Genomic DNA, 144,179 nt, shown 5'->3' with positions numbered 1-144,179 from the left:
AAGATCCACGTGATGTGCAAGATGTTGCACAACCCGTAGTTGAGGCACCAGCCCCACGAAGGTCTATAAGGGCACGTCGCGCTACTGACAAGCTCAACCTCCTTATTACGGAGGAGCGCCACGTATTATTGATGGAAAATGATGAGCCCTTGACCTACAAAGAAGCAATGATGGGACCCGACTCCGACAAATGGCTTGAAGCCATGGAATCCGAGTTAAAATCCATGCATGATAATCAAGTTTGGAACTTGGTCGATCAGATTGACAGTGTAAGAACTGTCGACTGTAAGTGGATTTTTAAGAAAAAATTAGACATGGATGGAAATGTTCACATCTATAAGGCACGATTGGTGGCGAAAGGTTTCCGACAAATTCAAGGTGTTGACTATGAGGAAACCTTTTCGCCCGTCGCAATGCTAAAGTCTGTTCGGATTCTCCTAGCAATTGCCGCATATTATGACTATGAGATTTGGCAAATGGATGTCAAAACCGCTTTCCTTAATGGACATCTAAGTGAGGATGTGTATATGACACAGCCTGAAGGTTTTGTCGATCCTAAAAATGCTGGGAAAATATGTAAGCTTCAGAGGTCCATCTATGGATTGAAGCAAGCATCTCGGAGTTGGAATATTCGTTTTGATGAAGTAGTCAAAGGGTTTGGCTTCATCAAGAATGAAGATGAGCCTTGTGTTTACAAAAAGGCTAGTGGGAGCGCACTTATGTTTCTGGTCCTATATGTGGATGACATATTACTGATCGAAAATGATATTCCAATGCTTGAAGCCGTTAAAACCTCATTGAAAAAGAGTTTTTCGATGAAGGATTTAGGAGAGGCGGCTTATATTCTGGGTATTAGGATCTATAGAGATAGATCAAAAAGGCTAATTGGATTAAGCCAAGACACGTACATTGACAAGATATTGAATCGGTTCAATATGCAAGATTCCAAGAAAGGTTTCTTGCCAATGTCACATGGCATTACTCTAAGCAAAAGTCAGTGTGCTACGACACCTGATGAGCAAAAACGGATGAGTACGATTCCTTATGCTTCAGCCATAGGGTCGATCATGTATGCTATGCTTTGCACGCGCCCAGATGTTTCCTTTGCTCTAAGTGTTACGAGCAGGTATCAGTCAGATTTCAGTGAACCTCACTGGACAATTGTAAAGAGTATCCTTAAGTACTTGAGAAGAACTAAGGATATGTTCCTAATATTTGGAGGCGAAGATGAGCTCCTTGTAAAGGGTTACACCGATGCTAGTTTTCAAACAGACAAAGATGACTCCAAATCGCAATCCGGTTTTGTTTTCTGCCTCAATGGTGGGGCAGTGAGCTGGAAGAGTTCCAAGCAAGATACGGTGGCTGATTCGACGACAGAGGCCGAGTATATTGCAGCTTCCGAAGCTGCAAAAGAAGCTGTTTGGATCAGAAAGTTTGTTTCTGACTTGGGTGTTGTTCCTAGTGCGTCCAGTCCAGTGGACCTCTATTGTGATAATAGTGGTGCCGTTGCACTAGCAAAGGAGCCTAGAACAACTAAGAAGTCCAGACATATACTGCGGAAGTATCACCTCATCCGTAACTTTGTTGAGAGAGGTGATGTGAAGGTTTGCAAGGTGCACACGGATTCAAACGTTGCTGATCCGTTGACGAAGCCTCTCCCACAACCAAAGCATGAGGCGCACATGAGATCTATGGGTATTAGATACTTACATCAGTGATTCTAGTGTGCGTGGGAGATTTTTGTGTCATGAGTATGTTTATGTAATGATAAATAATTGTTATTTGTTCCATGGATGATTATTTTTACATTGATTATCAAGTATGTGACTTGTTCGTGAAACTCTTTGTTGACAATGATATGATTCTAAATTATCCCTAGTTTATGTCGTTGTGTGGGACAACAACGACGTTGAGACTAGCACATGCATTAATTGATGATCATGTTTCACGGATCATGGATATGGAGATATCGGATTAATGATGTGGACACATGTTGGTGAACATGGTGTTGGATTGACCCACTCCAAGACAATGTTGGGATTGTTATTTTGTATGTGCCATCAGTTGTTCTTGAGTGTTATACCTACTGGATCCTTAGACCTGAGATGGCCATTGTTTCTCACTGTGTGTAGTGGTGCATCTTGGGGCTGCTAAACGCTACTCCGTGACTGGGTAGTTACAAAAGCAGCTTACAGGTGTGTCATGAAACATGGAATGGGATGTGAGCGGATCAAGATGGAATTTGCCCCTCCTAGATAACGGGAGAGATATCTCTGGGCCCCTCGAGATAGTTGGATTTGAAAGTGCATGGCCATGCCAAAGTGATTAAAGAGTTAATCATGATGACTAAAGGTTAGTTATAAATAGAATCCACTATTAGATCGAGAGAATGGTCGAGCTATCACAAAGGTGGCACGCATCTCGCTTTGAGCTTGACTGGTATCGTGTGGCAAAGGGATCGGTGTATGAGTATATCTATGGTTTGGCCGATATGATCTTTATGTGTATTTGTGAGTCACTATGCCCTGCTAGGTGCCGCTATTGACTTGAGATTCGGAAATGATTTCCGATCACGACCACCTACACATGAACCTAATGGGTCACACACTTAAGGGGTTTGGAATGTTGGAAAGCTTGACTGTATGATTGTCTCTAGTGCAAGTGGGAGATTGTTGGTGATATGCCCAAGAGCTCATCATCACAATACGGTTTAAAGGCCCAAGAGGATATTGATCCAAGAGGGATTAGGGTTACAAATGGGCCTATGAGATAGAAGCCCATTAGTACGCCCTATATATATGAGGGAGGGGCTAAGGGGGCGATGACCTGAGAGCTGCGCCACCTCCTAGCCGCCGCCCCTCCCTCTCTCTCTCTCGGCCGCCGCCCATGCCGTGCGTGTGGTGCTAGCACACCGACGCCCGGCGTTTCATCCCTGTACGTGTGGACTCCGTGGAGGCGCTGCTGCGACTGCTGCGCTGATCGGCTGCTGGGATCAAGTAAGAGGAGCTCGGTTCGTGGGACGTGATCGACTACTTCCTCTACATCGACGCGCGACTTCTTCCGCTACGCTGCGCGTCTAGTGGTAACGATCTATGATCTTCTACTCGCAAGTATCTTGGGTATATGCGGAAGTGATGCTAGCGTAGCCTACCCGATTCCCTTCAGGAGACCTCTGCCCCGCCGTCGGCGTGGACGACCTTCGCTCCGCCCTTGCCGCGGGCGCCACCACAAGTGTTGCAGGCACGAGCCCCCTCTCGCCCAGCGCCATTGTCGATGCCTCACCGCCGGCCCCTCACTGGTCCAGCGGGGGACTCGTGCCCGTCACCGCCTCAAAGTCATCCGACTCCGAGAAATCGACCCCGCCAGTCGACGAATCCTCCTCCTCGGTGGACTCGAGCGTCGGCGGCGGCGGGAGGCCCTCGAGCCTTGCTCTGGCACACGCCTTGTCGTGTTTCTCCTTTCTCTCCCTCTTTCTGGTGATGGTATCTTTCGCCGCGTCCTTCCTCTTCTTCACCTCCTCTGCGTGCAGGCGATTTGCTTCGCGAGCCTCGGGAAGTGGGGGATTCGAGACATAGCCTTTACGGCTTATGTCGGTGTTTACCGCCAAGCCTGCTCAGGGATACACTTAGCAGTAGGGTTTGTAGGTAGGGATTGACGGCTCTGGAACTCGATGGTGCAAAGAACACAAAGATTTAGACAGGTTTGGGCCGCGAGTTGCGTAATACCCTACGTCCTGTGTGGTGGTTTGTATTGTCTTAGGTGTAGATGTGTTTTGAGGGGGTCCCTGCCTGCCCTTATATATCCGGGGGACAGGGTTACACGAAAAGTCCTAGCTGAGTACAGTTGGAGTCCTTCTACAACATGATCGGGTAGTTTCCTTGTACTGCAGCTAGTACTACGCCTATTCGGGTAGTTACAAAAGAGGTAAGGTACATCCATGAGCTATCCCTTACTCTAGAACATTCTATGCATGTGAGCAGTCCCGCTGTCTCGGGTCTGACAAGCCCCCGAGCTCTTCGTAGCCGAGTCCTGTAGGCGTCGAGTACTTGGACGGCGTCTTCGAGTACTTCAAGTAGTCAGAACATCCTTCTGGTTTCTTCTGGGTCTTCCTTCTGATGCGCCGAGTAGTCCTCCAAGTACTCGTGGTTGCTCCGAGGCTGTGAGGTGCTCAAGCCCCGAAATCTTGATCATATATGGTGCGCGAAGTACTCGTGCTCCATATGGAGTAGCCCCCGAGCCTTAGGTTGAATCGCAGAATCAGGCTGAGGGTCACTTCAGTCTTTTTTCCTTCTTTATTTTCCAAAAAATTTGAAAAATAAATCTCTGATACACATATCCCGCAGCCCCCGAGTCTTGAATTTAAATTCCTCCATTTAGATTTAAGAATCAATGTAAACTCGTGGCAAAAACTGAAAATTTCCCTGTGAAGGAAAGAATCCATTGGCATAGGTGTAATCCTTTTCACCCTTTGCACGTCTCACAATTTCATAGAATTTGCACTAATAGCATGTGGCCCAATTCTCACCACCAAGATCATTTTCTCGCAACAACTACACAGTTAGAAAGTTGTAGTAATTTGTAGTTCGGAGTGGTAGATAAATTTTAGAGTTTTTCGGGGAGTAGAATTCAGGTTATGGTTAATACTTTTGAGCCAAGTTTTCTAAAGACTTAAAGCACACAATAGTTATTGAGGTTAAAAATTTGACATGTTTAAGTCAGAATCTATTCGAATGGTGAGTACCCGGAGATTCCGAATATATGTCCGGATAATCCGGATATTGTGTCCGGACATTCGGGACTGCAACTCAGAGTCTCTGGAACTCTGTAGAGACACTATCAAAATATCGTATTGGAATAGTATTTGAGGATCTCATGGATTTGTATAGGTTCTTTTGAGCACTGGTTCCAAATCAAACTATACAATTTAACCTTGTCTCTAGGCCCTTCGTTTTCATGCTCAAAAAAAATTCATTCCGGCCATCCTTGATGACTAAAAGTATCTTGTTATTTCTTCCACAATTCGTATTCGTTGATTCCTAATTGTCCTAATTCATATGCCTAAGATGGATTCTCTTACATTCTTGCTCAAATAAATATAAATAAATTAAGAACTTGAGCACATACATTCTAGTCATCCTGCATGAATAGGTTTGCAATAATGTCGCATTGTATTGTTGGGTCATGCCAGGTTATCCAAACTTGGCATGTGTATAGTCAAACGGATTCATTTCGACAAGATCTACGTAACTGCGGTGCTCGATCGTCCATCTGACCAACGATTAAGAAGGTCAAATTTTGGTCAACTTTCTAATCTCTCTTGGCTTGAAATTAAAAATTATCTAAATAACTAGGATATTACATTCTCCCCCCCCCCCCTTCAACAGAATTCGCCCTCGAATTCTTTATGGCTAATGTGTAGAAAAAGAATATTGGAAATAATAGTATAAACAAGGGCATGGTTACTCACCAGATGAAAACAACTCAGGGTAATTCTCACACATCAGTTACTCAAGCTCCCATGTTGCCTCGCGCTCAGTTTGATTAGTCCATAGTACCTTCACAAACTTGAATGTCTTCCGTCCAAGGATTCTCTTTGATGTTTCCAGAATTCTGACAGGACGGGACTCTAATGACAAATCTTGCTCAATGGTAACTGGCTCCACAGTAATATGGTGTTCTGGGTCCCTTAGATATTTCCTCAACATCGAGACATGGAATACATCGTGAACCCCTCTCATCGACTCAGGCAACTCCAATCAATAAGCCAATTTGCCCACACGCTCTTTGATCATGAACAGCCCAATAAATCTTGGACTAAGCTTTCCCTTAGTACCAAATCTCACAACACCCTTGGTAGGAGACACCCTAAGAAGTACCTCATCGCCTTCCCCAAATTCTAGGTCTCGCCTTCTCACATCAGCATAACTCTTTTGTCTACTTTGAGCTGCTAACATGTGTTCTCGAATTTCAACAACCCGCTCAGTGGTCTGCTGAACCCAATCCGGCCCCAAAAAAGCCTTCTCACCCACTGTATCCCAGCAAAGCGGTGATCTGCACTTCCTCCCATAGAGAGCCTCATATGGAGCACAACGAATACTAGAATGATAGCTATTATTATATGAAAACTCCACGAGTGGTAAATGATCCTCCCAACTCCCTTTCCAAGATAGTACGCATGATCTAAGCATATCTTCCAAGGTCTGAATCGTCCGCTCAGACTGTCCATCGGTTTGAGGGTGAAAAGCAGTGCTCATCCTCAAAGTAGTGCCCAATGCCTTTTGCAAGCTATCCCACAACTTAGAGACAAATTTGGCATCCCTATCTGAAACAATGGTGTGAGGTACACCATGCAATCGCACTATCTCCTGCATGTAGATAGGCGCCAAATCACCAGCTGTACTTGTGGACTTAATCGGAATAAAACGAGTCACCTTACTCAGTCGATCAACTACAACCCATATAGTGTCTCGTCCCCTCGGAGAGCGTGGCAGACCAACCACAAAATCCATAGCAATATCATCCCAAGGCCACATAGGGACCGCTAAGGACTGCAACTTTCCCGCGGGACTCTTATGCTCAGCCTTCACCCGCTGGCAAATACCACATGAAGCCACATATTTTGCCACATCAACTTTCATCCTCTTCCACTAGTAAATTTTCTTCAAATCCTGATACATCTTGTTCTCACCCGGATGAACTGTGTACCGAGAATGATGTGACTCTTTAAGAATATCTTCTTTGACTTGTGACTTCTGTGGCACACATAAGCGACCACGAAATCGAACAGCCCCAGAAGCATCCAATGTGAAATCCCCAACCTTCCCTTCATGAATATGTTTCTTGACGTCTAGCAATAATCGGTCCTGTTGTTGCGCCTTCAACACACGCTCTGGTATAGCTGATGATAGAATTAATTGTGTCTCAACCTCTGCCACTCTAGTGTAGCAGTATGAGATACCCATCCGCTCAAAATCAGCTGTTAATGCATTCATGGTTGGAGGATAAGCCTTACGACTCAAGGCATCGGCCACCACATTTGCTTTGCCTGGCATGTACTGAATATTCAGATCATAATCTTTGATCAACTCCATCCATAGCCTTTGCCTTAAATTCAGATCCTTCTGAGTGAAAATGTACTTTAAACTCTTATGATCAGTGAAAATATCACATGATTCCCCATATAAATAATGCCTCCAAATCTTCAGGGCAAAAACAACTGCAGCCAACTCTAGATCATGAGTAGGGTAATTCTGCTCATGTGTCTTTAATTGCCTTGAGGCATATGCGATTACTTTTCCATCCTGCATAGGGACGCAACCAAGTCCCACACGAGAAGCATCTGAAAAAATAGTAAAACATTTACCAGGCTCAGGTAGAGTAAGAATAGGAGCGGTCACCAACTTTTGTTTCAACACTTGAAAACAGTTCTCACACTCCTGAGTCCACACAAACTTGGTATTCTTCTGGGTAAGCCGTGTCATCGGCTTGGCAATGATAGAGAAATCATTTACAAAGCACTGATAATAACCCGCCATACCCAAGAAACTCCTAACCTCTTTGACATTACTTGGCCTTTCCCATTCCACTATAGTGGAAACCTTGCTCGGGTCAACGGCGATGCCATGTTGGTTAACAACGTGACCTAGGAAACCAACTTCCGAAAGCCAAAACTCACACTTCTTCAATTTAGCATAGAATTTATGTCTCCTCAACGTCTCAAGAACTCTCCTCAAATGCTCCTCATGCTCCACTTCATTTCTGGAGAAAATCAGTATGTCATCAATAAAAACCACCACGAACTCCTCCAATCCTTGAAGCATATTGTTCATCGTCTCCATGAAGTATGGAGGTGCATTAGTGAGCCCAAAAGACATCACTTTGAACTCATAGTGGTCATACCTGGTGGAAAAGGCGGTCTTCTCGATGTATTCCTCTCAAACGGGAATATGATTTTAACCAGATTGGAGATCAATTTTGGAAAATACTTTGGCCCCTTTCAATCACTCAAACAACACCTCAATATGGGGTAGTGGGTACTTGTTCTTGATTGTCACAGCATTTAAGCCACGATAGTCAATACACATGCGCCAACTACCATCTTTCTTCTTCGTGAATAGCACGGGAGCTCTCCATGGTGAGACACTACGCCGAATCAATTTCTTGGCAAATAAATCATCCAATTGCTTCCTCAACTCCTCTTGGAAAGGACGAGACAAATGGTATGGTGCTAGTGACACAGGACAAGTGCCTGGTATAATATCAATGCGAAACTCCACTTCACGCTTAGGTGGCATTCTAGGCAACTCATTAGGGAAGACATCAGGATAGTCTCGCACTATCGGAATTTCTTCAATCACCAATGATTTGATCGGCTTCTCAACAAGGCTCCAGAGAAAGCCACTCTTCACAAGACGACGACCAGGGAAGAGACTTGCCATCATGTATAAGGATTGAAGAGGTGCATTTGCTTGAAAGGTTATGGTATGTCCTGATGGTGCCTCCAATGTGATAGTCTTCCAGAAACAAGAGATAACAGCTTGATACCAGTGTAGCCAATCCATGCCAAGGATAGCATCAAAAACTGGCAAGGGAATCACAATTAGGTTAGCCACAAAATCATCCCCATCTATAGAAATAGTGCAACCCGGGCATACCACTGAACTAGAAATCAGACCCCCAGGAGAACTAACATGGACCGACTGAGATATTTCCTGACTAGAAATATTTACCCTTCTTACAAAATCAAGTGAAATGAACGAAAAGGAAGCACCCGAATCAAATAAGACGTGAGCATCATGTGAATCAACAGCAAGAGTACCTGAAACAACATCTGGATGACCTAGAGAAGAAGCTGTGGGCATGGTGTAGACTCCTGTGGGGGCAGAAGTGGACCCTCCCCCAACTTGTTGAGGAGGCTAAGCTGGAGGTGCAGAAGGAGCAGGTAGCTGTAGTGGAACATGTGGTGCTAGAAGCTGAGGTGCCTGCCAGTAGGAGCCTGCCGGTGGGAAATACTGCTGTGGAAACTGATAATATGGTGCTGGGGGACCAGCCATCATCTGAACAGTGCCACGAGGAGCGTTGACTGAGGGAGCTGAACCTCTAGAACTAGCTGCCGAACCGGATCCTGCTGAAGTAGCTGACCTTTGCCACTTGATGATTGAGTCTGGATTTTTCTTACAAACAAGACCCATATGACCATCTCTACCACAGACACGACATGTCCCAAAAAAATTGCACTCCGAGGCACGATGAGACTTTCCACACTTGAAGCAAATTAAACCTTGCCCTGGGACTGGACGCATGAATGAGGAATTCGCATTATGTTGCCCTGAAGAAGATTGAGCCCCTGATTGCTTAGGCCTGAAAGACTGGGACTGCTGAGGGGGATGGTTTGCCTTATCTTCTTGGAAGAGGGTTGCTGAGAGGTCTCTTCTCCCTCCTGGTGAGCCCTCTTCTGAGCACCACTAGGGTTACTCCCGCTCCCATTACACCTCTGTTGTAACATAGTAAGCTGAAACTGGGTCTCCATGCCTCTAGCCTCCTCGACTGCTGTAATATAAGTGGTAGGTGGATTTCTTCCCATCACCTCTCTATATCGAGCATTAAGTCCCATGAAAAACTTTATAGCCTTCTGTCGCTCATCACTTGCAACACTAGGCACAAAGCGAACAATGTTGCTGAAATCCCTCTCATACTCATCCACAGTTTTGTCCCCTTGCTAAATATGGTTCAGTGCATCATTCATCTTGTCCTTGAAAGAGTCCGAGGAATACTTAGCCCTGAATTGTGCCAAGAAGACCTCCCAAGTGATAGCGCCATGAGCAAGAGTTCATGCATCACATACTCCTACCCACCAAATATCAGCCTGATCGGTCAACTAGTGGGGAATAAAGAGGACCATCTCCTCTGTTGTCATTCTGCATGCAGCCATTACTTTCTCCATCTTTCGCAACCAATCAGCAGCATCTGTCGGTGTTCTAGAACCGTCAAAAGTGTCCAAGCGCATGAACATCCACCTAGTAAATGTCATTGCTTGAACCAGGGCATTTGCACAACCACCGACGGGAGCAGCAGCAGCAACTGAGTGTTCCTCCCCACCTTCAACCTCTTCATTGCCTTGGTTCACTTGCTCATTGTCAACCTGCTGGTTCACACCGCCTCTACCATGACCACAGCCTCTACCACGACCTCTCCCACGCACAGCATTGCGTGCACTCCTTCGCGGGGGCATAGTTCTAATAGTTTGAAAAAACAATGAGGGTACAATTAACAAGACGTTAACATAGCTGGAATAAGCACATAAAGAAAATAGACAGCGGAAAACAAAATGCAGAATATGCCCATGCAACCCATCCTATTGTGCACAAGTGTGTCAAATTTTAATTACTGCAGGCCTGAATTAGATTTGTACTATTGGTTAGCCATTAAATAAAATTACAATAAAATATAACCTGGCTCTGATTACCAACTGTAACGCCCCAAGTATCGCACATACATGGAGGTTACTGCTACAGACTTTAAATTGCACTAAGTATAAAAATTCTAGTAAATTTCGACAGGGTTTTCCCTATAAATAGGATGTACTGGACAAGCAATTTATATCACAAGGTATCGAATTAGCATACGAAAGAGGAATAAGCATCACAGCCCAACCCAACTAATAAAGAAAATCAACCCGTCCACGACATGAAGCAACCGAATTTAACTAGTTTAAATGTAATAGACTAGGCATATGTAATTCAAAAGTGTATGTGCTCTCGTGAAGATGCTACTCCCACTCCTATGCACATGGCAATCATTTGGTACCTAAAAACTAAATAAACACAAGAGTGAGTAACAAAACTCAACAAGTACAATTAGAACCAAAGAGAATATACATGAACCATGAACGAATGAATAACCATGTAATAGTAGTTTCCATCTGAAACGGACATAACTTGAAACATCCTTAGCATTTACCAGTAAAGCCGAGCAAGTGGGGCCAGCACTTACTCACAGGAACATGAATAAAAGAACCAAATTGCACATCTGGATCCACCGGAACATGAATGGAATTTAAAGGAATAACTCGAAACTTGAATTGTGAAACATGAACAAATCCTGGACTTGAATATCATAAACATCGGACAAAGCAACTTGCCAACAAATAAGTTCGTCATGCACTTGCATTAACCTTACCGAGAATCTGGCGTTACACGCTCGCCACTAGGATTTATCAAACCTGTGGAATAAATTACTCTTAAGAACTAATTCATGTCGGCCAGAAGCCTAAAAACTTGAACAAATCCTAAGCAAAAAGCCTAAACCGTTAACTCTCGCAATTTCTGAAAATTCGACTAATTCTCTGAGTTACTTACTGTTCGGCCCATAACTTTTGATTCTCTTAACCAAATGCAGTAAATAAATACATCTTGAACATCTACAGAAAATTTCCTACAACTTTCGTTACAGCGCCTAGGGGAAATTCGGTTTCTAAATAAGTCGAAAATACAAAAACAGTTTCTGCGCGCAACTTTTCTAAAGGGAACAGCGACACAATTTCGATGATATCTCCTAAACCGCTAAACCGAATTGAGTGAAACCAGTGCCATTAGAAAGAGGGTGACCAAACCTACAACTTTTGTAACTACGATACATTGAAATTTTGCACGAATCAATACCAGATTTAAATTGCAGGTCTCTTTCCTCTCTGTGTTGTCTTGCTCTTTTGTTTCCTGGTCCCTCCCCACGCTGGATTGGGTTCTCTAGTAGCAATCTTGACCACGAGCAGCGCACATCAGTCAAGGGCAAAGAATGGCAGGGAGGAACAAAGAGAATAGGAAGGGGGCAACAACCACACACCCACCTGATGCAGCCCGGCAGTTCCAACAATAGCAGACTGTGCAAGGATTGAAGGGCCGAAACGCTGGTTCCAATGGAGGATTAGTGGCGGCGGAGGATAGCAGCGAGGAACCAGGGGAGGGGTGGCGCTAGGGATGAGAGGAGGCGGCGCTGGAAAACGGAAGAGAGAAGGCGGCGCTGGAAAAAACGGAGGCGGCGGTGAACAGGAGTCGGGCCCAAGGTGTCGAGAGAAATCAGAATCAGAAACCTAATGCATATTCAATGGACTAGATTCATCGGCTCGCCATCAATTCATCCGTTATCCAAACTTGGCACGTGTATAGTCAAACGGATTCGTTTCGACAAGATCTACGTAACCGCGGTGCCCGATCGTCCATCTGACCAACGATTAAGAAGGTCAAATTTTGGTCAACTTTCTAATCTCTGTTGGCTTGAAATTCAAAATTATCTAAATAACTGGGATATTACAATATGTTCCCAGAACTCTACAGTAGAAAATATATTATGAGAATAAGCTAACCAATAATTACCTTACAACTAGGGCAACTGAGGTGATCCATCCCGCTAATAAATAGGGCCCTCTCGTCGTAGTATTTCCACAACAGTTAAACCCCCCTGACTAGATGATAATCCCTTCCCACCTTCCATTCATGGCTCAAACAAAAAAACTCCTCCCACCAACACCGCCGTCGCCACCGCAACCACCACCACCAAAGTATGAATCCATGGACCGCCCATGTATATGTACGACCAAGGAGAGGATGTCATTTTTGAAGCACGTCAGGAAGCCGTTGCTGTCCAATGCTGCAGATTTGGATCACCATTGCCTCCGCAAGAAAGACTTCCGGGATGTGGTCACTTCGAAGATGGTGGACCTTCCAGCAGAATATGGACATGGAATTTCGTTGTGGACCATTTTACGGATGGTCCTACTAGGCTATATAGCAACAGGGCTCATCAAAATAACATTCATATGAGCCAGATCGCTTGCTTTGAGGCACGGTAACAGCTGGTTTTATTTTCTTTCTTATAAGGATTGTAGTGTTAGCTGTAAATTTGAGCTTATAAAAAAGGTGAATGTAAGATATATAAAACTAAGTGGAAACAAATGTCTATAGCCTTGTGAATTTTTTGTATAAATGTGTTTTCCACTTTTTGTTGGCTATACTTGCCAAGTTAATGACACTCAGTTCAAAATAGAAACATTATTGTTCAACAATTTATTATTTTAGCTTTAAACTTTAGCTTTTAAAAAAAGACATAAGTGAATGCGAGACATATAATAAAAAGTTACGGAAAAATGTGTAGTAGATGTTTGTACTTTTGCTGAAAGTGTGTTGTCCATTTTTTGGTTGGCAACGTTCCAAATACTGAAACTAATATATAGCAAGTCAATCTCATGCAGTTCAAAATAGAGACATTGCCCTACAAGTTATATGGCTTTATCAGTTGACAAGGATCAAATCTCTATTTTTTTAGTAGTTTCATGAAGAAGAAAATAGAGTAAAGTCCATCACCGGTCCCTAAACTTGTGTTGTTGTGTCATCCCGGTCCCTAAACTCACAAATTGACCATTCAGGTCCTCAAACTTGTCCATATGTGTCATCTCGGTCCATAAATTTATTCTATTGTGTCATCCTGGTCCCTAAACTAAAAAATCAAACATTTACGTCCTCAAATTTGTTCAATCGTGTCATTCTGGTCCATAAACTTGATTTTCAGTCTCATATGGGTCAAAACAAGGCGACCTAAAATCTATATATCAAAAAGTAATTCATAACTTTTTCATATTAACTTGAATGAAGATAAACTTTATATCAAAATGGTAGCCCTCGACGTAATCTATAATTTTATAGTTAAAATATTTTTGAATTAAAACTATTTAGGGTCTCAAAATATTGTTGTAAGTTTATAGATTTTGAAATTTAAAAGTTAAAATTAAATTTTAGGACTCTAAACAATTTTAATTCAAAAACTTTTCAACTGCAAAGTTATAGATCGCGTTGAGAGATATAATTTTGATATAAAATTTGTCTTCATTTGAGTTCATATGAAGAAATTATAAATTATTTTTTGATATAGAGATTTTAGATCGTCCAATTTGGACTTAGATCAGACTCAAAATCAAATTTAGGGACTGAGATGACACGACTGGACAAGTTTGAGGATCTAAACATATGATTTTTAATTTTAGAGACCGCAACAACACAGACAAACAAGTTTGAGGACCTAAACGATCGATTTATGAGTTTAGGGACCGGGATAACATAGTCGAACAAGTTTAGGAACCGGTGACATACTTTACTCAAAAAAATAAAAGGGTTGCCCTAGTTTCCAGCTGTTGCTTCAGTTGGATAGAATAGATTGCTTTATTAATGAGACTAGTAACCATGACCGCACGACATGCCCGTGCTATATGTTGATATTATACTAACTAAAGTTTTGATATAATAGAACAATCTTTATTTACACTCATAACAAATATATACAAAAATTTAATAATTTTAGATTCAAAAAAATAGTTGCCATACATAGATTCAATCTCATCTTTAAGCTATGGTCAGGAATTTAGGCAAAGCACTGCAAAGTTAGTCTGAAAATCTGAGTTTCTTAAAGATAGCTGCCTTCTTGCTCGGCCCTTTACGGCTCGCCACATTGCCTCCGGAGTTCCAGGCAGTGCGTCTCGCGTCAGCTTCCTGTAGGAACTGGGATGCTTTATGCACCCGGAATATGATGCACCACATTGTGCTCGCACATGTTTTAAAATCAAATGATTTCTAGTAGAGGTCCATATGTGGCACGCACATATTTTAAAATTTAGAAAATAATAAATTTATATTTATAGCAATGATTGACATGTGACAATTATATAAAGAGCCTAGGAAAATTTATATAAACATTGTAGGAGGGTGCGAGAAAGCCATGGCTCTCATCTGAATCACCACGCTTGCCACACAGAGGCTCCCCGACTATGGCCGCCACCATAAAGGTGGAGCTTCTAGAAGTAGGGAAATGGATCTTCGTTCTGGATCCTTGGCGGGCCGTGCTAGGAGTCATGGGGTGCACATATGATGAAAATTTAGATTTAATCATTGTTTTTGCATTTTCTGTGGGTGCATCAACGCCCCCTAGATCCTATGTAGCTTCACCCCTGTTTGCAGCATACGTCCTCCTTCGAGGCACCGCAAGAGCTGGTCTTGGCATTGTCGCTGAGGAGCCGCTCGGGTCCCCGATTGTGCCCACATGTATAAATGGCCGAGAGATGACGCTGCAAGGGCACATGATTTTGTCGTCCTCAAAACGCTGGTGTAAAACATATCATGAATTTGTGTGTCAGCCAATCTGACAAGAAAAGTTCTAAAGTTAATATTCTGATTTGGTGTTCCTATTTAGAATCATGGCTCTCCACTCTCAAAAAAATATTGTGAATGGTTTAGACACATTTATACTTAGGGCTTAGGTAAAGTTTGTGACCAAACATCACATATGTATGGCTGATCATCCTCCTGACGAATGCTCTCCATTAATGACACGAAGACCAACTAGTACCACATCTCAAAAAGTGGCATATGTTCGGTGAAGTTCTATGAGAGAAAATACGTTATGAGAAATAGGCTAACCACTAATTACCTGACAACTAGGGCAATTGAGGTGACCATTCTTGCTAACAAATAGAGACCTCTCCTGACAATATTTCCGCAACTGTCAAAACGCCCAGACTAAACCCTAATCCCACGCCACCTACTGAGGAACCGAAACTGGCGACCAGAGGGGGGTGAATGGGAGCCGATCAAAATTTCTTTCGAAATCGATCCGTCGGCCTATATCTCGAAAGTCACCACAAACCCACAAGTCCTAGATGAAATGTGGAGTAGCTATAGAAGAGCTAAACCAACACAAGTCAGCCCTAGGAACGAACGAGAGAAAACACGGAAGCGATCGAGAAAAACTGCAGACCTCACAGTCAGGGACCGGTCAGACCGCTCGCTCTGGGCGGTCAGACCGGTCGGACTGGATTTGAAATTCCAGACCGGTCAGACCGGTTGCACCGACCGGTCAGACCGGTTTCTGCGACCGGTCAGACCGCTTCTGCCCAGAACAGAATTCCACCCTGCGAATATGAGGTGATTTCAATATTACTCGTTCAAATCATCACCAAATGGTCTCAAAATTTGAAGGGAGGTTCCTGGGATAGAGACAAACATCTCCACAAAAAGAATTAACCCAAAACGCAAAGAATCACTAGAATTTCGAGGGGGGAAGAGGTAAAAGAGGGTTTTCCAAAAACTCCAAAAACCTAAATCAGAGGGACTCGTGATTATCGAGGGTTTAGCTCTAGGCTAGATGGTCGAGATGCAAATCACGGAGTTCGTAAACCCACCAAGAGAAAGCTTTAATCTCAAAAACCACCAAAAGAGAGGAAATCAATCCATGAACAAAAGATGAACGGGAACACAAGAGAGCTGCTCAAAAGGGTCCTCGATTTCATTCAAATTCATCGTGATTTATAGAGGAATTCACCTATACAAGAGCTAGACCTCCACCCATTCATCCACCCTCTCAAATTTGTGGACCTAGCTATAATCTAGACCACTTTGCCATGGAGACCACGCCCTAACCCTAGAACAGAGAGAGGAGCAAGGAAAAACAGAAAAGACTCGTGGCTTGGAGGCTCACCTGTCCAAGGGGGCAGGTGAGAGGTATTTATACGACCTCGGGGACGACCGGTCTCACAGACCGGTCAGACCGGTCCCTTTCCAAAATTGTCCTCCACCCTGACTCGAACACTAAAAACGCCCGTAGGAGCAAAACCGGAAAGGGTACAAGATCTCATCCGACGGCGGAGTTTCTTTCTTTGACTCGAAGCCTTCTCCGCGATGCCGCCACGTCGATGCAGATCTAATTTGCGGTTTTGAAGGATCCACGAAACCCGGTGAGGTGGCCGGTTTTGTGAAAACCGCCAAAACTCCACGCGCGGGAAGATTCCTGCCTCCACGCCGTGGCCCTAGACACCGTTCCCGCCTCGGCCTTCTGACGGCCCTAGACGCCGCCTGACGCCCGTCACCTCCTCATCCGCAGTGAGGCCCTAGACGCCGTCGACGCCCGTCACCTCCGCCAGTCCCGAGACCGACGCCCGTGCCTCCACGACTTGCCGTCTTCAACCGCCGTCCGCCAGCTTGGTTTTGTGGCGCAAACCAAGAAACCCGCCATCAACCGGTGCTTGCGCCCTCGATCCAGGAGTGGACGCCACAGCTGCCGTCTGGCTCGAGCTCCGGTCCCGGCTGCCCTTCACCGCCGTCCACAGCACGGTCCATTGGCCACAGCACCTCCACGGCAGCTCACCGTCGACACTCGACGCCTGTGTACCTGCAACCAAAGATCAAGCACACGATCACACCGCACGGTTGACAATTCACTCATCACAGACAGGAGTGAGTACTGCTCATTCCTCACCTACCATTTATGGCATCAAACAAAAACATCCAGCCACACCATCACCGCCACCCGCAACCAGCACCACCGAAGAAAGAGTGAGTCCACAGATCGCCTGTTCATTTTTCACATCACCCCATGCAGCTACACAACCAAGAAGAGGGTGGCATTGTAGGAGGGTGCAAGAAAGTTGTGGCTCTCCATAGCCGTGGATCTGAATCACACGGTCGCCACGCCAGAAACTCCCCAAATATGGCCACCACCATGAGGGTGGAGCTTCCAGAAGTAGAAAAATGGAGCTTCCTTTTTATTTTTGGCAGGCGGTGCTGGGAGGGAGGAGCCACTGTCCATGACACGGTGCACCACCACCGTACAACATATGGCCTCCTGCAAGACGCCGTGAGAGCTGATCTTGGCGTTGTCGCTGCAGAGCCATTCGACTGTCCTGGTTGTCCTCACAAGTCACAAGTATGGCTGGGAGAAGACGTTGGAAGGGCACATGAGATTGGCGCATCCACAAGGTTGCACCTATATATCCCCCCTCCTCCTCCGAGGAGGCAGCCACGCCAAGGAAGAAGCCCAAGCTAAAACATGCAACCGTGAAGACAGAGCCACATCACGACCGCGACTTGCCGCCTTGCTGTTTCTGATGGCCCTGGGTACCACTTGACGGCATTGCTGCCAGTGCCATGTGGGCAGCGTGCTTGGGGCCCACATCGATGGCCACGTCGACCATGCTGTCACCCCCCGCACCCCCCCCCCTCCCCCTAAGCCGCGAAGCCGGTGTAACCATATCTGAGTCTCCTGCCGCTGTTTGCGACGTTATAGTCATAGAGGACAACAGCGGTGATGATGTCCAAATGCTGCAGATTTGGATCACCATTCCCTCCACATGAAAGACTTCCCGGAGGTGGCAACTGCGAAGATGGTGGAGCTTCCATAGGCCATAGCAGAATATGGACATGGAATTTCGTTTTGGACCAATTTGCGGATGGTCCTACTAGGGCTGTTATATAGCAACAGGCCTCATCAAAATAACATTCATGTGAGCCAGCTCGCTTGCTTTGAGGCACGGTAATCGCTGTTTTTTTTCTTATAAGGATTGTAGTGTTAGCTGTAAAATTGAGCTTATAAAAAAGGTGAATGTGAGATATATAAAACTAATGGCCAAATACATCCACTTTTTGTTGGCTATATACTTACCAAGTTAATGACACGTACGCAGGTCAAAATAGAAACATTATTGTTCAACAAGTTATTATTCTAGCTTTAAGCTTCAGCTTAAAATAAAAGACGTAAGTGAATGTGAGACACATAATAAAAAGTTACAGAAAAATGTTTAGTAAATGTTTGTGCTTCCCATGTAAGTGTGTGTTGTCCACTTTTTGTTGGCTATGTTCACCGCCGGATTCGGCTTTATTTGCCGAGTGCCTAGGGCACTCGGCAAAATCCTAAATGCACTTGGCAAAGGCTTTGCCAAGTGCAAGTGTGCTACCCATGGCATACGTCACACGGCAACCAAAGTGACGGCAAAGTGCTGTTTGTCGAGTGTTTTTTTATCGAGCACTTAGCAAAGTTTTTGCCGAGTGCTGAGAGAACTCTCAGCAAAAAAAAAAAAAGCAATGAAAACGGCCAATTGACAGTGATGTGCTTTTGCCGAGTGCCCGACATTTGGCTCTCGGCAAATACCCACGCACTCGGCATACTGGCAGTTGCCGGTAGTGGTTCCATATATATATATATATATATATATATATATATATATATATATATATATATATATATATATATATATATATATATAGCAAGTCAACCTCATGTAGTTCAAAATAGAAACATTGCCCTACAAGTTATATGGCTTAATCAGTTGACAAGGAGCAAATCCCTGTTTTCAACGATGAAGAAAATAAAAGGGTTGCCGTAGTTTCCAGCTGTTGCATCAGTTGGATAGAATAGATAGCTTTATTAGTGAGATATACTAGCTGATCTCAAACCTAACCACCCAAGCCGTCACTACTATAGAACAGGCCTTTGTTCCAGGCCATTTATCCCGGCAGCCTTTGGGCCCGGGACAATAGGTGGCTTTTGTCCCGGGTCCAACGGCTAGCCGGGTAAGCGGGGGGCCAAGGCCTTTTGTCCCGGTTGTATCCACCAACTGGGACAAAATGGGGGCATTTTGTCCCGGTTGGTGGATACAACCGGGACAAAAGGGTACGCGGGCCTTTTGTCCCGGTTGGATCCACCAACCGGGACAAAATGCCCCCATTTTGTCCCGGTTGGTGTCTCCAACCGGGACAAAAGGCCTTGGCCCCCTTATCCCCTTCCCTCTCCCCCCGCCCGAGCCATTCAGCTCACTTGTTTCTTGCTGTTCTCGGCTCGGGAGGGAGGAGTTCTTGCTCATTTCTTCACCACATTTGTGAAGATCTTTGATTCCCCGTCCATCCATCGGCGCTAAAGGTTTGGGGCTTATTTTTCTCTTCTTCCTTGGCTTTTATAACTCATTTCATGCTTTAGAAATAGAGAAAATGTGTAGCTAGCTCATTTCTTGGACATTTAGCTAGATTGCATATGTAGGTGTGATTTTTTTTTAGATTTAGATGAGTATGTGGATAGTAGAAAATTTTAGAATGAGTGTAGACACTTCATGTGATGTACTTGTATACATGACCATATTGTGGATATTTGATTTTTGTATTCATGAATGAATTAATGAAATGAGTATATTAGAATTTTTGTAATATGAATGAATTATTCATGAATGTATTTATTCAGTACTCTAGTGTACTCCTGGAACTGAAGGGTGTCAAAGTAATTAGAAGTTATAGAGAATTCTTTCAATTAATTAGAGATTTCTTGAGGATTAATGATACATTTCGTCTTTTTTATATGATTTCATTGTTATTTGCAAGAGTTATTAATCTGGAGAGAGTGGCGCCGGTGGGGTGATCGTTATCCTTCTGGAGAGAAGGGCACAACTCGAGTAGGTCGTCGGTCCAAAAAACCTAGTGCTTTTCATAGGGCAGCGCTCCGTTATTTGGAAAAAGAATATAGAGAATGCATGGCAAGGGGCGAGGAACCTCCGTTTGATCTTGAGGATTTATTGCGGCGTTACGGTTCGTCACCACCAAAATCAGAGGTTTCAGCTCCGCCATCTTCTTCTGCGCCAGCAAGAAATCCGTTAGAGCATTCTGCGTTCCAACGCAAGGACGGTTGAAAACCTATGTGTTGTTGACCAAATTTTTAAATTTCATGTATAGTACTCCTTTGTTAAGTTCTGTAATGGATTAAGTACTCCTTTTAATTAATCAAGATGTATGATGGATATTGCATATCTTTTAATCATTCATGTTATGTTACATTTAATTTAATTTAGGTTTGATATATTTTATTTATTCGATACGTGTAAAGAATTCAAATAGATTTATTTAAAATGCAGATGGACCGGCAATGGATGTACAATGCTGACCGACGTTCGAAAGAATTCATTGATGGCCTGCATTATTTTTTGTCTGTGGCTGAGGCAAACAAGCAGAATGGTTTTATGTGCTGCCCGTGTGTTCATTGCAACAATAACAAGGATTACTCATCTTCAAGAATCCTACACAACCACATTTTCGCAAATGGTTTCATGAAGAAGTATGTTTGTTGGACAAAGCACGGAGAACAGGGGGTTACCATGGAAGACAATGAAGAAGAAGATTTTGACGACCACTTTCCCGGGAATGCTGGAATCGGTGCATTCAATGACGATATTCCCATGGAAGAGCCCGAAGTAGATGTAGCAGAAAATGATCCCAGCGACGATCTAGGGCAGGCATTGCACAATGTGCAGGCAGACTGTGAGAGTGAAATGGAGAGGTTGAAGTTCCAGAAGTTGTTAGAGGACCACCATAAGTTGTTGTACCCAGATTGTCAAAATGGATTTAAGAAACTTGGCACCACCTTGGAGTTGCTGCAATGGAAGGCGACAAATGGGGTATCCGACAAGGGATTTGGTGAATTACTCAAACTTGTTAAAAAAAATGCTTCCTAAGGACAATGAATTGCCTGCCACAACGTATGAAGCCAAACAACTTGTTTGCCCTTTGGGACTGGAAGTGCAAAAGATACATGCATGCCCCAACGACTGCATCCTCTACCGAGGCGAGTACGAGAATTTGGATGCATGTCCCGTATGCAGTGCATTGCGTTACAAGATTAGAAAAGATGATCCTGGAGATGTCGAGGGGGAGCCTCCCCGGAAGAGAGTTCCTGCGAAGGTCATGTGGTATTCGCCTATAATACCATGTTTGAAGCGTCTGTTTAGAAATAAAGATAATGCTAAGTTGATGCGATGGCACAAAGAGGAACGCAAGAAAGACTCGATGTTGAGACACCCCGCTGATGGGTCGCAGTGGAGAAAAATAGATAGAACGTACCCTGAATTTGATTTGGATGCGAGAAACATAAGGTTCGGTTTGAGTACAGATGGCATGAATCCTTTTGGTGAGATGAGCAGTGGTCATAGCATTTGGCCTGTGACTCTTTGTCTGTACAATCTTCCACCATGGCTCTGCATGAAACGAAAGTTCATCATGATGCCAGTGCTTATCCCGGGTCCAAAGCAGCCCGGAAATGACATTGATGTGTACCTAAGACCATTGGTCGAAGAACTCTTATTGCTCTGGGGCGATGAAGATGTACGGATGTGGGATGAATACAAACAGGAAAACTTCAACCTACGAGCATTGCTATTCGTAACGATCAATGACTGGCCTACTCTTAGTAACTTGTCAGGACATTCGAACAAGGGATACAAAGCATGCACACACTGTTTAGATGATACCGATAATATATGGTTGACTCACTGTAAGAAGGTTGTATACATGGGTCATCGTCGGTTTCTTCCCATCAGGCATGCGGTACGAAAGAAGGGCAAGCATTTCAAAGGCCAAGCGGACCACCGAACAAAACCGATGCACCGTAGTGGTAAAGACGTCTTCAACATGGTAAAAGATCTAGAAGTTATTTTTGCAAAGGGATCTGGTAGCCAACCTATTCCGAACGAAAACGGAATGGCGCCCATGTGGAAGAAGAAATCTATATTTTGGGAGCTACCATATTGGGAAGTCTTAGATGTTCGTCATGCAATTGATGTGATGCACCTCACGAAGAATTTTTGCGTCAACCTGATAGCATTCTTGGGAGTGTACGGAAAGACAAAAGATACAGTAGAAGCACGTCAAGAATTGCAACGTATGGAAGAACGAGATGCCTTACATCCACAACAGCGAGATAATGGACGACAATACTTAAGTCCTGCCAGCTATACTCTTAGCAAGGAAGAGAAAGAAACCATGTTTGACTGCTTGAGCAGTATAAAGGTTCCATCTGGATACTCATCAAATATAAAAGGAATCTTAAATTTGGCAGAGAAGAAATTTACAAATCTCAAGTCCCATGATTGCCACGTGCTTATGACCGAACTTCTTCCGGTTGTGCTGCGGGGGATTCTGCCTGATAACGTCCGGTTAACCATCGTGAAGATATGTGCCTTCCTCAACGTAGTTTCTCAGAAGATAATTGACCCGGAGAATTTGATAAAGCTGCAAAAAGATGTGGTGCAATGTCTTGTTGGCTTTGAGCTGATATTTCCACCATCTTTCTTCAACATCATGACACATCTTCTAGTGCACCTTGTCAAAGAGATTGATATTCTCGGACCAGTATTTCTACACAACATGTTCCCATTCGAAAGATTCATGGGGGTACTCAAGAAATGTGTTCGTAATAGAGCTCGTCCAGAAGGAAGCATCGCCAGTGCCTACGGAACTGAGGAGGTAATTGACTTTTGTGTTGACTTTATTGATGACCTTAAACCGATTGGAGTCCCTGAATCGCGATATGAGGGGAGACTAACTGGAAAGGGTACATTAGGAAAGAAATCTTATGTCTGCACAGATGATTTCTCATTCAAAAAAGCGCATTATACGGTTCTTAAACAATCATCCTTGGTTGACCCATATATCGAGGAACACAAGAAAATTCTGCTCTCCAATTTCCCAGAAAAGTCCGAGGCATGGATTACACGTGAGCACATGAATACTTTCTGCAGCTGGTTGCGGAAGCATCTAATGCATAACATGGATATAAGTGAACAACTGTTCTTATTGGCTAGGGAACCATCTTGGAATATCTTAACATACCAAGGGTACGAGATAAATGGAAACACATTTTATATGATAGCCCAAGATAAAAAGAGTACCAACCAAAACAGCGGTGTTCGTATGGATGCCACGGACAATAATGGAAAAAAAGACACATATTACGGCTACATTGAAGAGATATGGGAGCTGGATTACGGTCCCAATTTCAAGGTGCCTCTATTTCGTTGCCAATGGGTTAAGCTATCTGGAGGAGGGGTAACAAAAGATGAGTATGGGATGACAATAGTTGATCTCAACAATCTTGGGTATAGAGACGAGCCATTTGTCCTAGCCCAGGATGTCGCTCAGGTTTTCTACATTAAGGACATGTCCAGCAAGCCAAAGAAGGGGATAAACAAGCAAAAGGATGAGCCTAAGCGACACATAGTTCTATCAGGAAAGAGAAACATCGTTGGAGTGGAGGACAAGACAGACTTTTCAAAAGAATATAATAATTTTGTTGCCATTCCACCTTTCGAAGTAAATGTTGATCCATGCATCCTGCTAGCCAATGATGATGCTCCATACTTGCGCCGTGATCATAATCAAGGGACATTTGTGAAGAGAAAGTTTGTTACCGCTAATCCTTCATGTACTTGAATCATTTTATATTATTGTATAAAAACATAATCGCAATTCGAATACTTTTATTATATATGTACTGTACAATTATACTTTATGTGTTATATATATTATTTTATATATTTTTCACTTAATTACTAGACTCAATTATAATTTTCATTCAATAATGGATTACTCAACTAATTTTATTTATTTCATGAAATTACATTCACATTAACACACTATACTCTCTCACTAACACACACAATCTCACTAACACACACTATCTCTCAAACTCACACACTACTCATTAATATCATGAAATTGCTTAATTTTATCTAAAATTCAATTTTTAAACGTTAATATCGTGATAGAATCCACTTTCTGTCGAAAAGCAACAGTTTGAAAAAAAATTTCACCTAATATATTTTTGCATGGTCAAAATAACAAATATGATTTCAAAAAAGTTAGATATTTCATTGACCCAATCACTTGAATGAAAATTAATTATTTTTGTTGCGTGTATCAAGTTTATATAGAGATAAGAAATTTTGTTCCATAATTTTTGGAATCATAATTTTATTAACTGAATTAACAAATGAAAGCCAATGATAAAAGAGAAGTAAAAAGAAACAAAAACAAACATAACATTAGGCGGGAACGAGGGAAAACGGGCCCCTTTTGTCCCGGGTGGTAGATCTACCCGGGACTAAAGGTGGGCCGCGGGCTGGGAATTTTCCCAGCCCGCCCAAAAACCCCTTTTGTCTCGGGTGGTAGATCCACCCGGGACTAAAGGTGGGCCGCGGGCTGGGAATTTTCCCAGCCCGCCCAAAAACCCCTTTTGTCCCGGGTGAAGCCACGACCCGGGACAAAAGGTCCTTTTGTCCCGGGTCGTGGCTTCACCCGGGACAAAAGGGGGGGCCTTTTGTCCCGGGTGAATCCACGACCCGGGACAAAAGGACCTTTTGTCCCGGGTCGTGGATTCACCCGGGACAAAAGGCCCCCCCCATATATTTCCTTCCTCCTTCGCCCTTCCCCTAACACTTGGTTTCTCATCTGCGCCTGGTGCCGCCGCCGTCCTGCTCCCCCCACCGCGCGAGCCGAGCACCGCCGCCATCGACGTCGCCGCCGCCCAGAGCCCCGACCTCACGCCGCCGCCCAGAGCCCCGACCAACCCACCGGAGACCCGCCGGAACACCGCCGCCGCCGTAACGCCCTCGCCACCATCCCCTGCTCGCCGTCGACCCGCCGCTACAGGCCATCCCAGCAGCCCACGCCGCGACTACCCAAAGGTAGAGCTCGATCTCCTGAGTCCCCTCAACACCGTCGAGTGTTTGCAGCACTGAGATCGACATCGTCGACCAATTATGGCTCATTTTCAGTAGCTAGGAAGCTGCACTCATGTAACTTTAGAGTGAAATCATAATTTGTTGTGTTCATGTTATTTACAAATTATGAGTTCATTTTCAGAGTTTTCAGAGTGTTCATGTAACTTTATCAATTATGGCTCATTTTCAGTAACTCTAAATCATAATTTAGAGTTCATGTTATTTAGAGTGAAATCATAATTTGTTGTTAAGAGTGAAATCATAATTTGTTGTGTAAATAAAGGTATATTTACAAATTTTTAAATGTATGAATGTATGTATGTATGTGTAAAGTGAGTTTAAATTTCTTTTAAATATTTCATGTATATTTCTTGAATTACTTAGTGAAAAAACCGTCTAGAATATTTCACAGTCGATACTTAATGAAATTATAGATAGAATATTTCGTGTATATTTTTTGAATTACTTAGAGAATATTTTCTCGACCTCATCCATCGATCGGTGATCGGTACTTAGTGAAATTATCGATAGAATATTTCAAGTTTATTTCTTGAATTACTTAGAGAATATTACTCGACCTCGTCCATCGATCGGTACTTAGTCAAATGCTCGCAAATATGTGGATTATTTAGATAAATTTTTAAGGGTTTTATTTGTATTCATATTTTAGTTACGATGGACCCGCGACACACAGACGCGGAAGACGAACAGTTCTTGTTGAATATGATTGGCGAAGGTCAAGGAGATGTCGCTGAACAAGCTAATGATGGCAGCAATACCGACATATATTTGAATATGTCCGGTGATGGAATTGATGCACCATCTATTCAGGATGACGCTGCTGCTGAACAAAGTGCTAATGTACATATCACAACTATAATTATTTGTAGTGACAATCATATTTTCATCTGAATCTATATGAATACTATGAATGTTTTTTTATAGCCGTCTGGATCATCGTCGCAGCAGAAAAAGACGAAGCGAGTCCCAACAAAAAAACTGGAAGGGCGGTTCATTATAACGGAAGTTGGTCCAGATGGCGAACCGATCGCTCCAGAAGCTGCCGCCAAAAAAATCATAAGACAATCCGGATGTATTGTCAGGGACCACATCCTGATCAGCTTCAAGCTCTGGAAAGCTTCCAATCCAAGCGAGGAACGGGATGCGGTACCCGAAAGAGAAAAAGAATGGTGCTGGCGGGAGCTTAAGAAAAACTTCACGGTTCCAGCTGAATCCGAAGAGATATGCAAGCACTGGACCCTGAGTAAGATGGCCGAACAGCTGCGATCATTCAAGAAAATTTTGACGAAGAAATATATCAAGACCGGGACCACACCCGTATTTACCGGCGAGCTCGAAAAGCTCAGGGGTCACTGGGATGCATTTGTGGAATACAAGTCTTCAGAGCTTGGGCTTCAGAAGGTGCAGAAGGCCAAAGACAACACCTCGAAGAAAGTGTACCATCACACTCTAGGCCAAGGAGGCTACAAGCTTGCAGTACCCAAATGGGAGAAGATGGAGCAAGATCTGCTTGACAGAGGCATCCAACCTGCGACCATGAACTGGCCTGAAAGGTCAAGGACCTGGTTTTATGGTCACGGGGGAAGCTTGGACCCATTGACTGGTGACTGCGTCTATGGGCCAAACATCCAGCGAGCAGCCCAGAGACTATAGGAGGCCATACAAGCAGCGGCCGAGGGAACATTCAAGCCGGATAGAGAGAGGGACGAGCTGACTTACGCCCTTGGGAATCCAGAGCATCCGGGCCGCACAAGAGGCAAAGGCGTGGTTCCGTGGAAGTATGGGTTCAGGGATTACATTGAGTCATATAGAAGCCGACAAAGAAGAAAGAATGATGAGCGGGAGCACTTGCGAAGGCTAGAGGAACGGCTCATGTCACACGATCAAAGACTGGAGGAAGAGGTTCAACGCCAAGTGGCCGTAGCAATGAGCCAGCAACAGCAAGCGCAAACGTTGCCTCCAGAGCCTATTGTCACAGCCGATCACCTGTCTCAGCGGAAAAGCAGTTGCGCTTCCACAGACGTTGCCGCCGCCGAGCCCACGGGGATCCAGGCCGCAGTTGAAGCGTCGGCCCCGCAGCGATTTCCAGTGGATGAGATCACCCACCGGACACCTTGTGACCTGTAGACTGCCGTTAAGAACTTAATGTTCACTGTTGCGTACGGTACCGCCATGCCAACCGAACCAGGCGACGTGTACCACGGGAAGCAAATTCCGCCTAGATACACAAGAGTTGGCGTGGAGCAGGTGTGCCAGGGTTGGGAGACGCTCGAGCTTGATATTCCTGGAGGCGATGGGGAGAGGACACTAGCAGAAGCCATTCATGGCTACATCCTATGGGATAAGCGCTACATTGTCCTAAAGTCGGATGATCAAACACCAAGACCGGCATCTCAGCATGCCTCTCCAAGACCGGCATCTCCGCAAAACTCCCCAAGGGCAGCACTGTCTCGGCAAGGTTCACCGGCACATTCTCCATCACCATCATCTCATGCGCCGATGAACACTCAAGCGTCACCGTCGCCTCCATGGTCACCCCCTCCGCCGCCGGCAAAGAAGCAGAAACGGCCGCCGGCAAAGAAGGTAGCTGCACCGGCTAAGGAGCCTCCAAAGAAGAAGGAAAAGAAGAAGAAAACCAAGGAGGCTCCTATTAAACCCTGGGACATGAGCCTTGAAGAATGCGATCGGATAACTCAAGAAAGAGTTAAAGAGCACTTCAAGCCGAAGCCGAAGCCGGAGCCCGAGAAAGTGATAAATCCGATAGATTTGAAATTTTTTAAGGGAATGTGCGAAGCAAATAAGAGAAAATTCATTCCGAGAGACCCCCCTTCAGACTACGAACGCACAATTATCAAAACTACTGAGAAAAAGAAGAGACAATCAAAGTCGTCATCAGTCCGACGTTCCACAGCTCGGAACCCAAAAGAAACAATCAATAGAGCTTCTCGTAGTGGGACAGACGACGCAAGAACAAGACTTTGTTACATTTTTGAAAGAATCAAACCTGACGGCCGCTCAGATTGCAGGGGGAGAAGATATTCCAAAGGCCGATGTGGTCGTCAAATGGACGTTTGAGATCGGCAAAACTCTTGTACCCCCCGAAGTAGTGTCTGTGCTTCCAACGCAAATGTATAAGCTGCACCAGCACTACATGCGTGCGATGGCCGATTGCATCTTCATGCAGGGAGCAAAGATTAAAGATGACGATTTCTTACGGGGGGAGGCCATTCTATGGATAAACTGGGAAGAAATTTACCAACTATTCCATGAGGAGGCCCTCGACATCTCTATGGTCGCCTTGTGGGTTCTGTAAGTATTTTACTCTCCTTACGTATTGTTTTGCATGATCTCAACATACTGATCTCTTGATTTATTCGGTATCATGTAGAATGGAGATACATACTTGCAGAAGAAAGGGATACTCTCACCTCGGCTTCATCGACCCAATTACTTGTAATTGGAGGCTTCTACGCGACAATACCGATGAGATATTCCAAATGTTGTTCAAGTACATAAGCGTTTATCACAACAAGCAAATGATATTGTTTCCTTACAACTTTGCGTGAGTGATTCCTTCCGTCTAACTCTTTCTATTCTGTAATCGAATTGTTTAAACCTTAACTACCAAGAACTGCCTCCGTATAATCTTGCAGTGAACACTGGGTCATAATTGTCATAATTCCCGAGAAGAGCCTACTCGTGGTTATGGACTCATTGAGGAGACCTCCAGAACAATACGAAAATCTTCTTAACATGATGAAAAAGTAATTCTACCACTACTCCGTCGGTGACCGATAATTTGAATCACTTTGTTACTTGACTATAATTGTTCTAATCATGCACAGGGTTTGGAAAGAATTCGCTAAAAATCATCCAGGCAAATTTGACAAGGAATTGAAGATCAAGACAGATTTTCCGGTACGCACTTGGATGATTCATTGCACGATTCATTAGTTTTATTATATATTCATGTAAATACCTGATAATTTCTTCTCTCTTAAAGTGTATGAGGCAGAAACCAGGCACTGTATTGTGCGCATACTATGTATGCGAGAACATCCATGGTCTGGTAGGTCCTCCAAAGGGCTGGACAGATTGAGAGGAGGAAGTAAGTAAAAAATTTGTTAATATTTGAACTCGTATTTTAATTAGTCGAAATTAATTATCCCCTTTTTCCATAGGTCGGGGAGATGCGCGATAAACTCATACCGGAGGAAAAGATTATGGCGATTCAAGAACAATTCTCCGGATTTATTGTTGAGCAAGTCCTCGATCCAAAAGGCGAATTCTACTACCATGGAATATCTAATATTGACAATCACAGCAAATATGACAATATACGCGTATATATGTAATTAAGAACGAATATAACTATGTAAATATATATGTGTATCTATGTATTAAATTTCTATTTATGAGTATGTATGTATGTATTAAATTTCCAAAAGGCGAATTCTACTATGTAATTAAGAACGAATATACCTATGCAAATATGATGGAGTATGTATGTATTATATATATAAGCACTCCAATAATATATATGTGTATATATATATTTATATAATATTGGTCCTAGACATTTTCATATGTAAAGGAATTCACATGTATAGATATGTGTATACATATATATATATAAGTGAATTAATTTATATATGAAAACTATCTAGGAAAAATATTATATAAGTAACTATATATATATGTATATATTAGTGGAGATCATACACACTGAATTCCAATACATAAGTTTAATTGAAATGCAAAAGTATAATTGAAATAGAAAAAAAATTGAGAAAAGAAAAACATGAAAAAAAAAGAGACCTTTTGTCCCGGTTGGTAACACCAACCGGGACAAAAGGGTGCGCCAGCCATGTGGGCGCTGGCTGCACCTTTTGTCCCGGTTGGTGTCCTCTTCTGTCCCGGTTGCCAGACCCGGGACAAAAGGGCACCCCTTTTGTCCCGGACTGGCGTTCCCGGTTGGGAAACCGGGACAACAGCGGTTTCCCAACCGGGACAAATCAACGTTTTTGTAGTAGTGCGTGTTTATTTGTTGGTCTTCGTACATATATGAAACATGACAGAGCAAAGTAAAAAAAAAAAAGAAAGCAGCAAAACACTCATTCAATCTTGAGCTGAGGAATTAAAGGTGAGGATTCCATGTAGCAATCTGCAGGGTCTAGCAGAGCCTCAACCCGCATCCGACTGGTCTCCAGCGTCTGCACAACCTGGTGCATAGTCGACCGCAGCAACGGGTTCGGGTTGATGCACCAGAGTGCCACGCGCGCAAAGCGATCTACCCTCTCCATGTCCTCAACGGTGTCAACATCCGCGTCGCCGTGCAGCATCAGCTCTGTCCTCCGTGCGCCCACCAGCTGCGCCGCCCAACCAAACAATGTGACCGTCTCGTCGTCCTCCTCCGCGCGCTGCGGCCGATCAGGCGTCACCGGCTCATGGCACTTCCGGCAGCTGATCATCTCCAGCAGCACGACACCGAAGCTGTACACATCCACCTTGGTGTCAACGCGCGAGTTGCCGTGGAGCCACTCGGGCGCAATGTACCCTCTGGTGCCCCTAACATGGGTCACCGTGGTGTACACCTGCTGGCTCCCCACTAGCTTGGAGATCCCGAAGTCGGTGATCTTGGGGACGCCATGGTCGTCGAGCAGGATGTTGTCGGGCTTTATATCGCAATGGATAATTTGCGCGACGCAGCCATCGTGGAGGTATTCGAGCCCTCTGGCGATGGCGAGCCCAGCCTCGGCACGCCAGCGCCATGGCGGCCGTTGCTCGGGGTTGAAGAGGAAGCCGCGGAGTGACCCACCTGACATGAACTCGAATACAAGCATCCGGTGGCTGCCTTCTTTGCAGTAGCCGATCATACGGACCAAGTTCCGGTGGTGGATCTGCCCAATGGACTGCACCTCGTTTGTGAACTCCTGCTCACTGTACTCGTTCGAGCTGATGAGCTTCTTCACCGCAATGAGACGTGGCTGTGGTGATCTGATCGTTCATTTGTAGACCTCACCGAAGCTGCCTTTGCCCAGTAGTTTGTTGAAGCCATTGGTTGCTTCATGTAGCTCCTTCCAGCTGAATGATCTCACGCTCGGACTCAACAGCCGCTGTCGCTCTCTGTTCTTGGTGAGACAATGCTGTGCCACGAGGCCGCCGATGGTAACGATCAAAAGAAAGGCCAAGGAAATGGTGACGACCTTGTAGGCGAATGCGTTTCTCGTTCTTGATGATGCCGAGGATATCAACTGAGAATTCCTTGTCCTCACCTTGATCAGGGCCTTCGTCGTGACACCGTTTGCTCGCCAGCCGTTGGTGAGCACCGCCACCTCCGCACAGTCCGATCCGCCGATCATCAGCGCTGCGGCGCAGAAGCAGTCGCTGAGGCAGTGCTCCCGGCACTGCTCCTCCGTCACCGACGAGAACTTCTTGTAGTATATCGAGGCCTCCCAGGTGGTGTTCAGCAGCTCCACCAGGGTGAAGTCGTCGGAGCTGTTGTTCTCCACGTCGCAGCTCTGCGGCTCGAACGCCGGCGTGCAGCCGCTGTCCCTGTGCTGCTCGTCGGTGTAATTGTACCCGCTCGGGCACACGCAGTTGAGCCTGTCCCTTGAACTCTGCGTCGGCGCGGAGAGGCAGTAGGACCCCGGGCCGCACATGCCCTGCAACCCAGACGTCCACTTCCTGCAGCCGTCATCAGGGAACGCACCAGAGACGGTCCAAGACGTGTTGCCGGTGCCGCCGCCGCCGTCCTTGGGGCGGATGTAGGTTCGGACGATACCGTCGGGGTCCATCCTGGCGAACTGCAAGTACTCGCCGGCAGCGAAGCTCGCCGCCGGCTTGATCAAGCTGGCGGCGGTGCCGTTGTGGAGGGTGTAGTTGAGGCGGCCCCGATCGTCGAAGGTGACCGTCGTGTTGCCATCGGGGCTGTTGGTGTACGCCTGCCAGTAAGCGTTGTGGGAGTCGTTGCCCTTGAGGAGGTCGACGTAGAGGACGACGTTGCCGTCGCTCTGGACGCCCATGCTGAACCGGCCGGTGGTGAACTCCGCGTCGGCGCGCTTGGCGAAGACCTTCCCTTCGGACCGGGCGAGGTCGTAGACCAAGGACTGGCCGGGAAGGAGCGTGTCCGTCGGGTACCCGAAGCTCTCCCGCAGCACTTGGCTGCTGGAGTCGCTCAGGAACTGGAGGTTGCCGGAGTCGCGGAGGGCGAGCACGGATCCACGCTCGAGGCTCGGCGCCCACAGCACTTGGTTGCTGCTGCCGTCGGTGAGCGCGAGCTGGCCATCGGCCGTGATGCGCAGGACGGACTGCGCCGTGGCGTTGGGCGTGGCCCCTGAGGGCGACTGCTTCGCGAACCACACCACGGACTCCGGCTGCGGCTGGGAGGAGGAGTCGTCGTCGCCGGCGAAGCGGAACCACGTGGCGAGGAGGAACGTGGTCGGGTCGGAGGTGAAGGCGCGGAAGCCGAAGGCGAAGCCGCTGGACGGGCTGGTGATGTAGTCTGGCGGCGCCATGGCGGCTCCCGCAGTCAGGTTGGTCCGCGCCGCCACGGCTAGCGGCAGCCAACGAGCTTGTTGCAATAGCACCACCAGCAACAGCACGGCGTGAAAGGGAACGCGGGTGACGGGAGCAGAGAAGCAGATCACCGGCGCCATGATCGCAGCTTCGTGCCGAGAGCAAGCGCTGCGCTGCAGTATGTGTGGCCTTGCACAAGCTTTAGGAGCTCGAGTCCTGACGATGGCATGTACGGATGGAGACGGAATCAACCGAGAGAGGCGACAGGAACGTCTAAGGAAAGTGAAGCCTCATCAACCCAACCGAGACTGTGAAAGCTGGTGCCTCTTGTTCAAGGGTTCTGCACCTACCCCGATACCCTAATCAAATATACCTGTTTCAAAAGAAAACTTAAGTTCATCAAGTTGCGACAAACTGGTTGACATGTAGTCCCATTGGGGCAAAACTATTCCTTTAGAAAACACAGTTAGTACATCCAGGATAACAATATGTTTCTAAAATCAATACAAATTGCAGTAGTTCATTGCATGTTGAGTGCTTAAACAAACTGAAAATCGATATTGTACTGGTGTATTGTTACCGGCCAGCAATGAATGAGATGGATAGGAAGGCGTCGGAGGCTACAGTAGCCCCCTACGTCACCTACAAATTGAAGTAGTTCATTGCATGTTGAGTGCTTAAACAAAGTGAAAATCAATATGAGGAATGTTGAGTACTCTATCCTGCTTGTGATGAGTGAATTATCAACCGTACGGTGTGATCGTGCGCTTGGTCTTTGGATTGCAGGTACACGGGCGTCGAGTGTTGACGGGGAGCTGCCGTGGAGGTGCTGTGGCCGATGGACCGTGCGGTGGACGGCGGTGAAGGGCAGCCGGGACCGGAGCTCGGACCGGGCGGCAGCTGTGGCGTCCACTCCTGAATCGAGGGCGCAAGCGGCGATGGAAGGCAGGTTTCTTAGTTTCCGCCACAAAACCAAGGAGGCGGACGGCGGTTGAAGACGCCAAGTCGTGGAGGTGACGGGCGTCGGTCTCGGGACTGACGGAGGCGACGGGCGTCGACGGCGTCTAGGGCCTCGCTACGGGCGAGGAGGTGACGGGCGTCGGGCAGCGTCTAGGGCCGTCAGAAGGCCGAGGCGGGAACGGCGTCTAGGGCCACGGCGTGGAGGAAGGAATCTTCCCGCGCGTGAGATTTTGGCGGTTTTCTCAAAACCGGCCACCTACCCGGGTTTCGCGGACCCTCCAAAACCGCGGACTGGATCTTCATCAAGACGGCGGCATTGCAGAGAAGACTTCATTTCGAAGAAAGAACCTCGGCCGTCGGATGAGATCGTGTACAGGGGGTGCTGCATGCCAACCGGTCTGACCGGTCCCTGGCACCGGTCTGACCGGTCTAACCAACCGGTCTGACCGGTCCAGCGTACCGGTCTGACCGGTCCCGCGGGTATAAATACCCCTTCACTTGTGTTAGGTTGCGTGCGGCTTTTGTAATTGCGTTCGTGAATTGTCTCTACTCCCAGGCCGCCGCCTCTGTGTTCCTCTCCCCCTGTTCATCTCTTTAGGGTAGATTTGAATGTTGTTTGTATGAGAACTCTTGTGGATTTGATTGGGAAAGGAGGCCCTAACCTCCTCGTGCCCTCTGGGCGGTTTGAATCAATCCATCTCCTCGTTTTGTGCCTTATTTGATGAAATTTCGATTTCGTTTTTGGTTCACTTGATTGCGAGGAGTCCACGAGTTCTTTGCCGTGATTCCCATGCCTCTATTTTGTTCTTGAACCCTCTGGAATCACTACCCCGTCCAAATTCGATTTCTTGGAGACTAGAGAAAACCCCACGCCCTTTGATCTCATCCCGAAATTCTTGTGCTATGGATATCTTTAGGGTGAGATTTCTTGGGGATACACTCTTGGGGTAGGAACGAAGCTATCCTCCAAGTTTCATCCGATTTGGACGCGATTTGCTCTCAATTCACGGTTTGGAACTAAATTTTTCGGGGTTTTCTGGACGCTACCGGTCAGACCAGTTGGAGAGACCGGTCAGACCGGTCTGCTAGTTCGTGAACAGCTGTGACCGGTCAGACCGGTCCTGTGCACCGGTCAGACCGGTACAAGCAGATCAGTTCTGCAGTTTTTCCGTTTCGCTTCCGATTTGCTTCGTGTTTTCGCTCGCTTGTTCGAGGGTCAGAACGCTTGAGGGTTTGGGTGATTTTGGGACATAGGCCAACGATTCGAATTTCGAAGAAATTTTGATCGGCTCCCATTCACCCCCCCTCTGGTCGCCGGCTTCGGTCCTTCAATTGGTATCAGAGCTTGGTTGAGGTTTTCAGTACCTTAACTGATTCGAAAACCACTCGGCGACCATGGCGAGTCTTGGTAAGATCCCGGTGTTTTCCGGCGAGGATTATGCCTACTGGAATGTTCGCATGAGAGCCTTCCTGCAGAGCATGGGAGCCGATGTCTGGGAGATTACCACGAACCAGCTTTACGAGGTGCTGGCTGTTCAGACCACGCCTCTTCAGGTGACCCAGCACGAGGCTAACGCCAAGGCTGTCAATGCCTTGTTCGCTGGCGTTTCTCGTGCGAAGTTCTCACGCGTCCAGGGTTTTCAGGAAGCCCACAAGATTTGGACGTGCCTTGAGAACTACCACGAGGGTACACCTCAGGTGAAGGCTAGACTGTTCGAGACTCATCGGCGTGAGTACGAGAACTTCACACAGGAGCCGGGTGAGAGCATTGACCTGATGTTCAGTCGTTTTCAGTCAATTGTGAACAAAGTCAATGCGAACAGATCTACTGGTGCCCTTGAGTACACAGAGCACGAGAAGGCTCTCAAGTTGCTCTACTGCACTTGACCGCTCTGTGTGGGATCTCAAGGTGAACACGATCATTGAGTCTGCAGGCTATGAGACTCTGACCGTGAACGAGCTTTTCAGCAAGCTCAAGGCCACGGAGGTGGATAACCAGACACGAGCCAAGCTCAATGGTGCCCCTCCTTCCAAGAGCGTCGCTCTTGTGACTGGCCCAGGTGGATCGAGCTCTAACGCTAACTCTGCTCTTGGCTTTTCTCTTGCCTCTTTGCCTTCTGTTTCAGATGAGCAGCTGGAGACGCTGGGCGACGACGACTTGTGCCTTCTCATCAGCAAGTTACAGCGCATCTACCACAACAGGCAGAGGAAGAAGAACCCTGGGTGCTAGAACTGCGGCGATCTGAACCACTTCATCGCCGATTGCCCCAAGAAGTCCGGCGGTGGCCAGAACAACTCCTTCGACTACTACCGCCACCGCGACCGCGACGAGGGAGGCTCCAACAAGGAGCGTCGGCGCCACAAGCACCACAGTCGTGACCGGGGAGGACGCTTCGACAAGGAGTCGCTCAAGAAGCGCTTCCAGTACAAGGCCAAGAAGCGGGAGAAGGCCTTCCTAGCGCAGCTCAGCGACCTCGACAAGAGCTCCGACACCTACCGCTCTTCTTCACCGACCTCCGACGACGACAACAACAAGAAGAAGAAGCGGGACAAGGAATCCACCGGCTTCATCTGCCTTTGCTTGGCGGCCGGTCGGCGCAAGAGCTTCTGCACCATGGCGGGCGAAGCCGATGGTGCTCGTGCGTCTTCGGGTGGACATGCTACACCGACGCACTCCGGCTCTTCTCCTGGATCCAAGAGCGATTCAGAGGTAAACTCCACGATCGACCTGCTTGATACAGAGGTTAGGGAGTTGTATGCCGCTCTCGACAACCAGAAGAGGCTGCTTAAGGAAGCAGCCAAAGAACGTAGAAAGCTTAGGGCTGAGCTGGCTTGTGCTATGGAGAAATCTAGTGAGGATGAGTGCGCTGGCTGTATATCTCACATGAATGATCTTGTTGCTCTCCGTGCCAAGCATGATGAGAACGTCGCGAACTTAGATGTTGCTAAGACTTCGCTTTCTGACATGTCTCACCAGCTAGCCAAGGCCAAGCATGAGCTTGAACTTGTCAAGGACGCTCCCATTATTAGTGATGTGCTTGAATGCGATGAGTGTCCTATTTTCAAGTTTGATCTAGCTTCTTTGCAGTCCAAATTTGCTACTGTTGTTTGTGAACTAGAGGAGCTTAGATTTAGGCCTGTTTTGCTTGGTGCTTGTAAGCTTTGTCCCATGCTTAGGTCGGAGCTAGAGGAGAAGAACGCTTTGATCAAGTCTTTTGGAAAGACTAAGGTCATAGAGTCTAGCCCACCTATCGACCGCTCTGTTTGCCCTGGTTTGATCTCTGATTTGGATAGTCTTGCGGTAGAGAAAGCCAACCTGGAGAATGAGAATACCTATCTTAGGGCGATTCTGAGTTGGGTTTCTAGCAGTGAGCCGCAGTTGGGCATGATGATTAAGCAGTTCAAGCGTGGTGATGGGTTTGGGGTCGGTTACACATACACGAAGTCAGACTTTGACAGGTTGTATGGTAAGATTGGCAAGGCTGCTGGAAACACTGCTAGCACGAGCACGCAGCCTTCGCTTGTTGACCCCGCGGATGGTGTGCTTAAAGAACCACCGAAAGCACCTCCGCAGAAGCAGGTTTGGGTTCCAAAGCCCAATGAGCTGAGGAATTCCCTCGACACGCTCCCTGCTGCCACAGCCCAGGTTGCCCAGAAGAAGAGGTCTGCTCCTCCCCGTCCGCAGGCTAGGCCTCCACCTCCCAAGCATGAGGTGAGGTACCACTGCGAGTTCTGTGACAGGGAAGGTCACCTGGAGGAGTTTTGCTTCAGGAGGAAGCGGGCTGTGAGGAAAGAGCAGGAGAGACGGAATGCGGACATGTACTCTGCTCGGGTGCATGGTCCTTCTCGGCGTGGTGATAGGCGAGATGCTAGGGCGCGCCGTGTAGGTGGAGGTCAGGGAGACGGTGGTTGTTACCGTGCTCCAGCGGGTGGTCGCTTTTCCGGTCATGCTCCTAGTCGTTTTTAATACGGCTATGGATCACGGGACCAAGGCTTTGGAGGAAGTCTTGAGGCTCCACGCTTTCCTCGCGGTGGTGTTCGTCAGACACGCGATAGACGGGATGGGGGATACGCTTTATCTGGTTTTGCTAACCCTTCTGTAGAGCAAATGGCTCGACACTGGTTTGCTTCTCACTTTGCTAACCCCAGTGTTGAGACATTTGCTCACCCTTTGTCTCACTACTGATGTTCAGGTCGGAGGCTTGGAGAACAGGTGGATCATAGACTCCGGTTGTTCGCGCCACATGACCGGAAATGACAAATGGTTCTCCAGCCTCACCCCGATGCGCTCAAAGGAGTACATTGTGTTCGGGGATAATGGAAGAGGAAAGGTACGTGGACTTGGCGCTGTTCGAGTTTCTGATCGCTTTACCCTGAGAGAAGTTGCTTTGGTTTCGAATCTTGGCTTTAATTTGCTCTCTGTGTCACAACTTCTTGATGAGGGGTTTGAGGTTCGCTTTAAGGAGGGCTGTTCGCGTGTTTTGGATTCCAGGGGAGATTTGGTTTGCCGGATTACACCTCGCGATCGGGTTTTCTTGGTTGACTTCTCTGGAACTCCTTTTGGCCCTTCTCATTGCTTGATGGCTAGTCCTTCTTCTGATTTGTGGAAGTGGCATAGGAGACTTGGACATTTGAGCTTCAATTTATTGTCGAGACTAAGCTCACTTGGCCTGATCCGAGGATTGCCCAAATTGAAGTTTGAAAAGGACCTTTTTGCCATCCGTGTCGCCACGGGAAGATGATTGCCGCTTCTCATCCACCTGTTAATCAGGTGATGACCGCTCACCCTAGAGAGTTGTTACACATGGACACAGTTGATCCTTCTAGGGTGATGTCTGTTGGTGGGAAGTGGTACGTGCTTGTGATTGTGGATGACTTTTCTCGCTATTCTTGGGTCTTTTTCATGAGAACCAAGGATGAGGCTTTCGAGTTTGTTCGAGACTTGATCTTGAGGTTGAAAAATGAGTTACCCCAGGCCATGAGAGCGATCCGCAGTGACAATGGCACAGAATTCAAAAACGCTCATTTTGACGCCTTTTGCAGTGATCAAGGGCTCGAACACCAGTATTCTTCTCACTACACTCCACAGCGGAATGGAGTTGTAGAGCGGAAGAATCGGACGCTGGTTGAGATGGCGAGGACAATGCTCGATGAGCATAGGACTCCTCGTAAATACTGGGATGAGGCGGTTAACACCGCTTGTTACGTAGTCCAACCGCATTTTCTTGCGTGCTTTCATGCACAGGACTTCTTATGAGTTGCGGTTTGGACGCCAGCCCCATGTTGACCATCTCAGAGTTTTCGGTTGCCGGTGCTTTGTGCTGAAAGATGGAAATCTTAATAAGTTTGAGTCTCGCTCGTCTGACGGTATTTTTCTCGGATATGCTTCTCACTCTAGAGCGTACCGTGTGCTGACTATTGATACTAACATCGTCAGAGAGACTTGTGAAGTCACTTTCGACGAGAGTGCACCGTGCAATTCTTCTGTCTTTGAAGTTGCAGGAGATGATGAGCTCGGCACCTCCATCTTTGAAGATGAGGAGGAAGAAGCTGCAGAGGGCGACGCTGAGGCTACCACGTGTGCTGTGGACCCAGCTATCTCTGCCACGAGCTCGGACGATGACGACGGCCCCGATCCGACTACGTCTTCTTCACGGGGGCTGTTCGAGGAGGTGACTCAGGCTACACCAGCTGCACCTGAGGAGGCACCAGCTTTGGTTGAGGAGGAAGAGACTTCGACACGGGAAGCGCCGCGACACATTCAGCGTCGCCATCCACCTCAACAGATGCTAGGTGATCTCAACGAGCGAGTCACCAGGTCCAAGGTAACAAGTATCGCTAGTTTTGCTCATTCAGTGTTTGTTGCCTCTTTTGAGCCCAAAGATATTGGACACGTTCTTTCTAATTCTAATTGGGTCAATGCCATGCATGAGGAACTTGAAAATTTTGAAAGAAACCAAGTTTGGGTTTTAGTCGAGCCTCCACCTGCTTGTAATCCCATCGGAACGAAGTGGGTTTTCAAAAACAAGCAGGGTGAGGATGGTTTGGTTGTTTGGAACAAGGCTCGACTTGTTGCTCAGGGGTTTTGCCAAAAAGAGGGTATTGATTTTGAGGAAACCTTTGCTCCTGTTGCTCGTTTGGAGGCTATTCGAATCTTTCTTGCATTTGCTGCTTCCAAGGGTTTTAAGGTTTTCCAAATGGATGTTAAATCTGCCTTCTTGAATGGTTTTATCGAAGAAGAGGTTTATGTGAAGCAACCCCCTGGTTTCGAAAATCCCAAGTTTATAAACCGTGTTTATAAACTCCAGAAAGCTCTTTACGGTTTGAAACAGGCACCTAGAGCTTGGTATGATAGATTGAAAACCTTTTTGCTGGCTCAGGGCTTTAAAATGGGATGTGTGGATAAAACTTTGTTCCTCATGCGATCTGGCACTGATTTGCTTTTGGTTCAGATATACGTGGATGATATTATCTTTGGTGGCTCTTCTCATGCTCTTGTCTCCAAGTTTTCTGAACAGATGTCCAGGGAGTTCGAGATGAGCATGATGGGTGAGCTGCAGTTCTTCCTCGGGCTGCAGATCAAGCAAACTCCTCAGGGCACTTTTGTCCATCAAGCCAAGTACACTCGAGACTCGCTGCGGAAGTTCGACATGAGCGACTTGTCTCCTCAGCCGACTCCGATCAGCACATCGACGGCGCTTGATGAGGACTTGGACGGCGAGGCGGTGGACCAGAAGGAGTACAGGAGCATGATCGGCTCTCTCCTGTACCTGACGGCGACGCGACCGGACATCCAGTTCGGCGTCTGCCTCTGCGCGCGGTATCAGGCTTCGCCGCGCACCTCCCACAGGCAGGTGGTGAAACGCATCTTCAGGTATCTGAAATTCACCCCTGAATTTGGTCTCTGGTATTCTGCGGATTCTTCTCTGGTTTTGGTGGGCTTTTCTGATGCCGATTTCGGTGGGTGTCGGTTGGATCGCAAGTCGACATCCGGCACTTGTCAATTTCTCGGTACATCTTTGGTGTCTTGGTCCTCTCGCAAGCAGGCTAGCGTAGCGCTTTCGTCCACAGAAGCTGAGTATGTTGCCGCTGCTAGTTGCTGCTCCCAGATACTTTGGATGAAACAAACCTTGCAGGATTATGGATTGAGTTTTGGTAGGGTTCCCATCTTTGTAGATAGCATGTCCGCTATTAGCATTGCAAAGAACCCTGTCCTACACTCCAGAACCAAGCACATAGACATCTGATTCCATTTCCTGCGAGACAACCATGACAGAGGACACATAGACCTGATCCATATCTCTTCAGAGAAGCAAACCGCAGATATTCTCACCAAACCGCTAGAGCAGGACACCTTTGCTCGCTTGCGAGGGGAGATTGGGGTTTGTTACCCCTTTTGATCGCTGACTTTTATTTTGGTTAGCTTTGTAGGTCTTTTGTTTTGCTTCTCTTGGTTTTCTAGGTTTGGTAGTTGCATTGTGCATATGCATTGTACATGTTGGCATTTTGCATTGTCTCACTTGCACTAGCATTCTTGTATATATTGCTATGATCTTCTAGTGCCTGCTAGTGTGAGTTGATAAATTTGATCATGTATAGCTTGCTCCTCTGTGTATATGACATCATCTGAGTTTAGCTATTTTGTTTTAAAAATCTGAAAACATGATCACCCTGTTATGGCTACTAGCATGTTAGGGTGTGTTGATATGCTTTGCTATCTTATTCATGCTAGTGTAGCTTTTCGTTTAGCAATTCATACTTGAAATGATCTAAATCTGATAAAATTGCTTGAATTGTTCTTGAAATGGATTGAAAAGATCCAGGTGGGATTGCATGTCACACTGATCGAGCTTTCGGGACGGCTCACTTTGCACTTGTGAGAACCCGGGCAAGGCTATGCATGACTGAAATGAGTGCTTTAAGCTTCTGATTGTCTTTTGGCATAGGCTTGGCCTCGTTGCTAAGTAAAGCATGACAAGCTTTCAACCCCTGGTATTAAGAATTGCTTGATATAAAATTGATTGAAAAATGAATGTTAACAACTTGTTTTTGGCTGAGTTTGGATCACCTGTATGGGTATGATTAACACTAGTTTCCATTCCCTACTTGTTAGTGCTAGATCATGGGTGACGCTTTTATTTCTCCTAAACTGAACTTGCCTAGCTCTAGACTGATTTGATATACTCTGTTGAGCTAGATGCAGGTCTTGTTTATGGATGCACACGTGCTTGTGACTAGATGTTGCTCATATCATTGTATCCCTGAATGCTTTCACTTACACCTCCTGCATTGCATTCATTGCACAACATTTATTCAGGGGGAGTCTGAGCTTCAGGGGGAGCTCTAGGTCTTTGTAGCCTTGATGTGTGCATGTGCCAACAAGTGGGAGAATTTTGAGAGAAGTGATTGAACAAGGGGGAGACAAGGGGGAGACTTGTTTATTTTTTGAAAAACTTGTTGTGCACAGGGCTTTGAGAGTGCATCATTTTGGGAGAGTTGCACATGTGAGAGGGAAAAACTTTGCTTGTGGAGTTTCTGCTTTGGTTTTGGCTCCTGGTTTTCCTCGTTTTCCCTCTGCTTCTTGCATGACTGCGTCGAGCGTTACCTCTGTCTTTGAGGAGTCATGTTTTGGCTTTTGATCGATTGCGTCGAGCCGTTGCCCTTGTCTTAGGGAATCGATCTGTGCTTGAGTAAGTGACTATTCTTGACCTTTTGAGCTTTTTGTCACTTGCTTGAGTTCTTCACCTTCTTGCTTTTCTTTTTATCACTTCTCTGCTTTCAGGTGGTATGTTGACAATGCACTCATCAAGGGGGAGATTGAGGAATGTTGAGTACTCTATCCTACTTGTGATGAGTGAATTATCAACCGTGCGGTGTGATCGTGCGCTTGGTCTTTGGATTGCAGGTACACGGGCGTCAAGTGTTGACGGGGAGCTGTCGTGGAGGTGCTATGGCCGATGGACCGTGCGGTGGACGGCGGTGAAGGGCAGCCGGGACCGGAGCTCGGACCGGGCGGCAGCTGTGGCGTCCACTCCTGGATCGAGGGCGCAAGCGGCGATGGAAGGCGGGTTTCTTGGTTTGCGCCACAAAACCAAGGAGGCGGACGGCGGTTGAAGACGCCAAGTCGTGGAGGTGACGGGCGTCGGTCTCGGGACAGACGGAGGCGACGGGCGTCGACGGCGTCTAGGGCCTCGCTGCGGGCGAGGAGGTGACGGGCGTCGGGCGGCGTCTAGGGCCGTCAGAAGGCTGAGGCAGGAACGGCGTCTAGGGCCACGGCGTGGAGGCGGGAATCTTCCCTCGCGTGAGGTTTTGGCGGTTTTCTCAAAACCGGCCACCTACCCGGGTTTCGCGGACCCTTCAAAACCGCGGACTGGATCTTCATCAAGACGGCGGCATCGCGGAGAAAACTTCGTTTCGAAGAAAGAATCTCGGCCGTCGGATGAGATCGTGTACAGGGGATGCTGTAGGCCAACCGGTCTGACCGGTCCCTGGCACCGGTCTGACCGGTCTAACCAACCGGTCTGACCGGTCCAGCGTACCGGTCTGACCGGTCCCGCGGGTATAAATACCCCTTCACTTGTGTTAGGTTGCGTGCGGCTTTTGTAATTGCGTCCGTGAATTGTCTCTACTCCCAGGTCGCCGCCTCTGTGTTCCTCTCCCCCTGTTCATCTCTTTAGTGTAGATTTGAATGTTGTTTGTGTGAGAACTCTTGTGGATTTGATTGGGAAAGGAGGCCCTAACCTCCTCGTGCCCTCTGGGCGGTTTGAATCAATCCATCTCGTTTTGTGCCTTGTTTGATGAAATTTCGATTTCGTTTTTGGTGCACTTGATTGCGAGGAGTCCACGAGTTCTTTGCCGTGATTCCCATGCCTCTATTTTGTTCTTGAACCCTCTGGAATCACTAGCCCGTCCAAATTCGATTTCTTGGAGACTAGAGAAAACCCCACCCCATTTGATCTCATCCCGAAATTCTTGTGCTATGGATATCTTTAGGGTGAGATTTCTTGGGGATACACTCTTGGGGTAGGAACGAAGATATCCTCCAAGTTTCATCCGATTTGGACGCGATTTGCTCTCAATTCACGGTTTGGAACTAAAATTTTCGGGGTTTTCTGGACGCCACCGATCAGACCGGTTGGAGAGACCGGTCAGACCGGTCTGCTAGTTCATGAACAGCTGTGACCGGTCAGACCGGTCCTGTGCACCGGTCAGACCGGTACAAGCAGATCAGTTCTGCAGTTTTTCCGTTTCGCTTCCGATTTGCTTCGTGTTTTCGCTCGCTTGTTCGAGGGTTAGAACGCTTGAGGGTTTGGGTGATTTTGGGACATAGGCCGACGATTCGAATTTCGAAGAAATTTTGATCGGCTCCCATTCACCCTACTCTGGTCGCCGGCTTCGGTTCTTTCACAATATTTTACTGATGTATTGTTACCGGCTAGCCATGAATGAGATGGATAGGAAGGTACCAGAGGCTAGAGTAGCCCCCTACGTCACCTGGAGTAGTTCATTGCATGTCGAGTGCTTAAACAAAGTGAAAATCCATAAAGACCGCGAACCGGACTCGGCAAAAAAAGCGACGGTGAAACCGGTTTTTCCTAGTGTCTTATTTCGGGCACTCAGCAAAGTCTTTGCTGTGCACCAGAAAGCACTCGGCAAAAAAAGGCAGAGAGACGGCCGTTTAGCCGTTAACGGTCTGTCTAGTGCGTTATCTTTGCCAAGTGCCGGTACTCGGCAAAACTTTAATTTTTATACCGTGTGCCACTGGTCTGCTGAGTGCCTGAGTGCAAACACTCGGCAAAGGTCTTTTTGCCGAGTGCCCGACTTTTGGCACTTGGCAGAGCCCGTTGCACACGGCATATACCGGGTTTCCGGTAGTGAGCCATGAAAGCTCGTTGCATACGGAATATACCGGGTTTCGGTAGTGGGCCATGAATGAGCCATGAATGAGAGGGATAGGAAGGGGCCAAAGGCTAGAATAGCCCCCCTACATCACCTGGACGTTAGGCACCCGGGCACTCTATCCCCGGCAAGACTGCCCTCCACTCTAGCGAAAGCGTGTCCCACTACCAGAAAACACAATTGCCCAGTGTCTCCAGCTTTGCCGAGTGCCAAACCACGGGCACTCGGCAAACATGTGGCACACGGCATGCCCACACTTTGCCGAGTGCTGGCCGTGCTCCTTGCTCCATTGATCATCGCCGTGCTCCTTCCGGCATGGCGAGCAGCCACAACAACACCGCTCTCGTGCCAGCGCCGGTGCGGCGACGTGGACATCCCCTGCCCGTTCGGCATCGGCCGCGGCTGCTACCTCTACACGGGCGAGTCCGACGTCACCTTCGGGCTCACCTGCGAGCTCGCCGCCGACGGCACCCACGAGCCCTTCAGCGGGGAGGCCGAGGTCATCGACATCTCCCTCCGCCGCGGCCAGGCGCGCGTCTTCAGCTACTTCGTCTACTCCTGCACCACCGTGTCCTTCGAGTACGGGCCCTGGCGGAACGACTTCATCGACTCGCAGTTCCGGCTCTCCGACGAGGCCAACCGGTTCACCGTGCTCGGCTGCAACTCGCTGGCGTACGTCAACTCAGTCAACGCCGGGCCCGTGTACATGACCGGGTGCATGGCCACCTGCCCCAGGGGCGGCCGGCTGGAGAACGGCTCCTGCTCCGGCATGGGCTGCTGCCATGCGGCCATCCCCCGCGGGATGAACACGTACCAGCTCTCGTTCGACGACAGGTTCAGCAACAACAGCAGCGACACCTTCGGGGGCATGGGGGTCAGCACCTCGTGCAGCTACGCCGCGCTGGTGGAGGCGGCGGCGTTCGACTTCCGGCCCGCGTACGTCGCCGGCGACGACTTCATGGGGTCGACCGGCGGCAAGTGGCCGCTGGTTCTGGACGGTGGTGGGGAAGGAGACGTGCCGGGAGGCGCGGCGGAACGCGACGGCGTACTTGTGCGCCAGCGGCAACAGCGAGTGTGTCGATTCCAGGAACGGCCCGGGCTACCTCTGCAACTGCTCCGCTGGGCACGAGGGTAATCCCTACGTCCCCGACGGCTGCCAAGGTTTCTTCTTCACTTCAATTATTCCTTGGAGATTCTGCAGATCGATGTCTGAACTTCATCATAATCCGTTGATGCAGGTTCAGACATCGATCTAGCAGCAGAGCCTCGCATGTTATTTTATGCATCAAGAAATAAACTGCCATGCTCTGTTTGCTAGATTTAACTACCTGCACAAGTTGAACGACTCAGTTGGCCTTTCATTTTGCAGATGTTAACGAGTGCGATGACTCTAGATTCCAGTACCCCTGCTCTGTTCCTGGAACCTGTATCAACACTGCTGGAGGATTCCTGTGTTCTTGCCCTGACAAGACAACAGGAAACGCTTACAATGGTACCTGCGTAGCCAAAAATTCTCAACTTGGCGTGAAGTTGGCAGTAGGTACGCCTACTATACTCGTTCATTTTCACAATGTGCTTTTTACCTTTCTTAAAAAGTAAAGTTGACTACCGGTTATAACGTAGTAATAAGAAGTACTAAAAGTTGATCCTTGGCTACTGAATTTTACTCCCTCGGTTCAGAATGAGACTGCGTTTTATATAGACGTCTAATTCGTCATGCAATTAGTTACTTCTTCATGTCTGACTAGATCTAGTAGTACCAAATTCAAGCCATAATTTAGATATCTATGACTGCTCTAAAGATCTCTCTCCTCAATGTGACAAAGAGCTCCTACGAGTAGATGTAGAACTAGAACCTTTTAAAATTTCTACCTTGTTGCAGGTATTAGCATCGGCATGGTTGCACTAGTTGTGAGCATGTCTTGTGCATACATTATCCACCAAAAGAGGAGCCTTGCTGCTGTGAAACAGAGGTACTTCAAGCAGCACGGGGGCCTCTTGTTGTTCGAGGAAATGAAGTTGAAACAAGGGCTGTCCTTCACATTGTTCACCAAGGAAGAGCTCGAGGAGGCGACCGACAAATTCGACGAGCGCAATGTGCTTGGAAAGGGAGGGAACGGCACCGTCTACAAGGGAGCTCTGAGAGACGGAAGATTGGTCGCGATAAAGAAGTGCAAGATAATCAACGAGAGGCAGGAGAAAGAGTTTGGGAAGGAGATGCTCATCCTGTCCCAGGTCAACCACAGGAACGTGGTGAGGCTATACGGCTGCTGCCTTGAGGTGGAAGTCCCCATGCTCGTCTACCAGTTCATCCCAAACGGCACGTTGTACCAGCTTATCCATGTCGGCCAGCCCCATGGATCACGCATTTCCTTCACGACGCGCCTGAAGATCGCGCACGAGACCGCCGAAGCCCTCGCGTACCTGCACTCCTGGGCTTCATCCCCAATCATCCATGGCGATGTGAAGTCACCCAACATACTAGTTGATGAGGATTACACCGCAAAAGTTGCGGACTTTGGTGCTTCGACATTGGCTCCGACAAATGAAGCTCAGTTTGTCACATTTGTCCAAGGCACTTACGGTTACCTCGATCCAGAGTATATGCAGACCAGCAAACTGACGAGTAAGAGTGATGTATACAGCTTAGCTTTGGTGTTGTTCTGCTGGAGTTGCTTACATGCAGGAAGGCGATGAACCTTCAGGCACTTGAGGAGGAGAAGAACCTCTCATCACATTTCCTTCTAGCCATGAGCGAGAACAGGCTTGCTGAGATACTGGACCAACAGATAATTGGTGAACAGAGTGTCGAGCTGATCGAGCACAGGTGGCGGAGCTGGCCAAGGAGTGTCTCGAGATGGCTAGCGACAAGAGGCCTGTTAGCAGCGGATAACTGGAGAATTAGACTGGGAACAGCTAGAAGAGAGGAAATCGGAATTGGGGAAGAACGGGGGCAGCTTGAGTTCGTATGAGTCTGTTACAAGATTGTTCATGCCTCTTTCCCCTCTCTCACGCAATACATATAGGCAACTCGCACACGCACACACTACAGCCACTCTGGGCCGGAAACCCTAGCGTTCGCCTTCTTGGGCCGAGTAGACCGGCGAGGCCCAACACAGATGGAAGCAGAGCCATCTTCAGTACCGGGGCTAACACTCCCCCCTTCTTGGCGTGCTGGTTGTCCCCAAACAGCGGCATTAGGAAATTGCTGACGCAGAGCTGTAGCATCCTCCCAAGTAGCAAGTGATGCTGGAACATTAGACCATTTGATCAAAAGTTGGGAGACAGGACGCACCCCATGCATGACAGAACGACGCTGCAATATGGCTTCAGGAATACTCCACTGAAACAGAACATCTGGAAGGTCTGCTGTCACCTGATGCTGATCGCCTACCATCTTCTTCAGCTGAGACACATGGAAAACGGGATGGACCAGGGAGGAGCCCGGCAGTTGCAGCTTGTAAGCGACATAACCGATTCTGGAAATCACCTTGTATGGGCCAAAAAAACTTGAATGCTAGTTTCTGGTTGGCACGGGCGGCCAAGGAAGATTGCACATATGGTTGTGCTTTCAGGAAAACCCAATCACCTTCTTGGAAAACCCGTTCAGATCTGTTCTTGTCGGACTGACGCTTCATACGAGCCTTGGCACGCAGCAAATGTTGATGGACCAGATCAGACATGAGCCGCCGTTCACTCAACCAGTCAGACAAAGGAACAGAATCCACTGCCATAAGAGGTGTGATTCCAAAATGCCTGGGCTCATGGCCATACAAGATCACAAAAGGAGAGCGACCAGTAGCCGAGTGCTCGCTGGTGTTGTACCAGAATTCCGCGAGAGAAATCCACTGGCTCCAGGAGGAAGGACATGCATGGATAAAACAACGTAAAAATGTCTCGAGGCATTGATTGACCCGTTCGGTCTGACCATCCGACTGAGGGTGATAAGCCGAGCTCATGCTCAATTGCACATCAGCCAGACGAAATAGCTCACGCCAAAGCTTGCTGGTGAAAACTCTATCACGATCAGAAACTATAGAGGCAGGAAGGCCATGCAGTCTGTACACTTGGTGATGAAAAAGCTTGGCAACAGATATAGCCGTGAAGGGATGTTTGAGAGGTAAAAAATGAGCATACTTAGAAAACAGATCCACAACTACCAAAACGCAATCATTACCACCAGACTTTGGCAATCCCTCCACAAAATCCATAGATATTACCTGCCATGCTGTAGAAGGCACAGGCAGTGGTTGCAGCAAGCCTGGAAGCTTGGTCCTATCAGGTTTGGCCTGTTGACATATCAAACATGCTTGAACATACTGGTGAACAAATTTCTTCATGCCAGGCCAAGCAAACAATTGTTTCATCCTTTTGTAGGTCACTGGGACCCCAGAATGTCCACCCAGAGCTGATGAATGCATAGCTGCCAACAGCTTGTTGTACAGTGTAATATCGTGACCAATCCAAATTCTATTCTTATACCTCAAAAGACCATCTCTCCAGGAATAATGGGGTACTGATGAAGGATCCAGGGAGAGTTTAGTAATCAAGGACTGAGCACGAACATCTGCCACATAAGAAGCCACTACTTGTTCTAGCCAGACTGGAGTTGCAGAAGAAATAAGGAAGCACTCAGAGTTAAGGACAGATCTCCTTGACAGGGCATCAGCCACCTTGTTATCGACCCCTTTCTTATACACTATCTTATACTGAAGGCCCAAAAGTTTAGTAAATACCTTCTGCTGCCAAGTAGTGTGAAGTCTTTGTTCAGACAACTGCACCAAACTTTTCTGGTCAGTGTAGATAATAAACTCCCCATATTGCAGATAATGTCTCCATTGATGGACAGCTTCTAAAATAGCCATATACTCTTTCTCATAGGTGGAGAGACCTCTGGACTTGGGACCTAGTGCCTTACTGAGGTAAGATAGTGGGTGACCGTTTTGCAATAGCACAGCTCCAATACCAATGCCGCTGGCATCTGTCTCAATACAAAAGGGAATAGAAAAATTAGGAAGTGCTAGCACTGGGGCTGAGCTAAGAGCTTGCTGCAAAGTTTGAAAAGCCACTTGATGATCAGAAGTCCAAATGTACAAAGCACCTTTCTTGAGAAGTTCTGTTAATGGCTTAGCAATAATGCCGAAATGCCTAATGAATTTCCTGTAGTACCCAGCAAGACCAAGAAAACCTCGGAGTTCCTTCACATTTTCTGGGACTGGCCAGTTCAACACAGCTGTAACTTTACTAGGGTCAGTAGCCACTCCTTGGGCACTAATGACATGTCCCAGGTATGTGACTTGACGCTGGGCAAAGGCACATTTGGACAGCTTAACCTTCCACTGGTCCTTTTGAAGAAGCTGCAAGACCTGCTGAATATGCTCCAAATGCTCCTCATAAGAACTACTGTAAATCAGGATATCATCAAAAAACACTAACACACATTTTCTTAACAAGGGAGCTAATGTAGAATTCATAGCTTTTTGAAATGTGGCAGGTGCCCCAGACAATCCAAAAGCCATAACTCGAAATTCATAATGCCCCGAGTGGGTTTGAAAAGCAGTTTTGTAAGCTTCACCTGGCTTCAACTTGACTTGGTGATACCCAGCAGTGAGGTCCAAACTAGTGAACCAGCTAGCTTTACCCAACTCATCCAGGAAGTCATCAATGAGAGGTACAGGGTACTTACATTTCAGAGTAATTGCATTTAAGTGCCTGAAGTCAACACAGAATCGCCAAGACTTATCTTTCTTCTTAACCAAAAGAACAGAAGAAGAAAAGGGACTGGTACTATGTTGGATAATGCCTTCCTGAAGCATCTGAATGATTTGCCTCTCAATCTCATCTTTGATGGCCGGAGGATATCTGTAGGGTCTGACCGAGACAGGAGTGGCCCCTTCAATCAGAGGAATCTCATGGTCACAAGCTCTAGAAGGAGGTAATCCAGAAGGAGGATCAAAAACATCACCATACTGTTGCAACAGCTGGGACAACTCAGGAGGAACAGACAAGTTGAGTATAGAAGAATCTGTGACCAACACAGCACAAACTTCCACCACTGAGTGTGCAGGTAATTCAGGCACTAACCCTTGCAAGATAGCTGAGGCTCCCTGAAAAGGAATAGACATCCACTTATGCTTCCAGTGAATCTTCATGGGACTAAAGGACTCTAGCCAATCCATTCCCACAATAAGATCATAATGTGAAAGAGGGATCACTTTCATATCAGTAGTAAACTGACAGCCTTGAACAGACCACTGACCACCCAACAACTGGAGATCACACTGCATTTTACTGCCATTTGCTACCAACACACCTAGTGGCTGCGACAATTGGGATAGACCAGATAACTTCTCGGCTACTGCAGTACTGACAAAGGTGTTAGAGCTTCCAGAATCAATCAATATAAGAACCTCTTGACCCTGAATGGAACCTTTGAACCTCATTGTCTTGGGAGTATCAGTAACAGTCACAGCTGCTTCTGACAATGTGAGAAACAAATGGTCAGATTGTTGAGCACTACAATCTTCTTCAGACACCTCCTCCCCAAACTGAATCATATCATAAAGCTCCTGAATAACATGCAATTGGACAGAATCTGGACACTTATGATCCCTGCTCCACTTCTCAGCACACTTGATGCATAGGCCTTTGGCACGCCGATAAGCACGCAATGCTGACAGCTTGTCATCAGGAGGACGTCCACGGATAGGCTCCCCATGGCGATGGCTTTCAGGAGACTGCTGGAACTGCAACTTGTCGCCCTGAGGTGGCAACGGCAAGGGCAGCGGTCCCCTAGCTGATGCCCGACCAACAAACAAAGAATCACCGCGATGAACCTCCCTGGTCTTGTTGCGATCCAAAACCTCCTCCTGCAAAAGAGCGAGGACGCAAGCAGTATCCAGATTTGGAGGGCGTTGAATGATGACAGCGAGACGGATGTCATTTTTGAGACCATCAACGAAACGAGTCGTATAATACAGCTGATCAGATTTATGTTCATAGGCTGCTAACTGATCAACAAGCCCAGAAAAACGTTCTATGTATTCAGCTACAGTCGACAACTGCTTAATATGAAATAACTGTCGAATTAGCAGTTCATGGTGATCCTTACCAAACCTATCCAAAATCATCTGACAAAAACTAGACCACGAACAAGACGATAGGCGTGGCTCGATGGACTGCAGCCACCGGGCAGCAGAGTCAGTGAAAAACATGGACGACAGCTTAATCCAAATGTTCGAATCTACTTGCGAGAGCTCAAAATAATCTTCAGCACGACGGATCCAGAGTTTAGGATTCGCGCCATCAAAGGAAGGACACTGCAGCTTAGGGATCTTGCTAAACTGGGAGCCGCCACTAAAATTCGAACCAACCGGAGCAGAAGGTGGGGAACGCGGATGGGGATTCAGGGGAGTAAAGGATTTGGACGGATCGGGAAACGTACCCTTGCCCGGGGAATGCGTGTGGGTGTACACCGACCCGTGCGCATTCTCCCGGAAATTGGTGTCGACGCGGTGCCCACTGGGGCCATCAGGGTTCACGGCGGAAGGAGACGCCGCAACCGGCGCAGGTGCAGCGAAGATACCCGGCGCCGCCGAGGAGTTGGAGTCGAGGATGACACGATTGACGGTCTTGCGGATCGCGCCAAGCTCCATGCGCATGTCGTCGATGGTGGCGTCCACCTTGGGCTTCCAATCGCCGAACTCGCCGGCCGCCGCCTCGATGCGCTTGAAGCGATCGTCGAGCGCGTGCTCCACGCCATCGATGCGCTCGGTGACGGAGGTCTTGAGATCCACCATGGACGCGGACAAACCCTTGATCTCGTCGAGGATCGTCTGAAGATGAGGATCCATAGCTCCGCGCGTCTTACGAAGCCGGGTGAAGTGCTCGTGATGAATTTCGTGGGAATCCAGATCGGTGTCTCTGATACCACTATGTTAGCAGCGGATAACTGGAGAATTAGACTGGGAACAGCTAGAAGAGAGGAAATCGGAATTGGGGAAGAACGGGGGCAGCTTGAGTTCGTATGAGTCTGTTACAAGATTGTTCATGCCTCTTTCCCCTCTCTCACGCAATACATATAGGCAACTCGCACACGCACACACTACAGCCACTCTGGGCCGGAAACCCTAGCGTTCGCCTTCTTGGGCCGAGTAGACCGGCGAGGCCCAACACAGATGGAAGCAGAGCCATCTTCAGTACCGGGGCTAACAAGGCCCTCAATGCGGGAGGTTGCAGAAGAGCTCGACAGAGTCAGGAAACTGCTGCAGCATCCTTGGGGCCAAGAAACTTCAGACGAGGAGCGAAAGGCCTTGCTTGTTGGATCACAAAACACGTGCCCCCAAATAGAGCTCAGTAATGGGTTTCTCAGCCTCACTGATTCAGCGTACTTGGGAATTCAGTCCCCACGGTAAAGACGACGGGGTATGCGTGGATGACAATTTTACTAACTAACTAGCGAGGGAAACATATTAGAATATGATCTATTGATTTTTGTCCAATTCCATCTGTGCAGCATTTGTATAGAAAATAAACTCTTCACTTGGTTGTTCTTTGCACGCAATCAAGGAGGCTCTTCTTTGTACTCGGATTATGTCCAGTTTCTCCAACTGCTTCTCGTGGAAAATTAGAGTGATAGTCGCACCCAAACGCTCTGCTGGTATTTTTTTGGTGCGGAGTTGTTAAATTGATGTATGTGTATGCCATGTTCTTGTTACCATGAACATGTCATTTTTTTATGGACTTGGCTATATTACGGCCGGCCGTAATATAGTCCTGCAGCACGGCCTTACTATTTTAGGAAACTTCTGCATATGGGCACTTTGGCAGCTTCCTTTTGTAGCAACTCTCAGTTCCCCACACGCAAAAATATGCAGCGCCAAACTCTGCGGTCCCCACGAGCCTGGGTGAAATAGCATGTCAAACTAGTGATTATGACTAGGCGACAACGCCAAACTCTACGGTCCCCACGAGCCTGGGTGAAATAGCATGTCAAACTACTCGTGATTATGACTAGGCGACAACGACAGAAATACCAAGGCAAATCAGATGCAGCAGGCAAAAACTGACATCACAGACAATATTACATGTAAATTGCCCAGATCTAGTATTATATTGTGCAAATATAGCTCTAAATCAGCAGATTGTTCCGGTAGATTTTCCATAGCAGGGAAAGTTTCACATATTCCACAAAACACATCACATATCCTTATTTCTGTTCATGGATCCACTTTACAAACATGCCTGAGGGAAACTGTAGAAACTGCTTTTGATTTACTAGAAATGTGTTACTAGAAGGGAGGTTGGACGGCACTATCCAACCAAGAGAACAAAATATGAAGCTCCAAGATGCTGCACTGTGTGAATCCAGGGACCAAAAACAACTTAGTTGGAGAAGTGCACATACCATCTACTGCTTAGTGCTTACTTGCGTGTCATTTTTTTGCTGTAAGATATTTACTGATCCCTACTATCTCCTGCACCATGACAAAAATAGAAACAATAAACATTCTATATCATAAATTAATAAAGAATATACAATAGGTAACTGATCCATTGTTTTGCTTGCTCTATTGCACCAATTTGCCTATGAAACAACATTTAATTGCTTGCTATATTGGACTAATCTGCCTAGAGGAAATTCAATTAATTGCATGTTGTATTACACTAATCTGCTTAGAGGAAATTCATTTAATTGCACAACAATAAGAAGCAATCATACACACAACAAATTCCATGACGCATAGACTACATTCTAGCAAATTAATACATTGTATACGCCTAGTAGATGAAGGATAATCCAGCTGACTTACTTGAACTGCTTATGATACTGCATACTGAAGAAATTGCAGTATCCTGTCAAGCAATATAGACTCTACTGTATTTTGCTGATTTTGATCACCTAACAAAAATGTTACAGTAAAAAGGTTCCATGTAATGTATTAACATGTAGTGACAACCACATAAGAGTAAAAAAAAGGGATGTAGTAAAAAAAATTGCAAGATTTCACTACTGAATTGCAGTCCCCCCCCCCAAAGTTTGCCAATTAATTTACTTGTTTTGCTTACCGTGCCCCCTGCCTATTTTGTGATCAAATGCTAGCTAGTTTTGAATGCATTTGTTGTTTGCTAGCTACATAGCACCTAGCTATTTGCCGGCTATACTTCTCTAATTTGCCCGCTGAATAACACTATTTTGCTCACTGAATTGTAGGTGATAAAGTAGGAGCTGCAGGGTCATGTATTTAAGTGAGCTTCCCCCTAAAATTTAACTATGATTTTATAGGAGTCAATGCAGGAATGTATGAAGCAAAATCTCTATTCTGCCCACAACCAGCCCCTATCAAGATATGCCTAGCTGGTACTGCAATCCATGCATGTACTGAAGAAAAAAGAAGAGCCATTGAATTACTGACGTCATGCTACATGAAGCATGCAAATCTGCCTAGCTATCTCAGTAAAAAACAATCTACTTCAGTCATTAATTTGCCTGTTTGTTTACCATAAGTTGCCTACACAAAATCCAAAAAATGATGAATAGGAAAATATAAAAATGCTACCATCAGCATGCATATGATAAACTAAAATTAATAAATTACTTGATGATTTATCAAAAGTTGGCATGGCTGAATTATGCATTACCAAGAGGACATAAGGACATAATAAAATGCTTAGACAGTAGAAAAGTCAAACTTGGTTTCAACAAATGCAGAGGTGCATTAATCTCACCAAGAGACCTGACCACCATGGCAAATGTGTAGCGACAGCCTTTAGGAACACCTCAAGATTTGAGATCGGAGCAGACCCAAAATATCTTTACCGGCCACACCTTCATGTGCACAGTCTACCGATGAATTTGTTCAAGGGTTGCGAAAAATCACTAGATGAAGCAAAATAAACTGAAAAACAGAATGAGTGTAGAACCACACCCCTCACCTGATCCTTCGAAGCACCCTCTTGCCACTCCGTCTGCAACTTATGCAGCAGCAACCTTAGCAGTAAAAATAGTAGAATCACCTGATTGAAAATAGTGTAATTGACTAGTTCAAAATTATATCCATACGAGGGATCCAGATGACTAGCAGCTTTTCATGGTATTTAATCATGAGACCATGGAACCAAAATAGACACATCATGAATCTGTGTGTTTTGGCTATGCTTAAATTTGGGGGAAAACCACAACTCGAATACTTGTGTAACTTTACCTCATAATCCAAAAAAGGAAAAATACATCCCGCTTTCTAGAATTCTAAACTGAAATTCTAAAAATTAGATGCTGCCTGAGTGCCCGGGCCCCATTCCCTGACCCTACTAACGCATCACACCTAATCACCTAGCCAGAAAATGCAAGTCTGCAACAATAGGTCAATGTGCAGAACCCCAATTCCTAAATCCTCTCTAACCTTCTTGCCTCTAATCCCCTGAAGCGAGAATCCAACGTGGGATTGTAAATAAAGCATTTTAGTTAATACTATGTACCATTTTAATAATATCAGTTGAGCATTTCACATTTCCGTTACAGGTAGTTTCAATAAATCAACACATCATAAGCTTGTAGCCTCATACTGGACCATGCCAATAAAATAAACAACTAGCAATCTGATATATCAGTACAGGACTACCCAAAAAAAAATGGACCAGTCAGTGCTTTACAATACTCTCTTGAATATCATAAGCATTTTGATTAGTGTTGTGTAGGCATTTTAATAATATCAGTTAAGCATTTCAACAATTTACTCCATTGCTCCCAACTAACACAAGGCTCATGATTGCAACGGACAACTATAGCAAAAGGTTCATGAACACACATCATCTAGGAAATGTTAGAAAATGATACAACTATTATGTTTTATAAACATTGACAGTGCAAGCATCAGCTAAGAAATGCATCTCTGAAAAGAAACTGTATCACTCAACATTAATTTGTTTCCTATACCCGTTTTCATTTCCATCCCAATTCATCAAGTCATTTACCGGGGGGGGGGGGGGAGCCAAATATGATAAATGCTTTCCTATTCTACTACTCACCCTCCCCTTAACCAAAACCGTTGTCAATTAGGTTCTCAATTAGAAAAAATATAAATATTCAATTAGGCTATTCTGGTGGGGTCATTATTAATGCATTAGTATTCATTCGTATAAGAGAATATGCTGCCACTAGCTAGGCATGCTAAATACAGAATTGAGATATTTATCTTTCCAAAATCATAATCTGTGCAAAAGTTATTTAGACTAGGGGGCTAGACATGCAACATTGTGTTTTGGGAATGACTCGGGTGCTGATCAAAACTAGGTACCTTGCAAAGCAGCAGGCAAGAGATGGATCACCTGCTTAGATGAATATATATGTTCAATGGCATCGCCTAGTGAAGTGCAATATTTTGCCATGCCATATTTGGAACTATGATATTGCTTAGATGGATATCCCTAATAACATTACCTAATGAAGTATAGTGTTATTGCCTAAATAAACAAGTAAAATTGCAAAATGAAGTACAGTGTTATTGCCTAAACAGGATTCCCTCACGTGGATCACCTCCTAGTAACAGTAGACATCAATTGGAAATTTGGTGCCAATATCTCACTCAACTGCTACCTTAAAATAGAATTGGAGGCTCATGTGGATCCTCTCGTATCTCAAATTGGATGCTCAAACAACTATATAGTTCTTCAATTCATAGAAGGAATCATGACTTAGCCAATCAAGCATTGCTTCAGAAATACGAACAGTGCCACTCATCCAAAAAGGGCAAGGAACGCGAAATCCCGCAAAGCGTAATCGAGAAATGAAGGGATTTCAGGTCAGGGACGCTGCCATACCATGGAGACGGTCTGGCTGATGGAGGCGAACGAGAAGCAGCGGTCGGGGCACATGGTTAGCTTGTTGTGGACGAAGAGCAGAAGGGCCTGCCTGACCGAGCCATCCGCTTCACTGCGGGGCGAGCCCCCCGGATGAGGTTGCTGCTACGGAGGCGGCGACGTGGTGGAGGCGGAGGCGAAGGACGGCGCGGAGGTGGAGCCATACCCCCGGTGTTGCGGCGCCGATGAGGAGCTCGGCCTGCGCCGCTACGGCCCCGTCGTGCCGCTCTGCCCGCGATGCGCCGCGCTGCCCGCGTCGCTCCGCCGCGCAGGGAAGGCGGTCGCGGGGTGTGGGGGAAGAGCAAGGGAGGGCGCAGCAGAGGACCGGGAGGGGGACCTGCGGCAGGAAAGGAGGGAAGGGGAAGGGGAAGGGAGGTTGGGGAAAGGAGGAGGGGAGGTGTCGGTGGGGAAGAGATAAGGTTGAGAGATAAAGGAAAAGGCAGTAGGATTTGGGCAGCCGAGTGGGTTATGGGCAGTGTGCGGGAGAAGACGCACGAGATGGATGGAAGCCATTCCAAAGAACAAAAATACGGCGGGCCTTATACTAGTCTTTACCTTTTTTATGTGCCGTTGTGCACAAACAATATTTTATGATGATCTAAGGGTCTATATCAACCCAAAAAGTCCATATCAAAATGTTTAATAATATCGCATTTCGAAATTAAAATTTAAGAAATTAGCACTGGACCAAAACGTCCATGTCGAATACGATTACTAAATAGCTACATTTGAAATTAAGAAAAGAACTAGGACTTGACCCACCAGTCCATGTCAGATACGATTTGTCTGTAGCTAATTTTAAAAATACAAATATAATCAAAATTAGCAATTGACAAAGATCTGGGAACCCTCTGTGTTCCAAATTGAGGGGGGAGGATCCAGCTCTTGAGGAATAGCTGAATCATCTCTGGTCGAGAAGTGCTTTGGTGGGCGCTTGCGCAGAAATCAAGGTCCTTGCAAGGAATTGGAGAAGGCCTGCTGCATCTGTTCCCCTTCGTGGTTCAGCGGTTGGCAGGTGGTCGAGTTTGGGAGGTGATACTAGGTCTTTTGTCCAAGTTCGCAGACTCAATGGCTGGTAGAGGGATGGCTGGGGGGCACTGGGTGCCGCGTGGTGGAGGCAGATCAGTCGGCGATGGTGGTGGGTTGCAAGGTCCATGTGAGAGTGGAGGGAGTTTTCAGCATAGAGGTAGGGAGGATAGAAGAGAGGGGGCTTCCAGGGGGACGACAGTTTAACAGTCAGAGAAACCAGTGGGATGGAAGCAGGCAACAACATCCCAATCACAATCAGCAACATAACCAGATACCCACCCAATTTGATCTGAGAGAGAATCTGAATCAAAACAAATATATGGGCAGCCGAGAGCAGGGAAAGGAGATGAGGACGAACTCTCCCCAACGAGGGGGTTTGGGTCGCTCTGATGTCAGGTGGAGTCAATTATGTGGATTCAGCTGGTAAGAGTGACAAGAATGAAACATCCTCCAAGCCCGAGGAGAGTAAGAAACATGAGGAAAGCAAGACTAAGCAAAACTTAGTCTTTCCGATTAGCTGGTAGGAGTGTCACGCCGATTAGCTATGGCGATCTCGATCTTGAAGATACGTTGTCCGGCTTCCCAGCGGTGCGCATCAACTTCCCCATCAAATACATGGGGTTATCACTGGCAGTGAGGAGACTACGGAAGATTGACTTTCAGCCTATGGTGGAAAAGGCAACTTCCAAGGTTTTGCGCTGGCACGGGAGGCACTTGACGCATGCTGGACGGGTCTGCCTGAAAAAATTGGTGCTCCTCTTGTAGCAAATATACTTGTTAACTGTCCTGAAAGCGACCAATGATATCCTATAAGAGCTTGACAAAGCATGGAAAAAATTCCTCTAGGCGGGCGACTCAGCTCTCAGGGGAGGTAAATGCAAAGTCAATTGGACAAGATGTACCCTACCAAAAGAATGGAAGTCAAATGCAAAGTAACGGGAGCTAAATGCAAAGTCAACTGGGCATTCTGAACTTGGAATGGTTCGCGAGAGCTCTGAGATTATGGTGGCTTTGGCATGAATGGGCTTCACCGGAAAAGGTCTGGATAGGCACAATAATGTCGTGGGACGACACTTACCACCTCCTCTTCGCGGCTTGCACAACAGTTTCAATCGGCAATGGTAAAGGATGAGCTTCTGGCACTTGGGGTGGCTCCAGGGTCGCAGGCCGAAGGATATAGCGCCAAACCTCTTCAAGATCTGCCGGCCAAAAAATAGAACAGTGGCTGCTGCACTGCAACGACACACTTGGATATGAGGCGTGAGAAGAGCAAAGGGACTTATGCTCCGACACGTCCAAGGGTACTTTACACTCTGGGAGATGCTCCATGACACCCAACTCCTCCACAACCAAGAAGACCACATTAGGTGGAAGTTCACACCATCCGAAGAATACATAGCGGCTTTGGCCTATAAAGCGCAATTTCTTGGTTGTGTAAAAGCACCTAAAGCTCAGACGATCCGGAAAGCATGGGTGCCGCCTAAATGCAAATTTTTTGCATATCTGGTGACTCAAAACCGAGTGTGGACTTCAGACATACGGCATCTTTGAGGATGAGCGTACAGCCCCTTCTGCCCTCTATGTAGAAATGCCTCTAAGACGGCACTTCACCTCCTAGTGGAGTGCCGCTACACGAGAAGAGTGTGAAGTCTCATCGCATCTTGGACAGCACAGTCCACCCTAAGCCCTCAACAGTGGAGACCAAGCGAAATTACGTTGCATTGGTGGACAACATCATATTCAGTGAACATGTGCCCCGAAAAGTGATTCGGTCGCTATCCCTACTAGTAATTTGGCAAATCTGACGAGAGCGAAATGCAAGAGTTTCTAGGAAGTAGGAGACGTCAGCTACAGGGCTTCTGGCCAAAATCAAGAACAAGGCAACAGCTTGGGCTTCAGCAGGAGCAAAGGATTTAGAATCTCTTTTACTGTGAGATTAAACCCTTTTGTTTTACTTTTCTGGCTGGCTAGTTATACTCTCCTTCTTTATCAATGAAATAGACATAATCTCGTGCCCGTTTTTAAAAAAAAATAGTATTATGATGTAGTGACACGTGGGAGGCGACCCGGTGAAAACCTCAGATCCCTGTCTACCCTAGTGAAAACATTGGATGGATAAGATTTATGCTTGCAGAGTATTCAAGCCCTTGGATGCTTGATTCACCGTGGATTTCAATATGAGAGGTCACAACATCCTTCAAGAAGTGACGGTACTGAATCTGAGTCCGATACTGAGACCGAGAGTTTGAAGCAACAGCACAACCGCAAGTATGCATCTACATTTCAGGTTATTGAAACTAAAGAGCACCGATTGCAGACATTTACCCATAAGGTAGCAATCATTTTCACATAACCACACACATCACACTAATATTCTACTATAAACACATGGTATCAAGAGAAAGAAACTGTAGTCAGTAGTCAATATAACACTGCCAACGGTTCGCCTTTCAACATCGAACCTAGTTCAGAAGGGTGCTTCCCTCCTTCAATAGCACAAAGATGCTGCTACCGTCGCCTCTAGATATCCTGAGCTCTTCGTCAAGGTAGGTTGTGAGCAACCAGGACTCAGCATTGTTGGTCTGAATCGGTACCTTAAGTGGTGGCTGACCAGAGATGGTCTTGGCAACCGAGGATGCTGCATTTTCGATGGAAGAAAATATGCCTTTCAATGGGCTCAGGTCGATGTTCTGTCCAAAGAGCTCAAACTTCTGTGGCAGCACAATGGAGTCGGTCAATTGTGGGGTTCCGATAACACCTTCTTCAAATTTAATCTGAAAACATTGAGAACCATGTGAATTTATTAGAAACATCTAGCTAAACTCACTCAAGGCTCTGTGCATGAGTGCCGCATCTGGATCAAGAAATCTGATAAAATGGATTAAATTATAGATGAAGAATGGTGACTTGGATGAGGATAAGACAACTTCACCTGCACACGCTTGGGGCTTGTAATTTCAAATTTAGCATTAGTGGAAACTGAGGTTGTAGCCAATGGTCCTGAAAACTTGATGCAGTTTTGCACTGTGAAGTTCTCTGAATCAATAGTCTGTGATATCTCCTCCACCTTTACAAGCTCAGGCAGCCTTCCGGACCCCAGCAGAGGGAAAAGTTGAGAAAATGATGTGTACCTGAAATCATGTGGTTCATCAGACACATAAATTTCTTATGGCCACTGCAGTCTAGTTCAGAGAGAGATAGCAGTTAGTTTCAGAAGTCAGAACTATGTTTAGTAATGATGTTGACAATAGTTCAGTTATGGCAGACTAGGCATTTGGGTCCTCAAACTTTCACCAATGCTCAATTTGATCCTTCAATTATCAAAATCATCTCGGACACACATACTGACAGATCAGAAATAGGCTTTATTATTGCAGAATGCAAAGAGCTAGGCCAGCTTCTAGTGGATTGGAAGGTGGTGAAGGTAAGATAGAAAGCAACAAGGTGGCAAATGAGTTAGCTGCGTTAGCTAGGCGTAATGCCCATTCAGCAGTCTGGTTGGGATGGGCACCTGCGTGTCACCAATCTCATCAGCGCTGATTGCAATTTGTCTCCTCCCTAATTAATAAAATGCTCTCTTTACCCGCAAAAAAAACTACCAAAATCATCATTTCCGTCCTTAAACTTTTCTTTTGGGCTCAGTTTCGTCCCTCATCCTTTGTGGAATGCCACGTTATCATGCCATGTCATTGAAGAATCATTAGGGTTTGGTGGCTGTATACATCCATTTAAATAGTTCCTTCTGCTCTCTTATACGCAGCACTTGTCCCAATCAACCCATTTGAATTGGTTGCCATTCAATAATCAAGCCCTAGTATCCTGAAAAAGTATCATAAGTGACGGATAGCACAGGTTCGTGCAACCGCACAATAAAACAGAATCCATGGACATGACGGGTGCATAGGCATGTGTGTTCAGTGATCGCAAAAACATAGGTAATGACCTTACTTGCCATTGCAAAATTTTACCATCCTTGGGACTCATCTATGTCACTCACAGTGGCAAGTAAGGGATTGGGGGTAATAGCAATGACAGCAAAGAGATCGTGCCCACCGGATTGATCTAGTTAACCACAAAAGTGAAATTTATTGGGATTAATCCAAGTCGTGCGTCATGTATGGCAGCAGGATGATAACGCATCATGGATTTGTGTGCCAACAGAATAACAAAACAAGAATCTATAATTACTAATTAATAATCCAAATAAAATTCCGATTTAAGCCTTGTATTTCGTACCACAAAATCTTCAAAATTAGACCATTCTTGATTACGTTTACATGATATTTTTTTAACACTTTTAGGAACAATTGTTTAACTTCACAATCAAATTGCTCTAGCTTTGAAATTAAATTGTTCTAACCCCAAAATTAAAATTTTCAACTAAAAACCCATCCAAATATATTTAATTGAGGTCTTGTTTTGATGATCTTATTATAAGAAACATCATGGTGTAATCTTTTTTTATATTGATGCTTGGTCTGAAAAATATGGTCCATTTTGTTTACACGTGTACTTTAGGCGATGTGCCGGCCCACTTTTTTTGTTCTACGACTTGCTGGGACCCTTCGCACATGCAAGTATGCGACACGGAACAGCCCCCAAATTTATTGCTCAAGTAACATTTTTGGGGCCTTTTCTATGTCTCTATGAACCACTTCACACCAAATTCTGCAAGTTTTCCACTGCTCCATCAACCAGATGCACCAAACTCAAGAGAATATATATGAACAAGAATTTCGCCAGCGAGAAACCGCCGCCAAAAGAAAGCAATAGCAGTTGAGGGGAGAGAGAAAAGGAGATTGTGATGAGATGTGGGGGGGTTCTTACGCGAGGATCCACTTGCCGTTGAGGAGGGTGAGCGCCTCCGTGGGCGCCGGCGTGGGGTTGCGCGCCTCGAGCTGCGCGATGAGCTCGACCACCTCCGCCCGCGTCTCGCTGGACGCGCGCAGGCCCCGCTCCGTGCCGCGCAGCGCCTCCTTGAGCCGCGCCTTGAGCTCCGCCACCTCGCTCGCCTCCGGCGCGGGCGCCTCGGCCACTGCCGCCGCCGCCGTGGCCGCGGACGCGCCCTCAGGCTCCGGCCCCCACTCGTCCTCGGGATCCCCACTCGCCGCCGCCGCCGCACGCGCCCGGACGCGCCGCCGCACGGCGCGCAGCGACCGCAAGCGCGGCGGGGTCGGGAGCGCGAGGGCGGCGCCGCTGCCGCCGCGCGGCGTGGACGGGGCAGCGGACGCGCGGAGGGTGAGGGCGTTGAGGGACGCAACTCCCGCCATGGCTTGCGCGAGGTTTCTTGATTTCCTGGGCTCTAGTTGGGCACTTGGGCCTCGCTGCCCGCACTGCAGTGTACAGGGAGAGAGGACTTCTACTCTTCTATCTCTGCACCAGGGTCCAGGGATACATAGAGAAAAAGACAGAGAGAGGCGTCCAAGGAGGAGACGTGTCGACACGGTGAGCTTCGGGTGCGGCCTACAACCGTGAGACCGGCAAAGCTCCACCGCAACGGTTGGCGAGCTCTCGTGCATCTTGACCGGAAAAACTTTTTAGCAGGCGTGAGCACGAAACATCTCGAACTCTCCCTACGATATGGACGTACCGCGCAGCCTGATCTGAAACGGCACCCACTTTTTTGAAACATGTTGTTCCATAAGTAGTTTGATTTTTCAACCTTAAATTTAACCACTCATTTTATTTAAAAATTTATCCAAAATATCAATTTTTTATTGTGATTGTTTTATCAATCTAATTTTTTGAAGAACAATTTAAATTGGTTTATCTTTGCACAAATTATTTGAATAAAACCAGTGATCAAACTTAGTGTTAAAAAGTCAAACTACCTATAATTTAGAATGGAGGGAGTGCGAACGAGTTTGAATATGAAAAAAATAAAAGAATAGCTTCAACCCAATGTCTAAAAGATGAAATTTGATTCTACGATGGGACCAAAATCGAACGCAGGATTAGCCACGTATACAGCTTCCGTTGGTCCCAGCTGTTTTAACTAGACGTCTAGAATGCCAGCTGAAAATCTTTCGTTGGTAGATAAATCCCTGGACTCTTTCTAATCCCATAGCGCATTCGCGCGTTTCCATGAATCTCAAAAACTCTTTACCTTCCGTAAAACCGCAACTCTAGTAAAGCTTTCCATCATCTTGAACTCGCACACAAACTCCTTTCCCCGTGGAGAAGCTCGATCTAATCTGCAAGGTTATAAAAAAAATCTCCTTAAGCAAACCTTTCAATCTTTGGAATGGCACCCACTCCCTCCCCAGATCCCTGCTCCTCTTATCTCTTTCATTCCTCTCCCTCTCAACCTTATCTCTTTTCCCCTATTCTGCACCGACACCTCCCCTCCCCTCCCTTGCTCCCCGCCCCAACCTCCCTTCGTTCCCTCCTCTCCTGACGCCGGTCTCCCTCCCTATCCTCCGTTGTGGCCTCCCCTGCTCTTCACCCCACACCCGTGACCACCTTCCCTGCGCGGGTGGAGCGACGCGGCGGGGGCGCAGCAACGCAGCCCGAGCGGCGGCAGCATGCGGCTTCGGTGCCTCCACCCCTGAATCCCAGTGGCGCAACCCCTCTCCCTCTTCCCCTCCAGTCCGGCGACGCCCCATCCAGCGTTTTGCCTCTCCCTTCCCATTTTCCCCGCGTGCCCATGGAGGAGAGAGATGAAGAATTTCTTTTCTATATTCACACAAATGCATGGTAGTTTTTTTCCTAGGATTTAGTGGTACAATAAGGGTTTTGATTTTTTTAGTTAGTACAACTTAAATTGACTTTTTCAAATTTCTACGTATATAGAAGTATATCTTTTTGGCTATTTTGGACTCAGTTGCCTCGAGCTTTTGAATAAAATTATGTTATTTTAGTAGAAGAACAAGATTATGTATCACTCAGACTCAACCTATATGTTTAAGCCTCATTCCCAGGTAAATAATTTTCTATATCCATGGAGGATAGAATGGAAGAATTTATTTTATTTCTATTTTTTCACAAACACATGATATATTTTTTCCTAAGATTTAATGGTACAATTATAGGTTGGGTTTTATTTTTTTAGTTAGTATATGTTAAATTGACTTTTCCAATATCTATGCATATATAGAAGTATATCTTTATGGACATTTGGGCTCCATTTGTCTCAAATGACTATTGGATGAAATTATGTTATTTAAGAAGGAGAACAAGATTATGTAATCATTTGGAATCAATATATAATTTTAAACCTCACTCCCAAGTAAATAATTTTCCAGATCCATGTAGAGAGGAAGAATTTTTTTATATTTACACAAACACATGATAGATTGTTTCCAAGATTTAGTGGTGCAAAAATAGGTTGGGTGTTGATTATTTTATCTACTACATATTAAATTGATTTTTTTCAAATATCTTGCATGCATAAAAGTACATATTTATGGCCTCAAACTTTTAGTTGAAGTTATGTTAATTTAGTAGGAGGAGAAGGTTATGTAATCATTTGGGCCCAACCTTTATGTTAAGCCACATTCCTAAGTAAACAATTTTCTAGATCCATGGAAGTGAGAGAAAACGATTTGATTTATTTTTTTCTATGTTTACACACATGCATGATAGTTTTTTTTCCCTAAGCTTACTAGTACAATAATAATTTGTGTTTTGTTTTTTTAGCTAGTACATGTTAAATTGTCATTTTTCAATATCTACTCTTATATAAAAGTATATATTTATTGATCATTTATTTACCAAATTACGGATGAGATTGTTATAGTTTATTTAAAATATTTATTGATATCCAGAGATGGATAGGATATATATGTACAAAGAACGAAGGAAGGACGTCTACTTCCGTGCAGAACTTAATAAATTCATTCAAGCTATTTAGAACCAAGCAAGAAATAAGAAGACACAGAGGATACGTTGCTCATGCAAAATTTGCAAGAGTTTGAGAGTATTCGTATTTTGTTCTATAAGTCACAATAGTCTTAGGGAACTAATTTAATATTTTTCTGATATTTTTTTTTGTTTTTTATATTTTAAATGAATTTTTAGGAAAAAATAGTTAACAAAGTTTTGATATTTTTCTTTAAGTTCCACATGTCAAAATAAGCTTATGATACAAATTTCACTTTTTAATTGGCTTTGCTATTTTTAAAAATTAAATGAATTTTAGAAAGTAAAAAAGTAATTGTAGGGGCGGGTGAGGGCTTAACCTGCCCCTAAAAATACAATTGTAGGGGCGGGTGGGTCGCCTATTGATATTTCTTAATGTCATCAGTAGATCAAGGTTGTTAGGCCCATCTACGACAATGGCGTCAGAAATGCTTGTTGACGTCTACCGGTGCCACCACTAGGTTAGAGCTCCTAGCCAGCAACACCCGCAGATTCCAAACAAGATACAGGTATTTTGTAGACCATGGATAAATAAGCAAGCGCACGGAATACCGTTGTAGCATTTTAACCAGGAGTATTTCGGGGTGCCATTTATATTTTCGTAGGGAAGGCGCCGGTTAATGTGTGTAGCCATGTTGATGAACTAATCTTAATTGGATATTCAATTGTATAAATAGGGGTAAGATAAATAATGGATAGAAGTAGTGTGACACACACGTTCATACTCAACTCAAAATAAGATAAAGGCAAGGAGAAAGAAATAAGTTAGCAGCTTGCGTTTCATGTACTTAGGTTAATTATATAGTTTATATTATACTTTACACCATACAATTGATTATACTAACTTTAGGCAACCTAGTACTATCGGGAGACCGCTTATGACCGACAGATGAAGTTGCACAACCGTTAGGGTATAATATGGACCTTCTACCCCTAACCGAATGTGGAGAATTACGATGGCACAAAACAGGATCACCACCTGCAGGCTATCTCTACAAACTGTACAAAAGGGGGACATCCAGCAACACTTGATTAACCTAGACACCATGTCTACATTAATAAGAGATATTGTAGTATCTCGTGCGGAGCCCCACCCTTCGAATGGATAGACATCATACTAGAGCAAACATTCGAATACTGGAACAGGTACCCGGTGTACTAAAGTAATTGTCTAATCATGCAAAGCATAGAGCAACAATGTAAACTAATCATGAGGTATATGTTTGACACCACAGGATATAAGTCATGCGAATATAAATAACTATAAGATATGTCTGTTACAAATAACCGAGGATTACAAGGGCGAGCTAGAGATGAACTCATACCGAAACTCCTGAGCAACCTCGGGGACTCGAAGACTACTACTTTCAGCCTAAACTCCACTGCAACTTGAGGTGTGTCCCATTTCTTACCCCCTCTCATATTTATAGGAGGGAGCCATGGGTGTGCACGGACGTAAACAACAACTAGGTCTCCTTGAACTGACTTAAGGGACCAACGGGGGAGCTCCACATGGAAGATCTGAGGCAGTGGCGCCTTGGGCCGACCGGCCTGTTTGGCCAAGCAAGCCTAGGGGCCAACCAACCTCAGCTTCGGCTAAGGGGCTGCCACGTGTTCCTTATACATTTGGCACGTGGCTTAGGTTTTGAGTAGGTCGGTTTCCACCTTTGGTGGGTCTTTTTATCCATGTGATGACAGGTGTCATGCTCTGATAGGTTGATGAATTTTACCTTATATCATAAGGTGCCTGTGACCTGCATTTTCGCTCAATTTCCAACATTACATATTTTCTAGAGGCAACTGGGTTTTGGCTTTATTTTGGATAAAGATGTGTGTAAAAAATGCAAACTCTTATAATTTTTTGATCAAACTGACGCTTGAAAACGGTGTAGCAAGCGTCAACGGCGCCCACCAGCCCGGTGTAGCAAGCATCAACAGCGCCCACCAGCCCCTGCGAATGATTTTCAAATTTATTCCCAAAATTTGTACCACAATCCTATTGTCATCTATAGAACCAGAAAAAATATTACAAGCATATTTTAGTATATATAGTGATTATGATTGTGGAAACCACAAAGTGAGTTTTCAGTTGTATGATATAGTAAGGTGGGGGTGAGCTAGACATTTTGGTTTAACACTCTTAACCATTATATACAAATATGGTTTTCATATTTGTTTAAGTTATACATGTCTGAATAGGCCTATGGTACATATTTCACATTTTTTGATGTGTTTTGCTACTTTTTTTAATTAAATAAGTTTTTAGAATTAAAAATAAAATTATTTGTAGGGGCAGGAGGGGGTCTCACCCGCCCCTACAAATATATTTTTAGGAGCGGGTGGTAGGGCATCACCCGCCCCTGAAAAATTATTTGTAGAGGTGGGTGATGACTTTCAAATTTATTTCGTAAATTTGTTTATTTCAAAAAATCAAACTATGTATGAGGTTAGCTATACATTGTGGTTTCCATACTCTTAACCATTAAATACACTTAAATGTAGCTTTGATATTTTTTTCATTTCTACATATCATAATAGTCTTATGGTAAAATTTTCACACTTTATGTGTTTTGCTATAAGTTTTCTTTGAAACAAAATTTCGGAATAGCAAAGATCATTTGTAGGGGTGGGTGACGTCCTACCCGCCTTGAGAAATCCATTTGTAGGGGCAGGTAACGCTCCCACCCGCCTCAAAAAATACATTTGTAGGGTCGGGTGATGCCCTCACCTGCCCCAAAAATTGATTCGTAGGGGCGGTGGGGGCATCACCCACCAATATAAAGGACTTTCTATATATACACCTGTGTGGCCGGGGTTTAGCTAATTTTTTGTCAAATCACTAAGATGCCACCTCCTCCACGCACACCGTCGGCACCTCCGCTCTTCCGCGCGCACCGACGCCTCACCCTCCCTGCCGACACGCGCCTCCCGCCGACTGGATCTATGGTGCCACCTCACCCCCACTAGATCTACGGCGCCACCCCTCCCTGAGCGTGGCCGAGCCCTACCCTGGCTAGAATCAGCCATCTTGGGCTGCCAGAGTTACTGCTCGGCCCGGACCTCCTCCCCCGCATGTCGTGCCCCTCCTTTCGGCCTTCCTCCGCCAGAATTGAGCCCCTAGTAAGCATCATCGCAGCTCCTCTTCCTCCTAGGCCCCTTCCCTGGACCATTCCCATGCCACGCCGCTAGGAAAGATCGTGTCCCATCGCCGGCCAGCCACCGCCCCTACTGCACGTTTGCACCCATCTGGGCCACCATTGCGCGGGCCCGTGCCTTGTCACCGTGTGTCCCAGCCCTGTGGGGCTTCCCTGGCCGTAGGCAAGCCGCACCGCCGCGACGGCCATGGCCTAGCCATGGCGAGGCTGGCTGGCCAAGCTGACCTACAGGGCCCAGCTGTCAGCTCAGGGTTCGATTGTTTTATGCTTTTAGTTGAACTGGCTGAAATCTTGTAAAATGTGTAGTAAATCAAGGAAAAATAGGAAAAATGCCAAACTAATTTTGTTAGATTAGTTAGATCCAGATCTATAGAGTAAAAGTGTTCATGGTTGTGAAATTTCAGTTTTACCCCTATTAGCTTTTAATTTATGCTTAAGCTTGCTTAATATGTTTCTATAGTTCTGTTGGTCCAAAAATCTTGAAATCTATGCAGTAGCTTTCTCTTTGCTTTTGTATTTTGTTGATGCTTTATCAATAGCTTATGATACTAGTAAATTTTTGTTACTAAATCATGTCTGCAAGTTAAGTTTTTGCATTTATTTTGTTCCTAGGTATACCTTTCCCTTTTAAAATTTCAGCGACTTAATTCTTGTTCATGTCTAGATCATGTGGAGATGTGGGTTCTAATCAAACTGAAGAGTGTAAAAATAATTATAACTTAAATATGAATGTAATTTAAATGTTTAATTTTTATGTGAATTTCTTATTTGTATGAAATGTGCATCATATTTCTATGAAATTGTTTGAAAAAAGCAAGTGTCCTCGAATTCGATTATAAGGAGTTTGCAATGTGTCCATTCTTTCTCTCTCTAATTTGTGCGATACAAATATATAGACACATACATAGGGAGATGCTTGAGAAACACATAGAGAGAGTGATAATGTGAACATTGCGAACTCCTTTTTATAACAAGTTCGGGGCCTGCATATTTACTTTCATATTTGTTATTTTTTATTGTGATTAGAATTTCTTTAGAATTTGATATTTGTATGAAATCTCCATAATATTTAAATGTAAAATTTTTTCATGGATAGTTATTTTACATTGTTCATGCATCACTTATTGAGTACGTGAATTCAAATATATTTTTGATGGCTCTGTAATGTAGAAGTCATAAACGGATCCTCCATCATCATCTTCCTCATGAAGGGATGATGCCACACCTCAAGATGAGGATATTGATCAAATTACATTCCAGATGGAGTGGGACGATGATGCTGACGTTAGTGTTAAATCTTGGGATGAGGATAGCCCTAGGATTGGATATAGGGCTCGGTTATGCAACGAGTGGTACGATCTGATTGATCCGCACCCTTTTCTGCAAAGAGAAAGCCGTTCAAGAGTGGAGTTTGGTCCGGATTACATTCCAAGTCAGCTAATGACTATGTGATTGATTAAAATCTAGCATTTAGTATACATTTTCAATGAGCGCCAGTGATGACTTGCTGAATCATATGATTCATGTAGGTGGTTCCAACAGAAATGAGTAAACACCAACACCGACCCCTAGCTCCATAGAGGAAGATATTGAAGCCAGCGAAAGCTCGGGCCCGGAACCTAAAACTACAACCTCTGGTAGCCAAAATAAAAAGAAACAAAGTCAGCGAGGAAGATACTAGTACCCCGAAGGGCAAGGTACAATCAATGTAATTATCGCGGCAAGAGAACCCATATAGATCCTACACAGATTATGGCAAAGTTTTCGAATGCCATTCCATGTATTCAATAAATTGCAGATTCACCCAGAAAGGCCCAAGACGCAACTCCATGAGCAACAACTTCTAAATGTAGTTGATGATTTGTGTTGTTTCGTTATAGTGTTAAAACAGAAAATTATATCCATTCACTAGGGAGACAAAAAGACAATTAAAATCAAATCTCTCAATTGGCCTATAGATTGTGTTGAATACTGATATAACTTTATTTGGATTATGTTTCTATAAAAGGAGATGCAGCATACATTAATAGTTTAATTTAATAAAATTTGAAAAAACATACATCTTTAGTGCCTACGTCCCAACTGAACAACGTATATATCAAATATATGTCATTAACCCCGTTCTCCCTCTACATGGGTCTTGAACTCTTCTCTCTATGTTTATGTAGGTTTTGATATCTTTGCCACCGCCACAGTGACGTTCGATAAGCTCACACCTACTTTGCGATTCAAGCTCATCAGCATCACCTAAGTGAGATTTTGTAGGCAGCAAAGGTTTGGTTATTACCTTGGATGAACAATATGAACTTTATAGCATTTATCTTAAATTTTATATTTGAATGAAATTTGATGGGATCAAGATGTATGAGATGATCTTAGGTTACGTTTCCACAAGAAATGCAAGAGCAATTGTATGAATCCAATAAGCGCAGAATGAGCAAGAAAATAAATGGTCTTGAATAAAATATTCTACAATAAAATGGAACTTTACAATTTCTTGAATAAAAAATAATATATTCTCTATATATTGTGATTGGTTAGAACAAAAGTACCTGCTTCTTCATGTGTTAGCATCTTAATTGATCTGGTGTTTGGAAAATATGCCTACTTCCTTAGGCAACCTATATAGATCACGTTTTTAGAGAAAAAGTAAGATGGGGTTAGTCTTGTAATTTTTTTTTGATATTTTCCATGCAATTCATAGTATACTCTAATAGTTCATTTTAGAAAAGCCTAGGGATACAACTATGGCATTTGTGGTCAAACCCAATGTTGACGCAAATCTCGGTCAACACACGAACGCACTAGATCGATGCAGCTCTTCCTGCGTGGAGCGGTCAGACCGGTCTAAGGGACTGGTCAGACCGATCGCCGGTAAGAATCGGCGACGGCCGATGAACGCAAACTCGGGAGGGACCCCGTCAGGGTAGGCGCCCGTAGGGTTGTTCTAGGATCGGCAGGCCACCTAGAACGCCTTCAAATGTCGCGGAGATGAAAGAAGAACAGCAGAGGGGTTTGGAAAAGCTAGGGTTTGGAGAAGAGGATAAAAAGTAGAGTTTGTATTGATTTTGTTCGATTGGATTTTTTTAATCGGCCGTGACCCTTTATATTTATAGGGTGGAGTGGACTTATCCCGCAAGAAATCTTGTTTACAGATCTAAATCTATGAAAAACAATAGTTGTACTCGGACTCTACCTGGACCGGTCAGACTGGTCGGTACCTGCCGGACAGGCCACAGTGCCTCGACCGGTCAGACCGGTTGGTGCCAATTTTGGCTGTCAACATATGCCCCCCTATTTATTGGTAAAGCTTGCTTGCCAAAAAACATTCTTCTAAGCCAAAATTGTCTAAGGGCGATGATTAACACTACATCGGCCATTTTTTGTACTAAAGGCGATAAACAATTATCGGCCATGTTTTGCTCAAGTCGATGTTGAAACAACTTGTTTGGGCCGCCACACCTTCTTCATCATCGCTGACGTCTTTAGCACGGCCTCCACTTGTTGTTCCATTGCCTCCTTCTTGCACATACGTTGCAGCCTTCACTTCTGAGTATAAGACAAGCCTGAGGGACACCACCTCGGCTGTAAATACTTTGAATCTTGCTCCTTGCTCTTCTCATTCTCTTCGCTGCAATCAACATCTTGCTTGACCGGATTATTGCTAGCAACAATCGGTCTTTGTAGTAATGCATGATTTGGATACATAGGAGGATATTGAATATAATATGATTGCATATGCATCTTACTATAATGCATATGTGTATAAAAATAAGGATACCAGCAATACCATGGAGCAATCGTTCCACTAGATGAAGTATAATTACCTTGACTCGATTGCTCTTGATGTCTTGACGATGATCCCGTATCCTTGACTTCGCTTGGTGGCCCCTTCTGTCTCTGAGCACTCCCTTCCTTCTCATATTTGGCCAAGAGTTCCTTAAAACTCGGCATTGTCTTGATTTTGGAGGAGTTCCCAGATTTACTGGGCGCACCGGTCAGACCGGTCCCATGACCGGTCAGACCGCCACTATGGCTGGTCAGACCGGTCGACTTGTTGTCGGCTTTCTTCTTCTTGTCTTGCCCCCGAGTGTTTTTGCGCCTTGAGGGATCTTCTGTGTCAGCTTCTTTTCAAGTCTTTCATCACCAATAACTACATTCTTCCCCTTGGTTGATTCGGCTTGACTTGGCCGAACTAGCACTTTAGGATTATTCAATTCCAACACATGCACTGGGAAAGGATTCTGATCAACCTGCATATTAGGAATAACCAATTGTCCTTCATTAATGGCCGATTGAATTTGTCTACGTAACACATTGCAATCATTAGTAGCATGTGAAAAAGTATTATGAAATTTGCAATATGCTCGCCGCTTCAACTCTTCAAGCGGCGGTAGAGTATGTGACATCTTGACATATCCAATCCTATATAACTCATCAAATATCCTCTCGCACTTGGATACATCAAAAGTAAATCGTTCATCTTGCCGATTTTTTTGAATCGGCTTAAGAGCAGAACAAGTAAATGGTTTAGCTTGAGATGGCCAAGCAAACTCAGTAGCATACACATCATTAGACTCATTGTCCGAACAATTTGAATTGCATTCTAAAGCATGCACACTAGAACGATGATGCCTATGAGATTCTTGAGACTCTTTGCTTCGGCTTTCTACAGCCAAAGCTCTTTGATGCACCTGAGTAACAGTAAAGAAATCATAGCCCTCTAATCTTTCTTTAATATGAGAGCGCAAGCCATTAAAAGCCAAATCAACTAAATCCTTTTCTGCAATATTCACACTAAAGCATCGGTTTTTTGTATCGCGGAATCGTCTTATATAATCATTGATAGATTCATCACGCGATTATCTAACTGATGTCAAGTGAGACAATTTAAGCTCATCATGCCCACAGAAAAAGTGCTCATGGAACTTCTGCTCTAATTGTTCCCATGAGCCAATAGAATTAGGTGCCAAAGATGAAAACCATGAGAAAGTGGTTCCAGTTAGAGATAAAGAAAATAAACACACTTTCAACTCGTTTATTGAACCAGCTTCTCCTAATTGGGCAAGATACTGACTAATATGCTCAAAAGTACTCCTAATATCTTCCCCACTGAATTTAACAAACTCAGGCAACCTAAAACCAGCAGGGTATGCAACCGAATCAAACGAAGTAGGATACGACTTTTGGTATGTGCGGGTTTTACTTCTAACATCCACTCCAAAACTTTCTCTAAGCAGATTAGCCAAATCATTCTTATAATCAGTAAGCATTTTATCGAAATTACTTGAAGAATTCGGCTGTGTGGATGTAGATACCTCACGCTGGTTTGAAACAAACTGACCGGATGGACCGGTCGGACCGGTTGGGGGAAACCGGTCTGACTGGACTGATATACCGGTCTGATCGGTCTCTGCCGGTTTTGCCAACGCTGCACATATCGGTCGAACATCTCGTCGGAGATAGGACCGGTGTGTGGCACTGAATTCCTGGAGATTTCTGGTGGTGTGTACTGAACAATCTCGTTTGTTCGGCTAATGTTGGCCGAACCAGGAATACTCATAATAGGATCAGTGTATGTGGGTGTAACAGTTTGACCACTGAAATAATTCATCGGCATCCCATATTGAGGTTGACTCGTAGGAGATGCTGCCGATGGTTGAGGAACATAAAATTCAGAATTAGAAACAGATGGAGGTTCATCGGCTGATTCTGGTTTCTTACCAGCCGATTCCCTTTCCTTAGAGCTAAGCCAATTAACCCAATAAACATCACGCTCAGCTAGCAATTTCTGAATTTGTTCCATAGTAACACCAAAAGGTGGAGCAATTGCAGCAGGTATTACCTCAGTAGATGCATCCGAGGAGGTAGAAGGGAAGTCGATCTCCTTGATCTTGGTGACTATGGAATAATTCATCGGCATCCCATATTGAGGTTGACTCATAGGAGATGCTGCTGATGGTTGAGGAACATAAAATTCAGAATTAGAAACAGATGGAGGTTCATCGGCTGATTCTGGTTTCTTACCAGCCGATTCCCTTTCCTTAGAGCTAAGCCAATTAACCCAATAAACATCACGCTCAGCTAGCAATTTCTGAATTTGTTCCATAGTAACACCAAAAGGTGGAGCAGTTGCAGCAGGTATTACCTCAGTAGATGCATCCGAGGAGGTAGAAGCGAAGTCGATCTCCTTGATCTTGGTGACTTTGCCGCGTCGATCGACCTTGATGCTCGCAAGCGCCGCTTGTAGATCTTCTTCATCACGCTTCTTCTTGCGCTCCTCCAGCAGCAGACGAACGTCCTCCGGAAGATGCTCATATGTCGAAGGGATGATGTTCATCTTGTCGATTTTTGTGTTGGAGCCCATCTTCTTTGGAGTAGATTAGATCGGTTTTATTAACTAAGATCTTTCTTCCCCAGCGGAGTCGCCAAAAAGTATGTTGACGTAAATCTCGGTAAACACACGAACGCACTAGATCGTGCGGCGCGAAAAGGAGCTCGATGCAGCTCTTCCTACGTGGAGCGGTCAGACCGGTCTAAGGGACCGGTCAGATTGGTCGCCGGTAAGAATCGGCGACGGCCGATGAACGCAAACCCGGGAGGGACCCGTCAGGGTAGGCGCATGTAGGATTGTTCTAGGATCGACAAGCCACCTAGAACGCCTTCAAACATCACGGAGATGAAGGAAGAACAGCAGAGGGGGTTGGAAAAACTAGGGTTTGGAGAAGAGGATAAATAGTAGAGTTTGTATTGATTTTGTTCGATTGGATTTTTTAATCTGCCATGACCCTTTATATTTATAGGGTGGGGTGGACTTATCCCGCAAGAAATCCTGTTTACAGATCTAAATCTATGAAAAATCCTAATTGTACTCGGACTCTACCTGGACTGGTCAGACCGGTCGGTCCCTGCCGGACAGGCCACAGTGCCTCGACCGGTCAGACCGCTCGGTCAGACCGGTTGGTGCCAATTTTGGCTGTCAACACCCAACAAATCCATATGCACCCACTATGTATATTTGTCCGCTATAGTGACGTTTGCCCACCTAAGAAAGTAGGTGGTATGCCTGCAAGTCCCTCGCTTTGGACCTATATCACATATCCCTGCCCCTATTTCCCCATCCCTAAAGTCCACTCATAGCTGGTAGCCTAGCGATGGCGGCTCTTCTTGATTTGGTCGCCAAATCCTCTTGAGTCTTTGGTAATCTTCGCTGAACTACAAATAACCAATCCCTCCCCCCACTCAACTTCTTCAAAATCATCATATTTGTTCTCTCAACTTGCCGCATCCGTCGTCTCTTCAGGTATTCGAAATCGCCATTGCTAAATCTCTACATAATCGCCAAGATTGCCAACAATTTCTCTTGCTATAGATCTGCAAAATTGCCAGGTCTAAAGATGGTGAAGACGGACTACAGAGGTCTCTGCGAATTGCTCCCGTCGCATGATGTCCTGCATCAATCTCCATCTTCGCCAAGCGATGTGGTCGATTCATCGGAGAATGGTAAATTTTCACCTTTTTACATCTCTCTTTTAGTTTCTATTTGGAAAGTATATTTTTACCCTGCCAGAAAGATAGAGAAAAGGGAGGGGGTTTTCCTTTATTTAGCCACAAAAAAGGAGAATGGATTAGGAGTTACCAAAATAAAGGTTGGTGGCTACAGTTATACCTCTAGTTGGGCCATTCACTGTAAGCCCATGAGGATTTGGCCCATGATCTGCAGGACTGCCCTGACAAATCTATATATCTTTTGAAAGAAAAAAATTACATATCCTCCGATGTTGAAGATTGATTCGTGCAGCGGCTATGATCATGGGGTTTGTGGATCTGGTAGAGCCTAGATGTATGGTAGAGAATTCTGTCTGGTGGAGGACTGTTGTCAACACATGATTCGCTGGGTGAATAGGAATCTAGTTTGAGTTTGGAATTTCAAATGTGACTTTTCTTTTAAATAGTTAATCCCTTTTTAAATAATTTTGAACTATAATATAATTTACAATTAATTCCACAAAATAAGATCCAATATAAGGTTTTTTATTTTTTTAAAAGAAATGTACTATGTCAACCTTGTGGTGTTCTACTTCAACATTTTTTATATGGTGCTTCGATGCTTAAGATAAAATGTTGGAGTATTTAATCTGAAATGTTAAACTTGTTGAAAGTTAATGTTTAATCTGTTATTTCAAAATGTTCAATGTACTAGCTCAACATTTAATCATGTTTTTTTGGAAAAAAGAGGAAAGCTTGATCTTGTCTAGGCCGTGTTGTTCTGCTCCTTTTGTTAAGCCTGCTGCTAGGTTCTAGGTCCGTTCTACCGCTACTACCAATTGGGCTGCATGTTGCTCTTTATTGGGCCTTACGATTCAGCAGGTTCCTCGCCTAGGCTAGGCTTGTTGGGTGCTTTATCGCTTCGCTGCCCAGCCTGCATTTCGAAATTCTAACCCAAGCCCTCCTGCATCTTTAAACAATGGGTCATCTCCTCTGCTATCGCATTATCTCTTCTCTTCCGAATCCTCCTCTTCTCTCCTCTTCACGCTGATCAGCCATATTGGAGTGCATTGGGGCCTAGGGGGATAGCAAGCCTTCTCGCTGCTCAGCCAAGTTCAAGGGCGTTGGGGGGAGAGCGAGCCTTCTAGAACCTTCTACGATCGGGGTCCTCGATACGTGCTCCGCTCAATCACCACCCCCAGCCAGCCTCCTAATTCGAACGCTCACATTTTTGCCTGATTTTTGGGAAATTTTCTAGGAGTATTTTGTTCCAATGATTCGAGGTGATCGTACGTTTTTGCAGTCCTCGTTTGGGTTCGTAATTGATTAATTTTCAACGATCTCGCTGGTTATTTTGTGATTTTGGGAGGTTTGTGAGTGCTCTGTTGGATGATACGATGGTTCGAGTTTCCTCCCGAACTTGCAGATTTCACGCAACATTTCTACAAAATCAGAGCAGTTCAAGTTGTATGACAAGGCGAATGCATTCGAGCTCTGTGCCCTATTTTCGCTGGGCTTGATCTCCCGATGTTTGAATACCGCATCCTGCAGTTTCTGCGTGCATTTGTTCAGCATTTAGTTCATTCATGAATTATCGCATTTCTCCAATTTCTGGTTTGAAATGTTTCGAGAACTAGTAATCTGCAGTGTTAATAGGATTTCTCGGATGCAGGGATGGACCCCAGCAACATCTCAGTCACCCCCGACAACGGTGGCAACAGCTGCGACGACAACGGGGGCAGCTCGATGCACACATCATCGTGCTGCCGCCACATGTCGTCCTTGCCTACGGGCACTCAACTTGCTACTGCTGATGGCAGAGGTTCCGGGTCGTCCTCGCCGTCATCATCCTCCACGAGCTCTAACCTCGAGTCCCATCGCCTCCACCCCGAGGACATGCCGTCGAATCAAGTGCGGTGCCTCCTTCTAGTCTCCCCGACGCGCTCGCCGGCCGCGATGGACGACGACGTGCTCATCATGGATGACGTGCTTGTTGACAACGGACCCGGCTCCCCCTCCAGCGCCAGGCCCTCCGTCTCCTTCGTGGGCAACAATGATGGGCCCAGCAACAGGCTCTCCGTCTCCATCAGCGACCTTGGCCTGGTCTCTTCCGGCTCTCAGGGTGCCATCGGCACCGGGAGCAGTGGTGGCAGGCGCAGCGGCTCCAGTGGTCAGGTAATTGTTTGCTTGAAACTAATGATCTCATCACACTAATGTTTCTGGTCAATGCTGTCCTTAGTTGTTTGCTCGGATTACTATGCGTTTTTAAAGCAGATATATGCTACATGTTTGACATGAATCTGAAAATGGAATAAAATTCCCAGTGTCAGTTAACAAAATTGATCATCATACTATATTGTTAGATTTTGGAAAAAAAATAGTTCGTGCATGGTTTTCTTATGGCTACATTTGTAGGGTACAATTCATTAGTCATTAAGAAACTTTTGCTCTTGAATACAAATAGGAAAAGGGAAAGAGATTGAACATCGAGTTATCTTTACTCTGAATAACATCAATTTGGTGCTTTCAAAGTAGGTGACGAAACCGTTTTGCTTGTTATTTATAATATTACATTACATCAGTGGTTTTATTCATAAATCACGAGAGGCAGAAAGAGAACGTGAACACTATTCCTATTGTTGATTAGTGTCTCATAATGTTTGTCAAATATGGACCTTGCTAACTAGAAAGCAATATCAGCATTTGCTGAGGGTTTGTCTTAGAAGTAAGCATTGCACTTCTTTTCTGTAATTGAAAGTTGTTTGCAACGTCTTTGTTGCTTTTTGATTTTTGTACTCCCACCAATTGTTGATAGGAATATGACAAAATGGTCCTCAAATATGCATATACTGACTAATCGTTTCTGTTTTTTGCCTTCAATTCTTCAGATTCATCCTAGGGAGGGAACTGTGACACAAGCCCAAAGGAACATACATTCTGAGGTAAATATTTCTAGACCATTTAATTTATGTGGGGTTTATATTCAATGATAATAGATGATCCCTCATGATTTCATACTCGATTTCTATTGTTTAATACTGAACTTTCTAATTTTGAAATTATAAAGTAGTCTGATAATATCATTTTGGCATATTCTATCTGATAAATTCAGACAATAAGACAAACACATGCTGCTGTAGCTTTCTTTCACAAGGTTATGTCCTGTTAGAAATAGTGAGTAACTTTTAAGTTCGTTGTAGTCACTTCTTTATCTTTGAGATTGGTTGTAGTCCTGACAAGGAAAATTGCACGAGGGTGTGTGTGTTTTGCGTGTGTGTGTCTCGTGTGTATGTGTGTTGCACTTTTGCTAGTGTGTGTGGGTCGCGCATGTGTGTGGTGCAAACAAGCTGACTGCATTTTCATTTGATATCTGATTATTTTCTTCCACGTTAATATTTGTTGTTCTCGTTGCCAACAGGTGGGATCCCATAACCGCCGCCGGCAACATCAGGGAGCCGGTCCCTCCAACATCAACCAGGGGCAGGAGTTCTTCAACTCCTTCAACAACAACCGGGGGCAGGACTTCGTCAACCCCTTCAACATCCAGCACGGACCGGCTTTCTCCATTGACTTCCCATACTACTATGGGCAGCGGCTGCCTGTAGCCCCGCACTACACCTACGCTCCACCCATGGTGGCCATCCATCCAGCAGAACTCTATGGAGGGGTGCTCGACATCAGAAGACACCCGCCATCTGGGGTCAACATTACCCACCCAGATGGCACCCCGTTGCAGCTACCGCAGCGGCCGAGGGAATCCAGGGTAATCATCGCGCCGCCGCCGGCACCGGAGCAGCCCGTGACGCAGCCACCGCAGCTGCCGGCACCGGAGCAGCCCGCGACACCGCCACAGCCGCCAGCACCGGAGCATCCCGAGACGCCGCCGCCACCACCACAGGAGCTGTCTGCACCAACGTTCCGCTGGCCGCCGACCGCGGAGGAGGCCCCCGCCGTCGAAGCCGTGTTGTACGGCCCCAGCACCAGGAACAGGCTACCCGTGTTCAGGGAGATCTGCCCCCGATGACGACGCAAACCAGGCCCCTCCTCATCCTGCTCTGCCATGCCCGTGACATGGATTGTTGCTCCGGCCTGTACATGGATCGTTGTGCATTTTTAAAGCGGATATATGTTGCATGTTTGACGAATCTGAAAATGGAATAAATTTCTCATTGTCAGTTAACAAAATTGGTCATCACACTGTATTGTTAGATTTTGGAAGAAATTTAGATCGTGTATGGATTTCTTAGAGCATCTCTATGAGCTCTTGTATCTTGAGTGAGTTAGTTAGAAAAAGAAAAAGAAGCCAAAAAAACCCCATCAAAGAAAAACAGTATCCAGATCCTCTTCTATCCTCGTTCTGTATCTAGGGTGCGCCGCTTTGCATCTTTGGCCAGCGCTCAGCGCTCAGCGCTCGCTATCCCCCACCTCCCGTGCGTTAAGCTTCGTCCAGGCGTCTTGCAGCGTCTCCTTGCATCAATGTCCAGGCGCCGTCGGCGAGAGGTTCCTGCTGTCCTGGCCTTCACGTCCAGCGGTGTAGCTCTAGGGTCAGCCCCACCCACGTCCAGGGGCGGCTGCGGAGCCAGCAGTTCGAGGGGCAGCGGCTCCAGTCATCATGAGGGGCAGTGGCGCTCGAGGGCACGAACAGATCGATCACGGTAGAGACGGAAGACACTGATGCAACATGATGACATGGATCCATTTTTAATATAAAAAGCCTGTGTTTTAGCTAGTCTCTTGGACTAACCCACATAATTAGGTGGGTTTCTATTTTTACAAGGAAAAAGTCCACTTTTGGGCATAATTAGGTGGGTTTCTATTTTTACAAGGAAAAAGTCCACTTTTGGGCTCTCAACTATTGTGTTGGTCTAATTTTAACCCTCAACTACAAAACTGTCTAGTACTAGTACCTCAACTATCAAAATCGTTCACTTTTAACACCTGGGCAGGGGTAAGGCTAGGGGTAAGGCTGTTTTGACCCACGTTGAGTGGTTTTGACCACGTCACGCTGGCATTGACCGCCATATAGGATGCTGGCCCTACCTGTCAGTCTCTCATCTCTATTTCTCTCTCCCTTGAGCTCACCACAGCCGCCGAGCTCTCTCTCTCTCCCGAGCTCTCCCCTTCCTCTGCTTCTTCTCCGTAGCAGCGGCCGGCTCCCGTGCGGCGGGAGGGCCCCCAGCGCGTAGGCGGCGGCCGACCCAGGCACGGCCGGCGGGAGCACAGCGTGGCGGTCACCACGTGCAGGCAGCCAGGCCGCTGGCCCGCATCCCCCCACCGCCTGAGTCTCCGCGCCTGCCACTTCCGCCGCCGCCGGTTCCTCCCCGCTGCCAGAGCTCTCGTCCTCGCCGCGCTCGCCCCGCCGTTCGAGCTTTCCTCCTCGCCGCGCTTGCCCCGCCGTCCGAGCTTTCCTCCTCACCACGCTCGCCATGCCACCCGAGGACGCTGAGAGGAGACCGCCGCCGTGGCACAGGAGCAGGGGCTGCCATGGGAGGACACCCGCGCCACTGTCGTCGAGGCCGGCTCCTGCAGCCCCTCCCAGTCTGCGCCCGCAATCGGAGACCCCGCCACTCCTTCTTCCCCAAATCTGACCCTCCACGATTCGCCTCCTCCGGTGAGCCCCGTCTCGATCCCTTGTACCCACACCTTCTCCTTCCTCCTCTCTGTCGATTTCAGTGCTCACGCGATAGATTCCGCTCCTACAGTGCCTCCCCACTGTCGGCCTCCACTCCTCACCGCTGTTGCTCTCCGAGCCGCCCCTCCGCTGTAGCTCTCCTCTACCCGAGCCCCTGGTGAGCTTCGCCCTGTCCCAGACCATGTCGTGCGCGCGTTCGGCGCCCGCCCAGCCTCCGATGGCCGCTCTCCTCACCAGCTGTCACGCCGTGTTGCACGGCGTCACGCCGCGGGGTCGAGTGCCGCGCCGTGGGCGCGCCCTGGCCACGGTCAAGGTGGCATATGGGCCTCAGGCCCCACCTGACGGCCACCTCAGTGCCACGTGTTCAAAACCGCTGCCATGTCAGCATGAAACTGCAAAAACCGGCCTCAGAGTATATATTGATCGGTTTGTTGAGTTGAGGTACCTGAATTAGACGGTTTTGAAGTTGGGGGGGGTCAAAATTGGACTTGGCGAAGAGTTGAGGGGCCAAAAGTGGACTTTTTTCTTTTTACAATGGGGTAAAATCTCCAAATTTAGCTAACAAAATACAAGAGCTCTTGAAGATGCTCTTATAGCTACATTTGTAGGGTACAATTCATTAGTCACTCGGAAGCTTTTCCTCTGGAATACAAATAGGAAAAGGGAAAGAGATTGAGCGTCAAGTTGTCTTTACTCTGAGTAGCATCAATTTGGTGCTTTCAAAGTAGGTAACTAACCATTTTGCTTGTTATTTATAATATTACATAACATCGGTGGTTTTATACTACTTTGCAAACACAACTAAATATTCCTAAATCACGAGAGGTAGAAAGAGAACCTGGAAACTATTCTTTTTTTTTTATTAGCGTCTCATATGGTTCCTTAGATATGGACCTTGGCACCTTGCTAACTAGAAAGCAAGGTCACCATTGCTGACAGTTTGTCTTAGAAGTTAGAAGGAAGCATTGCACTTTTTTTCCATAATTGAAAGTTGTTTTCTCCGTCTTTGTTGCTTAATAGTTTTTGTACTCCCACCAATTGTTAATAGGAATATGATAAAACGGTCCTTAAATATGCATATGCAGATTAATCGTTTCTATTTTTTCCATCAATTCTTCAGATTCCCCTTAGGGAGGAACCTCGTGAGATGCAAGCCCAGAGGAACAAACATTCTCAGGTAAATATTTCTGGGCCATTTGTTTTTATGGGGTGTTTATATCCAATAATGATAGATGATTCTGCATGTTTTCGTACCTAATTTCTATTGTTTAATACTGAACTTTCGAATTTTGAAATTATAAAGCAATTTGATAATATCATCCAGGCATATTCTATCTGATAAATTCAGACAATAAGACAAACACATGTTGTTGTAGCTTTCTTTCATAAGGTTCTATCCTGTTAGAAATAGCGAGTAACTTTAGTTCTTTGTAACCACTTCTTTATCTTTTAGATTGGCTGCTTACATCGCATGAAGCCATTTACATAGGTTTGACAAGGAAAATTGCACCGAGTGTGTGTATGTGTCTTGTGTGTGCGCGTCTCGTGTGTGTTGCACTATTGCTTGTGTGCGCGTGTGTGTGTGTCACGCGCGTGTGTGGTGCACACAAACTAACTGTATTTTTGTTTGATATCTGATTATTTTCTTCAGCTTTAATATCTGTTGTTCTTGTTGCCAACAGGTGGGATCCCATAATCACCGCTAGCAACATCAGGGAGCCAGTCCCTCCAACATCAACCAGGGGCAGGAGTTCTTCAACCCCTTCAACAACAGCCGGGGGGAGGACTTGATCAACCCCTTCAACATACAACACAGACCGGCCTTCTCCATTGACTTCCCATACTACTACGGGTAGTGGCTGCCTGTAGCCCCGCACTAGACCTATGCTCCACCCATGATGTCCATCCATCCAGAAGAACTCTACGGAGGGGTGTTCGACATCAGAAGGCACCCGCCATCCTGGGTCAACATCACCCACCTAGATAGCACCCCGCTACAGCTGCCGCAACGGCCGCCGCCATGGGGATCCAGGGTTGTCATCGCACCGCCGCTCGCATGGGAGCAGCCCGTGACGCAGCTACCGCCACCGCCGGCACTAGAGCAGCCCGAGACACCATCGCAACCGCTGGCACCGGAGTATCCTGAGACACCGCCGCCGCCACCACAGGAGTCGTCTGCACAGACGTTCCGCTGGCCGCCGACCGTAGAGGAGGCCGCCGCCATCGAAGCCGTGCTTAACGGCCCCAGCACCAGGAACAGGCTACCCGTGTTCAAGGAGATCTGCCCTGATCACAATGCAAACTAGACCCCTCCTCCTGCTTCGCCGTGCCCGTGACATGGATTGTCACTCCGGCCTGTACATCCCCGCCCGTTGTAACCGTACAGACCCGTAGCTCTGTCTCTGCAAATCGTCGCACACCGGATGGTGATGATGGTAAGAGAACTAGCTCTCGAACTTCCTTGGCGCTCGCCAGGGCGCCGTGGTGACTTGGTGAGCGCTGGTTGGGTATTCGAACCTTAGCTGCGAACTTCCTTTGCCCTCGCCAGGGCGCCGTGGTGACATGTAGCCATGGTTGGTGCGTGTACTCTGTTTGTCCGTCTTAAACCTGTTGAGAAACATAGGATTGCGGCTTGGGTTTTGGGTTTCAAATTCAGTTTTGCTTGATGATTCACTACTAGAAAAATAGCCATTCGTCCACCTTAGATTAGTACCGGTTGGTTTAAATCCGGTACTAATGCAAATTTAGTACCGGTCCTATAACACAGTGCCCTCCAGAGCCATTTAGTATCGGGTCATAACACCACCCAGTACTAAATGTGACAATTTAGTACCGGTTGGTGTTCTGGTCCGGTATTAAATAGCTCCCAGGGGGCCCCAGTTTTTTACTACCGGACCATAACACCACCCGGTACTAAATGGTGGCATTTAGTATCGGATGGTGTTATGGTCCGGTACTAAATGGTCATGGCCCGGTACTAAATGGTCTGTCTTGGTTACTTCAAAAGGATAGCGTCTGTTGTGTACACACATGTGTTGTGTGGGTGGGATGGTAGAGCAGACTATGCGCGAGGCCACGGGTCACGAGTTTGAAACCCAAAGTACACACATTTATTCGGGCACATTTTTTTCAAAGTATGGGCTTATTTAGTACCGGACGGTGCAACCGGTACTAAATGGACATCCATTTAGTACCACCCAGCTAATACCGGCTGCGGCAGCCAGTACTAACGCTGGTTGCCACCTGGTACTAATGAGAGATTTTGTGGTAGTAATTGTGTGTCGAATCGATACGCTTCCTGCCTTATTTCTCTTGAGTGTCACACGCACACACACATGCAGGGGCCTACCTAAGGTTTTTTACTATGCACAGAAATTAATGGACTCTAAATACATTGCTCTTCATGAATGAGTGGGAGTCTCAGGGCACGTACAACGCGGAGCGGGACGCCGTCTGCAAGAGGAAGAATTTGCAAAAAACACCCCGCCGACGCGAGGCGACGGCGTCCTCGTCGTCTCGTGAGGCGACGACGTGGGCTCGTTGCCCAATGCAAGAAGACGACCTCAGCGCCCCATTGTACACTGTGTTGCGGCTCGTCGACGGCAACCACGGATCAAGTGCGGGTGGCCACGATTTGGGCTGGAAGGGCGTTCCGACGGGAAGCGCCGTTTGCCCACGCTGACGCCTCCCTGCTTCAAGACCGCCGGCGCCCGCGGCCAAATCCGCCGGACACCGAGCCCCTCGGACCGATTCCTTGCACAGGTAGCTCCTCCGCGCCTTTGCCGAGACTCTTGTTGCATCTCCCCGGCCCGCAGCACGCCGGAGCCGCCTCCCCGCCGCTCCGCCGCAGCACCATGCGCGCCGTTGACGCCGCCAAGATCCCGCTCCGGTGAGCCCCTACCTCCGATGCTCCTCTGCGCCCACCGACGCTACGGTCGCGCTCGCCGGCCAACCGCGATGCTCATGCGTGCGCTGGCAACGCGAGCAGAGAGCAGAGAGAGAGAGCTAGTGAGCACTGAGAGCAGAGAGAGTGAGAGCGATTTGAGCACATCCCCACGGAAGGGATAAGGTTGGTGGCTTATTTTTGTTTTTTGTTTTTAATTTTTTATCTTCTACATCCCCACGGAAGAGTATTAGTCTATATAAGCTTATAAATTTATTTATATGTATTTTTTAAGGAGATAATAATTATCTCAAGGAAGCAATATCATAGCATACAAAGATATAAGATACATTTGATCACCATGATTTATGTGCACATACATGCATTAAATAGTATACAGACAACTAAATAGATCATGGGTTCTATGTACTGTCTTTTTAGACGTCTTTATAAGCTGTGACATCATCATACAGACAGCTTGCTGTCTATACGTTGTACATGCCATCAAGAGCACTGTACTACCTCTAGTAGTGTTCGTAGATATAAGGGGAAAATATGTATTCAATGTGCATACTAATGATGTACTCTAATGATTCTCTATAATGATGTTTAACTTTCATATGATTTAATTTAATTTTGCATGCATAACCTCGGCGCTATTTCTGGCGGCACTCCTGGTTCTAGGAACGCAAATAGTTTCTTTAGAGGTCTAAATGTATTTTTTTGTAAAAAATGATAAAATGAAAAAAGTACAGCTGCCGCAGAACCTGTTGAGGGAGCTGAAGCAGGAGCCCACCCAGGCCTAACCTTCCTCCCACGCTTCCTCACGTTTTTGTCTCAAGTGTTGGTCAGCGTGGGTTCTTGAAATGGCCCCCCATCCCACTTGCAATAGTATAGACTATTAACACTGCCATCAACTTGCAGACATTTTATTATAGACAATGTCCTTCATCCTGTTTTTATACTGCAACTGCAAATGGTGATGTGTTTCTCTGTATCTGAATGTATGCAACACAACTGTTCCATGACATGAGAAAGGTACAGCATTTCTCATGTTTCAGGTGCTCAATCCGTGCGACTTCCTTGCACTGAATGGAATTCCTTGTGGGAGAAGAAGAGGTCTTCTCTTGGCATCAATGGATAGGCTCGATGTCGATGAGCAGGCCCTGAGACGGGTACGGCATAGGGGACCTGGAGAAGCTGCCGTCGCAGCCGGCGACGAGCTTCCACCTGAACCGCGTCACGATGTGGTGCACGGCCACCAGCGTCTCCACCCTCGCGAACTCGTTCCCGGGGCAGATGCGCGCGCCGCCGCCGAACGGCACGAAGCCGTAGGGCGGTATCGCCGACGGGTCCTCGAACCGCGCCGGGTCGAACCGGCCGGGGTCGGGGAAGATGGCCGGGTCCCAGTGCGTCATGTTGGTGACGTACATGACCTGCCACCCTTTGGGGATGAGGTAGCCGCCGAACTCGACGTCGTCGAGCGCCCTCCTCAGCATGCTGAACGGCGGCGGGACCATCCGCAGCGTCTCCATCGCCGCCGCCCAGGTGTAGCGCATCCTGCCGAGGTCGTCCCACGACAGGGCCTCCCCTGGCTTCTTGCTCCGCGCGATTTCTTGTTGCTCTGCTCCTCGATCCATCAGATATCCATGGTTGGAATTGGAATGAATCCATCAGCACGAGTGCTTGCTTGGCCAAAACTGAATTGAAATTCCTAAATGAAAAGTGGAGATTAAATTACCCTCGAGAACTTTGGCGTAGGCGTCCTTGTTGGCGTCCAGGTGCCGGAGGAGGCAGGTGATGAGGGCGGCGGTGGTGTCGTGCGCGGCGACCATGAGGAACATGACGTTGTCCGTGATCTCCTCGTCGGGGAGGCCCCTGGAGAGCATGTGGGTGATGATGTCGTCGGCCGGCGAGCTCTCCCCGCGCTCCAGCTTCGTCCTCCTCTCCTCGATGACCCCCGCGACGGCGCGCCGCCCGCGCCGGCTGGCGGCGAGGCACTGGCTGAACCTGGTGAAGGGCAGGTCCAACGGGACCGCCCAGATGCCCTGCACCAGCTGCTGGAACTCCGCCGACAGCTCCCGCCGGACGGCGGAGTCCCTCCCCATCCCGAAGAGGACGGTGCTCATGACGTCGAACGTCAGCGCCTTCATCGACGGCATCACGGCCACGGCGGCCCGGCCGCGCCAGTGCTCGTCGAGGTGGCGCCGGACCTCGGCGTCCATGCCGGCGACGTGCCGCTTGACGGCATCCAGCTTCAGGAACTGCATCATCATTGCCCTGACGCGGGCGTGCTCGTCGCCGGAAACGTTGCGGACCGTCCGCCGGCCGACCATGCGGCTGAAGGCCTCGCTGTTCATGGTGGTCAGCGCGGGGCTGGTGAAGACGAACTTGTTGGCGGAGGGGCCGACGAGGAACGCCGTCGGGTACCGGAAGAGGGACAGCCGCGACACCGGCCCGTAAGCGGCGGCGTGCCGGCGGAGCCAGTCCTCGGCGGTGTTGGCGCGGAGGGCGCCCAGCAGGGTGAGCGTGTGCCCGACGACGGGTAGGCCGAAGGAGCCGGGGGGGGGGGGGGGGGGGATGGCCTTCTTCTTCTTCCTGCTCGTCTTGTCGAAGAGGAGGCGGTAGAGCACCGGGAGCGAGACAAGAAGCGCGGCGGAGATGGCTAGTGCAGCTGCCGTCGTCCTCGTCGTCATCGTCGTCGTAGAATCAGCGTCGTCCATGGCTTTGCTTCAGTTTGTGAGAACTTCAATTAAGCTAATTTCTGTGCTCGAGCACTCTGTATGTATTGCTGATTTAATGATTTCAATTTTTCAGATGGTGGATTCCACGAGGAGATGCCATTATATTAGAGTGTGCCTATGTAACGACAAGCTAAAGTCAGACCGTGATGCTTATTAATCTTTTGGTATTGGGTTGGTTGTGATCGGAATGAATGTGCCTATGTAACGACAAGGACATGAACATATGTTACATTATTAGGATTATCAAAACAACAGGACGTCATTCCTGTAAATTAAACATTTAAATCAGTACCTGGAGATCTTACAAAATCCATGTGTACGCGCATCACTAGGATTGACTAGCGATCCTTCAAATTTTTTAGACTTGAGACCATGTTGAGAAGCTCTGGCTCTGAGTCTTGAGTTGTGCAGTGCAGATGAAAAGCTGTTAGCCGATGAAAAGTTGCGCTGTGCTGCTGCAGTTGCATGCATGCTAGTACAATTGGACCAGCGCAATGCGTTGGCGGTCGATAATGTGATTTTTACCGCCAAAATTTCTCCAATTTCATACTTTTAAGATCATCATCATGCTAAAATTGTTTATTCTACCGAGTTCCACAAGCTTTGGTGACTACTTGAATTTAGGAGCTCAAGATACAAAATTTGGCCATTTTGGAAGAAATCTAGCCCTGCTGGCGTCCCCAAGGCCGGCCGCCTGGCACTGGGGCCACGGGGCCCAAAATTCACCTGCATGATTACAAACACAAGTTTAAGACATCCTGACCGACAAACTTGAAAGTAATGCATCACACAGTCGAAAAGTCTTAAGCTAAGGATTGACAGACCCACATACATATTGACGACGCTCGATAATGACCTAAAAATCATAGGAACTAAAATATCATGCCTGCATATTTTATCCAAAAAGGCCAATTCCATGTTTCTGCTAGAAAATATTGCTATGTTGGAATGTGGGCACAAATACAGGTAAAACACGCTCCAGGCTCCAAGCTACAAATTCCGACAAATTAGAGCACGCCATTTAACCACCCATGGATCAAGGGCGTACATCTGGGCCACCGCCGACAGCTCTTACGTGCCAAATCCAGACCATCAGCTCTCACATGAATGTATAAAAGACGAGTGTCAACTTTAGTGGTAAGAGTTATTACTAACAAATTCTATAAAGTGTTGATGAATATTTGTATGCAGGTTGCTTATACTTAGAATTGAGGAGGAAGCACACCTCAAGCTAAGAGAAACACATCATAAATCCAAGGAAACACCCTCTCGACGAATCAGGCGCGAGCACGATGAAAGGCCCTTGTTTGGTTTTGTTAATTGAGTGACAACTTAGGTGAACTAATAATTGTTTATGTTGAGATACACAGAAGATTAGTCCACACAAAGATACTAGTATGAGTAACATGTGCCATGGAAGAGAAATGGCTAAGGGTTGATGCTATGCTCATATAGTGTGATCGAGGAGCTCATTGCATATGAGACATGACATGGAATTATGTGTCCAAAATGGAGAAGATCAAGACAAGGCTTGGCTTGATGGACCGGTTGCAATGGAGAAGGGCAAGTCAAGGCTTTGAAGCGAGGGACCGCAAGGCGGTGAAGCTTGGGCAAGATTTGGCGCCGATGGACCGAGGCAACGGTGAAGAGCGAGCAAGGTCAAGATCGATGGACCAAAGAGGTCATATGATGATATGGAGTGGATCATATCATTTAAGAAAGATCAAGCCAAGTGTTGACTCATGATGATGATCAAAAGGCTTGATGGAGTTTGGTGCTTGTGTGGCATCAACATTTGGGAAGATGAAATGGAATGTGCAAGGCAAAGGTATGAATTGTAGGGCATTTCATTTCACCGGTCAAAGGTTGTGTAGAGAAGTGCATGACCGGATTTAAGATAGATGGCCGTACTATCAAGAGGGGCAAACTTGTTTGCATATCGGTCATCTAGTGACACTTGAGCGATCTAACATTGCGATGTTGCTAGGATCGAGTGGCGTGGTGAGATCAAGTGAAAATCCTTTGAAAACGTTTGTGAAATGCTAACACACATGCACATGGTGTTGTTCACGTGGTGTTGTTGGCACATTTACAAAGGAGAAAGAGTTGGAGTTGATGTTGATCAACTTTGGGAAGCAATAAAGGTTTTTCGGTTTTCTCCGGAAATTAGGTGGTCTCTTGGAGTGGAATACTGCTTTGATCCATTGTGTTTTGGATCAAGTATTCAGTTGGGTTGTGTAGCCCTCTGAATTAGCTTTCCATAGAGTCCAAGATCACCTAATTTGGGCATCGGAGCTAAGAGTTATGGTCGTTTTACCGAGGTACATTTCTGCTGGAAATATACCTGCGGACGGTCTGCTCAAGGGGGGCGGACGGTCCGCCGTTATCTCGGATGAGCTCGAACAGAACCGTTTTTGGCTCTGTTGGTGGTCCAAAATGAACTGCGGACCGTCCGGTCCATGGGGGCGGACGGTCCGCCTTTAAAAGCTGAAACGGGCGCAGAAACTTGGTAGTTTTGTCTTGGGTGTCCAAAATGAACTGCGGCCCGTCCGGTCCTTGGGGGCGGACGGTCCGCATCCTACTGAAAATTCTGGGACAGAAACACTGCGGGTTCTGTGTGTGCTCACCTTTTGAACTGCGGACAGTCCGCCCCTGGGGAGCGGACAGTCCGCCGGTAACTTTCAGATTTAGTCAGAGACGTTTGCAAATCGATTGGTTCGAAGTTTTGAACCGCGGACAGTCCGCCCCAGGGGCGTGGACAGTCCGCCCGGGGCTCTAACGGTCTACTCTGACACATAATCATTGTAGTTCTAGCCGTTGGTTTTGAATGGCGGATGGTCCGGTCTCTGTGAGGCGGACGGTCCGGTCTCTGTGAGGCGGACAGTCCGCGAAAACTCAGTTTTCACGGGGTTTGAGTGTAACAGCTAGTTTGGGGCCTCCCTCTATAAATAGAGGGTGTGGCCGGCCATTGGAGGTGGCTGAGCACCTTGGGGACTTGGTGTCCATGTGTGAGAGTGCTTGAGAGCCCTCTACTCACTCTAACTTGATAGTAATCATCCGATCGAGTGGGAGAGCGATTCTAGTGCGATTGCTTTGAGAGATTGCATCGAGTGGCACTAGGTGATCGTGTTGCAAGCCGGTGTGCTTGTTACTCTTGGAGGTTGCCACCTCCTAGACGGCTTGGTGGCAAGAGGCTCCGTAGAAGCCCGCAAGAAGATTGTGCGGTGCTCCGGAGAAGAGATTGTGAGGGGTATTGTGCTCACCCCGCGGGAGCCGCGTAGAGCAACTCTAGTTGAGCGAGACGTGAAGAGAAACAAACGTTCTGGCCGGATCATGTGCTAGAGCTCGGTGTGAGCACTCCACGTGGGAGAGTGTGACTTGAGAGTCACCACTAGCAAGAGGATCGGTGGCAACCTTGGAGCTTGTCTCAACGGGGATTAGCTTAGTGGCAACCAAGTGAACCTCGGGATAAAATTCACCGTGTCAATCTTGTCTACTCTTCTCGGTGGTTTGCATTCTCCAAATCACAAGCCTTGTATTTACATTCTTCTATATCTTGTGCTTGTGTAGCTAGAAGTAGAGATTCTAGTGTAACTAGTTAGCTTGTGTAGCTTAATTAGTTGCTCTTGCTTAGATTGTGTAGCTAAGCAAATTGAGCTCTTGGATTTGGATTGTGTATCCTTGTCCTTGAGCATCTAGTGAGCTTAGATTTGGCTTTGTGCTTTTTCTCATTAGAATTGTGTAGGAGCTCCCCCGGTTTGTGAAGTACTAGTGCTTAGGCTTGTATGACTTGGCATTAGAATTGTTAGGAGAGCTCTTACTAGCTTGGCACTCCATTTGCTTTGTGTAGGATCTTTTTGGAGGTGCCTTATAGTCATAGTTAGAGGGGTGAAGTCTTGGCTAAGCGAATTGTGTAGGAGCTCCCCCGGTTTGTGAAGTACTAGTGCTTAGGCTTGTATGACTTGGCATTAGAATTGTTAGGAGAGCTCTTACTAGCTTGGCACTCCATTTGCTTTGTGTAGGATCTTTTTGGAGGTGCCTTATAGTCATAGTTAGAGGGGTGAAGTCTTGGCTAAGCGAATAGTTTCAATTCCGCATAAGTTTCGGTTAGCCGGCACAATTAGTTTTAGAAAGGACTATTCACCCCCCCTCTAGTCCGCCATCTCGACCCTACAAGTGGTATCAGAGCCGAGGTCTCTCATTTGTGGTCCTTACCGACCCGAGAGGATGGCGACTTATGGGCTAGATGTTGAGTGTCCACATATTTTTGATGGCACACACTTTGCACGGTGGAAAAATTGGATGATATGCAATTTTAAATTTATTTGCCCTCAAATGTGGTGGATGGTGGATGTAGGTTTTTCTCATGTGTTAGATGAAGGAAATCTAACTCCAACACAAGAGAAATGCCTAGATCTAGACATACAAGCTACTAACATCTTGTTTAGATCTTTGCATAATTGCATTGTTGGTGAGATCATGGACAAGGAAACCGCCCATGAGATTTGGAGTTATCTAAATGAGAAATATGGGGCGACCTCCGATGATCATGATGATTATAAGACCAAGGAGGAAGTGCATGAGGATGATGAGCACATCCATGACATGGTGGTTGTGGAAGATTGCTCCACCTCATGGTCAAGTGATGACGATGATAATCAATCTACAACAAGTTCACTTGACATGATTGATGATGATTCAAGTGTTGCAAATTATGATTCTACTCCAAGCATACTTGACGATCAAGTTGGCTTATGTACGGATGATATTGCTACATCAAGCTCATCTCCATCTCCACATTGCTTCATGTCACAAGGTGACACAAAGGTATCAAATTGCAATGTGATTAATCTTAATTCATATGATGAGCTCTTGAGTAGATATGCTAGCTTGACCAAATTATTTGAGGAAGTGTTAGCCAAAACAATCAAATTTGAAAAAGAAAACTCTTTTCTCAAAGACACATGTGAACAACAAAAGCATCTACTTTATGTCATAAGTTGTTCACATGTGGAGCTAAAATTGACTCATGAGGAGCTTAGTGTTGCTCATGAGAATTTGGTACTAGGCCATGCTTTACTCACTAACAAGCTTTCTAGTAAAGTAATTAAAACTAGTGAGAGCTCATCACATGGATCAAAGGATCAATTGCAAAATGTTGCTAACCCTTGTGATGTAGGAAAGAAACATATATCCACCTCATGTGATGATTTATTGTCTATGCCATGTACTTCACATATAAATGCTTGTTCTTCTTCTACTATGCAATATAAGACTAACCTTGTAGAAGAAAACAAAGAGCTCCAAAGTCAAGTAAAGTATTTGAGCAACAAGATAGAGAAATGGACAAAATCAAAAGTCACCCTTGAAAGCATAATAAAAAATTAAAGAAGCTTCGGTGATATGAGCGGCATTGGTTCCAACAAGAGCAAGGCCAAAGGCAAGAAATGGGGCAAGAATAAATATAATAGGAAGGTGAACAAGGAAGAAGAGAAGCTTAAACATATCAAATGCTTCAAGTGCCGCACTTGGGGTCACCTCACCTCAATGTGCCCAACCAACCAATTGGTGAAGCAATAAGAACCTCAACCAAAGCCACAAGTTGAGCAAGAGAAGGCACCCCAACTTCAAGTCAAGATCAACCATAATGATCAAGTTGATGATTTGAAGATGATGAAAAAGAAAACAAGAAGGGGTGGCAAGGCAAGAGCAAGGCATCCAACTCACATTCAAGATACCAAGAAGTTGAGCAAGAACAAGATTCAAGAGAAGAATCCACATGCTCACATCAAGTGCCATAGTTGTGCAATATTGGGTCACCTAGCTTCGGGTTGCCCAAACAAGCTTGAGAAGAAGGCTCAAGCAAAATATGAGAAGCAAGGCAATGAGAAGCATCAAATGAGTAAGGAAGAAAAGGCTCAACAAAAGAGAAGATGCTACTTATGCCGGGAAAGGGGACACATGGCTTATTCATGTCCCTTAGGTAATAAATCTAAGCCTATTTCAATTGATGCAAATATTATGCTTAGAAAGGATGGTAATTGTCACAGAACAGTCCAAATAATACCGATCAAGTGCACTATTAACCAATTAACTTAATCCTCCTATACTGCACTTCACCAGTACACTCAGACTGCCTGCTTTAACCAGGATCAATTGCACAGGAACTCTCGCCAAAAGACGAGCACAGGTGATTACAAGCAACAAAAGTTTTCAAATTTAACTTACAACCAGAGTTAAACACAAGTCTTCAATTTAATTTACAATAAAGTTTTGCAAGCCAGATTTACATTTCGAATACAGAGTTTAAACGCAGCGGAAAGTACAACTAGTTTGAAACAAGCTTCAAAATACAGTACGATAAATAACGTCGATGACCAACAGACGAACTTCACATCTTGCCCACTGATGTGAGGCTCACCTGCCTTCACTTCACGGAGAAGACGGAACCCACTCGACCGTCCAACCTGGAGGAAGAGGCTGACCACTCCAGGACGCACTGATTTCCTTGAAGTCTTCCGGAATACAACCTGCTCAGAAGGGTTACAACCAAACCCTGAGTATTCTAATACTCAGCAAGGCTTACCCGTCTATGGGTATACTTAGCCCATTATCTAGACATGCAAAGCTTTATGGCTCTGGAGTTTGTTTTGCTGAAAGGCTACTACTAATGAATCCTTACTTTCAATATTTTAGCTCAATTTAAGTTTATCAAGTGCCAACTAGATTTGCCTGACATCTAGAGCAAGATTGGTTGATCATATCAATCTTTACAGAGTAACATCATTATATCATCCTCATTCCAAATCTTTACTACGATGTGACAAAGAGATCAAGGCTCTCATAACCGCGAGTCACGGCGAATCGATCCGATTTAACCTTGCAAGGTGGACCTAACTCACACGACACATGTAAGCCCCGTCGGGCCACACGCGTCAACTGTTTCCACATTACCATGGCATCTGAACTACGCCTGCTAAAACCTAGGTGATGGGCCCCTCGCGGTGAACTCCCGGAGAACCCGGAGGCAGCATCCTATCCAACACCCACCAACTCCCACGCCCAGCGTAGCATGACAGAATTCAAATCACCGCTGTAAAGTGGTACACAGCTTACCAGTTTCGACTACCTCCTACTTCCGGTATGTGGTTAGTACTGTTCAATCCTCGATCAACACTGCCAACAACGGAACGGTCCTCAATCGACACAGGCGGAGATTTATTTTCATCCATTCTATACCATTAATCCAACTCATTTCCGCCCGGTCTCCATTTCTCTTTATTCCACAATTCAATTCAAAGCCAAAGCTAAAGGATCAAGATCCTAAACTTGCGAGTGACAGTAATCACTCGACTTCTACTGAAATTCTATTTAGCAGAGCATTTCTATCGACACCTACATACTAGTATAGGCCCACGGTACCTAGGGAAAACATGCATACTATGGTTCCATTCAACTCCTAGAACATAAATGCACAATACTTAAATAAAAATTGAATAATTTAAATTATGGTTATGATCCGGGGCTTGCCTTGCAGGTCAGCGGGGTTAGCGATTTCTTCGGGAGCGTGCTCGACTGCGTCCTCCTGCTGTTCTCCTGCTTGTGGCTCCTGGACCGGCTCAGCAACCAGCTCGTGAACCGCTTCGTTCGTGACGTCTACACGTATGAAAGGATGCCATGCAGGAGTTACAACGGTGCAAGGCACTCAGGAGGCAATGCAATGCTAGTGAAAGAAGATATGACGGGCAATCATTTAACGAACAACCATGAAAACTAGCAATAAAGGAAACGACTTGGTGCTGCTTGGCAGGTTTAATTTCCGACTGAGCTTAGCCTGAAATGTTTCCTTTCAACAACACTACTAGACTTGCATTATGAAGGCTAGGTGCACCACAAACAAAAAGAAGCAATAAGGCATTGCTTAGCCACGGTGAAAAATAAAGAAAGACTAAAGCTAGGAACTAGCTAAACACAAAAACTTAACAAACCGCAATGATCTAGTAGCACAAATTTTCTATCATGAAACACTACTGATAAGGAGTGTATAAATAAATTACCAACTTTTATTGATATACAAAAGTATTTACTTTAACTCTAGAAAAGGAAATCAAACAACAATAGATCCACAAACATGCACATAAGCTATGCACCTGAAAATTTTACAGTGGACTACACATGTAAGGAGTAAGCCACTATGAATTTTTCATAAATTTTAGAATAACAGAACAACTGGTATTAAATAAACTAGGTTAAACACAAACTGAAGTTTTAGCAGGAGCAAAAGTGACATTTCACATGCACAAGTATTTTTCACTGAAGATCTTGATTTTAGAAACCTAACAAAATTTGGTTTGCATTTTTAGGATTTTTCTGTGATTTATTACGAATTTTGCAAATCTCACTCAAATCAAAGAAAACAAAACAAAACTACCCTACCCCTAATTGGAGAGAGGGGGGCTCCCCTGCTCTGCCTCGCATGCACGCCAGGGCCGTGGCCGCAGCCAGGCTCGGCGGCGGTGCGGCTCCCGCCCACCGGCGGCGGCCACCCAGCGGCGCGGCCTGACCGGCCGCGGTCAGGGCGGGCCAGCGGAGCGAGGGCACCCGCGGGGCGGCGCAAGGGCGAGCGCGCAGGCGACCCACGGCGGCGCCAAGGCCAGGGACGATGGCGGCTCGCGGCGGCGCGCGGTGGCGGCGTCGTTCCGGCCATGGCGGGGCAGGAGGACCACGGGATGGGGCGGCGCAACACTGAGGGGAGCTCAGCGGCCCTGAGGCGCTGGGCGGCGGCGAGCAGGCTCGCGCGGGGGCGGCGTGCGGCGTGCGCCGGCGGCACAGCATGGCCGCCGCGGCGGCGCAGTTGTGGCCCGGCGAGGGCAGTGCGGAAGGGAGTGGAAAAGGGGTCGGGGAGATGGAGGAGGTCACGGCTGAGCTCACCACGGCTTGAATCGGGCGGAGGTGGATCGGAGGACGGAGATCGACGGAGGGGCGGAGCTCCGGCACGGAGCGTCAATGGCGGACGCGGTCTGCAGCTTCGATTCCGGCCGGGTGTGGTCGCGGCCGAGTCCGTGGAGGGATGGAGGAGCTTCGGGGCGAGGTCGCGCGGCTTGGGGCGCGGAGAATCAAGCGGGGGTGGCGAGGATGGTCGGCGTGGACGCCGGCGGTGGCACTGAGCTCGAGCTCGGCTCGGCGTGAGCGCGTGGAAGGAAGGGGATGGAGAAAACGGACACGACTCCAAGCGGATAAGGACGGGCGTGTGAGGACGACGGGCGAGGTTCGTCGGCACGACGCGTGGACACGGACGTCGAAGAGCGGCGACGGCTCCGGCGGCGTGTCGAGCGACGAGTAGAGGAGGATATGTAGCAATGGCATTTCTGTAAATAGCTCAAAGTTTCAAATTCCAGTTTGTAAATTAAATTTAGTTTTTCTCCTTGTTCTTGGCCTCAAATGAAAGACTTTTGAATACGAAAGTTGTTCAAAATTTTGAGATCTTCAACTTTTGTTTCTAGCACTTTTTCATTTGAACAATGATTTGAAAGATAAAATTTAAAACTTGAGTGCACTTGAAAATGCCCAATTCCAAGCAAAATTAAAGATTTTTCTTTAAATTTCGTGCTGAAACTTGAATTTTTGCCAAAATGAAAGTTGCAGAGGAAGAAAAGTTCTACAACATTGATGTTGGGCAAAAGTTGATTTAGAGCTCGGATTAGGGAGAAAAACAAGATCGAACGTAGCTCAGTCGAAAGTTACTATGCGAACTCGATTAGCGCTAAAGACGATGATTAGCCTCGATTAGTGATTAAGCGCAATGTTAGCATCAAAATTAACACCGGGGTGTTACAGCCTTCCCCCCTTAAAGGAATCTCGTCCCGAGATTCACACGCGTAAGTGACCGATAAAGAGAAAAGATGTTCGTTAACCCAGAATATTAGCACTATCCAAAAATTACCTTCCCCAACTGACTTACCTTCGGAATCTTTCTTGGGGGTAGCGCATTCAGCGTGAACCATCCCTCCTCGATGGTACCACGTGCCGGACTTGTTTCTATCGCATTGCTTATTTGAACTCTGACTTTGTGTACATGGTTCATACTGTGCAGCTAACATCCGAAGTAGATTGCTTGAGTCGCCTCCCGACATACGAACACTGGATAGTATCTTTGCCCAGTTCAGATTATTAGAGGTGCTAACCGAATTTGGTGGATCCTTCCAAGCGGATGATCGGCAATCTCAGATAAAATGGCCGTATTCACCACACTTGAAGCAAGATTGACACCCGGTGCAACGACATTTCTTCTTTGATCTCATTGAACTCCGAACCGGAGAACGAGTTCTTGCTCTTATAGCTGGGTCGACATCAATACTACTCCTAACTTGCCTTCTACCACGTGGAGAGAATTCTGTGCATGTAATTTCCCATCCACTCAAGTCTATGCTGCCTGCACCGAGCTTGGGAGTCCGACAATTTACCTGGTGATCTTTAAGTCCCATCAGAAGTCGTGATGGTGGCATTAAGGAGTCCGAATAAACATTCTGCGTCTTTTCTTGCTTCCAATTTATTTCCGGTATGGGGTTAGTATATTCTTCAAGTACTTCGCTGTGTTCACTTTTCTTTTCTTTGGAGCTGCTTCGTAGACAAGGGCGGTCGTACATCTTGCAACAGTGGCAAGGCTCAAATTGCCTCAATGGTGCTTCGGTTATCACGACGTCGGAGGGTAGAAGGTTGATGTGCCCCTGACCAGGGTCCTTCCTACTACTTCCCGCTGCATACTCCATTATTTACCATCGTGTGTCGAGTAGTACAAGCATGTGTTGATTGCTCAGAGTAGGCTCTTGGTTTCATTGCGGCGCCGTCAGGCATACTTCCAACGAGAATCTCTTGTAGCACATATAGATCATGCATGTATAAGCATTACAAGATGAAGGGATAGCAAGGAGGTGATCCAAAAACGGGGCATAACATGAGAGCAACAGGGATTAGCTGCCACAGACTGCAGGAAATAAGATTCTTGCTTAAGCTTCACATACAGCTTCCGTCCACCGATGAGATTACCTGATTACCGATCAACAGGGGATTTGGTCCGGTTGGACAGTAACATGAGATCAAGTCCGCTAACCATTCAGGAACCTACGGGAGCTATAAACGAAACCAGCAGACACCTGGAACAAAACTGATGTACCTTCTAGAGACTTACCTGATAAAGCAATGACGTGATTTACAACGGAACGATTTTGACGCTAAAGGAGAAAAGGAGATTAGCATTACACAAGATCATTCTTTACATGCAGTCAGGGACGCCTCCTGATGACGACGATGATTTTAAGAAACATCCGGACTCAATTCTTGCGAGACTCTTCGAGTAGAATAGATAATTGAGTGATGTAAGATTTTCTGTTCAAGAAGAAAAGGTCAAACAAAGCAAGGAATAATGCTGAGACAAGGTAATCAAGCCCTCGCAGCACAGAGATCGCAACACGAGGAGAGCAAATGTCATTGAGATTCATCACAAGGCTCATGAATAACAAGTGAGGGTAAAACGGAAGGATGGTTGGTTTAGGAGGTGTTTTCAGAATATCCTTGCTCAGGATTATATTATCTGATGAATTACACAAATCATGCTTCTTTATGCCAGTACAATGCTACCATACCAAGGAATAAAGATAAAATGGTTCACCCATAGTGCAAATGCTTGATGGCTCGGATAATGATTCACCCCTGGAATACATGATTGCAATGATGGTGCAACACGATGATAAAATGTTCCATGCACAATGGAATGGTGCATATGAATTGATGCATTAGTTATGATGCTGGCCCAATGATGCATACACCATGGTGCAAGGATGATGATGCCCATGTTTTATGCATATAGGAGGTGCATAAAATATGATGCATACACGCATGAGTTTGCGATGCACACAATACAACACGCGTCTTAGGACCGTTCTCTTGCGCGAGACTAACCTCTCGTTAACCCTATACCCTTGAGAGGGATTAGAAGTTAGGACACTAGTAAGGTTGCATAAAAGGGGATTGCAGTGAGTTATGTCACATATACCTTGGCACCAGCGCGCTCCTAGTGGCTCAATCATGTGGCTGCAGCACACATGAGACCCTAGGTTCCGTCGCGGCATCAGGGTTATGTAACTAAACACAACTGCAAGAGAAATTGATAGTAGCAACCCAACAGTGCCAACAGCAAGATAAATTAACGAAACCGAAGACACCCGAAGTGTACTCGGACGCATACCCGTTAGTCAGCCTACGCATTCCCGATCATGATGCGACACAATGCACTGACCAATGAGGTGATGCAGGATGTTACAATGACTCTACTGAAAAGTAATCATTATCATAAATCTTTGTAATTTCTCCAAAAATTAACTGAGCAAGAACGAAGGTACACGATTTCAAATGTTGGAATCAAAATGCCCAACATTGAGAGATACTAGAAGATTCATTGGACCATGGATCGAAAGGTTTTGTTGACCGACATCAATGTTTAGACAGCCAAAAGAGAAAGCAACAACACTTTTGCTAGAATAGATTCAAGGTACAGATCCAGAGTTTGGATTTGAACGACAAGCTAGACTACTGGTAAGGTTCTCACAAAACTCGAATCCCCTAACTTACAAAAGACCTTCCCAACTCAAGATCAAACTAGCAGATTACGTTGGCCTACTACCACAACACGAACCTAGGAAGACATTCAGGTAAAAACAACACATTTTATTAAAACAATACAACAAGCAAGGTGATCAACCAACCAAAGATGAGATGATGCATGCACGTTCTATCGTTTCTCACCCAAGCAAGTGCCAAATATGGTATACGAATACGACTAGTGGCACAAATACGTACTCTCCCTATATATACTAGTCGTTCCTACGATCAAGGATTTCATAACGTGCTTAACGAAGTTAGTGTTCCTGCAGACAAACCAAGACAAAAAGAGAGATGTAATTATCCATTTCTGGACCCTTCGTGCCAGCACACACGAACGGCCCCCATGTGTCCTACACCACACGGGTAACACATATGCAATTTCCCACATATTCACCCATACATTACCGTCCACTATAGAGATGGCACCCAAACGTTTGACGCTGAATGGGCAGCGTTGCATACATCATAACAACGTATTCACTTCCCGTACACTCGCCTTACGGGACATCCAAGGGTAGACGTGTCCCAAGGGTCACGGTCATGGCCAACCACATGACAGGTTTACATCTCGTAACATTGCCTTACGAGATGGCCGTGATCACAATCACACGGAAAGAAATCCGCACTCCATATCAGGCGGCAGATAGCGACATGCTCGTTTGAATTGAGCCTTATCACCTCCTCGTATGCTCATCATACGGGACCCGCGCACGTATGAAACACGTGGGCTATTCTAAGGACTACCAGAATGCTTACCTTGCTTACCTCAGTGTAGGTGTGTCGTTACAGAATAGTAGTTGTGCACAAAAGTAAGGTTTAACAGGAAGTAATTACTGGAAGTGCTGGAATAAAATAGATACTTAGATGCCACCTAACTTGCAACACATAATTAGGGCATACGAACTATCTATCCTATTCCTTAGCGCATCTAGCGTCAACTTTTCGAAAAACCCAAAAGTTTTGTAGTTAAGCACTCAAGTAATCACCCCCCAGTGCAATTAGCTCTGATGCCAGCTGTCACAGAATAGTCCAAATAATACCGATCAAGTGCACTATTAATCAATTAACTTAATCCTCGTATACTGCACTTCACCAGTACACTCAGACTGCCTGCTTTAACCAGGATCGATTGCACAGGAACTCTCGCCAAAAAACGAGCACAGGTGATTACAAGCAACAAAAGTTTTCAAATTTAACTTACAACCAGAGTTAAACAAAAGTCTTCAATTTAATTTACAATAAAGTTTTACAAGCCAGAATTACATTTCGAATACAGAGTTTAAACGCAGCGGAAAGTACAACTAGTTTGAAACAAGCTTCCAAATACAGTACGATATATAATGTCGATGACCAAAAGACGAACTTCACATCTTGCCCACTGATGTGAGGCTCACCTACCTTCACTTCACGGAGAAGACGGAACCCACTCGACCGTCCAACCTGGAGGAAGAGGCTGACCACTCCAGGACGCACTGATTTCCTTGAAGTCTTCCGGAATACAACCTGCTCAGAAGGGTTACAACCAAACCCTGAGTATTCTAATACTCACCAAGGCTTACCCGTCTATGGGTATACTTAGCCCATTATCTAGACATGCAAAGCTTTTTGGCTCTGGAGTTTGTTTTGCTGAAAGGCTACTACTAATGAATCCTTACTTTCAATATTTTAGCTCAATTTAAGTTTATCAAGTGCCAACTAGATTTGCCTCACATCTAGAGCAAGCATGGTTAATCATATCAATCTTTACAGAGTAACATCATTATATCATCCTCATTCCAAATCTTTACTACGATGTGACAAAGAGATCAAGGCTCTCATAACCGCGAGTCACGGCGAATCGATCCGATTTAACCTTGCAAGGTGGACCTAACTCACATGACACATGTAAGCCCCGTCGGGCCACGCGCGTCAACTGTTTCCACATTACTACGGCATCTGAACTACGCCTGCTAAAATCCAGGTGATGGGCCCCTCGCGGTGAACTCCCGGAGAACCCGGAGGCGGCATCCTATCCAACACCCACCAACTCCCACGCCCAGCGTAGCATGACGGAATTCAAATCACCGCTGTAAAGTGGTACACAGCTTACCGGTTTCGACTACCTCCTACTTCCGGTATGTGGTTAGTACTGTTCAATCCTCGATCAACACTGCCAACAACGGAACGGTCCTCAATCGACATAGGCGGAGATTTCTTTTCATCCATTCTATACCATTAATCCAACTCATTTCCGCCCGGTCTCCATTTCTCTTTATTCCACAATTCAATTCCAAGCCAAAGCTAAGGGATCAAGATTCTAAACTCGCGAGTGACAGTAATCACTCGACTTCTACCGAAATTCTATTTAGCAGAGCATTTCTATCGACACCTGCATACTAGTATAGGCCCACGGTACCTAGGGAAAACATGCATACTATGGTTCCATTCAACTCCTAGAACATAAATGCACAATACTTAAATAAACATTGAATAATTTAAATTATGGTTATGATTCGGGGCTTGCCTTGCATGTCAGCGGGGTTAGCGATTTCTTCGGGAGCGTGCTCGACTGCGTCCTCCTGCTGTTCTCCTGCTTGTGGCTCCTGGACCGGCTCAGCAACCAGCTCGTGAACCGCTTCGTTCGTGACGTCTACACGTATGAAAGGATGCCATGCAGGAGTTACAACGGTGCAAGGCACTCAGGAGGCAATGCAATGCTAGTGAAAGAAGATATGACGGGCAATCATTTAACGAACAACCATGAAAACTAGCAATAAAGGAAACGACTTGGTGCTGCTTGGCAGGTTTAATTTCCGACTGAGCTTAGCCTGAAATGTTTCCTTTCAACAACACTACTAGACTTGCATTATGAAGGCTAGGTGCACCAAAGGCAATAAGGCATTGCTTAGCCACGGTGAAAAATAAAGAAAGACTAAAGCTAGGAACTAGCTAAACACAAAAACTTAACAAACCGCAACGATCTAGTAGCACAACTTTTCTATCATGAAACACTACTGATAAGGAGTGTATAAATAAATTACCAACTTTTATTGATATACAAAAGTATTTACTTTAACTCTAGAAAAGGAAATCAAACAACAATAGATCCACAAACATGCACATAAGCTATGCACCTGAAAATTTTACAGTGGACTACACATGTAAGGAGTAAGCCACTATGAATTTTTCATAAATTTTAGAATAACAGAACAACTGGTATTAAATAAACTAGGTTAAACACAAACTGAATTTTTAGCAGGAGCAAAAGTGACATTTCACATGCACAAGTATTTTTTTACTGAAGATCTTGATTTTAGAAACCTAATAAAATTTGGTTTGCATTTTTAGGATTTTTCTGTGATTTATTACGAATTTTGCAAATCTCACTCAAATCAAAGAAAACAAAACAAAACTACCCTACCCCTAATTGGAGCCGGGGGCCCCACACGTCAGCGGAATAAGAGAGAGAGGGGGGGCTCCCCTGCTCTGCCTCGCACGCATGCCAGGGCCGTGGCCGCGGCCAGGCTCGGCGGCGGTGCGGCTCCCGCCCGCCGGCGGTGGCAGGCCAGCGGCGCGGCCTGGCCGGGCCGCGGTCAGGGCGGGCCAGCAGAGCGAGGGCGCCCGCGGGGCGGCGCAGGGGCGAGCGCGCAGGCGACCCGCGGCGGCGCCAAGGCCAGGGGCGACGGCGGCTCGCGGCGGTGCGCGGTGGCGGCGTCATTCCGGCCATGGCGGGGCAGGAGGACCACGGGATGGGGCGGCGCAACACTGAGTGGAGCTCGGCGGCCCTGAGGCGCTCGGCGGCGGCGAGCAGGCTCGCGCGGGGGCGGCGCACGGCGTGCGCCGGCGGCGCAGCTGTGGCCCGGCGAGGGCAGTGCCGGAAGGGAGGGGAAAGGGGTCGGGGAGATGGAAGAGGTCACGGCCGAGCTCACCACGGCTTGAATCGGGCGGAGGTGGATCGGAGGACGGAGATCGACGGAGGGGCGGAGCTCCGACGCGGAGCGTCAATGGCGGACGCGGTCTGCAGCTTCGATTCCGGCCGGGTGTGGTCGCGGCCGAGTCCGTGGAGGGACGAAGGAGCTTCGGGGCGAGGTCGCTCGGCTTGGGGCGCGGAGAATCAAGCGGGGGTGGCGAGGATGGTCGGCGTGGATGCCGGCGGTGGCACTGAGCTCGAGCTCGGCTCGGCGTGAGCGCGTGGAAGGAAGGGGATGGCGAAAACGGACACGACTCCACGCGGATAAGGACGGGCGTGTGAGCACGACGGGCGAGGTTCGTCGGCACGATGCGTGGACACGGACGTCGAAGAGCGGCGATGGCTCCGGCGGCGTGTTGAGCGACGAGCAGAGGAGGATATGTAGCAATGGCATTTCTGTAAATAGCTCAAAGTTTCAAATTCTAGTTTGTAAATTTAGTTTTTCTCCTTGTTCTTGGCCTCAAATGAAAGACTTTTGAATACGAAAGTTGTTCAAAATTTTGAGATCTTCAACTTTTGTTTCTGGCACTTTTTCATTTGAACAATGATTTGAAAGATAAAATTTAAAACTTGAGTGCACTTGAAAATGCCCAATTCCAAGCAAAATTAAAGATTTTCTTTAAATTTCGTGCTGAAACTTGAATTTTTGCCAAAATGAAAGTTGCAGAGGAAGAAAAGTTCTACAACATTGATGTTGGGCAAAAGTTGATTTAGAGCTCGGATTAGGGAGAAAAACAAGATCGAATGTAGCTCAGTCGAAAGTTACTATGCGAACTCGATTAGCTCTAAAGACGATGATTAGCCTCGATTAGTGATTAAGCGCAATGTTAGCGTCAAAATTAACACCGGGGTGTTACAGTAATGGTACCTCATTTGTTGCTATTACAAAACATCCCGCTATTCATATTAATGCTTTACCAAAGTATGTTGCTCCTAACTTGAGAGGACCCAACCTAGTTTGGGTACTATCAAAACGTGGATGAATGTGTGTAGGTACCAAAGGCATTGGAGGCTTGATTCAAATAAAATTCATATTTTTGATCTTATGATTGAATCAAGGATTTGAAGTTTTCTTTGCATATATACAACCCAATGCCAAGTCAAAACAATGAAGTCCAAGTAATACAACATACAAGTATCTTTTTCTAGTTGTGAGAAATTCATTGGAAATATTTGTTGGCTTGCTAAATTATTTATGTTAAACCTTGCTTTTGGATGAACAATATTTTTGCAAATTGAAAAATGAGCTAATTGTCATTTACTTCTCAAATGTGGCTTGAAATCTAGTTCTTATGACATTTGGTTCTTTTGTGCATCCCTTGGTTCAAAATTCTGAATTTTTGAGGCATTTATGCGCTATTTAAGAGTTTCCTTGTTTTTACTCGATTGATTTTTGATTTCACATTCTTACTCACTCATATGAGTCTTTGGATGGTGTTCATGCTAGTTTTGAGATTTTTGGAAATTTTATTTGAGCAATGATCCAAATTCAAAGTTGAAATGGTGAAAATTGGAAAAATTCTGGGCTGTCTAAAATTTGGTTGTGCGGACAGTCCGCGGGTAAGAGGCGGACGGTCCGCCGTTCATGAGATTTGTTTGCCAGAAGGCTCTGCAGAAAAGTTTTAAGCCGCAAAATTACACTGCGGACGGTCCGCCAAAAGACCGCGGATGGTCCGCTGATCATCGGTTCAACCTGCAAGCTTCGGATACACCGATGGGTTGTCTACTGAGCAATGCGCTGACGGTCCGCCAAGGGTCCGCTGACAGTCCGCGCATGGTGTCTTCAGGAGGATCCTGATAGCTAGACTTATCATGAGCTACAAAGGTATATCTCTAGTTGATCACATTCTTTTGGGTGCATATGAGATGTTTGAATTGGATATATATGCTCTTGTTGCTTGCTACAAGATGATTGAATGAATTAAATGGTTAGTAATCAAAATTGAGTTAGTTTGAATGGATATGATCATGAGATGACATTCAATATGGGATATGATTAGATATATGTCTTGTGAGTTTATTCGAATAAGTTGACATCAAGTTTGATTCAATTTGATGAAGTATAGCTCAATTGCTCAAAATCTGTCCTTTATTGAAAATCTGAGTAAGCTGAGAAGATAGCCATAGTTAGATGATCAAATCTATTTGGATTGGCTTGAAATTTGGTATGCATGCCCTACGCTTATGATACTAGTTGCTGTACAAGTTTCATGAGAATATGACGAGGGATACTTCGGTTTTGGAGTGGATCTTGTCAATGCACGTGCAGCAGTTTTCAGCATACACCTATGAGTAAAGATGTGAAATCTGGTAGTAATCTAGAAATGTATTGAAGCTCAAATTTTTATGGCTGCTATATGACTTAGTGTCACACATCTCCACAAAATTTAGTGGCAATTCAACTTGTACTTTGAGAGATTTGATGTATTCTTTGAGAAGTACAAAATCTGCCAGAAAAGTGACAAATATTGGATTGATCTTGAGTCACTTAAATTGAAAGGTCCTCAAGTTGGAATCATCTTTACAAATAGTTGAGGAACCTAGGTTTGGTTTTGAGAGGATCTAGAAGCATAACAAGTGTTGGGTACAAGGCCATTTGAGTGTACTTATCACATTTTTTGTACTCAAATTGGAAGATCAAGACTAAGCAAAATAGAAAGAAAGGGACTTAAAGAAGACTTGAAGATTATTCATCATTTCTAGTCCATCATCTTGATCAATCAACCAAAGTCATTCAAGTGAGTATCAAGAATGGTTCTTGGAGAGATCACTTCTCCCTGGAGAGGGGCCGAGCCGCCCAATAGTGGGATGGACAAGCAAGATGCTTGGAAGGCCGACATGTAAGTGGTAATCTAGAGTCATTGGAGATGCTTAGTTGAAACTAACAAATGGGTTGATCAAGAAAAGCAAGCAACACCCAACATAGAGAGATTCATGATAGTTCAAGTATATTCAAGTGATATTCTCTCAAGCAAGCAAAGATCAAAAAGAAGAAGCAAGCCAACCACAACAAGATAGTGCACTTGATTATAAATAATTCTCAATTCATATAGGTGAAGAATGGTTTTCATATTGGTATTCATTGTCTTCACCAAGCTATTATAATTAGACTTCATGATGCTAGTTGGAGAGCTAAATTGGAATCTAATGACTATCCTCTACTCCAACATAGTAAGGTGAAATTGCTTGACATATGCATTCATACTATGCTAAGGACATGATTAGTGCATATAGTCATATATAGTGATCATTCATGAAAAATAAAATAATTTTAAATGTTTTATGATGCCACTATTGCTGTTATGGTTGATATGATCTAGTGGTAACATATGACATGTTCATGAGCTAGTAAACCCAAGTAGTTGATCTAGAAAATGAGCTTTCAAGTGTTTAACTCAACATTGTCAAGATAACCCTTAGAATGAGGTGTGAAGAAGCTTGTTATTGGTTCAAACCGAGTTGAATTATTTGGGCAAGTAGTCTAGATCAAGTCAAAGAGAAAGAAGATTATGGAAACAATCTAGTTCAAGAATTGATTATCAATGTCAAATTCAACAAAGTGATCCATCATGATTTTACAAGTGATACTAGATTCAACAAAAGGTATATCATTGCATCTCTACAAGTGATATACATGGTCATACAAGTGGTATTCATTCAAGTAGATCTAGTGCAACAATGGTGGTTCCACAAGTGATCCTCAACTTTAAGTGATCAATTCAAATCGAGAAAGCTACCCTCATCAAGAAGAGCTCAAGATTCAAGTAGATTGACAAACACTTTGACATAGGGGGGGAGCCCCACTACAAGGTATTAAGGTCAAGAATCCTACTAGTATCCTACATGTGGCATTTTAAGGTGGTCTTCATGCTTCCACATGTTGTTGTTACAAGTGGTGTCAATTCCAATCAACTTAAAAGTGTCCATCAAAAATGAAGATTCAAGACTCAACCATCTACCCAAGTCCAACTCTTTGTATCAAACCACAAGCGCTTCATATGATTGCCTACAAGAGGTATTCAAGTGGTAACCCTACAAGTACAAGAGGTACAACTTCAAGAGGTAGCCATTGATCTTCACATGGCAAATTTCATGTGGTCTCAGCCCTTTTTATGGTCATTGATGACAAAGGGGGAGAGAAATGAACAAAGATATGAATTATCCTTGGATGACAAAGGGGGAGATGAGATGAGAGTGCGATCATGGACATGGATCAAGAGGAGCAATATTGAGGAGGATCAATATCCTTGGACAATTGAGATGAGAGTGCGATCATGGACATGGATCAAGAGGAGCAATATTGAGGAGGATCTATATCCTTGGACAAGAGGAGCACACAAGTAGGGGGAGCAAGCTCATGAACTTGGTTGCTTGCATTTGATATGTGCATATTCATGTGCTTGCTTGCATTTGCATAAGTTTTAAAAATTTCTATATGCATTGCTAGTGTGTGATGTATGCTAGTCATAGAACTTGGTTGATGATTTGATAACTAGCATGCATAGATTGTAGCTAGACATTTATTTTTTACAAGTGAATCAAGAGCCTTGCTAATATTGTTGATCTCATGAGGTATCTAGAGTTTTTGATGAATGTCTAGTTACTCATTGATGCTAAGTAATGAACTTCAAGAATGCAACTCAAATTGGTATCACGCTTCAAAGGTTTATCCTATATACCTTAGCATCACTTAGTAGTGATAACAATCCCACAAATTTCATATTTATGCATGTGTCTGAATTTAAAACCAAATCTCTTGAGCACACATGTAGGGGGAGTTATCACTACCAAGTCAGATTTTTATGGTGCTTATCCAATCTTTTACAAGTGGTCTTAATGGTGGATAAGAAACATAAAATCCAAACCAAGTTAGCTATTTACACGTGTGTGAAGTGCTAGCTTGGAATATGCTTAATTTTCATATCTTTGTAGAGTTGTCATCAATTACCAAAAAGGGGGAGATTGAAAGGCCCTTGTTTGGTTTTGGTAATTGAGTGACAACTTAGGTGGACTAATAATTGTTTATGTTGAGATACACAGGAGATTAGTCCACACAAAGATACTAGTATGAGCAACATGTGCCATGGAGGAGAAATGACTAAGGGTTGATGCTATGTTCATATAGTGTGATCGAGGAGCTCATTGCATATGAGACATGACATGGAATTATGTGACCAAAATGGAGAAGATCAAGACAAGGCTTGGCTTGATGGACCGGTTGCAATGGAGAAGGGCAAGTCAAGGCTTTGAAGCGAGGGACCGCAAGGCGGTGAAGCTTGGGCAAGATTTGGCACCGATGGACCGAGGCAACGGTGAAGAGCGAGCAAGGTCAAGATTGATGGACCAAAGAGGTCATATGATGATATGGAGTGGATCATATCATTTAAGAAAGATCAAGCCAAGTGTTGACTCATGATGATGATCAAAAGGCTTGATGGAGTTTGGTGCTTGTGTGGCATCAACATTTGGGAAGATGAAATGGAATGCGCAAGGCAAAGGTATGACTTGTAGGGCATTTCATTTCACCGGTCAAAGGTTGTGTAGAGAAGTGCATGACCGGATTTAGGATAGATGGCCGTACTATCAAGAGGGGCAAACTTGTTTGCATATCGGTCATCTAGTGCCACTTGAGCGATCTAACATTGCGATGTTGCTAGGATCGAGTGGCGTGGTGAGATCAAGTGAAAATCCTTTGAAAACGTTTGTGAAATGCTAACACACATGCACATGGTGTTGTTCACGTGGTGTTGTTGGCACATTTACAAAGGAGAAAGAGTTGGAGTTGATGTTGATCAACTTTGGGAAGCAATAAAGGTTTTTCGGTTTTCTCCGGAAATTAGGTGGTCCCTTGGAGTGGAATACTGCTTTGATCCATTGTGTTTTGGATCAAGTATTCAGTTGGGTTGTGTAGCCCTCTGAATTAGCTTTCCATAGAGTCCAAGATCACCTAATTTGGGCATCGGAGCTAAGAGTTATGGCCGTTTTACCGAGGTACATTTCTGCTGGAAATATACCTGCGGACGGTCCGCTCAAGGAGGGCGGACGGTCCGCCGTTATCTCGGATGAGCTCGAACAGAACCGTTTTTGGCTCTGTTGGTGGTCCAAAATGAACTGCGGACCGTCCGGTCCATGGGGGCGGACGGTCCGCCTTTAAAAGCTGAAACGGGCATAGAAACTTGGTAGTTCTGTCTTGGGTGTCCAAAATGAACTGCGGACCGTCCGGTCCTTGGGGGCGGACGGTCCGCATCCTACTGAAAATTCTGGGACAGAAACACTGCGGGTTCTGTGTGTGCTCACCTTTTGAACTACGGACAGTCCGCCCCTGGGGAGCGGACAGTCCGCCGGTAACTTCCAGATTTAGTCAGAGACGTTTGCAAATCGGTTGGTTCGAAGTTTTGAACCGCGGACAGTCCGCCCCAGGGGCGCGGACAGTCCGCCCCAGGGGCGCGGACAGTCCGCCCGGGGCTCTAACGGTCTACTCTGACACATAATCATTGCAGTTCTAGCCGTTGGTTTTGAATGGCGGACGGTCCGGTCTCTGTGAGGCGGACAGTCCGCGAAAACTCAGTTTTCACGGGATTTGAGTGTAACAGCTAGTTTGGGGCCTCCCTCTATAAATAGAGGGTGTGGCCAGCCATTGGAGGTGGCTGAGCACCTTGGGGACTTGGTGTCCATGTGTGAGAGTGCTTGAGAGCCCTCTACTCACTCTAACTTGATAGTAATCATCCGATCGAGTGAGAAAGCGATTCTAGTGCGATTGCTTTGAGAGATTGCATCGAGTAGCACTAGGTGATCGTGTTGCAAGCCGGTGTGCTTGTTACTCTTGGAGGTTGCCACCTCCTAGATGGCTTGGTGGCAAGAGGCTCCGTAGAAGAACGCAAGAAGATTATGCGGTGCTCCGGAGAAGAGATTGTGAGGGGTATTGTGCTCACCCCGCGGGAGCCGCGAAGAGCAACTCTAGTTGAGCGAGACGTGAAGAGCAACAAGCGTTCTGGCCGGATCATGTGCTAGAGCTCGGTGTGAGCACTCCACGTGGGAGAGTGTGACTTGAGAGTCACCACTAGCAAGAGGATCGGCGGCAACCTTGGAGCTTGTCTCAACGGGGATTAGCTTGGTGGCAACCAAGTGAACCTCGGGATAAAATTCACCGTGTCAATCTTGTCTACTCTTCTCGGTGGTTTGCATTCTCCAAATCACAAGACTTATATTTACATTCTTCTATATCTTGTGCTTGTGTAGCTAGAAGTAGAGATCCTAGTGTAACTAGTTAGCTTGTGTAGCTTAATTAGTTGCTCTTGCTTAGATTGTGTAGCTAAGCAAATTGAGCTCTTGGATTTGGATTGTGTATCCTTGTCCTTGAGCATCTAGAGAGCTTAGATTTGGCTTTGTGCTTTTGCTCATTAGAATTGTGTAGGAGCTCCCCCGATTTGTGAAGTATTAGTGCTTAGGCTTGTATGACTTGGCATTAGAATTGTTAGGAGAGCTCTTACTAGCTTGGCACTCCATTTGCTTTGTGTAGGATCTTTTTGGAGGTGCCTTAGAGTCATAGTTAGAGGGGTGAAGTCTTGGCTAAGCGAATAGTTTCAATTCCGCATAAGTTTCGGTTAGCCAGCGCAATTAGTTTTAGAAAGGACTACTCACTCCCCCTCTAGTCCGCCATCTCGACCCTACACACGAGGATCCATGGGCCCACCAGAGCAAGTAAACTGACTTAGGACAGTGCAGCGCACCCATAACCGACATGAGGGCCCATTGGACATCCACCAAACCAAAGGGGAGATCGGTTGGCGACCAAGCTAGGTCGGCCGACCACCTAGCTCGGCCGAGCTAGCCTTGGCACCACCGCCTTTCCCCTTTCACGTGCCATCTCTTCATTGGTTCCCAAAAGCGGTTTAGGGTGCATGGGCCTCAAGTTGTAGCCGAGCAAGCCATGGCTCCCTCATGTAAATATGAGGGGAGAGGGCGGTAAGAATAGGGACACACCTCACTTCTCCCTTTAGCTCTCACTTTCACATTTGAGCTTTAGGCTCACCTTAGAGGTGTAGTGCTGGCTAGGTAGAGCTCAGATATTAGGTAGAGGGTGAGTGTAACGACCCGGCCCGGAATAACGGTTAAGATCTACTCTACACTTTGAGTAAACCATGTCACAGCCCGTGGGCCGTTTGGGCCGGACAGAATGCGCGACACTGTAGCAAAGGCTACTGTAGTGTCGCGGGTACTGTAGCAGCGGCACAGTACTTCCCAGTTAGTCCCATACCGAAAACGAAACGAGAGACAGACCAGCTTAAAAACGTGAGCCTGGGAAGCTAGTAACTCCGGTTCGAACCTTTTGCGCGAACCGAGGACGAAAGCGCAAGAGAGTTATTTAGCAGGTGTGGTTTACTCAAAGTGTAGAGTAGATCTTAACCGTTATCCCGGGCCGGGTCATTACAGGGGTATCAGAGCCATACTCTCGCGGTTTCACGCCACGTACGGGCAGAAGTGCGCGTACATGAGCACGTTGTGCGCGCGTGGGAACACAGATGCCACCAGCATGTGGACGGATACACATGGGCTGCTGGTAGTGAACCCACGGATGTGGCACATGGGATCATTAGCACTAGACGTATAGGACATGGCCCAAGAGAGGGGATCATGCTCCTTTGTCCCATATGGGTAATCTGGTTCGATGTCTCGACGAGGACGTCGAGTCCTCAACGGGGGGGGGGGGGGGGGTGATTGTCACAGCCCGTGGGCCGTTTGGGCCGGACCGAATGCGAGACACTGTAGCAAAAAGTTACTGTAGCGTCGCGGGTACTGTAGCAGCGGTGCAGTACTTCCCAGTTAGTCCCATACCCGAAACGGAACGAGAGACAGACCAGTTTAAAAACGTGAGCCTGGGAAGCTAGTAACTCCGGTTCGAACCTTTTGCGCGAAGCGAGGACGAAAGCGCAAGAGAGTTATTTAGCAGGTGTGGTTTACTCAACGTGTAGAGTAGATCTTAGCCGTTATCCCGGGCCGGGTTGTTACAGGGGTATCAGAGGCATACTCTCGCGGTTTCACGCCACGTACGGGCAGAAGTACGCGTACATGAGCACGTTGTGCGCGTGGGAACACAGATGCCACCAGCATGTGGACGGACACACATGGGCTGCTGGCAGTGAACCCACGGACGTGGCATATGGGATCGTTAGCACTAGACGTATGGGACATGACCAAGAGAGGAGATCCTGCTCCTTTGTCCCGTATGGGTAAGCTGGTTCGACGGTTCGACGAGGACGTCGAATGCTAATAGGGGTGATTGTCATAGCCATGGGCCAGTGGGCCACGCGGGTTACTGTAGCGTGTCGCTACTGTAGCGCCGTGGCACAGTGGTGCTTTAGTCCCATACTGGAAACGGGAAGGGAGCCGAACCAGCTTAAATAGCCGGTCCTTGGGAAGCTAGTAACTCCTGTTCGAACCTTTTGTGCGAAGCGAGGATGAAAGCTCAAGAGAGTTATTTAGCAGGTGTGTTTTACTCAACGTGTAGAGTAGATCTTAGCCGTTTTCCCGGGCCGGGTCGTTACAGTGAGGGGAAGTCAAGGAGGTGACACTCTTTAGTTTGAGGCGAACGCTCATCGTCCCGGACTATATGGGATGCAATCATGGTTTATACACTTTGTTTCAGGCTAAATATGCAAAACCATCGATAAGTAAAAGTAACTTTGTTTCGAAACATGTATATGTCGTTAACCTTGAACTTGCAATGATGACACTGCCATTGGGGCCAACATTATACCCGAAACACGGTGTAGAACAAGAACGTGATAAAGGATTACGGCCTTGGTCCCAATGGTGGCATCCTCACCATGCTCAGTAGTGCGGATTTCTTCATTGGGATCAATGGCGTACCCCTTCATCACATCCTTATACCGCACCGTATCGCTTGTACATGCAGCCCCGAAATGGCAGTGCCATCACCGCAGGATCAAGGTTAGAGACACATACATATTCCGAAATAAAGATTTTTTTAACTTCTAGATAGTTTCAATACGAGTCCGAATAAATACATCATTACAGTCTCAAAATAATTTATTTGTAATACACAATAATTACCAAGTTTACATTTTTTCCACTTTCAATGATTATTTAATTTAACATTTCACATTTAAATCCACATATGGTCATAGATACATACTCTCATTGTAAAAATAAAATTTCAACTATACTCATTTTGTCATATCCATATTTGATCAACTAATACAAAATAATTAATTCGTGATACAAAATAAATACCAAGTATACATCTTTTTTCACTTTCAATAATTATTTAATTTAACATTTCATATTTAGATCCACATATGGTCGTATATACATACTCTTATTCTAAAAACAAAATATTCTATTGTACTCATTTGTAATATATATGGCCATATATACAAGTAAATCACATCAACTCTATATAGTCATTTAGATCAACTAATACAAGTGAATCACATCTACATATGCAAATCTTAAGTATCACATTTGAGCTCAAATGGCGTGTAAATAAAAAATCTCCAACATTCTCCCAATCTAAAAAACTTCAAATTTATCTATTTGTAAACCATAAAATGAGTTACACAAGCAATGCAAGATGAGAAGATCAAACGTCTAAACTTTAGAGATGTTGGATGGATGGGGGAATCAAGAATCTTCACAAAATTATGGAGGATATGGGCATGAATTCCCCCTACTCAAGCCAAGAACAGCAAGAAAAAATGACCTGAATGGCTTGGGGGGGAGGAAGACCGTGATAAATAAAGGCCTAGAGAAGTGTGGTCCCGGTTGGAACCACCAACCGGAATCAAAGACCCCTTATTGATCCCGGTTGGTGGCTCCAACCGGGACAAAAGACCTGTCCCCCACTGCCTGACTCGTAGCCGTTAGACCCAGGACAAAAGTCACCACTGATACGGGCACAACGGCAGCCGCGACAAATGTTGGGGATCAAAGACCAGTTCTATAGTAGTGTGATTTGGAAATATATGGATTGATAGTGCATGTTATCCTCTATTTTCTCTAGTTAACATTGCAATTCCTTGGCATTGAGTTGCTTTTTTACCTGCACTATTCAGTTAGGTGTTATTTTTCGAATCATATGGAAACAAATACTGTTTTTTGTATTTCCAAATTGTATGAAGATCAAACAACTTAACTTTCCTATTAGAAATGGATTCTTTGGCTTAATGTGTTCGACGTGGACTCTTTTTTTTTTACTCCGGCGACGTGGACTCTTGGTTTAACCTTATTTAATATGCTCTACTTTTGTTTAATCATATTCAATATGATCTCTTCGGTTCAATTATATTTTGCATAGACTCTTTAGGTTAATCCAAACCGTTGGATCATCATAAAACCCAACGGCGCATTTTTTCCCCTTTTTTAGCGCCTCTTGACGGACAATGGCTTATCTCTTATTAAGATAACTAATGGATAATTTATCCTAGGAGAGAGACATATAGGTAGGATGATGACGAATCAACCATCTTTGATCGTCAGCGAGGGTGGTCAGGGGCCCTACCGCAAGAGTATAATGCCTGCATATTCATCCCGTATTTGAATATTTAATTCAGCTGATTAAGATCCACGAAGATAGTGACTAGTTGATCGAACTAATTGGATATTTAATTCGTCAGTACATGCCTTAATTACTTAGCTCGGCAGTTAGTTAATATGCGGGTCTGATAGTGTTGAGTTTAACTAAAGTAGTGGCACTAGAACCTATTCTATGCATTTTTTTTTTGCGAAGGGAAGGGAGACTTATATTAAATCTTGACAAAGTACATCCCCAAATTACACATGAAAAAATCTGAAATACAAAATACATAAAATTCTATCCAGATTCTTCCATCGTCTTCTTCCCCAATGACTTCCATCGAGTGTCGAAGCCAAAGTGCATAGAACCTATTCTATGCATGCCTTGCTGATTATGTGGAAACTACATTATTCTATCATCTCTGCTAGGCAAGCTGATCAACCATGTATATATGCTTTGTTCAATTAATTGCTTTTTTTTGGAATTTGCAGCGGCCGGATCGATTCAATAAGAGGACATGGCGGCGGGGAATAATAAGCAGTCATGGCCGGAGCTGCTGCACCAGCGCCCTGACTACGCCTACAGCGTTATCCGGAGTGAACGGCCAGACCTGGATGCCGTTGGTTACGTGGAGGGTCATGACCAGGAGCCACAGGACAGAAACCTTAACCGCGTCATCATCTGGGAAGTAATTGACCCGTCCAACTACTACGTATCCCGGGTTCCCGTGATCGGGTAGCACGCAGTTAGCCATGCTATGTTGTTCAACGGCTTGAATAAACAAGATGATGATGCAACTTGTGAACCTGCATCTATCCTATGTACTTTGGTTATGCAAAGTATCTATAATTAATAATGGAATAATACATGGGGGTGAGATGGAAAGTTGGTGATGGTAGAACTATTAGGTTCTGGGAGGATACCTGGGTTGGAACTTGCTGTCTAGCAACCCAGTTTTGGGATCTTTACATTTTAGCTGAGCAAAAGAATGTAAGTTTAGCCTCTGTTTGGGATGGCAGAACTTTAAAGATCTCCTTTAGGAGAAGAGTAGAGCCTAGATTAATTAGACTGTGGGAGGAACTAGTCTTCTTAGTTGAGTTGGTCAATTTTGAAACCGATTGTGATTCTATCATTTGGACTTTCCAAGGGAATGGACAGTTTGTTGTGCATCCCATGTATAAAGCGGTTAGCTTCCGAGGGATTCAACCTGTGCACACACCTGCTTTTTGGCAGCTTAATGTCCCCCCTAGAATCCATATCTTTCTCTGGCTGATGGCAAACAATAAAACTCTGACCAGATCAAACTTAGTCAAGTGACAAAATTTAGATGATCTCAGCTGCCTTTTCTGTGCAGAATCTGAGACGGTGCATCATTTATTCTTTGAATGCTGTGTGCCTACAACCATGTGGCTTATCCTCTCTGAAATCTTTGGAAGAAATCTAGGCACTGACTTTGAATCGGTGGCCAGGTGGTGGATCAGTAATAAAAAAAATGCTATCATGAACACTTGCTGCGCTGCATTGATGTGGTGCACTTGGAAAATACGTAATGACCTTTGTTTTCAGGCAAAACAATGGAGAACCCAGAAGGATCTGCTGGCAAAACTGATCAAGACCTTAAAAAATTGGAGAGCTCTGTGCAAAGCTGCAGATTTGCAAGGCCTGGACCAAGTAATGGAAGACCTCACATCAAGACTATACAGTCCCCTGCGCCTTTCCTGGGGTGGGCAGGTGACGACAATTCTCTTAAGCTCCCAGACGGCGACACAATCAGATTTGGTAGCATCAGATGGACAGGTGGTCTGGACCAATGCCGGCGTGCAGGCAGCACTGGAGGAGTTCTCTGAAGATGGGAATGTAATGGCTGATTAGTGACCCTACGTTGCTCCCTCCTCCGTGCCGGGTGTTGTCTCGCTAGATGCTTAGCCTCTTAAGAGCTGTGAAAACTTTGTGGAGCTTGTGAACTCCTTGCTTTCATTTGTACGAACCTGAAACCTTTGCTTTGTTTCTTTGAAATAAAGCGGGAGTGATCCTTTTTTCTAAAAAAAATACATGGTAAAGACTAGTTTTAAGCCGGCCGTATATTTGGACATCCACACGGCCGCTCTACCCACCGACTGTTTACTCTCCTCTGATTAAAAAAACTTATTCTCTCATTCCCGGTCTGTCTCCCCGTCCCTCCTCTCCCTCCGTCCCTAATCACCTCTCTCTCTCTCCCCCCCCCAACCAATCCCACCTCACCTCTCACCTACGGCCCTGCTGGCCCTCCGTAGCCACCACGCCACCCCTCTCCCCACCCCATCGTGCCTTCTCTCCGGTGCCACCCCTCTCCGCACCCCTTCCCCTGCGGCACAAGGGTGGCCTGCGGCGGCGTGCGGCGTGGAGCGTGGAGCGGGGCAGGCCAGGACGGCATGCGCTGCGGAGCTGTGGCGACAGCGCATTAGCGGGCCTTGACAACATGCGCCGCGAAGCAGGGCAGGCCACGGCGGCGCGAGGTGCAGAGACGGGGCGACGATGCGAGGGCGGGTTGTGGCGCGGAGCAGGACGGGCCGCAGCGGCGTGCGCGCAACATATGTGACCTTCTGTGATGAATTTCTCGTGAGAAAAGACCAAAACCTCGTAACGTAGTTACTTTTATGACGTTTTGTCAGGGAGGGTATGGTTTAGTGATAGAGATAAAATATTCGTTAAAGACAAATTTAAAATCGTCATAAACTATTCCAAGGTCATACTGTGACGAATACTCTTCCAAAATCATGACAAAAATTAAGTGTCACGAATTTATCATTATTGCAAATGATCATAATTTTTTAGAATTACTTAATATATAAACTAGTGAAAGGATCTTGGTGATACCAAGAGAGGGGTGAATAGGCGAAACTGCAAAACTTGATAAATTCTTCGCACAAGTTAACCCTGTCAGAACTTTCGACTCTGTGAAGGAAGTTCCGACAACACAAATGAAGTAGAGCATGATTCAAAAACTAAGATAAAATCAAAAAATCTGTTTGAATCAAAAGTTCACCAATGTGTTGTAGACAACCCTGCAAGTGATCTCGTGAACTAGAACAACTCAAGAGATTAGATCGGGACAAAACAAGCTCAAGGTCAACAAGAACAATGTGAGAGCAATAAGAACAAATTGACACAAGATTTATCCCGAAGGTCACTCACACTAAGGAAGCTATGTCTCCGTTGAGGATCTCACAAAGAGCAAGGTTTCCCTATAACCCTTTTCCTCACCCACTCAACCACTTAGGAGGATTGAGTTACTTACTAGCAAAGTCCGCCAAGGACGGGGTAATACAAACTTCTCGGGGCGCTCACACACGAGAGGGAGTTCCACGGGCGACGCCTAACCATCTAGAAGCAAGCTTCAAGAGTAACAAATGCGAATCGATGAAAGAAGATGCTTCTAGTGCTTTTGAGATGAACTTGGCTGCACTCACAAGTCAAAGGCTCAAGCTCACACTCAAATCTTGCTCACACCCAAGCCCTAGCTCGAATCAAGTCAAGTATTAGCTCTTGGAAGGGTTGGGGAGAAGTTTTGAAAGCTTGAGAGAGTGTTGTGTTCGTGGGAGTCAGCAGCACTGAATAGAAGAGGTGAAGGGGTATAAATAACCAAGCCCCTAAAACTAGATGTTACTGTGCAATTTATGTATTTATCAGAACTTCCGATGCTGTTAAAACTCATGGCCAAGAGTATTTTGTCCTAACACAGGACTTCCGACTTGCAAAAATTAGGTGGCCAAGGACTGCTTGTTCGAGGAAGCACACGACTTCCGAGGGGGTCGGAATCTAACCCCTACAGAAAAATTTTGATTGAGTGCTCAAGTGGGTGCATGGTGTCTCTCAATGGGTTGTTAGCATCTCAACTAGACACTTTGGCATCTTCACGCCATCTTTTCACATCTCTCTTAATAGTATGATGTTTCTTATACTAAAATTCAAAATAGAAATTTTATAAAGATCTCCAATAAAGCTCATACACTGTCTCTTTAGCAATATGGTGTCGTTAATTGCTCTTTTTTATTTCAATGATTTTTGATCCTGCTCATTGCTCAATAAATACATTAGCTCCTTAATTATGCGTGTCATCAACATCAAAACCCACTTAGGAAGCCAAACACACTTAAAATCTCCCAATTTTTGGTGATTGATGACAACACAATTAAGACTCACAAGATATGCAATAAAAATCATTTAAATCCAATGATATAGTTGAGCTCCCGTGCAAAGGTGAGGCTTTGGCCTATCCTGCTTCAAGGAGGCCACGAAGATCTTTATCTACCAAGGGTTCTCCGCCTTGCCAAGCCACCAATCAACATGTTCGCCCGACTCACCTACCTCTCCTAGAACGTGTCTGCTTCCATGGTTGGCAGGAGCTTGGCAGCAGCACCCTCTCCTGGTCGTTGTGCCCTATTTGCAAAGGCTCAATGTCTCCAACACCTGAGGTTTGGTCAAGCTCGCCATGAATCCCGAATCTCTTCTGAAAAATAGACCTAAAGAACCTTCATGGCTTGCGGAAGCTTGATGTAGAGGCAACATCATTCAAGTAGTTAAGTATGGTATCAATCTTCGTCTATGCACTTTTTGTATCGGTTGGTCAAGTAATTAAGTGTGACATTCAATCAAAGTGTTCTGTTTGTGTGTATGTAGCATCTAAGTGTCACTTGTGTATGTGTGCGTTCCTATCGTGAAGAGTAAGGATGTCCTAAACACTAAACATTCACATATCACCAAAACTAGAATAGTTTCGTGCATGGCTCATACTGAGAAATAGTTCCAGCTGCTACTAGATTTCATTCTCGGCGTCGCCTTGCCTAGCTTCCTAGCCATGAACGCGATCCACTTCATGTTCCTCAAGGGAATCAAAGCCCTCAAGCTTTTGTTAGGTTGATCTCCACCAGACTTGGCCCAACGGCCATGTTTGGGCCCTTGACTCGCGCCCTGATCAGGGGCGCCCAGCCCAAGAAGAGGCTGGTGGGCCCCCGTCGCGCAGCCCTATAAAGAGGAGGTGGGGACTGGCAGCTCGGGGTACGAGGTTCGTCGCTGCCGCCACCGTTCCCCACTTCAAACCCTAGATTGATCGAGAGGGAGGGCTGACAGCGTCGGGAAGCGCCACCACGCCATCGCCGGAGAGCCATCACCACCGCGACGTCGCCGCCACTGCTTCCACTACCCCGACGTACTCAGACCTCCACGGCGGGGCCATGGAAATCGGCAAGCAGAGGCAAGTATGTTAAGGTTTTCGTCTCAATCATGGTTCTAACCCGCCTGATCTACTCCTAGACGATCCATGGGATCTAACAATGGTACCAGAGCCGATCTAGAGAGTAGATCGAGTGTGGGAAAGAGGATTCATACTCGAATCAAAAGAAAACGGAAGAACTCGATCTTGGATCGAGGAAAAGACAAAGGAAAGACCAAACTCTAACCCTAAGAGAAAAAAAAGAGGCGCAGCGGGACTCACTTGGGTCGCACCGCTCGCACCACCGCCGGTCGTCCAATGACGTCGCACGGAAAAGACAGCACAGGCCACCTCTCGCCGGGATCCAGTCGCCGTCGCGCGCGCGAGCTCAGGGTGCCGTCACAAGGGCCGCTCAACGGCGGCGCTCTCCTGCACAGGCGAGCGCGCAGCCGGCGAGTGGGCCAGCGGCGGCGCCAGCATCCTTCAAGGGCTGCCACGGGCGGTCGCAGCTCCGCCGCTCGCCTGAGTGCGACAGCTGTGACACGAAGAAGATGGAAAGGCTCGGGGTCGCTGGTCGGTCACAGCGGCGGACTGAGCGGAGCGTGCGTGCACGCGCGCCGGCCATGGTGTTCCGGTGGCCCGTGCGAATGGTGCGGCGCCGCCGCCGGCCCGCATCGGCCAGGAGAGACGGAATTGAAAGCTAGGGTTTGGTTTCCAGGGGATGCGCTCGGCCGGCGGATTTTGATTCCGCGAAAATCAAGGACGGCCGTCCGATCCAGATCAAGGGCAAGGAACGGCTGGCAGTCGACGGGCCGGTTGCGCGAGTGGGCGCGCGCGGTAGGGAGCGCCGAGCTGGGCCGCCGGCCCAGGTGGGCGCTGAAGCGGGCCGAGCTGAGTGCAAAAGAGTTTTGGGCCACTGAGCTGAAATGGTTAGAGTTTGTTTTTCTATTTTTCAGAAGCGATTTTGATTACTGTTTTTGCTGAATTTGATCTCCATTCAAGTATGCATCAACGTGTATTCTGTTTAGAGAGAAAATGAGAATAGTAATCCATCTGAATATAGAATGTTACATGTGTCCGGTGCAAAGTTTGTGTTGCTCTTAATTTTAATTCAAACCAAAGAAAAATTAATTTTAAGAGAATGATTAAAGAGCTTATTTTGAGTAAGCTTTTGTACAGTTTTGACACTCTAATCAAATTTTGATTAGATAAAAGTAAAATTTAAAAGAATGCTTCTGAAGGAGTATTAATTTTAAGACACAGTTTGGCAATTTTGTCAATATTTAGTCCTTTACTCAATTTTGAACCAACGGGATAAATTGTTTAGAGAGCAAATCAGTGTATAGAAATGTTTAGAAGTATAATTGCTTCTAAAAGGAAAGAAAAAAATCTTCCACTGCCATAAAGAAAGGAAAAGTTTCCGCTGGCTTAAAGGAAGAAAAGTTTTCCGCTACAAAGAAAAGGTTTAATCTTTTAATTAAGTCGGAACTAACGAGAAGATTTAATTGGAAGAATAATTTAAAAGCTTAAATGAGTTTTTCCCTGTGGGTAAAAGACAGAAAAGCTTCCGTTGTTTAAAGTTAAAGTTGAGTTTTGGCATTTTTATGCCATTTGAAGTCTCAAAGTTGAGCATCACTGGAATCATAAAGATAATTCTCAAGGAAGAGAAATTTAAAGTTAATTGTGGTAATTGTTATTTTCTGACCAACGTTGATAATAACAATACTATAATTTTTTCTTTGTGAGTCATAGCTTAAAGTTTAAAGTCGTTGATAAATATTGGATCAAAGTGATCATTTTCAGAGAATAGATAAAGAACTGCTCTTAAACTAGAGAAATGTATTTTTCTAGTTTTCGCAGCAATAAAGTTGATTATCCTCTAATTAAATTCGAACCAACGGGAGAATTTAATTCTGAGTAGCAAATATATGGTTTTAAAGTTTATTGAGTTTTTCATACATTAATTCCGTTTCTGCCCAACGGTGATATGGAATTAATGTAAAAGATTATTCTATTTCTGCCCAACGGTGATATAGAATAGAACTTAAAGTTTTAATTGTTGTCTGTTCAGACAAAGATTTGCATGTAGTCCTTCTTGAAGGGACAAAAGAAAATGAACGGAGTACTTGCGACTCATAAAGAAAGAAGGTCATCACAAGAGAAAGTGTATTCTCTTTAAAGAATGTCTTGAAAAGAAAAGTTGTATTCTCTTTAAAGAATGTCTTGAAAAGAAAAGTACTCGTGGATATTGATCCAAGAAAAGAAGATAGAGCAATAAGAGCTTAGTTCAGAAAATTCTCTTATGTTCTCTCGAACAAGAAGAATTCATTTTGAGTTCATTCAAAATTGTGATAAGTCGTACATGTTTAATTTGACCAACGTCGAATTAAGCATGTGTGTCATGGAATATTCAGATTTATTTCTGAATTTGATTTGAGCCAGTCCTGACATTTATGTCTGGGAAAAGGATGAAACAATACCCGCATGACGGGGCAAAGCTGACATAGTGCCAATCTTGCATGGTGGGAGAAAGTTGTGATGACTCATGTGCTAGTATATCCCACACTGGGAGAAAAGTTTGGAGTAGCTTTGCTATTCTAGAATTTATCGGGCATTTCTATTATGTCACAGTGATTTAGCACTCAATGAGTTTGAAGAAGAACGAAAAGTCACATACGAACCTCAAGATAAGAATGATATGCGAGCGTGACTTGCAAAAAGGTCTGAAATAAAGCACTATGTTGAGTCCTTAAAGTGAAATGAGGAAAAGAACTGTCATATGAAATAAAGGACTCTGTTGAGTTCTTAAAGTGAAATGAGTAAAAGGTACTCCCATACAAAGTAATAAATTACTTGATTCTGCATGTCGTGATCATGTGGATGAAGTAAGTAATAAAAGTTTCCTCATTCACGAAAGTTGTGAATAGTTTTCGAAATTGTGGCAGAAAAGTTCAAGCCACATTTCGAGGGGGAGAAATATGAGACAGTTTAAAAAGATACTCCCTTGTAATATGCATTGAAAGCAAGAGATGATCTATCAAAGAATGAATGTGTCCGTCGGGGGGGGTACAACGGTCACTATGCTGATACCCCTATGTAAAGAAATAGCTAAATTTCAGCATTACCCTCAAAGATAGTAAGATGGTGCTTACGAGCACATATAAAGTTTACGGAGCACAGATAGAACCCAAACCAAAAGATTTATTGATATGCCATCTTTACAAAAGATGGCAAAATCTGGGGGAGCATGGTATGTAGATACCTTAGACTTGATGAGAATTGGTAATGCGTGTCCACTTCGATAAGTGGGAATGCGTGTCCACTTCGATGATTCAAGAACAACAAGTTTCTCATACGTGCTGATGTTATATACAACACATGTTGTTAGCTCTCAAAGAAAATGAATAAAGTAAAGAAGAATCTTGTTATGTAGGATCTCATTAGTCCATAGCCATTTGGCAAAAGGAGCAACAACATCCCTATATAAAGTAAAGAAAATCACATGGATGTTGATTCCACCCCATTTGAAGAGTTACGAGAATTCCATGGGTTAAGGTCATGGAAAAAGAAGTGATTCCTGAAAGAGACATCACAGTAGGTTATAATGGACCTACAAACACAATGTGACTCCAGAGGGAATGTTGAAAGATATAAAGCAAAATTTGTGACAAAAGTTTTAGTCAAAGAGAAGAAAGAACATACGATTTACCACAATAGTAAATCCATCTATGGATTGAAGTAAGCCATGAGACGGTGGTATCTAAAGTTTCATTGAAACAGTATGAAATTTTTGGGTGTTTAAAAAGAGATTGAGGAGGGCAATAGCTTTTAATCAAACTAAAAGAATGGGAAATCTGATTTCCACATTTTAAATGAAGATAACATCCTACTTTCTAGTGGTGGTGTTAATATACTGATAGATAAAGAATTCTTGTCCTCAAGTTTTGATCTCGGTGATGAGTTTTTCATTTTACGAATTGAGACTCATCGAGATAAAAGAAAGGGGTATTATGGTTACTGCAAAGGCATACTCAGGAAAGCTTCTAAAGAAATGAAGTATGCGAATGAGTAAACATACGCCTGTTCCTATCGTCAAGGGTAATAGTTTTGGGAACCTTAGTGTTCCGGGGACCAATTTGAAACAGAAATAGTCCTATATGCTTCAGCTGTTGGAAGCTTTATAAGCGCGCAAGTAAAGAACTTACCCTGACATAGTTTGTGTATCCGGGTTATTTTGGCAAAAGTACAATCTAGAGATAGATCACTGGAATTGAAATTAAGAATGTTGGCCTCATGCTAAGTTGGAAAGATCAAGTACTCTCAAAAGATTGAGTACAAAAGTAGAACTTGTGAAATATGTAGCAAAATCCACAATTGTCGCTAACTTTCACATTTGGAGGTTTTGTGTTGAAAAACTCCAAAACAAAGCAATTATGATCAATGTGATGCAAAGATATAGTATAGCATGATACGAGGCTGAGGGACAGGCAAAATGCTTAATGGAACCTGTACCCGGAGTTGATAATGGTTGACAGCAGCGATAACCATTAAACTAGTTTGCTCCTATGACAACGAGTCAACTGTGGTGCCAAACACATTGACACAAAGTTATACGTTGTAAAGGAGAAAGTCTGGAATCATGATTGAAATGCATTGTGAGTTTAAATGATAGCCAAGTGTTTGTGGATCCACTCATTAAAGCCTTACCGCCCAGTGTGTACAGAGAACGCACAGTCGACATGGGTTTATGGTATAGCCTATGTTTTCCGGACAATAAAGGGCCCTAAAGCTAAAGAATCTATTTCAGAACAGAGACGTACATTGTAGTTGTTGAATCTATCGGCAACTGACCGTGACGATGAAGCTGCTCTATGCATTAATCTGTGATGAAATATGAAAAGAAGTAAAAAATATAAAGTTGAAAGTATAAGAGAAGATCAAGGGGGAGAATGTTAGGTTGATCTCCACCAGACTTGGCCCAACAGCCATGTTTGGGCCCTTGACTCGCGCCCTGATCATGGGCGCCCAGCCCAAGAAGAGGCTGGTGGGCCCCCGTCGCGCAGCCCTATAAAGAGGAGGTGGGGACTGGCAGCTCGGGGTACGAGGTTCGTCGCTGCCGCCACCGTTCCCCACTTCAAACCCTAGACTGATCGAGAGGGAGGGCTGACAGCGTCGGGAAGCGCCACCACGCCATCGCCGGAGAGCCGTCACCACTGCGACGTCGCCGCCACTACTTCCACTACCCCGACGTACTCAGACCTCCACGGCGGGGCCATGGAAATCGGCAAGCAGAGGCAAGTATGTCAAGGTTTTTGTCTCAATCAAGGTTCTAACCCGCCTGATCTACTCCTAGACGATCCATGGGATCTAACAGCTTTATCTTGCCACTTGGATGATGTCCAAGATTCAGCTATTACAGAGGTCTACCTATGATATTCGCATCATGCTCACGACTAATGGGGATGGTAGGCTGGGATTTGCACAAATGTGCTTGGAGTCTGTTACAATCAAACTTATTTCACTGGCGAGTGATCCTCTAGGAAATCCAGCTGGACCATAGGTGGTATGCACAATCATCAACCTCCTCAAGAAGCTTCCTGCTATGCACTCATCCACCATCGGTGCACACCTAATGTGGTTGCCTTTATGGAAGGCATTGGTGTCATCTTCCTCAAGACATGTGATGGCCTCTGTTGACATTTCTTAACGTCGCCACCATGAGTGGTTAGTTCCCAACAACGGCGCCAGAAATGCCTGTGGGCGTTCTATAGCGCAATCACTATGAACGGGTCAAGTCCATAGTAATGACGCCATGACATGCTATGCGATATGTCTTAACATTTATAGAAAGGATCCGCAAACGCACGGATATACCGTTGTAGCATTTCACCCGGAAATATTTAAGGTATCACTATTTATATTTTTCCAAAGGATGGCGTGGTGTGTAAAGGTGTTTACGGATACACAACCATGATAGTATGAGATAAGATGCAAACTGCTGATTATACAGGGGTAAGTTATGATAAATGATAATTGAGGGTAATGCGGCACACATATCAGCCAACTCTCATGATAAAGAATAAACGAATACGCCTAAGGTTAGTGGGAGCATAGTCAAACAACAGGGGTCCTAGTATACTATTCATAAATAAGCAAAGGTTATGTTAGTCACACGCTTAGAGCTACAGGTGCCGGGAAATTAGGGATATCGGGGAGAATGTCCCGCACTAGAGAACATCTAGTCCCGTTACATCTTTGCATGAACTCCTACACGATACCCGAACATCGGGAAGTACGCTAACCGCGAAGCAGCTTCACGGCAGACCGATGGGGCTGTCACCACCCGTGATCTACCCCAGTCAAACCATGGAGCACCGTGCCCGCATATGAGGTTACTACCCTAGTGTCCCCAGGTCTCCCACCCCTTCGGATGGACAAGTAAGACGTTAAGGCAAGCCCGAAAGCACAACAAATCGACATCCTTACCCAGATCATCTAGCCTAAGCAAGCAACTAATATAACTTGAGGATAAACTGATCATGGCAAAGCAAGCTAAGAACTTAGCAAGATAACCATGAATGAACTCTGAATGAATAGAATAATGACAGTCGGAATACAAAGCCATACTGGAGGCCGAGGATTGCTCGCCGACCCCGAGACGACTAGATTATCTAAGGAGATGAAGTACTAGCCTAGCTCCACTACCCTAAGGAGTACAAGTCAGAAGAGAGTGTGAGGAAGAGAGGCTTCAAGTGGTGTGTGTTGAGTGAGTGGAGGGAGGCCCCTTTTATAGTCCTTGAGGTCGGTTCCCGCCATCTCTTTACATGGAAACATCAGCAACCGACTTGTAGAGGATAAGATCAGTCTTCCTGGCAAAATGTACCTGGACGGGATTCAGGGGGTTCGGCCGACCCCACGAGTCGGCCGGCCCCACCTTATCGCCTCTCGCCACCGCCTTCATCTGGGTCACTGCTAGGTAGGTCCCCATCTTGGATACGTCGGTGCTGGGGCTTGGTACGTTGGTTTGACCTGGTATGTGGGGCTCTTTTGGATGTGTAACGCAGGACGCGATCTTCTGCGTTTTCTTCTTATTCCAGACTTGTACTCCTGAAATGATAAATTCTCCAATACAACTGTGGAGTTAGGTTAGTGATACAAATATGCGAGTAAGAAGTATGGTTTTCCTTCTTTTGTGAGTATAGTTGACAGTCGGATTTTACACTTAAGGACTGTCAACAGGCTCTATAGTTTTGATCTCATGTTCGGGTGGGTCAACAAGGTTAGCATGACTAGTGGCTGCTTCTACAGTATCATTCCCTACGTGGGCTTCTACACTTCAGGTACTTGAACAAATTTGACATCATCCTTATCATTAGCCTAGTATAGTTTTGTTCACTTGTCATTTCTTTATAAAATGTGGGCAGTTGCAACAAGTTTCAGTTTGTAGCATCTAAGTGTCCTGGTTTGTGTGTATGTAGCATCTAAGTGTCCTTTTGTGTGTGTGTGTGTCTAGCTATCACAAAGAGTAAGGTTGTCCAAACCCCTAAACCACTAAGCATTCACATATCATCAAAACTAGAATAGTTTCGTGCATAGCTCATATTGAGAAATAGTTCCCAGTGCTACAAGAAGACATTCTCGATGTCACCTTGCCTGGCGTCCTAGACATGAATATGATCCACTTTGTGTTCCTCAAGGCAATCGAAGCCCTAATGCTTAATCTTTCCACCTGGGTGATGTCTACAATTCAGCTATTAGAGAGGCCTGCCTATGATACACGCATCGTGCTCACGACTAAGGAGGATGGTAGGCTAGGATTCACAGTGTGCTTGGAGTCTGTTACAATCAAACTCTTTTCACTGGAGAGTGATCCTGTAGGAAATCCAGGAGGACCATGGGTGGTATGCACAGTCATCATCCACATTAAGAAGCTTCCTGCTGTGCACTCATCCACAGTAGGTGCGCACCTGGTGTGGTTGCCTTTGTGAAAGGCGTTGGTTTCATCTTCCTCAAGACATGTGATGGGCTCTACAGTTTTGATCTCAAGTCTGGGTGGCTCAATAAGGTTAGCATGACTAGTGGCTGCTTGTACGACGTCATTCCCTACGTGGGCTTCTACAGTCCAGGTACTCGAACAAATTTGACATCATCCTTATCATTAGCCTTGTACAGTTTCGTTCACTTATCATTTCTCTATAAAGAGTAAGAAGTTGCAACAACTTTTAGTATATATATGTAGCATCCAAGTGTCCTTTGTCTGTGTGTGTGTGTGTGTGTGTGTCTATCACAAAGAGTAAGATTGTCCTAACCCCTAAGTGTCCTTTGTGTCTGTTTCTCATTGCACCAATTTTATTTACCCGAAGCAATCATATTAGTTAGTTCAATCAAATTAATTTCTAGCTAGGTGGAACTCAACATAAATCTTGTTGATGTCCAATGTCACATCTCTAAGAATTCGAGCAAATTTATAATTTTGTCAGGTTCCTCCCCTTTTATGCAACCAACATTAGTTGTAAATCTTATGATGCTAATGTGTTGTGTGTGTCAGACACATAGGCACAAACTGCATGCCCATCGGGTTGTACTTGTGAACAACAAACAACTTGTGGATCAGCAAACCGAGAAAATTTTATTGGTTCGGCTCCAAGAAATACAAATCCGAAATATGAAGGGATCTGATCATGAAGTTTGTTTTGTGGAGTGACTATTCGATTGGGGGACAACACTGATAAAGGTGGAAGTAACTTTTGCTGTATTAGTCATTGAAAGCAATGCAAGGCCAATGAGTTGTGCCAGTTGTTTTCAAAGCATCTCACATACGTGATCACTGATCAGAGAGGCCTCGACTTCAATCTTGCTTAGTACAATTTTTGCAGTGTCAATTGGTTTCTATATTACAATACCTTAGGTGTCACTGTTATCCTTCATTTGGTGATCAAAAGATCTGTGCCAGCTTTATGTTAATGTTTTCTATATGAAAGACGGATATAAACTGAATTGCTCTAAAAGACATATTGTACCAGATAAATGTAGCTTTCAGCAGTCAGCGTTACTTAATGCACCCAGGTTTGCAATTACAAACTTCAATGATTTATTTCATTTTTTTAGTTACCCAAGAATTAAAGAATTAATCTAAAGCTAATACAAAAATAAATTTTGTTGCTCTGTACAGATCAAACTCAAAAGAAAAATCGACCTGTCAAACTTGGAATGGAGCCAACTATGGAAACAGTTTTCTGTCAGACAGACATCTCTGTTAATTTATGAGGACTTAGGAGTGTTGATTGATTCTTCATTTCCAATCTTTAGTTGACCTGCAAGTTGTTTGCTAAGAATGATGCTTTAGAGAGACTCTCTGAACTTTAATAGATAGAGGCAGAGGAACTAGCACAGAATGAGATGACTAAAGAAGCAGGTTGAATGAGCAGGGATTGATAAAAAAGTATTACACATTCTGACAGCAATATGCACCTTTCATCAATCTACTATAACTTATAGTTTTTTATATTTTTCTTCCTATATATACGATTAACCATTTTATGTCACATTTCAGATGAACATCTCTCTTTTACAGATTGACAGTTATTGGGATGGGACTGGGTCACTGAGCACAAGAGAGTTATCCAGGTTAATTTCTTACCGTTACTGGACTGCTGCTTCTATGCCTCTGCTTGTGAACATTGAAGTTTGGAGAATACAATTATAACATAACCTACTATGATGCCAGGTCTGTTAAGGTGGCCATTGTAGAATTTCTAAGAGCTGTTCAACAACAGCCCTTGAGTTCCGTGAAGTACAAACAACATGAGTTCCGTGAAGTACAAACATCAGCAGTTGAAAACCTACTTTATTTGAAGGTAGATCTTATCATGTTAATATGAATGATATGTTCTTGAATTCACTTGTGCTATACGCCTTCCTTTAGACTTTAGAGTGGTTGTTAGTAAACCTTGCTTTAGAACCTTTCAAATTATGATATGGAGTGACAGCTTCTGAGCTGTTCAGTGCATCTTACGAAATAAATTCAAAGAACCAAAACCATCCTGAGAGGCTGGTCACTCTTGTGAGATACCCTAACATGATTATTAAACCTGTGGTAACAGAATAATTGCGTATAAATCGGATTCTTTTTATACTATTATGTTGACATTGTTTAGTGGTAACTATTAGCAATGAAACAACTGGGTCCAATTGTTTGGTTAGTGTTGAATTGATGAAAGTGAGATAAAGAGAACATTGTTTATCTAAACCAAGGCAACACCTGAATGACCTGATGGACACTGTTTCCTTTTCTGTTGACATTGATTACTAAATTTTGAAATCGTTGCAAGTTCCCAGGGGAACCACACCAACAGAGTTTCACTTTTGAGACAAGCAATACTGCTACCATTTGATCATGTTATGTCCTTTTCTTGTCATAATCCTCAATTCTCATGGAATCGCACGGGCATTCAACTAGTCTTGACAAAAAAGGAGTATTACCATATAGATGTGCAAGAAACAACTAATTACGAGCTCCAGCCCATGAAACATCTTTGTTGGCCCACGTTCATGCTAAGCTCATTAGTGCTTCTTTGTTTCATAGCAGAATCAAGAACTACAATCACCAATATTATTTTATACCAAACAACTAAACAGATGAATCAAGATGACCCAAAAGTTTTCCCTCCCCAAACAGTAAAGAAAGTGGAAGCTCGCCATTGATCTTAGCACTATCTGACTGAAGTATCCTTTATTCCTACAAAGGCTAATCAAAGATACAGAAGGGCATATTGTATAGCAGCCACAAAATATCTCCAATTATTTTGAGTGCTTGGAGACGCTGGTTTGAGAAGGAAAGAATCCATATCATGCTTTTGCTCGCCGAGAGTGAACTGAAGTTGGGTCAATAGTCTAGCATTCCAGGAAATAGAAACATTGCTTTAGTATCTTCTGCACAATCAAAATGACATGGAATCACAATATTTATGTAAAAATGTCAATGGTGATTACAAATCGTAGTGCATTGAAAAATCAAACTGAGAAGAGAAATGACACTGTAGAGACACAGTAGGCTTGCGTTGTGACATGCTTTGGTCTGTAATTTACTCTATGGCCTTAACATTAACAACATACTATCTGTATCTTACTTGACACTATACTCAAATTCAGGGGCGGAGCCAGGAATTTGGTTTTTTCATTATTATGGGGGGCCAACCATATTAATTTATATAAAACAACAACAACAACATAGCCTTTTTTCCCAAGCAAGTTGGGGTAGGCTAGAGATGAAACCCGAAAGAAATAAGTTCAAGGTTCAGGCACATTGATAGCTAGTCTCCAAGCGCTCCTATCCAAAGCTATCTCTTTAGAGATGTTCCAATCCTTAAGGTCTCTCTTAACCGACTCATCCCACGTCAGTTTAGGTCTACCTCTACCCCTCTTTACATTATCGACTAGCTCGAGGATCCCATTACGCACCGGCGCCTCAGGAGGCCTTCGTTGGACATGTCCAAACCATCTCAGCCGATGCTGAGTAAGTTTCTCCTCAATTGGTGCCACCCCGACCCTATCCCGAATAACTTCGTTCCGGACTCTATCCCTCCTTGTGTGCCCGCAAAACCACCGCAACATCCGCATCTCTGCTACACTCAGTTGCTGCACATGTCGTCTTTTTGTAGGCCAACATTCAGCACCGTATAATATCGCCGGACGAATTGCTGTCCTATAGAATTTGTCTTTTAGCTTTTGTGGCACCCTCTTGTCACAAAGGATGCCAGAAGCTTGCCGCCATTTCAACCAGCCAGCTGAAATTCTATGCCTAACATCTTCATCAATGTCGCCATCCTTTTGTAACACCGATCCTAAATACCGAAACGTATCCTTCTGGACCACCACTTGCCCATCTAGACTAACGTCTCCCCCCTTATGCCTAGTCGCGCTGAAATCGCACATCATGGACTCGGTCTTGGTCCTACTAAGTCTGAACCCTTTCGACTCTAACGTGCGTCTCCACAGCTCTAACTTCCTATTAACCCCTGCCCTACTCTCGTCAACTAGCACCACATCATCAGCAAAGAGCATACACCAAGGGATCTCACCTTGTATATCCCTTGTGATCTCATCCATCACTAAAGCAAATAAATAAGGGCTCAAAGCTGACCCCTGGTGTAGGCCTATGTTAATAGGAAAGTCAGTGGTGCTGCCATCACATGTCCGGACAAACGTCGTCGCATCTTTGTACATATCCTTAATGAGGGTAATGTATTTGGTTGGGACTTTGCGCTTCTCCAAAGCCCACCACATGATATTTCTCGGTACTTTGTCATATGCCTTCTCAAGGTCAATGAAGACCATATGCAAGTCCTTCTTCTGCTCCCTATATCTCTCCATCAATTGTCGTATTAAGAAAATCGCCTCCATGGTTGACCTTCCAGGCATGAACCCAAATTGGTTTTGGGTCACACTTGTCCCTCTTCTTAGGCGATGCTCGATGACCCTCTCCCAAAGCTTCATCGTATGGCTCATCAGCTTAATCCCACGGTAGTTAGTACAACTTTGAACATCGCCCTTGTTTTTGAAGATAGGTACTAATATACTTCTCCTCTATTCTTCCGGCATCTTGTTTGACCGAAAAATGAGATTAAAAAGCTTAGTTAACCAAACTATTGCTCTATCTCCTAGGCATCTCCACACCTCAATGGGAATACCATCAGGACCCAACGCTTTACCTCTCTTCATCCTCTTCAAAGCCTCCCCGATCTCTACCTCCTGAATTCTCCTCACAAAACGTCTGTTGGTATCGTCAAAAGAGTCATCTAACTCAAGGGTAGGGCTCTCACTCTCCCTATTAAACAACTTGTCGAAGTACTCTCTCCATCTATCCATGATCTCATCATCCTTCACTAGCAGTCGATCTGTCACATCCTTAATGCATTTGATTTGGTTGATGTCCCTTGTCTTCCGCTCGCGGATCCTAGCCATCCTATAAATGTCCTTTTCCCCTTCTTTCGTGCCTAGCCGCTGATACATGTCATCATACGCCTTACCTTTTGCTACACTCACAGCTCGCTTTGCAACCCTCTTCGCTAATTTATAGCCCTCGATGTTGGCTGCACTCTTGTCAAGATGGAGACGCTTGAAACACTCCTTCTTCTCCTTAATAGCCCTTTGCACCTCGTCGTTCCACCACCAGGTGTCTTTCCCCTCCTGTTTGCCTCCCTTACTCACGCCAAACACCTCTGAGGCCACCTTCCGAACACATGTTGCCATCTTTAGCCACATGTCATCTGCGTCTTCTCCTTCTTCCCAAGGCCCCTCACCTAGCATCCTTTCCTTAAACGCTTGTGCCGCTTCCCCTCTAAGCTTCCACCACTTTGTTCTCGCAATCTTGATACATAGGGGGCCTTGGGAAAATTTATATAAAAATTTAATCAAATTTCAAATTTATAATGCAAAATTGGGAACCATAGGGGGGGCCAGCCCCCTCCCCCCCCCCCCCAGCTACGCCCCTGCTCAAATTAGATGAGCTAAAGTGCACACAGAACTGACCTGGATCAATGGCAAGTATCAGTGGGTGTAGGAAGACACCTTGCCGTTCTGAACAATGGACAATTCTGTTAAACCAAGCTTTCCCTCGGAGAATCCCATATTATTGAAAGAAGAATTCAGTTCATCTTTTGAAATTGGTTCAGAATTGTTCAGTTTCTCAGGCGCAGCGGATGAGATCTGTTTAACTAGTATCTGAATGTTATCCTCTTGTAGTGCTCCATCTGGCGTGGGGAAAGTTTCCATAGCTTCCCTCTCAGCTGTCGTTGAAGCAAGAGAACTGTCTCCAGGCACGCTTTCACTTTCATCAACAGGGTTGAACAGCAATAGTTTTGGCCTATTTGGATGCTCCTTAGCAGCTTTTTCCCAAGTTTCTCTTGTTTCTGAAGTGACCCTATGATCAAGAATGACCTCCTTAAGACATTTAAGGTGGTTGATTTTCATGCCAGCGAGACCATCTAGGTCTTTACATATCAGCTTAAGTGAGATGAGGTATGGCAAAGCACCTTCTTCAATTGTTGGTAGTGTGGCACCTTCCAGGACAAAACATAAGTGTAGCAGTCCTGGGAATGCCTTATCTTCAATGATAAAATCTTCAAGCTCATCTGCAATCAACTTGAGATGCTGCAAGTCTTTCAAGACACTCAATGCTGCAAGGAGACCCGCTGTCAATTTAGTTGATGAAAGGCACAGCTCCCGAAGGCCACGCATTGATATAACAAATTGGGGCAATTCCAGCAATTTCCCTTTTAACTTCAATGATCTAAGATAAGATGGAGCTTTCAAAGAACTCAGGATGTTTTCAGTGCAGGCATCAAAATGAAGTGATAGAGAACGGGGATCATTACTCTCTTCCTTGTCATCATGGATGAACTTTTGGATAGCATTCACAAGGTCGGTGAAGTTGGTGTTTTTCTCACTCCTCTCTATCCATATCTTCAGCTTTCTCAAATTCTTCATGTGGCTAATGATTTTGGGAAATCCTTGGCAACCATCGGTGACAAATCCTGCTAGTGTCTCTAAGCTACTCTGTTCAGTCAAGAAAAACTTCTGCACTTCACTAGTTATCTTGACTTTATCGGAAAGCTGAAATTCTCCAAATAGATGAAGTAAACAGGGTAGCAGAAGGACCTCAATAGGTAGTATCTTCACCTTGGTTCTCCTCAGGTCAAGTGTCTCCAATAGTTTCAGTTTTTCTATATCCTTCGGAATGCTAGCAACGGTTTCCCCAAAGCTCAGATATTTCAGAAGCAGAAGGTTGCATATGTCTTTGAGATGTTCATCTTCCAAGTCAGTGCATTGTTCAAGATCTAAGACTCTCAACAGCTGATACTTTTGGAAACTCAAAATAGCTTTGCCAGCCTCCCCAAAAACAATCAGGGATCTGACAAGGGATAAATTGATGTCCAAAGAGCTACAGCTACCGCTTGTAGCAATATTGTGATGGAGAGAAAGCCGACGCACATATTTGTGTTCAACCTTGTTGCCAGCAAACAGGGTGATGAAGTCCTGGGAGGTGGACATTAGCAAAATGAACTCACGCATCATGCCATACGTTTTGCAGGTCTTGACCTGATCATTGTTACACATACCAATGGGCTCAATGATGTTCCGATCTATGAGTGTGTTGAAATTTTCAGTAGATGAAGGTTGTGTTTCTACAAAACCCTCCGCCAACCATCGCCTCATCAGTCTCTTCCTCCTGATGGGATGATCACATGGAAACATGCCAAAATACAGAAGGCAAGCTTTTGGACCATGGCCAGGAAGACTAGAGAAGCTGTGGAGAAGCACCCTTCGCATTCTCTCCAAGGTTTCATCTTGCTCCAGATGATGACTGAGATTTCTGCACACATCTTCACAGTTGGGGCCTGTAGGCCAACCCTTTTTCCTCAAAAATTGGCCCATGCTAACAAGAGCAAGTGGTTGGCCATCACATTTCTTCAGAACTTCTTTTGATTCTGGCTGCATATAACCTAAATATTTCTTTGGACAAGCTTTCCTGACGAACAATTGTTCTGAGTCTTTATCACCAAGTCTTTTTGTTCTGTGCACATAACCATTAGACGAGCTGCAAGCATTAGCTACTGACTGGATAGTTGTTGTCACCATTACTCTGCTGCTAACAACATTGTCTTCTGGAAAGGCAGCTTCTATGCTACTCCACTGATCTGTTTGCATGTCATCGATTACAATGAAATACCTATAGCAGAGATTACGAATAAACAGTTAGTGATGCCACTGCATAATCATAAATGCAGAGCAAACATGTTGGAAAATAATTGTATCCTCAATAATCAGTCTATACAGTAAACATCATTCTCTCTCTGAACATGTTGGAAAATAATTGTTTCCTATTACCATTCAATTAGTAATATGATTTTTGCATTTGCTTTTCTGTTCACATAATATAATATTAATCTCCTGTTATCAGTCCTGGATACAGGGCATTCGAAATAGTTTCTTTTTGCCATGCAAAAGACTGAAAACTATATTAATAAAAGTTAATTTCCTGTCATATGTTTTGAAATAAACACTGTTCTACACTCTAAAGGAAAATTAAATGAAAGAAGACTAAATTAGATGCAAAAAGACTAAGGAGTACGGACTTTCTGAACTCTAAAATTTTATTTTCTATGAATAATTAAGCTGAAATCCTGGATTAAGATGGTATTGCACGCACACACCGCAGGTATACATAAAAACCTTAGATGGATCCATGTTCAAACTGTGGAGTAACAGATCAAATAAACAAAAGCTTTTTCTTTTTACCTTTTCTTATCCAAGTGTTCCCTGACATCTACGGTAAGCTGGTCAACACTGGAGTTATCCACCACTGGTCTACCAAATTTGCGGAGGATCTCCATGAGCACTTCTCTCGGGCCCCTTCCAGTAGCAGAAATCCACGCCCGCAGGCTGAACTGGCGGCCGACATCACTCTCGTACACCTCTCTGGCAAGGACGGTCTTGCCGGAGCCATGGATCCCGACGATGGAGATCACCTTCAGCTGCTTTGCTAGGTCCTCCGGCTCCTCGGTCAACTGCTGCACAAGCTCGTCCCTGGGACCATCGATTCCCACGAGATCGGCCTTCGGCGTGTGGGGATCAGATCCGGACGAACAGTAAGACGACTCAGCTTGCCGGGATGAGGAAAGACCGGCGAAGACCCTGTACCTCTTCTCCCGCTGGTGCGCCTCCTCCGGTATCTTCCTCAGGAGCTGAACCTCCGCGGCCAGGCGCTGACGGGACCGCAGAGTCTTGGGCGACGTGATGGTCCGGCGGAACAAGGACGCTTGCTGCTCCCGAGTCACATGGTACAGGAAGCGATCTATGCAATCCTCGATCTGGTGAGCCAGCTCACGCAGCTCTTCCATGGAAAGGCTCAGTAAAGCTCCATGATCTTCTCTCCCCAGCAAGATCTGATCATCGATTGTAACAGCGATCATGCGGAGCTCCTTCTCCAGGAATTTGATGTCGCCCTTGAGGACCTTGTGCAGCTTGTATTTCTCTTGTACCAGGGAGAAGAGCTTCGGCAGGATAGTTTTGATGAACCCGCTCAACAGGGCGGCCTCCATCTCCGTCTCTCACCGAACTGGAGTTGAGTGTCGTGTCGGCTCCCTCCGGGAAGGGATTCGCTAGCACGAGTCTTATGGACTATGGAGGAGAGCAGAGCAGCATGTCTGGCATAGTTGAGCACCTCGTCAATTATTTGCTTCCAGCCTTCCACCAAGAATTATAGATGGCCATTCGGGCCGCCCGGCCCGGCCTTGGCCCGTTATTAATGGGCCATGCCTAGCCTGGCCTAATATATCTACGAATCGTGCCGTGCTACTCCACGGGCTCCCCTGGCGGCCCAGGCACGAGTCCACGGGCCAGTTTCGTGCCGGGCCGACTATAAGGATCATCGGGTGTACGACCCTAGAGGGGGAGGGGGTGAATAGGGTCGCTAATTCGCTTTCTAATCTAGGGTTCAATGTACTTGCATAAGATAAATCTAACACGTCCTACACATGCTAATTATAATTAAGGATTATCTATGCTACTCTTTACTTACCCCAAAAGACTTGCAACTTATACCCAATCCTAATCAAAATAACTAGGAAAGTAAAGGCACGCAAGATAGAGTAAATGCGGAAACGTAATACGGTAAGTAAAGAGGTAAGGGAGAGAATATGCAAACTCCTGTGAAGACACCAAGACACACGATTTAACGTGGTTCGGTTAGGACACAAAGTCCCTCCCTACGTCCACGGCCACTTGTCCACCAAGAACAAGTGTGATGACGAGTCTCTTCGCTTGATCACCGTCTTGCGTTCGCCACCAAGGCTTCCGGCAAGCAAAGGCTAAGTGACGCCAAGTCACCAAGACAAGGCCACCGCCACCGTCTCTCTCGAAGCGTCACCAACGGCACCGTCTTCACTATCGGAGCTTCTCACCAAGAGGGGTCTCCTTCCCCGCACAAAGTGTCATTGCCTCTCCACACCAAGTCGGAGGGTCACACGACCAGTACACGGTTGCTTGCCGTAGCAAGACTTTGCTCAAGGTTGATCTCGCAAGATCAAATCCTCCCAAGCACTAAGCTTCTCAAGCTCACACTTGCACAAAGCTATTCTAAACTTGAATGTGGCAGTAAGCTCAATATGGTGGATGGAGTTGAAGTTGATCTTCAATAGAACTTCCAGAGTCTCCAACCTACCCAAATGACCCGGCCTTGGGGGTATATATAGCCACATACCCCAAAAGAGCCGTTGGAGGAAAGCTGACAGAAAAAGTACGTAACGCCGGTTAAACCGACGCTCCTCCAATAGCCATCATCGGTTCAACCGATGAATGTAAACTGCCCACTGAAAAACTATCCGTTACTTGTACGGGCAATCAGCCGACGTATCGTCGGTTTAACCGGTGAATATAACTGTCCCCTGATTCCCGAAAAACCAACTCTCTGGACAATTACACCGACGTTCACTTTTCCTTCATCACCGGTTCAACCGGTGTCCCTCTGTGTCTGACTTCACTTCAGTCATTGCACCGACGTATGTCTTTTCTTTATCGTCGGTTTAACCGACGCAAATCCCTAGCCTCAGCTTCTGGGTCCATTGCACAGGTGAGTGCAATTTGCTCATCATCGGTTTAATAGGTGATAGCAAATTGTCTCTATCTTGTTTGTTTTGACTTGATTTCTTCACGGTCTCTTCAATTCTTATCCTTCGGGCCAAGCTTCGCCTTCCTTCTATTTGTCATCACTTGAACCTAAAAGCCTGAGGATATCATCTAAACAATCGCATTAGTCCAGGTGTTGTATTGTCTATATCAATCACCAAAACATTATATTGAAATGTGGCATAAGAGGCCATTTTCCCTACACCGACTCGACGTAGCCCGGCCCAGCAATAGAAATCGGACCGCCCGAAGCCCATCGGAGATAGAGGGGAAGGGGACTAGGGGAGGCAGTGGAGGCGGCGGCCGGCGGGGCGCAGACAAGGACGCAGCGGCCGGTACGGTGGAGTCGACGAGGCGGCGGCCGGCGCGGCGGAGCCGACAAGGCGGCGACCGCGGGCTGAGCCGAGGAGGCGGCGGCAGGCGGGGCCGAGGAGGCGGCGACAAAGGACATAAGGAGAAACAAATAAATTACTCAATACATAACAATTTGGGATTACTTAATTAGAAAAATATTCGTGAATCAACATACCGGATAATCCATTTTAACGTTCAGTTCGGGGCTCCATTGACCACGTCCTTTGTTCGTTTTCACATTTTTTTTTCAAACCCTGCGCTCAAAGTTAAGTTTGATATTCAACAATTGTTATTAACTAAAAAAGGATTTCATTGTGCAAACCCAACTTACCTGTTCAAGGGGTCTATGATATGTTGGATTGCGGACTTTGGATTTCTCATTGAGTCAAAGACTACAAGATTGCCGGTGTCTATGGAAAGTATGAGTAAAATCTAATGATAACTGCAGATATAGATAGGATATATACATACATGCATTAGACGACTTAGTATTCATTTAGAAATATAACAGAATATTGAGTCGACCAAGGCTTACCCATAGTTGTATGGTATGTATATATAGGATTTGTAATTTTGCCTAGTCAACGAATCATACATGTTTTGGCACGTGTCCTTGTAATTTTCGTTGAGCATTTTCTGGTTGACTAGCAACGGAGACATGAAGCCGATCTGATGGTGCCATCCTTCTTTTCGGCTTCTTTGAATCTCCTGTCTAAACGATACAATAGAAATTATATAATGCACACAGATAATTACGTTTTTGTTAATAAAAAGTTTTAATGTAGAGGTAAGTGATACTTACATAACCCAAATGGTAATGATAGAGGCGTCAAGGGCTTGTCGATGGTAAATGTGATATAAATATTCGAAATACACCCAGAAGTCGTCCTCCCCATGTAAGAAATCATGGTCACGATACTTGACTAAAAATATTTTCCCTTCGTCATTCGACATTCGCATGTACCATCTATGCAAATTGAACATCTGCTTGCCTACACTTTTCTCCTCTTCCTCAGTGACAAACCATTTGATGCCTTCCATTGCAACAATTCTAATGTGGTACCCAACTTTTTTTTGGCCTTGTTTGCAATCTGGGTACAACAATGTTATGTAGTCATCCAACATACACTTCAGATCTCTCGATTCCTTTTCTGTTTCGCAAACTTCCTCAGCTTCACGCAGCATCTGACCCAGATCATCTTCTACATCGTGTCCTTCAGCATCTTCTTCAGTGTCACTCATTGCAGTGTCATCAAAAAAGGCACCGTAATTGCCTGCAAAGTCAGAAATTGTGTCATCTTCTTATTCATTATTATGCAGTATTATTCCTCTTTCTCCATGTTTAGTCTAACATAATAGATCGGCATGAAACCACTACTGAACAAATGACTATAGATGGTTCTTGATGATAAGTAATCCTTCTCATTCTTTCAGTTTTTGCATGGACAGCGAACGAAACCACCGTACTTGTGGTTCTCAGCAACTTTTATGAATTCGTGCCCACCATTGATGAACTCCATTGAACAACAGTCCATCATGTACATCCATTGCCGACTCTTCTGGGATCACATTTCATTTATTAACATCAAACGAGTGTCAACATAAATCATTTTTAAATAAACATTGAAGTAATAATAATAAATTGAATGAATCAATGATTGATTACGAAACAAATTAAATTGGAGTGCCATCAAAATTATATACTATTAATATATATATTATGCATGCCTAATATAAAAATAAAATAATTCAAATCCTAACTATATATAAATAAATAGTTATCTTATGCCTAATAATTTATATAACAATAGTATAATACCATAAAATTAAATCGGGTCCAAAATACATCTATAAATATTTATCATGTGTATAAACTAAATCAAATACTAACTACATCTACAAAATTAATTTGCTAAAATATTGAAAACAATATTACTAACTTTTAAAAAAAATTGAAAAAAAAATTGCCCCCCCCTCCCCTCACTCAGCTGCCATGAACAGTGAGTTCACGACAGCTTGGAGGGGGGAAGGGAGCAAGGTATTTATAGTGGGGGCTCAAAGGCACCGGTTGGTGCTCTTCAACCGGTACCAAACACAAGGCATGGGCACCGGTTCATGTTACCAACCGGTGCCTTTGTGATGGGCACCTGGCGGCACCGGATGATGGCAAAACCCGGTGCCATTGTCCGCTCCTTAGGCACCAGTTGGTTCCATCAACCGGTACCTATTCCTCCTTGTTCTTTTGGTACTGGTTTGTGGCACTAACCGGTGCCTATACGGGGGTTTTGGTACCGGATGATGCTTTAACCCGGTACCAAACCCCTTACCTTTGAGCGCCGCTGGCCAAAGGTACCAGCTATTTTGTAGATTTAGTTACCTACTGTTGCGGTGGAGGACGATCGAGAGA

General features: G+C 45.5%; 6 protein-coding genes, 1 long non-coding RNA gene and 1 pseudogene across 9 annotated transcripts; 2 read left to right on the top strand and 6 right to left on the bottom strand.

Annotated features, from left to right (window-relative positions):
* Window positions 1-30,366: 30,366 nt before the first annotated feature.
* LOC120684838 (G-type lectin S-receptor-like serine/threonine-protein kinase LECRK2) lies at window positions 30,367-33,027 on the bottom strand. Its single transcript, XM_039966703.1, has one exon. The coding sequence runs from the start codon at window positions 33,025-33,027 to the stop codon at window positions 31,375-31,377; it is 1,653 nt and encodes a 550-aa protein (XP_039822637.1). The 3' UTR covers window positions 30,367-31,374.
* On the bottom strand, window positions 30,484-31,245 carry LOC120684839 (G-type lectin S-receptor-like serine/threonine-protein kinase LECRK2). The gene has a single exon (XM_039966704.1). The coding sequence runs from the start codon at window positions 31,243-31,245 to the stop codon at window positions 30,484-30,486; it is 762 nt and encodes a 253-aa protein (XP_039822638.1).
* Window positions 33,028-45,318: 12,291 nt separating the features above from the next.
* LOC120686380 lies at window positions 45,319-53,436 on the top strand (annotated as a pseudogene).
* Window positions 53,437-53,835: 399 nt separating this feature from the next.
* On the bottom strand, window positions 53,836-59,232 carry LOC120685786. Of its 2 annotated transcripts, XR_005679762.1 has the most exons (4): window positions 57,566-59,231; window positions 55,682-55,762; window positions 55,475-55,589; window positions 53,836-54,222 (listed from the first exon to the last, which is right to left on the bottom strand). It is a non-coding gene; the product is annotated as an uncharacterized LOC120685786 (long non-coding RNA). The 2 variants fall into 2 exon arrangements; XR_005679761.1 differs by having other exon boundaries at window positions 53,836-55,589; window positions 57,566-59,232.
* Window positions 59,233-60,853: 1,621 nt separating this feature from the next.
* Window positions 60,854-63,983, bottom strand: LOC120685785 (probable plastid-lipid-associated protein 2, chloroplastic). Its single transcript, XM_039967875.1, has 3 exons — window positions 63,461-63,983; window positions 61,566-61,764; window positions 60,854-61,407 (listed from the first exon to the last, which is right to left on the bottom strand). The coding sequence occupies exons 1-3, from the start codon at window positions 63,901-63,903 to the stop codon at window positions 61,096-61,098; spliced, it is 954 nt and encodes a 317-aa protein (XP_039823809.1). The 5' UTR covers window positions 63,904-63,983; the 3' UTR covers window positions 60,854-61,095.
* Window positions 63,984-78,810: 14,827 nt separating this feature from the next.
* Window positions 78,811-81,160, top strand: LOC120684837 (protein app1-like). The gene is made up of 3 exons (XM_039966702.1): window positions 78,811-79,311; window positions 80,025-80,078; window positions 80,555-81,160. The coding sequence occupies exons 1-3, from the start codon at window positions 78,811-78,813 to the stop codon at window positions 81,158-81,160; spliced, it is 1,161 nt and encodes a 386-aa protein (XP_039822636.1).
* Window positions 81,161-87,562: 6,402 nt separating this feature from the next.
* LOC120686072 (cytochrome P450 716B1-like) lies at window positions 87,563-89,444 on the bottom strand. The gene is made up of 2 exons (XM_039968231.1): window positions 88,393-89,444; window positions 87,563-88,275 (listed from the first exon to the last, which is right to left on the bottom strand). Exons 1-2 carry the CDS (start codon window positions 89,372-89,374, stop codon window positions 87,785-87,787), a joined length of 1,473 nt encoding a protein of 490 aa, XP_039824165.1. The 5' UTR covers window positions 89,375-89,444; the 3' UTR covers window positions 87,563-87,784.
* Window positions 89,445-133,223: 43,779 nt separating this feature from the next.
* Window positions 133,224-139,970, bottom strand: LOC120685248 (disease resistance protein RGA4-like). 2 transcript variants are annotated; one of them, XM_039967057.1, is made up of 3 exons: window positions 139,031-139,970; window positions 136,262-138,461; window positions 133,224-133,663 (listed from the first exon to the last, which is right to left on the bottom strand). In XM_039967057.1, the coding sequence occupies exons 1-2, from the start codon at window positions 139,831-139,833 to the stop codon at window positions 136,280-136,282; spliced, it is 2,985 nt and encodes a 994-aa protein (XP_039822991.1). In that variant the 5' UTR covers window positions 139,834-139,970; the 3' UTR covers window positions 133,224-133,663; window positions 136,262-136,279. The 2 variants fall into 2 exon arrangements, with proteins under 2 accessions (XP_039822991.1, XP_039822990.1); XM_039967056.1 differs by having other exon boundaries at window positions 133,224-133,624; window positions 139,031-139,969.
* Between the last annotated feature and the right edge of the window lie 4,209 nt (window positions 139,971-144,179).

The sequence above is a fragment of the Panicum virgatum genome, chromosome 8N, assembly GCF_016808335.1.
Source record: "Panicum virgatum strain AP13 chromosome 8N, P.virgatum_v5, whole genome shotgun sequence".
Lineage (NCBI taxonomy): Eukaryota > Viridiplantae > Streptophyta > Magnoliopsida > Poales > Poaceae > Panicum > Panicum virgatum.
The sequence above is the reverse complement of the archived record's forward strand: the minus strand, read 5'-3'. Positions and strand labels throughout refer to the sequence as shown.

What these genes read in the sequence shown, in the direction of transcription:
- LOC120684839 (XM_039966704.1), bottom strand. Translation starts at nt 31,245, where the DNA reads ATGATCGGCTACTGCAAAGAAGGCAGCCACCGGATGCTTGTATTCGAG.
- LOC120684838 (XM_039966703.1), bottom strand. Translation starts at nt 33,027, where the DNA reads ATGGCGCCGGTGATCTGCTTCTCTGCTCCCGTCACCCGCGTTCCCTTT.
- LOC120685785 (XM_039967875.1), bottom strand. Translation starts at nt 63,903, where the DNA reads ATGGCGGGAGTTGCGTCCCTCAACGCCCTCACCCTCCGCGCGTCCGCT. An exon ending in AACGGCAAGTGGATCCTCGC is followed by an intron (nt 61,765 to 63,460) that starts GTAAGAACCCCC and finishes ACATGATTTCAG; the next exon opens with GTACACATCATTTTCTCAAC. An exon ending in CAAGCCCCAAGCGTGTGCAG is followed by an intron (nt 61,408 to 61,565) that starts GTGAAGTTGTCT and finishes CAATGTTTTCAG; the next exon opens with ATTAAATTTGAAGAAGGTGT.
- LOC120684837 (XM_039966702.1), top strand. Translation starts at nt 78,811, where the DNA reads ATGGACCCCAGCAACATCTCAGTCACCCCCGACAACGGTGGCAACAGC. An exon ending in GCAGCGGCTCCAGTGGTCAG is followed by an intron (nt 79,312 to 80,024) that starts GTAATTGTTTGC and finishes TCAATTCTTCAG; the next exon opens with ATTCATCCTAGGGAGGGAAC. An exon ending in AAAGGAACATACATTCTGAG is followed by an intron (nt 80,079 to 80,554) that starts GTAAATATTTCT and finishes CGTTGCCAACAG; the next exon opens with GTGGGATCCCATAACCGCCG.
- LOC120686072 (XM_039968231.1), bottom strand. Translation starts at nt 89,374, where the DNA reads ATGGACGACGCTGATTCTACGACGACGATGACGACGAGGACGACGGCA. An exon ending in CTACGCCAAAGTTCTCGAGG is followed by an intron (nt 88,276 to 88,392) that starts GTAATTTAATCT and finishes ATCGAGGAGCAG; the next exon opens with AGCAACAAGAAATCGCGCGG.
- LOC120685248 (XM_039967057.1), bottom strand. Translation starts at nt 139,833, where the DNA reads ATGGAGGCCGCCCTGTTGAGCGGGTTCATCAAAACTATCCTGCCGAAG. An exon ending in GAACACTTGGATAAGAAAAG is followed by an intron (nt 138,462 to 139,030) that starts GTAAAAAGAAAA and finishes TCTCTGCTATAG; the next exon opens with GTATTTCATTGTAATCGATG.